Raw genomic sequence first — 144,179 nt, forward strand, 5'->3', positions numbered from 1 at the left:
GTGAAGTTGTAGCTTTTTAGTACCAGCGTGAGCGTTTTGACCAGGCATTCAGCAGCTGGATATTTTACTGATCGGGAATTCCAAACTTCTTAACATGCATCAATGCCATCTGCATGTGGAACATTCGTGTAGAGGGATGTGACGTCCATAGAGACAAGTGTCGTGTCGTAGGGAAGTGGATTTTAGACCTGCATTTTTCTAAGATAATCGGTTGTGTCCTTGATGTGAGATAGTCAGTCTTCAAGATGTTGACGAAGATGGAAGTCAACATTGGTGGCCTTCGTCTGTTATCTGCTCTTTGGTCGGGTTATTGTCTCTTTGACACATTCCCCATTTCCATTTTTAATTTTATTTTAAATTCCGAGATTTTTTCCGTCGGATGACCGTTCGCTGAAACAATAGGTCTTCCTATATATAAATATATAATTACACAGATTGAAATACTTTCAAGGACTGCATGCCCTCAGTCTAAGTGACGTTTTTTCTTAAAAGAAGCTTAATGTGTTAGTATCCTGTTTTGCTTCAGGGTTAAGAATTCTTTTAATTTATCCATATGTTATATAAAATTGATTTTCAATAATAATCTTTTTTAAATTGTTCATTAATTTTACAGTAAAAAAAGAAACTTCTTCATCTAATACATCTCAATGTGTACATAGTCTTAAATCACTAGAGTCTTAACTCACTAGGAATGTTCCTGCATCTACTAGTTTCTATTAATAAACTGGGGTCTGACTTATTCGAAATTTACAAATTAAATGTCTATGTTCAAATTTTTGGGAAGGTATGTATGTTTCAAAGCTACTAGTTTTACTTTTTTTTTAAGTTGGAGTTTACTGTTTTCTTGTAAATTTGATATTTTATCATAATACTTTTCATAAGAGTTTTCCAAATTTTGTTTGTATATTAGCCTATTATTTTTCTTTTTATTATATATATATGTAAATCATAATATTCATTCTCCAAATTTTCTTGAAATTTTCTGCATTTATAAAATGAGTACATGCATATACCTAAACTACTATATATATATATATTTATTAAGAAACTACCCCTTTACAACGGGGGCACTTGCAGGCAGGGTACCTACAAATGCGTCTAAGAGCATATACAATGAATAATGTACAATGAAATAAAATACACATAGGACAATATCATAGTTAAAAATTGATTCTCTTTAAAACAAGTCAACTTTCATGTAAAACATAACAGCATTATATATTAAGATAACTTCTCAACATTTAGAGATCACATCAAATAAATTGCACACGAAAATCACAGTTAGCTTAATTTTCTAAAATCGAAGACCTGTAAGTGTACATTTCACTCAACATCTTTTTACTAAAAGTGTCAACATGTTTACAAACATTTGGATCAACCTTATGGAAATATTCACCTAGCGGTATGTTTACTCTTTCGTAGGACGGTAACTCTGTGAAGCAAAAGTCGGTGAAGTTAGTACTTAGGTACTCATCTATATATCGGCAAAATACTTAATTCGTATAGGGGAATATTCAGAACATCCGAGAACGAAGTGTTCCACGGACTCCTCAGATTTGCATGAACACATTTGACAAATGGGAGTCTCGCACATATTCATTCTATACAAAACTTGATTCATGGGTAAACAATTTGTTCGTGCTAACAATTTTAACCGTGTAGACTTAAAATCGAACAAGTTTGACAAATAAGGTTGTCTACCAGGCGCAAGGTTAAATTTGGAGAACGCATTTAGACTGCTTTTATTTCTTATAACTTGAAATTCTCTTTCACGAACAAACTTTCCAAAACACTGTTTGAAAATATTCAGGTTAACATTTGAATTGTAAAAAAGATCAAGACCAACAGTATTGAACACATTTTTCATATACTGGGGATATTCCCATCCTCGATGTAGCGTTAAGCTCTTTAGTTCGTCAAATATGATTCTACATAATCTATTCTTATCTAGGTCATGAATTCTAGCAAAATAAGATACCCTTTGTCTATCAAGGAAATCATTTATCGGTTCCCAACCCAAATCTACGAAAAGAGCCGATTTAGGGATATTCATATTAGTACTGAAAATAAATTTCGCCGATTTATATTGCCAAGTTTCAAGAATGTGTTTGCTTGAAACTGACGACGGCAGCCATACAGCACAACCGTGTGCGATAGATGGCCGTATTACCGAGTTCCAGAGGGCATCTCCGAAGGATATACGATTGAAAGATCCGTGCTCATTTAGCAACTTAGCCATATAATTGAGCTTGCGCTCGAAGTTATCTTTTAAGTAGCAATTTATATGGTAGGCAAAAGTCAATGAGCGGTAAAAATAAACTCCGAGATATTTGTATTCATTGGTTTCATCAAGGAGACGATTACCTATAATTGCCATTTCTTATCTTTATCTATACGCTTACCTATTATCATAACCTTGGATTTGTTTTGGTTAAATTTTAGATTCCACTTTGAAGCAAAAGTAGCTGTTATATCAAGCAGACGATGTAGTTCCGCCTCGGACTTCCCGATAAGGACTACATCATCAGCAAATAGAAGGCAATTCACTAGTTGTGAGGATAGTGCGGCCCCAAAATTGTTGGCTTCGAGCATACTTACGAGGTCATTCATTAGAATCTAGTATTTTAACTAAAAGCTAAAACGAAATGACTATGTGGGTGAACATTGGTAGTGATAGCTACTTTAAGTAAAATTACTTTTTTCTTTATTTTCATATGGTTATCCACGTAATATCAAATCTCCTTTAATATTTTGCATATTTCTGAGTTAATATTGGCAGTAGCTTTCAGTCTACACTCTAATTGACGTGTAATGGCACAGCCCTCTTTTGATTAGAATTAGTATTCATTTTTGATAAGCTCCTCCTCTTGTTTCTAATTTAATGCAAAAGCGGTTGTTATCTTTTTGACCCTCCTGTCCTGGAGTGTATACAATTGTATTTGCTTTAATAAAAGTCCAAATGCTGCAAACGCTACAATGTGTTGCATTTGCTATAATTTACTTTTGACCCATTAAATACGTTGAAGTATAGCAAATGCTACATTTTTTTTATAATTGTAGCATTTGCAGAAATAATTATCGCATTTGCTACAATAAATATAGCTTTTGCAGTAATGATTATTGCATTTGCTACAATTCATGTAGCATTTGCAATAAATTAGTGCTTTTGCATGAAAAAATTACTTTTGACCCTAATCGTACACCATAAGGGACCCTTGCTAAGATAGAACTTAGCTAAAAAATCCCGAAACACCGTTAATTAATTATATATATATATATATATATATTTCTAGTAAAGAGGCAATTAGTCATTACGACTCTATAAAAACGGTGTCAAGTCTTGAGGTTTAAGTATGTATGTTTGTAATGGGAATCTATGCATTTGTGGAAAGTTTTACCCAAATGTTTGTAAATACACATTACCCAACCTCCCCCTTTCCCCATCCTCCCCATACACACGAAGGGATACACCTCAAACTAGTATTGTATTGTACTTGAAACCAATACGAATTATTCCATGTTTACCTGATGTTAATGTTTGTTAGATTTTCCGCCTCTAAAGTATCTGATGTTCCCAATCTGAAGCAATAATCTACTGTCTCTTTCATTCTTTGCAAAAATCTATCTCGGTCTCCGTGGATTGCAGCCATTCTGCTTCTAATGCCAAAACATGGAAATAAGACAGGCTCTCATTGGATAGTTGCGATAGTTTTCATAAAATGAAGAAATAACGCGTTATTTTAAGAAAGTAACGCGATAGTTTTACAAAATAACGCGTTATTACTTGAATAAATAATATCGCGTTAATTATGAAAACTAACGCGTTAGTTTGATAATTTTTCGAATAAATAGCAAAAATTAAATATCGCGATAGTTTTGTATAATAACGCGTTAGTTTTGGAAACTAACGCGATAAAATGGAGAAATAACGCGTTGGTGTTTAAACGTAACGCGATAGTTTAATAAAATAACGCGTTATTTTCACTAACGTGATAGAATATCCCGCAAATGACATGAACGGCCACTCATAAGTTGTCTCTTGAGGTTGTCTCAATGTCTTAATAGAAGCTACACCACTGATGTCACACAATTAAACATTTCATAAAAATAACGGTCATAATCACGGGTAGTAACCTCGTCATATCGCGCGCGCGCGATCGAGAAGCATTTAGTACATTGATTTTGTCATAGTTTGGTTAAGATGAACATGGTTGTGTTAAGTGTTTTTGATGACACACAGTGTCAAAATATAAACATTCGAATAATTTGTTAAAGGAACTAATGACAACAAATTCAAGCTGCTAAGTATCTTTGTTTATAATAGCTAATATGTTAGTACATCAAAATTTGTATCATATAGTTATTAATTTGACACAGAATAATGCGTGCGTATGTCAAAATTTAAAAGTTGTGATTCGTTTCTAATGCATAAAGAAAAGTGGTTTGCTTACTGTCTGCTTCATCACATATTTTGTTATGATATAAAACTGCCGTCAATTTTCCCGAAAAACAGCCCCTAGTGCACACAATTTGAGATTACAGAATATTCGGTGTCATGGTTTGGTTCATTCGTGTCATGGTTTATTTCATGTTGAACATGGTTCAGTTATGTGAATGAAGGAAGAGTAACGATCAAAATAAACAGACATTATATATATTGAAATACTCTTTTTTAAATCGTTTTATTTGGAATACAAAAGGACATTTTAAAATTTAGAATGGAAATGGGGAATGTGTCAGAGACAACAACCCGACCATAGAACAGACAACAGCAGAAGGTCACCAACAGGTCTTCAATGCAGCGAGAAACTCCCGCACCCGGAGGCGTCCTCCAGCTGGCCCCTAAACGAATATATATACTAGTTCAGTGATAATGAACGCCATACTAAACTCCAAATTGTACACAAGAAACTAAAATTAAAAATAATACGAGACTAACAAAGGCTAGAGGCTCCTGACTTGGGACAGGCGCAAAAATGCGGCGGAGTTAAACATGTTTTTTGAGATCTCAACCCTCCCCCTATACCTCTAGCCAATGTAGAAAAGTAAACGCATAACAATACGCACATTAAAATTCAGTTCAAGAGAAGTCCGAGTCTGATGTCAGAAGATGTAACCAAAGAAAATAAACAAAATGACAATAATACATAAATAACGACAGACTACTAACAGTTAACTGACATGCCAGCTCCAGACTTCAATTAAACTGATTGAAAGATTATGTTTTCATCATATGAATATCAGGCACAATCCTTCCCGTTAGGGGTTTAGTATCATACCATCATAACATATATGAGAAGAACATAACCCGTGTCATGCCAACAACTGGTTTTTAAATAAATGTGTTTAGTGCCGATGCAAAGACCCTATAAGTGAATCAATATTAAAGCCAAAATATGCAATCTTTAATGACCTGACAACAGTATCGTAACTATATCCCTTCTTAATAAGTCTATTTAAAGGTTTTGTTAGCTTCAGAGGTGAATACTGACATTTTTGTGCTTTATAAAGAATGTTTCCATAAAAAATTCGATGTGAAATACCTGAACGTATAAGAAGTCTGCATGTTTAGCTATATTTACGAATGATGTCCTTATACCGATGATAAAATTTAGTAAATGTTTTGACTAGTTTGTGATATCGAAAACCCTGGTGTAATAATTTTTCAGTAATACATAAATTTCTCTAGTTAAAATCTAAAACATTGTTACATACACGAGCGAATCGTACAAGTTGAGATATATAAACACCGTAAGATGGTGATAAGGGAACGTCACCATCTAAAAATGGATAATTAACGATAGGAAATGAAAAATCATCTCTTTTATCATATATTTTAGTATTAAGCTTTCCGTTAATGATATAGATATCAAGATCGAGGAAAGGGCAGTGGTCATTGTTAGTATTAGCTTTATTTAAAGTAAGTTCAACAGGATAAATTTCTTTAGTATACATACTGAAGTCGTCATTATTGAGAGCCAAAATATCATCCAAATATCTAAAAGTATTATTAAATTTGTGTATCAGATTTTGTTTCGATGGGTCTTTGCTGATTTTTGTCATAAATTGTAACTCATAGCAATACAAAAAAAGGTCCGCAATAAGTGGTGCACAGTTAGTCCCCATTGGAATTCCGATAACCTGAAGATATACGGAATCTCCAAAGCGAACAAAAATGTTATCTAGTAAAAATTCAAGGGCATATATAGTATCAAAGCATGTCCAATTGACATAGTTTTTTTGTTTATTGCTACTAAAAAATGACCTAAAAGAGTTTGAACATATATATTCACATTCTGACTTTTTAAATGCCCATTTAATTAGGTGTGTGAATTTTTTCTTAATGAGAATGTGAGGCAATGTGGTATATAGGGTAGAAAAATCAAAACTTTGAACAGATTCAAAATCACCAATATATGCATGCAATTTATCAAGTACTTCCAACGAGTTCTTGACACTCCAAAAGTAATTAATTCCACTATTTTCGAAGGCCTTATTTGAACAATTTATTATCAGGTTTTTGATTGTACCAAGTGTACTGGTAAGAAGAATAGACAATTTAGTAGTGGAACAATGGTTTGAAGACGAAATGAATCTATATTTGTAAGGTGTTTTGTGTAGCTTCGGAAGCCAATACATAGTTGGGACTTTCATTTTATTTGGTTCTGCTTGTAGAGCGGTAGCTAAAAGTTTATGTTTGTTACAGATGTCGTTTTCTGAAAATGGAGTCAGTTGGAATGTTGGTGAATTGGTGATTTCTTTTTTCAGAACCTCAATGTAAAATTTACGTCAAACAATAATAATATTATTAGCAGCTTTATCGGCCGGGACAAAAACAAATTCCTTGGCTAGTTCTTTTAGTTTATGTTTGATACGAGAAATAGGTTTATTGTGGTTATTGTTAAGAGTAAAATGTTCTTTAAAATGTTGAATACGTATATCAACTATGTTCATTACTGATTTAAAAAAAAGTCCAAAGATTTTTTGTCAGCTTTTTCCCGTTTTATCCATTTCAAACAGTAAGTATGGAGTGAGTCGTGGATGATATTAAGACACTCATTCCAATTAATAATTGACGGGGGACGATATTTAGGTCCTTTACTGAGGAATGATTTTAACTCTCGGTCTTGAACGATGTTAAGATCTCCTGTTATAACATGGGAAATGGGTCCATAAATGTATTCGGAATTACTGCAATTACATGAAGTAGGTGTATTTTCACTGATATTAACATCTTTACACAATTGGCTATAATTAAACACAAATTTCCGGGTAGATTTCTTGTAAATATAACAAATAAGAGGGAGCTCAGTATTATCAAAATATCCCGGAATTTGTTCTTTAACAGAATGGTCGTTAAAAATACCGGCAATATTTACAAAATCAAAACCTTTATTGACATACTTTATTTTAATAAACTGTTTTTTATGATCTTCAGGGCGATCAATTTTGGGAAACAGTTTAGAATAACAATATGCCATTATAATTTGAACGATTTCATACTTAGGACTGCTATATGAAATTGTGTTGCAATCCTCTAAAATTTTATTTAACTTATTAACCGGTAATGAACAGAGCTTTGTTAACAGATAATGTCTGCCGTTGTTTTTTGAAATAGAAATTAGGTCCGAAATATTGGTATGATTGGTCCGAAATTTTCTTTGATTGCGATTTTTTCTACGACCATGAGAACGGTTTTTACGAACAGTTTTAGAAACTATATCCAAAATGTTAACAGAATCGGTTCTTGATATATTACCAATTCCCATGATATTATCATTAAGACCGAGAGGGTAGACTGTCTGTAATTTTTTAATCCAATTTAATTCAATTATTTTCCGCGATCGCGATGAACTTAATGCTACATGGATAATATACCGTATACATGCGCCAGATTACTGCATGCTTTTTTTATAACCACGAAAAGCTGTGTTGTTTTGGTAACCATGTTAACTTTTAATACCACTCCCATTCTAGAGGGGGCAAGGGGTTTAACTGTTATGCTGTTATGGGGTTATTTAATTCTTTGTTATGATATCTGTTATTCTGAAAATATATTTGCTGTTAGCTGTTATTGTCTTATTCCTTGTTAGCTGTTATAGGACTATTATTTTTATTGTTATCTGTTATTGTGAGATTGTATTTGCTGTTAACTGTTATTAAAAATTGGAATGTTAGCATTTTGACAGCCAATCTTAAGTAGAAATTGAACATTGTGACTGGGATACAATTGTCTCATTGGTACTCATACCACATCTTCTTATATCTATTGGAGTCTTTCCACTGGTGATATGGAGGTCACGTATTTGCAGAAGGATTCCAGTAACATACATCACATTAACATATTAAAATCAGTCGGGTCCAGGACCATTCCAGTATATATTATTATTATTCTTTGTTATAAATTCCATTGTCTGTGAACATGTTTTTAGAGGTATAGTTTTGTACATATTATAATTTGTACAAATTATAGTTTGTATTTTGACTTTGTATACATTTTTTTTACAAATTTCAATTTGTATTTTGACTTTGTACACATTTTTTTGTACAAAATTCACTTATAACTTTTACAATAACTTATCGTATGGATTTTGTTATATAAAAAACCATTGGTACATGTACACCGTATAGAATTTTTATTCAATGACCACATAATAAACCTTATGTTGTACTGTTACACAACTGTCAAAGTTGAGGGGAGAGTTGGGCGCCAACTTACATGTTGAACCCCACCACATTTTTATGTGCCTGTCCCAAGTCAGGAGCATGTAATTCAGTGGTTGTAGTTTGTTGCTAAGTTTTTCGTTCATTATTTTGTAGATAAATTAGTCTGTTAGTTTTCTCGTTTGAATTGTTTTACATTTGTCATTTCAAGGCCTTTGATATCTGACTATGCGGTATTGGTTTGCTCATAGTCGAAGCCGGTATGATGAGCTATAGTTGTTAATACCTGTGTCTTTTTGTCTCTTTTGGAAAGTTGTCTCATTGGCAATCATACCACATCTCCTTTTATACTAATTTACAAAATACAAAAATAGTTATGTATCATTTGTTTGAGCATGTGAGTGAAATATTGCCATTGGGAATTACACAACATCTTTTTAAAAGCTTTTTAACTGCTTCACATAGTGAAAGTTGAAGCTCAGAAACCGTTGCTGCAAAAAAAGATGTGTCTTTAACAGCTTCAATTTAATTTCTCCACAAATGTCCTTTTAAAAATTTAACAGCTGTTCCAATGCGGTACCAAAATTCTCCATATTCAATAACTTCACATAAGATGCACGATTGTTGTTTCACTTGGTGTCATCCAAATTGTCACTCGGTCTAATTTCTATTATGCTATCAGAATAGTCACTTGAGCCAATTTCTATTATATTTTCATAATTAACTGTATGCATGTATCAATTACATTTCCTGCCTCCAATTGGGTATTTTTTGAATTTCATAACTAAGGTTTATTATGTGGTCATTGAATAAAAATTCTGTAGTGTGCATCAATGTTTTTTTTAATAACAAAATCCATACGAGAAAATTGCTTTTCAGAAAAATGTTCTAAATATCAAATTAATATAAGGTGTCTTGAAAAATTAAAAACGAAACGACAAAAATTGATCTATAAAATGCCCTTGATTTTTTAATATTCCTTTAACAAAAACAGAAACTAGCAATTTTGTTCAGAAAAAAAATCAACATCCATTCTATAAATTATTGTACAAGTTTTAAGTGAATTTGTAATTTGTACATGGATTTTTTGTACAAATTACTACAATTTGTACAAAGTCAAAATACAAATTATAATTTGTACATTTTTTTGGTACAAATTTGTACAAAATCAAAATTGTACACAACATATATAAAAGGTGTTTCTGTTAAGGTCGTATGGACCTAGGCCTATCCTCATCAGGTGTCCCTAGCCATATGTTTTTGTGATATAAAGAATTGTTCGAATTTGAATTTTACGTATATATGGGGATAAAGTTCCTTGTACCCCCATGCGTACATGTATATCAAATTCAAATCAATTATCAAAATAACAAAAAGGAAAACATATGACAAGGGATTCCTGATGATGATCATAATCAAAATGTATATATATATATGATCTGTTTATTTGGCAATCGTCAATGGCAGTCAGCAGGGTTTAAGGACATCAGTTGTTCGACCTGCTAGTCAAATGCGTTTTGTTAAAATATACTTTTTCACTCATTTGGTCTTTTGGAAAATGTTGTTTGTGCTGTATTTAGACCCCTCTACCAAGACATTTGTTTTGCATGCACATATATATACAAGTCTAAATTGAAAACAACGTTCAAACCTATGATTGCGTTGGATAAAAACCGCAATTTTTATACGTGTGCATGCAAAACAAATTTCTTGGTAGAGGGGTCTAAATACATATAGCTGTGCACAAAATAGGAAACATAAATGTGATTAGTGTCCACATGTGGACACAGATGATGCCCCCGCTTGCATATCATATAGTTATAAAGGGACATAACTGAAGAACGGTAAAAGTGACGCTACCCAAATTTGAACTTGATCTGTGTTTTGAGGTAATGAGCATTGTGTGTAAGTCTCATAACATTTGGTTGAGGATAACTTAAGTAGAGAACAGAAACTAAAATTTCAGCAATTTTTCTATTTGTAAATACGCATAACTCTAGAACGTTTGTGTATAAGTTTTATAACATTTGGTTGAGACAAACTAAAGTTAGAGAACGGAAACGAAAAATTCAGTAATTTTTATGTTTATAAAGGGACATAACTCAAGAATGGTAAAAGGGTCGCCACCAAATTTCATACTTAATCTGTATTATGTAGTAATAAGCATTGTGTATAAGTTTCATAACATTTGGTTGAGGCAAACTAAAGTTAGAAAACGGAAACAAAAAATTTGTACTTGATCTTAGTTTTCTGGTAATGAATATTGTGTATAGGTTTCATAATGTTTGGTTGGGGCAAACTTTAGTTACAGAATGGAAACTAAAAATTTTGCAATCTTTCGATTTATAAAGGGGCATAACTCAATAATGGTTAAAGTGACACTACCCAAATTCAACTTGATCTGTGTTTTATCAGTGGAAGTCAAAATTAAACATTGCATTGTATAAAGCATGATTGTAGTTGATTCAACTATAATCATGGACAAAGGAAGATAACTCCAATTTTAAAAATTACTTGATATTTAGAAGAAAATAAAAATTTTGCAATTTTTCCATTTATAAAGGGGCATAACTCTAGAACGGTTAAAGTGATGCCACCAAAATTCAAACTTGATCTGTGTTTTCTGGTAATTAGCATTGTGTATAAGTTTCATAAAATTTGGTTGAGGCAATCTCAAGTTAGAGAACGGAAACTAAAAAAATTGCATTTTTTCAATTTATAAAGGGGCATAACTCTAGAACGGTTACAGTGACGCCACCAAAATTCAAACATGATCTGTGTTTTGTGGTAATAAGCATAGTGTATAAGTTTCATTACATTTGGTTGAGGCAAACTTAAGTTAGAGAACGGAAACTAAAAATTTTGCAATTTTTCCATTTATAAAGGGGCATAACTCTAGAACGGTTAAAGTGACGCCACCAAAATTCAAACTTGATCTGTGTTTTGTGGTAGTAAGCATTGTGTATAAGTTTCATAACATTTGGTTGAGGCAAACTCAAGTTAGAGAACGGAAACCAATTTTGGGACGTACGGACGGACGTACGTACGTACAGACGGACAAGGGTAAAACTTAATGCCCCCACCGCTACGGCGGGGGCATAAAAATAAGGCTGAAAATGCACCAAATATTTATATTCAATATGAATATTTACATTTTGTCTATTACAATATCAAAATGTTCATAATGGACTCTATAGTATCCTCCATAGTATCCTACCGGTTTCACTGTTTAACAGATCTTCAAGGATATGGTTGCTGCATTTTCAGCCTTATTTTTTTCCATATATATATATATATATATATATATATACATGTCTCTGTTAAGGCCTAGCTAGGTCCATACAACCAGTTAAATAATAAGATCTACTGTATTGATCCTGGACCGGACTGATTTTAAGATTTCATTTACTGTTATCTGTTATTATCCCTTTTCAATTCCTTGTTATCTGTTTTAAGCCAAATCAATTTACTGTTTTGCTGTTATTGGAACCCCCTTGTCCCCCCCTCATTCTAGCTATCTCTGCAAGTCCACCCAACGACAAATATTGCACACTTGGTAATTTTTTTCTGATGTTGATGACTTTTTTGTGATTCATTAAAGATCATTAAAACTTCCGTCTCTGTTCATGCACATATATACGATCATATACTTTGTAGTCTGTCTAGATAATTATATAACATTTATCATTTCTCTAAAATAAAACTAGTTTCACAGAAAACCGTGAAGCATCTTCTTTAGGCAACGACCATTTATCTTTTATATATGGGGTGCATGGTTTTGTATCTTGGGACACACATTTTTTTCGATATTTTTTCATGAACACAGGAACAAATTTATCTAAGCTCGATATTGAATTCATTATTTCCGTAGTTTCCGATGGAAATGCATCCCTTCTGCATTTTTTTTTCTCCGTCAAGAAATAATTATTCAAAACAAACCCATGCCCTTAAAAAGATAAATAGTCGGTTACCCCCATTTTACGCTCGCCTAGCTTGTCCCTCATGGCTGAAGGAACAATTAACCAATGTCCATAGACCAAAGAAGGTTGTCCCTGGATAAATTGCGATTTCTTAACAACGACAACATAGCACAGGTGAGCTGTGTGCACAGTTCAAGGTCAAATCTAAATTATATTTTTTTACGATGAAAAAAAGAAGAAAGAAACGATTTAAAAAATATAAAAAAATGTGTGTGAGCAAAAATGATCGATTTTGTATTTTTTATTATTGGTTAAAATCAATGAATGATAATTAATAAAATTTTTGGTCAAATCTAGCCCCGGGCTGCCTGTTTCGCGCGCTTTAAACGTCGTCCATATTGTATTTCATGACATACGAGAAAGATGTTATACCTTTTGCTCCTAGATAAAAAGGGTTATGACGAAGATTCAGTGACAAATACATAGTTACAGTGAGTTTATTAAATGAAAGGGAACATTTTACCATTGCAACATCCAATGTTTTGACAACTTTGTTTATTTTTAATGTTCATCTTAAAAGTTTATAGATCAGCTAAAAGTTCTAAGGGAGCTGCCATTTGATTTTTATGGGGGGCTAGGATGAAAAATTTTGTCCTGCATTTTTTTTTAGTTGTAATCTCTGTCCTGCCTTTTTACTTTTCACTCTATTCTATCCTGACCTTATTTCTTTTTTTTCATAAATTGTCATCCTGCCTTTTTTTTTTTTGTAAAGTGTCTCATCATGGTTTTTTTTTACTCAAAACTCCTGTCCTGCCTATTTTTTTCAAATTTCATCCTAAAGCTGAAAGCAAATAATCTTGCACAAGACGAGATAAAAATTTCAGCTATTCTGCAACTCAAAATGCAGGAAACTTAATCATTTGTTAAGGTGTACAAATTTAAAAGTGAAAATAATATTAACAAATTCAACATTTAACGAGTTACCATGCCAACAAACTACATCTGAGAATACTATAACACATGGGGTCGGTTTTATCACCACCGAACACCACCAAACACCCAAAAAAGACCCAAAAAGACCACTAACCCTTAAGAAAAATAGTAATGTTACACATGAAAATCAATCCTACGGTCATGTTTTTCACATTTTTATGTGCATTAGTGTTGTTTTAAGTTGAGAATCAAAACAAATAAAAAAAAAAACGCTTCCGGATCCAGCAATATTTTTTTACGGATTTACATTGTCTGTATTTCCTTGTAATTTATTATCTTATGGTCTTTACTTTTCAATAATTAGAAATAAATTGTTCAAATAAGTTAAAACATTTTATTTAATGTGAAATTATCACAATAATTATATTTAAAAAAACTGTTAGACTTGAAAGTATACTGTTCTGACAACAGCCCTTCAAGACTGTTCTTTTTGGTTCTCTTGTTATCATTTCTTTTTAATTTGTGTGTATATATGTATAAACATATTCATTTTCATTCAGAATTCATCAAATATATAAATAAAGATGAAAACAATATATTTATGTGTGTTAGATGGTATTTTAATGTGTTCGGTGGTGTTCAGTGGTGAAAAGACCTACTGTGACACACGTGTTATAGTAGACCTCGACTAAATGTATATATTTTGTACAATTTCTTGATTTTCCTTGTTTTACATCAACTTTTAAGTCAATATAAGATAGGGAAAGTATATGCATGATAATTGTGTGCATCTCATTTGAACTCGTACCACATATCTTGTATCTATCCAAGAAGCAACTTTATATTTGGTTAGAATATATATCAATGTTTATGATAGAGCTTCTCTCAAATTATTTTATTGTTTCTTGCCTGTGTATGATGTTTCTTTAAAGGAAATATTGACGGAAAACTGCACAAAGTTAGCAGTTAGTTTTCTTTGTTTTCATAAAATGTGACGTCATAACATCAAAAATCTTGTGTATATAATTCATTTATATTTCTTGATTTTATACTTTCCCAAACATGTGCAAATTTGAATAGTTTTTATACGACCGCAAACAAATTTTGTGGTCGTATATTGGTATGACGTTGGCGTCGTCGTCCGAAGACACATTGGTTTTCGCACTCTAACTTTAGTTTAGGTGAATGGATCTTTTTGAAATTTTACCGTAAGGTTAAATACCACAAAAGGAAGGTTGGGATTGATTTTAAGGGTTATGGTACCAACAGGGCCAAAAAGGGGCCAAAAATAAGCATTTTCTAGTTTCCAGACAATAACTGTGGAACGGTGTATGGATCTCTCTGAAATTATACTACAAGTTTCCATACCACAAAGGGATGGTTAGGATTTGCTTTGGGGGGTTATGGCTCAAACCGTTTAGGAATTAGGGGCAAAAAAGGGGGAAAAACAAAGTTGTCCTGGTTAATGGACAAATACTTTAGTACAAAACATAATTTAAAGCAGTGTAAGGGAGATAAATCAAATACATCATTGAAATTATCTCCCTTACACTGCTTTTAAATTATGTATAAAGTAATGGTTAATGAACAATAAAGATAATTTAAAACAGTGTAAGGGAGGTAATCCCAATACGTTTTGGTTACTTCCCTTACACTGCTTTTAAATTATGTTTAAAGAAATGCATATTTATAAAGGAAGACCAGTAAAAATATCTGCAAATGTTGCATCATTTTTTTTTACAAAAAAATCCATATGAAAGATTTGACACTATATTTTTAATTCTATTATAAAATAGATTAAGTTAGCACTATGGTAAATTTAAATGGGTAATTATGGTTGCCAACTCCATTGGAAATTTGAATTGAGATTATCACCATATCTTGAGGGAAAGAATTTTTTTGGGGAAAAAAGGGGGGGATAAAAAGAAATTGTGGGGGTCAATTTTTTCTCATTTCAGATTTCAGAAATTAAAAAGAATTATTCTTCAAATATTATTTTTTTTTCAAATTTCAAATATTGAAAAATTTCAAGAAGTAATCTTTAATTGCACAGTATGGCGCATTAGATTTGTTAAATCTTTGATCACATTTATTTATTTGTTATGCCGAATCTAGATTTTTAATTTTGGGTCCAGTTTTCAAAATAGTCTACATTAAGGTCCAAAGGGTCCAAAATTAAACTTTGTTTGATTTTAGCAAAAATTGAATATATGAGGTTCTTTGATATGCTGAATCTAAACATGTATTTAGATTTTTGATTTTTGGCCCAGTTTTCAAGTTGGTCCAAATTGGGGTCCAAAATTAAACTGTTTGATTTCAACAAAAATTGAATATATGGGGTTCTTTGAAATGCTGAATCTAACCATGTATTTAGATTTTTTATTTGTGGACCCCGTTATCATATTGGTTCATATTGAGGTCAAAAGGGTCCAAAATTAAACTTTGTTTGATTTCATCTAAAATTGAATTATTGGGGCTCTTTGATATTCCAAATCTAACCGTGTATTTAGATTTTTAATTTTGGGTCCTGTTTTTTAAATTGGTCTACATTAAGGTCCAAAGGGTCCAAAATTAAACTTAGTTTGATTTTAACAAAAATTGAATTCTTGGGGTTCTTTGATATGCTGAATCTAAACATGTGTTTAGATTTTTGATTATGGGCCCAGTTTTCAAGTTGGTCCAAGATAGGGTCCAGTATTTAAACTTTGTTTGATTTCAACAAAAAATGAATATATGGGGTTCTTTGATATGCTGAATCTAAACATGTATTTAGATTTTTGATTATGGGCCCAGTTTTCAAGTTGGTCCAAATTGGGGTCCAAAATTAAACTTTGTTTGATTTCAACAAAAATTGAATATATGAAGTTCTTTGATATACTGAATCTAACCATGTATTTAGATTTTTTATTTGTAGGCCCCGCTATCAAATTGGTTCATATTGAGGTCAAAAGGGTCCAAAATTAAACTTTGTTTGATTTCATCAAAAATTGAATTATTGGGGTTCTTTGATATGCCAAATCTAACCGTGTTTTTAGATGTTTAATTTTAAGTCCCGTTTTTTAAATTGGTCTTCATTGAGGTCCAAAGGGTCCAAAATTAAACTTAGTTTGATTTTAACAAAAATTGAATTCTTGGGGTTCTTTGATATGCTGAATCTAACCATGAATTTAGATTTTTTATTTGTAGGCCCTGCTATCAAATTGGTTCATATTGAGGTCAAAAGGGTCCCAAATTAAACTTTGTTTGATTTCATCAAAAATTGAATTATTGGGGTTCTTTGATATTCCAAATCTAACTATGTATTTAGATTTTTAATTTTAAGTCCCGTTTTTTAAATTGGTCTACATTAAGGTCCAAAGGGCCCAAAATTAAACTTAGTTTGATTTTAGCAAAAATTGAATTCTTGGGGTTCTTTGATATGCTGAATCTAAACATGTGTTTAGATTTTTGATTATGGGCCCAGTTTTCAAGTTTGTCCAAGTTGGGGTCCAAAATTAAACTTTGTTTGATTTTAACAAAAATTGAATATATGGGGTTCTTTGATATGCTGAATCTAACCATGTATTTTGATTTTGGACATTGGACCATAATAGCTAAATTAAAAAAATTCAAGTTCTTAGACCACATTCTTTCTGTGTCAGAAACCTATGCTGTTTCAAATATTTAATAACAATCCAAATTCAGAGCTGTATCAAGCTTGAATGTTGTGTCCATACTTGCCCCAACTGTTCAGGGTTCGACCTCTGCGGTCGTATCAAGCTGCGCCCCAGCGAAGCATTTTATTTTTGGGTAAAACCGGGTCTTAATGCCAGGGCCTTCTCCTTTCATGTACATTTTGTTTTGTGTACTGTACTCATCATATTTTCATTCTTCAAGTACAATGTTGGTGCATCTCATAGCACTTTAAGGGCATTTGCTAGCTTACTGTCTACAGTGTGCTATGATAATAGTGTGGTAACTCTTATATTATTTTAATGTGCCTGTCCCAAGACGGGAGCCTCTTTGGTCCTATGTCCTATCTTAATGTTTCTCAATTTGGAAAATTGGATTTTTATGGCAGAGCGATCATTTGATTCTTTTGTATACGTCCCCATGTCAAAATTTTGACGGGACGTATTATGGTATACAAATGTCGTCTGTCTGTCCAGCGTAAACATGTCGCACAGTAACTTAATTGAGAACGACTTATCCAAATTTCATGAAACTTAACATAGTTGTTTCTTATGATGGTCAAACGATCTGTATACTTTTTTGTGAAAATAAGATTAAAACTTTTTGAGTTACAGGACTTAATAACTAAAACAGGTATTAATCTAATGATCTGTATACTTTTTTGGTTTTGATTCAAAATTTTAATTTTAGAGATATTGATTTTTTTGTAAAAGGAAGGGGGGTTTTCACAGGTCGCGCCGTATCTTAAAAACGATTTCTGACTATTGCTTAAAACTTTACACACTTCTTAGTTATATTAATCTAAAGATCTGTATACTTTTTGGTTTTGATTTAAAATTTTGTTTTAGAGATATTGAGTTTTTTGTAAAAAAGAGGGGAGTTTTCGCATGTGGCGCCGTACAATGTATGTCAGAAACTATTTATGATTATTGCATAAAAATTCACACACAAGACGACAGCCCTTTCATGCGCTTATGGCCCAGCTGTTTTTTTTCTGTTAATATTCATAACTTTTATAGACTTTGGATGATTAACAGTTAAATAATGATTTAAAATTGAAAAGTTTACTTTGTTCGACATTGTTGAAAACATATATGATCTAAAATTACATTATCTATGCTTACGAAAAGAATCAAATATATTTATTTAGAAATCCTAGAATTAATTTTGTTTAAAAATCTGGTCATGCAGTAGTGTCATTTGAGTGATGTGACACTGCGGAAATATAAAGACTAGATCATAGTTTGTAATTTCTAAATCTTTTGTGAGTAAAGAATGTTACTCCAGGATTATTTGATTTTCACAATGAAAAGCGTTATAATATATATAGTCATCAGTTCGTCTAGTATCTATCTTCCCTAAGGGACTAAGTGAAATAAACACTTAGCTTCTTTTTGTCTTGCACATGTTGGGACCAAACAACTTATATGGTGATGAATACTTGCATAAGTGAATAAAATTATCCTTCTTTAGAGGGCTGGAGGTATAAAGGTTTAAAACCATCAAATCATGGTACATCATCTGGTTGCATATATGAAAAAAAAAATAATCCCTTTAATTTGACAGTTGAAGTCAATTAATCCTACATCTCATTGCAAAAAAAAATGTCTGAGTCATAAACATATATCTTGGCTGTTTCAAAGCACCATTATTTTTTTTATTTGGTGTTTCTATTGAATATTTTAGAAACTGGCTGTTACATGGTTACTATAAAGCTTGTACACAGGAAAAAAAGAGGTGAAAATTTGATTGTTTAACTTCCAGAGTGATAGTTATTTTCTTATACGCATTGAAATGTTATTTGAAATTTTTTCTATAGTATTGGACAGGATAAAACTTTACTCATGCCAAGTATTTTTTTATTTGAAATAAAGATATTAAAATTCTGCACAATTTTTTGAAAAGTGCAAATTTAACAAAGACTAATAGGGGATATGCAATTCAATGGTGGTATTACACCTATATTTGTTTAAAGTTGATTTAAAGCAGGAAAATGGCTAAAGTGCTTTTCTAGCTACAATCTCTGTCTGTATCAGTTAGTCTATAAAAAGGTATCAATTATTGACCGGTCAATTTGCAGGTTACTACAAATTTGGACCACTAGTTTTCAGCTAAAGTGAAAACATTAACTTGCAATCTATTGTACCTGAACACCTGACCAACAACAATATAGGGAAATATAAAGTTGACCATTGAATTTTATGTTAAATCTAACAATAGAAATTTGTTCATTGAGGCATAACTGAGTAGAATTTACCTGATCATAACAGATATGTGGTGAAAAATAAGTTGTATTTTCAGTCACTTTAGCAGTAAAGTAGACATGTGCATATTAAATAAAGTAGGTATACATCAATTGGTGCATCGAATGTTGCAGGTTATTGCCATAATAAGTAGAAAATGCTCTTGTTTTGCCATTTTCTGCTTAAAGACAGGCTCAACAAATATATCTCATTACAGAGGGATAATTTTAATCAGCTGTAGGAGGTTAAGGAAATCACTATACAAATATTGTCACCATATATATGGGGTTTGGTCCCAACCTTTTACAGAGTGTGGGAAATTAAAGAATTGTCTCCAATTGTATAATAATAGAATAATTTCATTATTTGTGTCAATATTTACTAACTGTTTGAATCATTGTTTTCAGGCTTCCAGTGCAGTGTTTGTAATGAGCCACAATAAGACAAAACACTGGCAGGCAACACTAGACAAGATGATGGAAATGGCAGGTTGTTTCATGGTAAGCATCTTTTGTAATTAATTCACTTATTGTCTCCTAACTTTAAATGCAAAGTCTTCCAGGTTGGTCAATAATAGGGACAACCTGCCAATTAGGGTATATAATACTTTAAATGAGTAACGATCTCTCTATTTAGTCAATTATGGTATATTATTAAAGAGTTAAATATGAATTTATTTCCACGTCCAATGGAAGGAAGGAGGGTTTGTTGGTTAAATATGTCAGTTCATCCGAGTCCTCGTTTTCATCAGTCTTTGGAATACCAAATTTAATTCTGAAATTTAGACAGTATCAAGCTTCAATTGAGCATGCAATACAGAGAAGTGTAAACTATTATTAGGGCCTTCCAATAAGACAAGGGTTCCCTTTATTTTTCAATTTGTCCATCTGTGGTTTTTGTCCACAATTTTCTGTAAACGCACAAACCAAACCAAACCAAATTTTGCACAGTTGATTTGTCTTATCTGTAAATGTGTATTAAAGCCTCTCTTGTGACGAAAGTCATGGAAATTAAAACAGGGATTGTTTTTCTGGCGACAATGACAGTTTCAGCTCTGGCGTCAACAATTGTTAAGTTTTCTGCTCAAGTTAGTTTGAAAGGAACTAACTGTTCTAGATTAATGATATTTTGTATGAAGTCGCTTTACTATCAGTACATATATCAGTTTGACGACTATTTTGAGGCCCTGTCCCTAGGTCCTAGGGGCTTTGAATTAATTAGCAATTTTCAATGTTAAGTTGTTCTGCTTAAGTCAGTTTGATATAGGATCTATTTGTGATATTTCAATGATATTTTGTATGAAGTCGTATTTCTATCAGTTCCTATCAATATATATATGTAACTTAAGCAGAAAATCGTAACATTGAAAATTGCTAAATAATTTAAAGTTACAATAAACAACGATATTTTCTATAAATTTACATAACGTCTGTCCATCTCTGTGTTTGTCGACCATTTCCAGGCCCTGCCCACTTGATCTTGGTCTAGTGACTGATTTAATAAGCAATCTTGCTGTCCATCAAATTGTCTTTTTCTGAATTTTATGCTGAAAAGGCAAGACATGTCTCTGTGTCAACAGTTAATATAAGCATTAGCATTTCTCTTTTCCATGGAGGTTTATATTTGGCAGTCATGTTTGCACTGGTACATTGTCCGCACCCCCTTCTCCCCACTAAATTTCAGGTAAAAAAAACTATTTGTAACTGTTGGAAAATGTTAAATGAAACTGCGGTATATAATTTCACAAATTGTGTGTGGTCGTTTGCAGTATTTTCATGGAAAAACCCGTTTGCCATCATCAAACAGAAGTTGAAACTGCTTGTAAATGATTCATTCTAGTACACTTCAGGATTGTTAAAGTAAGTCAAAATCACACAATAAACAATTTAGAAACCTGTGTATGTTTAAACCGGAAGTTTGAATAGCATATGTAAAAGAAATTAAAAACAGTGAGAGTCGAAATCCGTACTTAACAGATATCACTATAATACAACTTTGAAAGTAAAACAGTTCCATGCATGCATATCCTTGTGTAAAACAATGTTTAATATATCTATCACATTAATGTTTGAAGGGTCTTAAGCTAATACAAAACATATTCGTCTGTATGAAACACCAAAATGGAACGAATATTATCCGTTTGACTAATCTATAAATCTTCAGAAAATAATTCTTAAAAATTCATTTTTGCAAATACTTTTTTTTTGATGTATGTTAATGTATGATATATACAAACTCTGACTATGGTCGAATATTATAATTTTGGGCCAATAATCAAAAAAGTTACTCTTTAGGTCTCTATGTTACTTCTATTTTAGTCTAATTATAAAATACTTGATGGAGTAAGTATGAATAGTGTAACATATTTTGCAGTTTTTAGCTCAAAACGGTGAGCTTTTGTCATCACTTGGCGTCCGTCGTCATCTGTCGTCGTCCGTCTGGTGAAAACTATTCAAACATCTTCTCCTCTTAAAATACTAAACCAATTCCAACCAAACTTAAGCCGAATGATGCTTAGGGTATCTAGAACAAAGTTTGTGTTTTATTTACTGTTTCATCAAATAACATGGCCGCCATGGCTAAAAATAGAACATAGGGGTAAAATGCAGCTTTTGGCTTATTTCTCAAAAACCAAAGCATTTAGATCAAATCTGACATAGATGAAAGTGTTCATTAGGTGAAGTTCTATCAGCCCTGAAATTTCCAGTTGAATCTGATAACCCATTGTTGGGTTGCTGCCACTAAATGGGTAATTTTAAGGAAATTTTAGAGTTTTTGGTTATTATCTTGAATATTATTAATGATAAAGATAAACTGTGAACAGCAAAAATGTTCAGCAAGGTAAGATCTACAAATAAGTTTTATATGATCAAAATTGTCCCCTTAAGGAGTTATTGCCCTTTAAGGACAATTTTACTCAATTTGTTTATCATGTTTTCTTACTTAAAAAAATCTTCTTTGAAACTACTGAACCAATTCCAACCAAACTTAAGCTGAATGATACTAAGGATGTCTAGAAGAAAGTTTGTTTTATTTTCTGTTTCATAAAAAAACATGGCCACCATGGCTAAAAATAGAATGTAGGGGTAACATGCAATTTTTGGCTTATATCTCAAAAACCAAAGCATTTAGAGCTAATCTGACAAGAGGTAAAAATGTTTATTAGGCCAAGCTCTGTCAGCCCTGAAATTTTCAGATGAATCTAACAACCCATTGTTGGATTGCTGCCATTTAATTGGTAATTTTAAGGAAATTTTGCAGATTTTGGTTATTTTCTTGAATATTATTAATGATAAAGATAAACTGTAAACAGCAAAAATATTCAGCAAAGCAAGATCTATAAATAAGTTCAAATGACCAAAATTGTCAATTGTCCCCTTAAGGAGTTATTGCCCTTTAAAATAAATTTTTCACTATTTATTTATTGAGTTTAAAATTGAGAATGGAAATGGGGAATGTGTCAAAGAGACAACAACCCGACCATAGAGCAGACAACAGCTGAAGGCCACCAATAGGTCTTCAATGCAGTGAGAAACTCCCTCACCTGGAGGCATCCTTCAGCTGGCCAACAAATATGTATTCTAGTTCAGTGATAATGTTTGCTTACTTTAAAAAATCTCCTTTGAAACCAAACTTGGGATGAATGAGTTTCAGAGTATCTAGTATAAATTTTGTATTTTATTTTCTTGTACGTCAAGAAACATTGCCACTGTGGCTAAAATGAAACATCTGCGAAAATGTATTTCTTTGATTTTGAAGAAAATATGACAGATTATAACTTAGAACATTTCAATGGAAGTTTTAAGCCATTCATTAATATATATTGAAAAGCAAAAATAATCATTGATGAAAGATTTAAGCAAAAAATTACAGATGAGCGATTCAGGCTCTTGAGAGCCTCTTGTTTTTGAATTTTTTCATATTTGCCTATTATATTGAAAACTATATAGACAAGAGAGAAACTTTAAACTGCAAAAATGATCAGAAGGGTAGTATGAAATAGTCATTTGACTTCTGATTAGAGTTAATGCCCTTTCATGACGATATGTACAATTTTTTTTGCATTTTTGTTTTATATCTAATAACTTATGATAGATAAAAAGAAACTTATATAAACAAAAAATGATCAGCAAGACAAGATCTACAATTATGACGAATGGCGGAAGTTGTCCAAATACTCCTTATTGGAGTGATTGCCCTTAAATGACGAATTTTGCATTATATGATAAAAATTATAATAGATAGATGGAAACTTAAATAATCAAAAACGATTAGCAAGACAAGACCTACTAACAAGTCAAATTTTGCTGATATAATTAGTAGACTATAAATCTTTACAGGAGTTGTTGCCCTTAAATTTGGAAATTTTTTTTTACCCTCTTATTTGTTTGGAGCAAAAGCTAAATTAGATAGAGAGAAATTAAACAGACTTCAATGATAAGCAATATAAGATAAAAAAAAACCCAAGATTTTTGTCATTAACTCTATTCTCATCTACAATGTTGGAGAGTATCCTTTGTTGAATATGTATATAGACCCAAGGTGAGCGACAAAGAGCCTCTAGTTAAGTCTCCCAAACGAAGTTTGGGAAGACTTATTGTTTTTGCTCAGTTCTTATTATTATTATTCTTCTTCTTCTTCTTCTTCTTCTTCTTCCGCCGCTTTTAAATTTGAACTTGTCCGCACCCGTTCTCCAAAACCGCTTGTCAGATTAACTTAGGGTTTCACAATATGTTAGACTTACATGTCTAGTGGTGCAATCAGGGTTTTGTTTGTGCAATGGGGTTTATAAAGGGGTACTTTGAGGGGCAAAAAGAAAAGAGGGTTTTACTATAGAACCCTATGGGATTTTATTTTTTAAAATTTTCAAATGATTATAAATTGAAAACCGTTTGTGATAGACACAATCTTTTTAATTGAAAATGTTCTAAATGATAAAGCCCATTAAATGAAATACAGGGTTAGTCCCCAGGGGTCACCCCCACCCCCTGCCATTTAAGAAAGTTCTAATACCTTGTAAGTGGTCAGGATCCCCACCCCTAAACCATATATATTCTGGTTTGTCATGCTAAGATGGTTTGAATGATATACAGGGTTAGTCCCCAGGGGTCATCCCGACCCCCTGCCATTTGAGAAAGTTCTAATATCTTGTTAATGGTCGAGATCCCCACCCCTAAACCATATATATTCTGGTTTGTCATGATAAAGCACATCAAATGTAATACAGGGTTAGTCCCCAGGGGTCACCCCCACCCCCTGCCATTTAAGAAAGTTCTAATATCTTCTAAGTGGTCAAGATCCCCACCCCTAAACCATATATATTCTGGTTTGTCATGCTAAGATGGTTTGAATGATATACAGGGTTAGTCCCCAGGGGTCATCCCGACCCCCTGCCATTTGAGAAAGTTCAAATATCTTGTAAATGGTCGAGATCCCCACCCCTAAACCATATATATTCTGGTTTGTCATGATAAAGCACATCAAATGAAATACAGGGTTAGTCCCCAGGGGTCACCCCACCCCCTGCCATTTAAGAAAGTTCTAATACCTTGTAAGTGGTCAAGATCCCCACCCCTAAACCATATATATTCTGGTTTGTCATGCTGAGATGGTTTGAATGATATACAGGGTTAGTCCCCAGGGGTCATCCCGACCCCCTGCCATTTGAGAAAGTTCTAATATCTTGTAAATGGTTGAGATCCCCACCCCTAAACCATATATATTCTGGTTTGTCATGATAAAGCACATCAAATGAAATACAGGGTTAGTCCCCAGGGGTCACCCCCACCCCCTGCCATTAAAGAAAGTTCTAATATCTTCTAAGTGGTCAAGATCCCCACCCATAAACCATATATATTCTGGTTTGTCATGCTAAGATGGTTTGAATGATATACAGGGTTAGTCCCCAGGGGTCATCCCGCCCCCCTGCCATTTGAGAAAGTTCTAATATCTTGTAAATGGTTGAGATCCCCACCCCTAAACCATATATATTCTGGTTTGTCATGATAAAGCACATCAAATGAAATACAGGGTTAGTCCCCAGGGGTCATCCCGACCCCCTGCAATTTGAGAAAGTTCTAATATCTTGTAAATGGTCGAGATCCCCACCCCTAAACCATATATATTCCTATTTGTCATGTCTCGAACATTTGAATGACGTATACGGTCAGTCCCCAGGGGTTCCCCCCACCCCCAATGTTCTTATATCTTGTAAATGGTTGAGATCCCCACCCCTAAACCATATATATTCCTGTTCCTCATGTAATGAACATTTGAATGACGTATAGGGCCAGTCCCCAGCGGTTCCTCCCCACCCCCAATGTTCTAGTATCTTGTAAATGGTCGAGATCCCCACCCCTAAACCATATATATTCTGGTTTGTCATGCCAAGATGATTTGAATGATATACAAGGTTAGTCCCCAGGCATCACTAATGCATATAACTTTACTGGACCAAACCAATTTTCACTGGATGTGGCCCAATGTCAGGCGACCCTGGGAATTACGAATTATGGGAGCTTCGTTTGGGAGACTTCGTAACAGCATCCTGTTACAATCATTTCTTGTTATAGTTTGTTCTTGTTATGCTGTTAAACCACTTTAATAGCTTGTTCTTAATATAATAATGTTATGCTGTTAAACCACTGTCCCAATTAAGTAAGTGGGAGGATTGGATGCCAGCAAACATGTTTAACCCCACTACATTTTAATGTGCTTGTCCCAAGTCAGGAGCCTGTAATATAGGGGTGGTTGTTTTTTGCTGTATATCATATTTGTTTTATCATCTATTGTTAAATTTGTACATATAAATCAGGCTGTAAGTTTTCTCATCTGAACTTTTTTGTTTTACATTTGTCATAATGTTGAAGGCTATTTGGTGACCAATAGCTATTATTGTTAACTTCTACGTCTTTTGGTCTCTAGTGGAGAATGGTCTCATTGGCAATATACCACTTCTTCTGATTTTCATATTTATTCTTATTACGCTTGTCTAAAACTGACTTATTCTTGTCTGTGGCTAATGAAGAGTATTTATCAATCAAAACTTTCACATATTTCGTGTTTATGATTAAGCAAAATTAGACTTTTTGAGAGCATTTGATGTCACTATTAGTGTGCAATTTTCCAGGTTATAAAGGGACATAATTCTAGAACAATAAGTGACTCACAGCTCAAATTCGAACACTTTTTACGAGTTTTGGTTCTGAGCATTGTACATGAGTTTCTCAAATATTTTAGCAAAACTTGGCCCAACTGCAGAAACCAGCATAACGTACCTTAAAAATAAAAAAAAATACCTGTGTTATTTCCCTTATTGACTTTGGTATATCGAAGGCTCTTCATATCATAGCACAGTTTAAATATCTGTAAGTGTTGAGATCATTTCAAACTTGACATATACTTTTAACTCTGTTTAAATTGATCAATTAAGTTTTTATAAAATGTGTAGTCATTATTAACATGGATAGGCTTAAACATATTGTTTACTTTATATGATAATCGTATGCTTATCCAAAGTTGGATATGGCACCTATTACAATTATATCAGTAGTTTACAAATCTAAAGTTTTCAATAATTGAATTATTTTTATATTGTAGATGATGTTTTTGGTATAGAGCGGACCTATAATGGAGGGGACAGCCGTAGATGAAACTTTTGAGATAGAAGATCTAATGTTGTACTGAGAAGACAGTTCTGCTGAGAGTTTTGTGATGTAGCTAGGTTTGAGATTCTCTAAATTTGACTTAAAGATATTGGTAATGAGATTGGTTAAATTAGACATTTAAAAAAAAAAGGTAGTTTTTAAGGGCCAATGATCCATTTCCTTTATTTTCTAAATATACATGTTCCCAGAAATGAAGTCTGCAGATGACTTATTGCAGTTTAACTACATCCAGAATCCTGTGAAGAATCAACTTTCTACTTTACCGTTAAAAAGTCCCTAATTATTGAGTTATTTTTCTTTTTAAGTAGCCACCAAAATTTAGGTGAAATTATGCTGAAATATCAAAATATTAGAATTTCCCCAAAAAACTCTAGCCTTTATATTACACATCTTTTGTTGGCGCGGCAGTATATTTAAGAAAAATGAAAAAAAAAAAAAAAAAAATGTGAACTAAGAAAAAAATATGATACTGCTGAAAACCTGTGTGATATAGAGGTTTGAGTTTCTCTAAATTTGAGTTCAAAGAAATTGGTAATGAGATTTGTTAAATAAGACCTTTATGATATGTTTTATAAGGCTGAAGGTCTATTTCCTTTATTTTTTAATGCACATGCTTCCAGAAAGGAAGTCTGCAGATGACTCATTGCAGTTTAACCACATACAGAATTTTAGTTTAGAATCATGGGAGGAATTGACTTTCAACTTTATCTTTTAAACCCTAATTATAATTTATTTATTCAGTAGATTCTTTTTAAACAGGCCCATTGCAATTAAGGTAAAAATTTTGATAAAATATGAAATTTTAGAATTTCCCATGAATCTAGTCTTTATATTACACATCTTTTGTTGGGACGGCAGTATATATTTAAGAAAAATGAAAGAAAAAAAAAAGATGGAGAAAAAAATATGATACTGCTGAAAATTTGAATATAAAGATATAAGTATTAAGGATCTTGTACAGTCAAACCTGTTTTAAGCATGTCACTCATGGGAAGTATCAAAAGGGACGGCTCGAGAAAAGTGACCTTTAAAAAGAGTTTCTGTGGCTGGGAATGCAACTTGGTTTAGTGTTTTAGTTGGAAGATTTATCGTTCGTTCGTTCGTTTGTGTGAGCAGACAAATATTAAAGGGTGGACTCTTGCACTGTCAATTTGAAGAAGACATTTATTGATTTAAAGGTGTTGATATAATTGGATAAACAAGTCTGTGAAATGCTTTTCAATGGTATTTATTGAAGGGAGTGGAATACAAGGATTCACAAATTTACTTCCTATTGCAAGATCTATGTTGCAAACCGTGAAACGGGTTCTGATTCTCATTTTGATTTTGATACTGAACACATATATTTTTCATCATGATTATAATTGTAATTAAAAACAGTAAAATGATGATTTCGTTCATAAAATAAGGTGACCGCATCGGACAGGTGACCACTGCAATGAGTAAATATATAGAGAAAATGCTTGAGAGGGTCACCAAGAGACCGTTAAGAGATAGTTGACCTCTTAAACAAGGTGGTGGGTGACCTTAAGGCAGGTTTGACTGTATATGATTATTTTTTTCACATCTAGAATTTTTATAATCAATAAATCATGTAAAGAGTGACTTTCAATCAACTTGATCATTAACAACCATTGTTTTAGAAGTTTCTTTTTAAGCATAAGCAGCAACTGTTTTTTTTTAAAGGAAATACCTACATGAATGAGATGCAAAGAGTGGAATAATCAGCAAGGAGACATGAAATTCATTTTCAGGTATAATTGGATTGCTGCTACATAAGAAAAGTTCACAATCAGGAAGTTGAAGTCTCTTTTGTCAAATTATTAGCTCTCAGCTGGTCCTTGCTGATAGTTTCTGGGCGACGGCAAGTTTTGAAGCACAGTATCCGTATCTGTTGTATCCTTCTTCTGGTTCAGTGGGTTAGGTGTGATCAACTTTTGAGTTATCTATATTAAAAGAGATCGCCTACATTGTGGAATGTGAAATTAAGGGATAATGCTTGATTCTTTTTATCCTTGATAAGTGCCTGTATGAAGTCTGTCTTAAAAGGGGCAGGGTTCCCATAGCAATGTCAACATTTTTAGCTCACCTGGCCCAAAGGGCCAAGTGAGCTTTTCTCATCACTTGGCGTCCGTTGTCGTTGTCCGTCGTCGTCGTTAACTTTTTACATTTTGAACTTCTAGAGAACTAGTAAATGGAATGAAACCAAACATGGCATGATTGTTCCTTATGAGGTGCTGACCAAGTATTGTTACTTTGTAGCTGATCCATCATCCAAGATGGCCGCCAGTGGGGGACTTCGTTTAACATTGGACCATAATGGACAATATATACAAATGTCTTCTTTTAGAGAACCACTAAATGGAATTAAACCAAACCATGGCATGAATGCTCCTTATGAGGTGTTGACCAAGTGTTGTTACTTTGAAGCTGATCAGTCATCCGAGATGGCCGCCAGAGAGGGACTTAGTTTAACATAGGACCCTATGGGTATAAGTATTAAGGATCTTGTACAGTCAAACCTGTTTTAAGCATGTCACTCATGGGAAGTATCAAAAGGGACGGCTCGAGAAAAGTGACCTTTAAAAAGAGTTTCTGTGGCTGGGAATGCAACTTGGTTTAGTGTTTTAGTTGGAAGATTTATCGTTCGTTCGTTCGTTTGTGTGAGCAGACAAATATTAAAGGGTGGACTCTTGCACTGTCAATTTGAAGAAGACATTTATTGATTTAAAGGTGTTGATATAATTGGATAAACAAGTCTGTGAAATGCTTTTCAATGGTATTTATTGAAGGGAGTGGAATACAAGGATTCACAAATTTACTTCCTATTGCAAGATCTATGTTGCAAACCGTGAAACGGGTTCTGATTCTCATTTTGATTTTGATACTGAACACATATTATTTTTCATCATGATTATAATTGTAATTAAAAACAGTAAAATGATGATTTCGTGCATAAAATAAGGTGACCGCATCGGACAGGTGACCACTGCAATGAGTAAATATATAGAGAAAATGCTTGAGAGGGTCACCAAGAGACCGTTAAGAGATAGTTGACCTCTTAAACAAGGTGGTGGGTGACCTTAAGGCAGGTTTGACTGTATATGATTATTTTTTTCACATCTAGAATTTTTATAATCAATAAATCATGTAAAGAGTGACTTTCAATCAACTTGATCATTAACAACCATTGTTTTAGAAGTTTCTTTTTAAGCATAAGCAGCAACTGTTTTTTTTAAAGGAAATACCTACATGAATGAGATGCAAAGAGTGGAATAATCAGCAAGGAGACATGAAATTCATTTTCAGGTATAATTGGATTGCTGCTACATAAGAAAAGTTCACAATCAGGAAGTTGAAGTCTCTTTTGTCAAATTATTAGCTCTCAGCTGGTCCTTGCTGATAGTTTCTGGGCGACGGCAAGTTTTGAAGCACAGTATCCGTATCTGTTGTATCCTTCTTCTGGTTCAGTGGGTTAGGTGTGATCAACTTTTGAGTTATCTATATTAAAAGAGATCGCCTACATTGTGGAATGTGAAATTAAGGGATAATGCTTGATTCTTTTTATCCTTGATAAGTGCCTGTATGAAGTCTGTCTTAAAAGGGGCAGGGTTCCCATAGCAATGTCAACATTTTTAGCTCACCTGGCCCAAAGGGCCAAGTGAGCTTTTCTCATCACTTGGCGTCCGTTGTCGTTGTCCGTCGTCGTCGTTAACTTTTTACATTTTGAACTTCTAGAGAACTAGTAAATGGAATGAAACCAAACATGGCATGATTGTTCCTTATGAGGTGCTGACCAAGTATTGTTACTTTGTAGCTGATCCATCATCCAAGATGGCCGCCAGTGGGGGACTTCGTTTAACATTGGACCATAATGGACAATATATGCAAATGTCTTCTTTTAAAGAACCACTGAATGGAATGAAACCAAACATGGAATAAATGTTCCTTATGATCTGCTGACCAATTGTTGATACTTTGAAGACTATCCATCATCCGAGATGGCCACCAGAGAGGGACTTAGTTTAACATAGGACCCTATTGACAATACATACAAATGTCTTCTTTTAGAGAACCACTGAATGGAATGAAACCAAACATGGCATGAATTTTCCTTATGAGGTGCTGACCAAGTGTTGTTACTTTGTAGCCATGCAATCATCCAAGATGGCTACCAGAGGGGAACTTAGTTTGATTTGTCTCCTAAGATGGCTGCCAGCAGGGGGAGTAAGTTTAACATAGGACCCTATGGGAAATACATACAAATGTTTTCTTCTAGAGAACCACTGAATAGAATGAAACCAAACATGGCATGAATGTTCCTAATGAGGTGCTGACTAAGTGTTGTTACTTTGTAGCCGAACCATCCTTCAAGATGGCTGCCAGCAGGGGACTTAGTTTAACATAAGACCCTATGGGAAATAGTCATACCCCAAGATTTTTTATTTAATTACGGGGCTAATATTAAACCAAATTTGGCCTCAATCATCATTAGGGTATCCGTTATGATTTCCAAAACCAAAGTAGAATCAGGTGAGCGACACAGGCTCTTGAGAGCCTCTAGTTTGTTTTAGTTCTTTTTTTAAATTTTTCAATAGTTTTCTTATGCCATTTTTTCCTTTTTTCAGATGAAAAAAAATTCTCCTTCTTCAACATTATTTCATTATTTAATTAATTATAACCTTTTTCTCATTCTGAATCAGTATTAAGGTCTGCAGTAATGCTTTTAGAAATTTAAATTATTATTTTTATTCCTCTAAATTTCCAGTTTATTAATTATGAGATAATGAAATATTATCTCTTTTGGTTGGCTTTTTAATGATCATGAAAAACTTTGTTTTTGGCTTCACAAAGTTTTGGTCTCTGGCAATCTTAATGAAGGTTATTCCACTAACCAGTTGGCTACACTGAAAATTGTAACATCCATTCATTTAAGTTTATGAAATATTTTAATTTCTTTAAAAAACTTGTCCCTCCATGTCTAGTACTTCATTTAAAAATCTTTTTATTTTTTGAAGTATCAACACTAACCTGGGGGGTTTACTAACATGATACTTCCTAAATAGGTTGTTAGGTATTAGTGGCGTGATAGATGGCGCAAGGGAGAGAGAGATTGATGTATGACATTCTAATAAGGGTTTGGGGTACTAACAAGATGGAGGGATATGGTTGCTTTGTATTTATTAAGTATGTGTGCACAATAGAATTTATTGGGCTGAGACTAACTGTCGTTAATAAATAACTTTCAAATAAAGAAAAAGTGCCATAAATTTAGTCTAACATGATTTAACTACTGATAAATATGTACCTAATACCTATAATTCAGAATGGGACAGTTAAATAAGGAATCTCTTTGGGGTGATGAAATGTAAAATTCAGACTGAATTTCACTTTTAGAATTTTTTTTTACATTTGTTCTTTGCATTTCGATTGACCATTATTATAATATTCAAATTTCAATTTAATGGGGAACAGTTAATGACCACCTTTCTTTTAAACTCAGTTTATCACCAATTTAATGTCCTATTTTTGTAACACAGTTGACATTTCTATAGGAACCAACTACTGTAAACCAACTTATTTTATGGACATTTTATTTGTGTTGCGCCTATTATATTTCGCAGCTGATATTTTTTTTGCGTAGCAACATTTCTTGCATATTTCGCAGCTGATATTTTTTTTCGCGTATCGCCATTTCTATCATATTTCACATAGGAATTTTTCCACGTATATATAAAAAAGAAGATGTGGTATGATTGCCAATGAGACAACTCTCCACAAGAGACTAAATGACACAGAAATTAACAGCTATACATTGTAGGTAACTGTACGGCCCTCAACGATGAGCAAAGCCCCAACCACATAGTCAGTTTTAAAATGCCCAGAAATCACATATGTAAAACAATTCAAACGAAAAAACTGCAACCATATAGACATTTCTATCATAATTTGCAGCTGATATTTTTTTTCGCGTATCGCCATTTCTCTCATATTTCACATAGGATTTTTTCTGCTTACATGTATATATAAAAAAAGATGTGGTGGTATGATTGCCAATGAGACAACTCTCCACAAGAGACTAAATGACAGTTATTAACAGCTATACATTGTAGGTAAATGTACGGCCCTCAACGATGAGCAAAGCCCCAACCACATAGTCAGTTTTAAAATGCCCAGAAATCACATATTTAAAACAATTCAAACGAAAAAACTAACGACCATATAGACATTTCTATCATAATTTGCAGCTGATATTTTTTTTCGCGTATCGCCATTTCTCTCATATTTCACATAGGATTTTTTCTGCTTACATGTATATATAAAAAAAGAAGATGTGGTATGATTGCCAATGAGACAACTCTCCACAAGAGACTAAATGACACAGAAATTAACAGCTATAGATAACTGTACCGCCCTCACCGATGAGCTAAGCCCAAACCACATAGTCAGCTATAAAAGGCCCAGAAATCACAAATGTAAAACAATTCAAACGAAAAGACTTAACGACCATATAGCCATTTTTAGCATATTTCACATGGATATGTTTCGTGATTATCTAATTTTTCGGGTTATTTCATACAACAGACAATTCTATTTTGAAATTCTCGTGATTTATATTCGGCTTAATTACTTCTTTTCTTTGAAGTCTATTAAATAAATTGTCCGAAAAATGAGTTGGTTCACAGTATGCTCCTCTTCTAGTCTTGGTCATCCCCCTGTAGCAGTCTCAATAATCCTTTATTCCCCGCCCCAGCTGAGTCAAAGGTAGAGACTTCAAAACTGGTATTGCTATATTCCTTCACTACCCAAAAAAACCTAAAGAGAAAGAGCAAAGACAAGTTGGCTTTGAAGAAAAACTAGATCTTTTTCTTAAGGAGTCTTTATCTTATCTAGTAATTGTTCTAAAAATGACTCAGCATATGTATAAAAGGATATGTGGGATAATTAACGTCAATGAGACAGCATTTACTTACCAACAACAAAATATGGCCAAGACACATAATAATTAGGTTAACATACTGTCTTCAACAATAAAATGCTGTTCTAGAATACAAATATGGAGATGTGATATGATTGCCAATAGACAAACTCTTCATCAAGACCAAATGACAGAGATTGATACAGGGTCTTTAACAATGGAGCAATGACCTAATATTTCATATTCAAATCACATTTACATATAAACATCAGATGTGGTATGATTGCCATTGGGACAAGTATGCTGCTGGTTTTAGATATCCACCCTATCTTTCATTTTTACATATGAAGTAGACTTGATTCAGGGGCTTCTTGGGGAAGACAGAGGAACTTGCATTGTACTTTTACTTCACATTTCCCAATTTTCGGCATTTCTTTTTTCAAAGTTTGTTGACATTATTGATTCGATCCTTCTGTAATTCCTACATAGCTAGTTATAAGGAGCATCCGATACAGGAACTGGCTCATATCTTGACCTTAGCCTGGGGGTTGTTGGTGAGGTCAGTTGGGAACTATAAAAAATTACAACAAAGGAGACTTCTTTTTTATGATTGTGAACCTTCTATTACTATGTAGCAGGAATCCAGGTATACTTGTATATATGGATTTTGTATCACCATGTTGATTATTCCACTCTTTGCATGTGCTGTAGGACATTTTTCCTTAATAAAATGTTTGCTGTTTTTAAAGGATATCACTGAACCAAGGGTTCTTAATGATAAAAGTTGTAAACATAATTACAAGAACATGTGGTATTATTGCCAATGAGACAACTCTCCACAAAAAAGTGGGATTATTTTAAATATTATTTATTCACCCGCTGTACATTCATTCCAAAATTAGTCTCCATTCTCCTAACTTTAGCTTGACTGGACCTTATGTTATAAAATGTGTACACAACGATTAATTTACTACAAAACGTAGATCAAGTTTAAATTTGGTTGTCGTCACTTTTACCTTTGTAAATGTGAAATTTTTCAACAATGAGCATAGTCGGCTATGAAAGGCCCTGAAATTACAGCTATAAAACAATTAAAACGAGAAAGCAAAATAATGAACGAAAAACAAACATGATATATAGCATGAACAAATGACAATTGCTAAATTGCAGGCTCCTGACGTGGGACAGCCATATACAGAACAAGGGGTTTGGGGTTAAACTAGTTTGAAGGTTCCAGTACCCTCCCTCCCCTTACCTGAGACAGTTGTGTAACAGTACAACATAACAAACTATTAAAATCAGTTGAAGATGGCTAATAACTCATCAGATTGATACTAAGCAGAAATACATCTAACAAATACACAAAACTGACCGGAAGGAGAAGGGTACTTATACATTCTCGCAACAACAAAAAAACACTACCGTGTACAGATCTGATAAAGAGTACAAGCTTTAAGTAGTTGCTGACAGTTAGTTCAAAGACAATAAAAACTAATAAAAAAATTATGCATCTAAGACTAAAATATCAATCAGTACACATCCACACCAATGGATTTAGTGTAAAGACATCATTAACAGTTGGAGAAAAGCATGACCTTGTTGTGCATGTTCATTTCTTTGTATGATTTATTCATGATTAACCAAAATTCTAGAAATAAAAATTATTCAAATATTAAATCCTTATAATGGTGTATGATAGATACAAATATAAGTTTGTAAATTATTTAGAAATTAAACAGCATCTTTTTTTAATTTCTGTATTTTACTGATAAATAGACTCTCTCTATTCTTAAATTCTATATTACACTGACAGCAGCTATAGCAGGCAATACATTTAAGGTTCCACAAAACCCCTTAAGAAATTTTTAATCCTTGACATGAAATCAAACCGACTAATTCAAATGGTACTATACCATTGCATGTTTTTGTCTGTATTTATGTGTACATCATGTGATATGATCATCTGCAGACTTTTTTTTTTATATTTATGTGTACATCATTTGATATGAACATCTGCAGACTTTTTTTTTTATATTTATGTGTACATCATTTGATATGAACATCTGCAGACTTCAGAGGCCATATTCTCAAGATTTAATTTGATGGTGTCTAGTCTAAAATTTATACAAATGTTTTACTTTTTTGGGGAATCAAGGCATTGTTCATTGTTTCTTTTTGACTTTTTATACGCCCGTTTAAGGGACATATTATGGTATACCATTGACCGTCTGTCCGTCCGTCTGTCTGTCTGTCCGTCCATCGTCGACATTAATTCAAAAACACTTTCACCAAATTGCATGAAACTTTGGTGAATTGTTTATATCTATTGATGTGAGCACTCAGTCAACAAAACTGTTATTTAAGGAAATATGAATATTTTTTAACCAAAAATGATCAGAAAACATTTGAGAAATTCATTTTGAAATTATTTCAACAAAATCTCTCCAGACAGTGATATTTGAGGCTAAAGTATTGGAAAGTCAAGAACCCAATACAATCATTTAAGAACTTTAAACCAAAAATATAGTAAAACCTTGACCGAGATTCAGAACTATGCACTACGGTATAGTGTCTATGTGTAGGGACAGTGCCACTCTGCATGTTAAAGAACCCTTGCCACAAGTCTTTGAGGGGTCAGTAGGTGGCCTGTTGCAAGGCTTAATTTCTCCCCAACATATCCTCCTCTCAGTTGGCAGTCAAAATTTCCCCTACCTTCATCATCGGCCCACTTTATAGAACCTACAAATTGATTTGTTATGAAATGAAGAGATGCGAGACAACTATCCTACAGAGACCAAATGAAGTTGCACTTTACTGTATGAACTTCAACAATGAGAAAATCCACTAACATTAAAATTTTGCAATATTCTGAATTAGAATGCATTTGCCTCTAACCTTTAACATCTGATATTTTTATTATCTAGAGCTCTGTAAAAAAATATAAAAAAAGAAAATACCAAAAAATAATATGAAAGCAAAATTGTTTGTAAACAGAGTTCTAGATAATAAACATTGAGGGTGGTGTAAAAGGTGGGATTATTGTAACATTTTTTATGACCCCCGCCTTAGTCTTCTAACCCCCAAGGGTGACTGGGGAATAGAAGTATGGTCACCATTGGTCTTCCTCCGACCGGCAGTAAAACCCTTGCTAAAGTGGGGCGTCCGTTGCAGTCTAAATTTCTCCGACCTTAATCCAGGAAGCCCCTATTACAGAACCTACCTATTGTATTTATTGTTAACTTGTTCTCGTCCTGAATATGTATGAAACATTTGCCACTGGACGTTAAGCAACCAACAATCAAAAACAATCAATTAAAATCTTCTAAAGTTATCATGATTAAAACAAACAAAAATTGGAATGGCAATTTAAAAAGTATAGTTTCTATGTGTAGGGACAGTGCCACTCTGCACATTAAAAAACCCTTGCCACAAGTCTTTGAGGGGTCAGTAGGTGGCCTGTTGCAAGGCTTAATTTCTGTCCAACATATCCTCCTCTCAGTTGGCAGTCAAAATTTCCCTTACCTTCATCATAGGCCCACTTTATAGAACCTACAAATTGATTTGTTATGAAATGAAGAGATGCGAGACAACTATCCTAAAGAGACCAAATGAAGTTGCATGTTACTGTATGGACTTCAACAATGAGAAAATCATCCAACATTAAAATTTTGCAATATTCTGAATTAGAATGACTTTGTTAATACCTCTAACCTTTAACATCCGATAGTTTTATTATCTAGAGCTCTGTAAAAAAATATACAAAAAAAAATATAAAAAATGAAAATACCAAAAAATAATATGATAACAAAATTGTTTGTAAACAGAGTTCTAGATAATAAACATTGAGGGTGGTGTAAAAGGTGGGATTATTGTAATATTTTTATGACCCCCGCCTTAAAGTCTTCTAAAGTTATCATTTTTAAAACAAACAAAATTGGAATGGCAATTTAAAAAGTATATAGTTCCTATGTAGGGACAGTGCCACTCTGCACGTTAAAGAACCCTTGCCACAAGTCTTTGAGGGGTCAGTAGGTGGCCTGTTGCAAGGCTTAATTTCTGTCCCAACATATCCTCCTCTCAGTTGGCAGTAAAAATTTCCCTTACCTTCATCATAGGCCCACTTTATAGAACCTACAAATTGATTTGTTATGAAATGAAGAGATGTGAGACATTACTATCCTACAGAGACCAAATGATGTTGATGTAAAATAGGTTACTGTATGGACTTCAACAATGAGAAAATCAACTTACATTAAAATTTTGCAATATTCTGAATTAGAATGACTTTGATAATACCTCTAACCTTTAATATCCGATATTTTTATTATCTAGAGCTCTGTAAAAAAATATAAAAAAAAAATATATAAAATGAAAATACCCAAAAATTATATAAAAACAAAATTGTTTGTAAACAGAGTTCTAGATAATAAACATTGAGGGTGGTGTAAAAGGTGGGATTATTGTAATATTTTTTATGACCCCCGCTTTAAAGTCTTCTAAAGTTATCATGTTTAAAACAAACAAAAATTGGAATGGCAATTTAAAAAGTATAGTTCCTATGTGTAGGGACAGTGCCACTCTGCACGTTAAAGAACCCTTGCCACAAGTCTTTGAGGGGTCAGTAGGTGGCCTGTTGCAAGGCTTAATTTCTGTCCAACATATCCTCCTCTCAGTTGGCAGTCAAAATTTCCCTTACCTTCATCATCGGCCCACTTTATAGAACCTACACATTGATTTGTTATGAAAAGAAGAGATTTGAGACAACTATCCTACAGAGACCAAATGAAGTTGCATGTTACTGTATGGACTTCAACAATGAGAAAATCAACTGACATTAAAATTTTGCAATATTCTGAATTAGAATGACTTTGTTAATACCTCTAACCTTTAACATCTGATATTTTTATTATCTAGAGCTCTGTAAAAAAAAAATATCAAAAAAAATATAAAAAATGAAAATACCAAAAAATAATATATGAAAACAAAATTGTTTGTAAACAGAGTTCTAGATAATAAACATTGAGGGTGGTGTAAAAGGTGGGATTATTGTAATATTTTTTATGACCCCCACCTTAAAGTCTTCTAAAGTTATAATTTTTAAAACAAACAAAAATTGGAATGGCAATTTAAAAAGTATATAGTTTCTATGTGTAGGGACAGTGCCACTCTGCACGTTAAAGAACCCTTGCCACAAGTCTTTGAGGCCTGGTCAGTAGGTGGCCTGTTGCAAGGCTTAATTTCTGTCCAACATATCCTCCTCTCAGTTGGCAGTCAAAATTTCCCTTACCTTCATCATAGGCCCACTTTATAGAACCTACAAATTGATTTGTTATGAAATGAAGAGATGTGAGACATTACTATCCTACAGAGACCAAATGATGTTGATGTAAAATAGGTTACTGTATGGACTTCAACAATGAGAAAATCATCCAACATTAAAATTTTGCAATATTCTGAATTAAATTGACTTTGTTAATACCTCTAACCTTTATCATCCGATATTGTTATTATCTAGAGCTCTGTAAAAAAATAGAAAAAAATGAAAATACCAAAAAATATGTACAAAAAAAATATCAAAAATGAAAATACCAAAAAATATATACAAAAAAAATATCAAAAATGAAAATACCAAAAAATAATATGAAAACAAAATTGTTTGTAAAGAGAGTTCTAGATAATAAACATTGAGGGTGGTGTAAAAGGTGGGATTATTGTAATATTTTTTATGACCCCCGCCTTAAAGTCTTCTAAAGTTATCATTTTTAAAACAAACAAAAATTGGAATGGCAATTTAAAAAGTATATAGTTCCTATGTGTAGGGACAGTGCCACTCTGCATGTTAAAGAACCCTTGCCACAAGTCTTTGAGGGGTCAGTAGGTGGCCTGTTGCAAGGCTTAATTTCTGTCCAACATATCCTCCTCTCAGTTGGCAGTCAAAATTTCCCTTACCTTCATCATAGGCCCACTTTATAGAACCTACAAATTGATTTGTTATGAAATGAAGAGATGCGAGACATTACTATCCTACAGAGACCAAATGATGTTGATGTAAAATAGGTTACTGTATGGACTTCAACAATGAGAAAATCATCCAACATTAAAATTTTGCAATATTCTGAATTAGAATGACTTTGTTAATACCTCTAACCTTTAACATCCGATATTTTTATTATCTAGAGCTCTGTAAAAAAAATATAAAAAATGAAAATACCAAAAAATAATATGAAAACAAAATTGTTTGTAAACAGAGTTCTAGATAATAAACATTGAGGGTGGTGTAAAAGGTGGGATTATTGTAATATTTTTTATGACCCCCGCCTTAAAGTCTTCTAAAGTTATCATTTTTAAAACAAACAAAAATTGGAATGGCAATTTAAAAAGTATATAGTTCCTATGTGTAGGGACAGTGCCACTCTGCACGTTAAAGAACCCTTGCCACAAGTCTTTGAGGGGTCAGTAGGTGGTCTGTTGCAAGGCTTAATTTCTGTCCAACATATCCTCCTCTCAGTTGGCAGTCAAAATTTCCCTTACCTTCATCATAGGCCCACTTTATAGAACCTACAAATTGATTTGTTATGAAATGAAGAGATGCGAGACAACTATCCTACGGAGACCAAATGAAGTTGCATGTTACTGTATGGACTTCAACAATGAGAAAATCAACTAACATTAAAATTTTGCAATATTCTGAATTAGAATGACTTTTTTAATACCTCTAACCTTTAACATCTGATATTTTTATTATCTAGAGCTCTGTAAAAAAAAATATAAAAAAAAATATAAAAAAAGAAAATACCAAAAAAAAAAATATATATGAAAACAAAATCGTTTGTAAACAGAGTTCTAGATAATAAACATTGAGGGTGGTGTAAAAGTGGGATTATTGTAATATTTTTTATGACCCCCGCCTTAAAGTCTTCTTAAGTTATAATTTTTAAAACAATCAAAAATTGGAATGGCAATTTAAAAAGTATATAGTTCCTATGTAGGGACAGTGCCACTCTGCACGTTAAAGAACCCTTGCCACAAGTCTTTGAGGGGTCAGTAGGTGGCCTGTTGCAAGGCTTAATTTCTGTCCAAACATATCCTCCTCTCAGTTGGCAGTCAAAATTTCCCTTACCTTCGTCATAGGCCCACTTTATAGAACCTACACATTGATTTGTTATGAAATGAAAAGATGCAAGACAATTAACCTACAGAGACCAAATGAAGTTGCATGATACTGTATGGACTTCAACAATGAGAAAATCAACCAACATTAAAATTTTGCAATATTCTGAATTAGAATGACTTTGATAATACCTCTAACCTTTAATATCCGATATTTTTATTATCTAGAGCTCTGTAAAAAAATATAAATAAAAAATATATAAAATGAAAATACCCAAAAATTATATGAAAACAAAATTGTTTGTAAACAGAGTTCTAGATAATAAACATTGAGGGTGGTGTAAAAGGTGGGATTATTGTAATATTTTTTATGACCCCCGCTTTAAAGTCTTCTAAAGTTATCATGTTTAAAACAAACAAAAATTGGAATGGCAATTTAAAAAGTATAGTTCCTATGTGTAGGGACAGTGCCACTCTGCACGTTAAAGAACCCTTGCCACAAGTCTTTGAGGGGTCAGTAGGTGGCCTGTTGCAAGGCTCAATTTCTGTCCAACATATCCTCCTCTCAGTTGGCAGTCAAAATTTCCCTTACCTTCATCATAGGCCCACTTTATAGAACCTACAAATTGATTTGTTATGAAATGAAGAGATGCGAGACATCTATCCTATAGAGACCAAATGATGATTTAAAATAGGTTACTGTATGGACTTCAACAATGAGAAAATCAACTAACATTAAAATTTTGCAATATTCTGAATTAGAATGACTTTGTTAATACCTCTAACCTTTAACATCCGATATTTTTATTATCTAGAGCTCTGTAAAAAAAATATTAAAAAAATATATAAAAAATGAAAATACCAAAAAATAATATGATAACAAAATTGTTTGTAAACAGAGTTCTAGATAATAAACATTGAGGGTGGTGTAAAAGGTGGGATTATTGTAATATTTTTTATGACCCCCGCTTTAAAGTCTTCTAAAGTTATCATGTTTAAAACAAACAAAAATTGGAATGGCAATTTAAAAAGTATATAGTTCCTATGTGTAGGGACAGTGCCACTCTGCACATTAAAGAACCCTTGCCACAAGTCTTTGAGGGGTCAGTAGGTGGCCTGTTGCAAGGCTCAATTTCTGTCCAACATATCCTCCTCTCAGTTGGCAGTCAAAATTTCCCTTACCTTCATCATAGGCCCACTTTATAGAACCTACAAATTGATTTGTTATGAAATGAAGAGATGCGAGACAACTATCCTATAGAGACCAAATGATGATTTAAAATAGGTTACTGTATGGACTTCAACAATGAGAAAATCAACCAACATTAAAATTTTGCAATATTCTGAATTAGAATGACTTTGTTAATACCTCTAACCTTTAACATCCGATATTTTTATTATCTAGAGCTCTGTAAAAAAAATATTAAAAAAATATATAAAAAATGAAATTACCAAAAAATAATATGATAACAAAATTGTTTGTAAACAGAGTTCTAGATAATAAACATTGAGGGTGGTGTAAAAGGTGGGATTATTGTAATATTTTTTATGACCCCCACCTTAAAGTCTTTTCAAGATATCACATATCCTCCTCTCAGTTGGCAGTCAAAATTTCCCTTACCTTCATCATCAGCCCACTTTATAGAACCTACAAATTGATTTGTTATGAAAAGAAGAGATTTGAGACAACTATCCTACAGAGACCAAATGAAGTTGCATGTTACTGTATGGACTTCAACAATGAGAAAATCAACTAACATTAAAATTTTGCAATATTCTGAATTAGAATGACTTTATTAATACCTCTAACCTTTAACATCTGATATTTTTATTATCTAGAGCTCTGTTAAAAAATATACAAAAAAAAATATAAAAAATGAAAATACCAAAAAATTGTTTGTAAACAGAGTTCTAGATAATAAACATTGAGGGTGGTGTAAAAGGTAGGATTATTGTAATATTTTTTATGACCCCCGCTTTAAAGTCTTCTAAAGTTATTATGTTTAAAACAAACAAAAATTGGAATGGCAATTTAAAAAGTATAGTTCCTATGTGTAGGGACAGTGCCACTCTGCACGTTAAAGAACCCTTGCCACAAGTCTTTGAGGGGTCAGTAGGTGGCCTGTTGCAAGGCTCAATTTCTGTCCAACATATCCTCCTCTCAGTTGGCAGTCAAAATTTCCCTTACCTTCATCATAGGCCCACTTTATAGAACCTACAAATTAATTTGTTATGAAATGAAGAGATGCGAGACAACTATCCTATAGAGACCAAATGATGATTTAAAATAGGTTACTGTATGGACTTCAACAATGAGAAAATCAACCAACATTAAAATTTTGCAATATTCTGAATTAGAATGACTTTGTTAATACCTCTAACCTTTAACATCCGATATTTTTATTATCTAGAGCTCTGTAAAAAAAAATATCAAAAAAATATCAAAAAAGAAAATACCAAAAAATAATATATGAAAACAAAATTGTTTGTAAACAGAGTTCTAGATAATAAACATTGAGGGTGGTGTAAAAGGTGGGATTATTGTAATATTTTTTATGACCCCCACCTTAAAGTCGTCTTATGTTATCATATTTAAAGCAAACAAAAATTGGAATGGCAATTTAAAAAGTATAGTTCCTATGTGTAGGGACATTGCCACTCTGCATGTTAAAGAACCCTTGCCACAACTCTTTGTGGGGTCAGTAGGTGGCCTGTTGCAAGGCTTAATTACTGCCCAACATATCCTCCTCTCAGTTGGCAGTCAAAATTTCCCTTACCTTCATCATAGGCCCACTTTATAGAACCTACACATTGATTTGTTATGAAATGAAAAGATGCAAGACAATTAACCTACAGAGACCAAATGAAGTTGCATGATACTGTATGGACTTCAACAATGAGAAAATCAACCAACATTAAAATTTTGCAATATTCTGAATTAGAATGACTTTGTTAATACCTCTAACCTTTAACATCCGATAGTTTTATTATCTAGAGCTCTGTAAAAAAATATACAAAAAAAAATATAAAAAATGAAAATACCAAAAAATAATATGATAACAAAATTGTTTGTAAACAGAGTTCTAGATAATAAACATTGAGGGTGGTGTAAAAGGTGGGATTATTGTAATATTTTTTATGACCCCCGCCTTAAAGTCTTCTAAAGTTATGATTTTTAAAACAAACAAAAATTGGAATGGCAATTTAAAAAGTATATAGTTCCTATGTAGGGACAGTGCCACTCTGCGCGTTAAAGAACCCTTGCCACAAGTCTTTGAGGGGTCAGTAGGTGGCCTGTTGCAAGGCTTAATTTCTGTCCCAACATATCCTCCTCTCAGTTGGCAGTCAAAATTTCCCTTACCTTCATCATAGGCCCACTTTATAGAACCTACAAATTGATTTGTTATGAAATGAAAAGATGCAAGACAATTAACCTACAGAGACCAAATGAAGTTGCATGATACTGTATGGACTTCAACAATGAGAAAATCAACCAACATTAAAATTTTGCAATATTCTGAATTAGAATGACTTTGATAATACCTCCAACCTTTAATATCCGATATTTTTATTAAGTCTCCCAAACGAAGTTTGGGAAGACTTATTGTTTTTGCTCAGTTCTTATTATTATTATTATTCTTCTTCCTCTTCCTCTTCCTCTTCCGCCGCTTTTAAATTTGAACTTGTCCGCACCCGTTCTCCAAAACCGCTTGTCAGATTAACTTAGGGTTTCACAATATGTTAGACTAACATGTCTAGTGGTGCAATCAGGGTTTTGTTTGTGCAATGGGGTTTATAAAGGGGTACTTTGAGGGGCAAAAAGAAAAGAGGGTTTTACTATAGAACCCTATGGGATTTTATTTTTTAAAATTTTCAAATGATTATAAATTGAAAACCGTTTGTGATAGACACAATCTTTTTAATTGAAAATGTTCTAAATGATAAAACCCATTTAATGAAATACAGGGTTAGTCCCCAGGGGTCATCCCCACCCCCTGCCATTTAAGAAAGTTCTAATACCTTGTTAGTGGTCAAGATCCCCACCCCTAAACCATATATATTCTGGTTTGTCATGCTAAGATGGTTTGAATGATATACAGGGTTAGTCCCCATGGGTCATCCCCACCCCCTGCCATTTGAGAAAGTTCTAATATCTTGTAAATGGTCGAGATCCCCACCCCTAAACCATATATATTCTGGTTTGTCATGATAAAGCACATGAAATGAAATACAGGGTTAGTCCCCAGGGGTCACCCCCACCCCATGCCATTTAAGAAAGTTCTAATATCTTGTAAGTGGTCAAGATCCCCACACCTAAACCATATATATTCTGGTTTGTCATGCTAAGATGGTTTGAATGATATACAGGGTTAGTCCCCAGGGGTCATCCCGACCCCCTGCCATTTGAGAAAGTTCTAATATCTTGTAAATGGTCGAGATCCCCACCCCTAAACCATATATATTCTGGTTTGTCATGATAAAGCACATCAAATGAAATACAGGGTTAGTCCTCAGGGGTCACCCTCACCCCCTGCCATTTAAGAAAGTTCTAATGTGTGGTTAAGATCCCCACCCCTAAACCATATATATTCTGGTTTGTCATGCGAAGATGGTTTGAATGATATACAGGGTTAGTCCCCAGGGGTCACCCCCAGCCCCTTCTATTTAAGAAAGTTCTAATATCTTGTAAGTGGTCAAGATCCCCACCCCTAAACCATATATATTCTGGTTTGTCATACCAAGATGGTTTGAATGATATACAGGGTTAGTCCCCAGGGGTCACCCCCACCCCCTGCTATTTAAGAAAGTTCTAATATCTTGTAAGTGGTCAAGATCCCCACCCCTAAACCATATATATTCTGGTTTGTCATACCAAGATGGTTTGAATGATATACAGGGTTAGTCCCCAGGGGTCATCCCCACCTCCTGCCATTTGAGAAAGTTCTAATATCTTGTAAATGGTCGAGATCCCCACCCCTAAACCATATATATTCCTGTTCATCATGTCTCGAACATTTGAATGACGTATACAGTCAGTCCCCACTGGGTTCCCCCAACCCCCAATGTTCTAATATCTTGTTAATGGTCGAGATCCCCACCCCTAGACCATATATATTCCTGTTCGTCGTTTCTCGAACATTTGAATGATGTATAGGGTCAGTCCCCAGGGGTTCCCCCCACCCCCAATGTTCTAGTATCTTGTAAATGGTCGAGATCCCCACCCCTCAACCATATATATTCTGGTTTGTCATGCCAAGATGATTTGAATGATTTACAGGGTTAGTCCCCAGGCATCACTAATGCACTAACTTTACTGGACCAAACCAATTTTCACTGGACTTTGTCCAATGTCAGGCTACACTGGGAATTACGAATTATGGGAGCTTCGTTTGGGAGACTTCGTAACAGCATCCTGTTACAATCATTTCTTGTTATCTAGAGCTCTGTAAAAAAATATAAATAAAAAATATATAAAATGAAAATACCCAAAAATTATATGAAAACAAAATTGTTTGTAAACAGAGTTCTAGATAATAAACATTGAGGGTGGTGTAAAAGGTGGGATTATTGTAATATTTTTTATGACCCCCGCTTTAAAGTCTTCTAAAGTTATCATTTTTAAAACAAACAAAAATTGGAATGGCAATTTAAAAAGTATATAGTTCCTATGTGTAGGGACAGTGCCACTCTGCACGTTAAAGAACCCTTGCCACAAGTCTTTGAGGGGTCAGTAGGTGGCCTTGTTGCAAGGCTTAATTTCTGTCCAACATATCCTCCTCTCAGTTGGCAGTCAAAATTTCCCTTACCTTCATCATCGGCCCACTTTATAGAACCTACAAATTGATTGGTTATGAAATGAAGAGATGTGAGACATTACTATCCTACAGAGACCAAATGATGATTTAAAATAGGTTACTGTATGGACTTCAACAATGAGAAAATCAACCAACATTAAAATTTTGCAATATTCTGAATTAGAATGACTTTGTTAATACCTCTAACCTTTAACATCCGATATTTTTATTATCTAGAGCTCTGTAAAAAAAATATTAAAAAAATATATAAAAAATGAAAATACCAAAAAATAATATGATAACAAAATTGTTTGTAAACAGAGTTCTAGATAATAAACATTGAGGGTGGTGTAAAAGGTGGGATTATTGTAATATTTTTTATGACCCCCGCCTTAAAGTCTTCTAAAGTTATCATGTTTAAAACAAACAAAAATTGGAATGGCAATTTAAAAAGTATAGTTCCTATGTGTAGGGACAGTGCCACTCTGCACGTTAAAGAACCCTTGCCACAAGTCTTTGAGGGGTCAGTAGGTGGCCTGTTGCAAGGCTTAATTTCTGTCCAACATATCTCTTCTCAGTTGGCAGTCAAAATTTCCCTTACCTTCATCATCGGCCCACTTTATAGAACCTACAAATTGATTTGTTATGAAAAGAAGAGATGTGAGACATTACTATCCTACAGAGACCACATGATGTTGATGTAAAATAGGTTACTGTATGGACTTCAACAATGAGAAAATCATCCAACATTAAAATTTTGCAATATTCTGAATTAGAATGACTTTGTTAATACCTCTAACCTTTAACATCCGATAGTTTTATTATCTAGAGCTCTGTAAAAAAATATACAAAAAAAAATATAAAAAATGAAAATACCAAAAAATAATATGAAAACAAAATTGTTTGTAAACAGAGTTCTAGATAATAAACATTGAGGGTGGTGTAAAAGGTGGGATTATTGTAATATTTTTTATGACCCCCGCTTTAAAGTCTTCTAAAGTTATCATGTTTAAAACAAACAAAAATTGGAATGGCAATTTAAAAAGTATATAGTTTCTATGTGTAGGGACAGTGCCACTCTGCACGTTAAAGAACCCTTGCCACAAGTCTTTGAGGCCTGGTCAGTAGGTGGCCTGTTGCAAGGCTTAATTTCTGTCCCAACATATCCTCCTCTCAGTTGGCAGTCAAAATTTCCCTTACCTTCATCATTGGCCCACTTTATAGAACCTACAAATTGATTTGTTATGAAATGAAGAGATGTGAGACAACTATCCTACAGAGACTAAATGAAGTTGCATGTTACTGTATGGACTTCAACAATGAGAAAATCAACTAACATTAAAATTTTGCAATATTCTGAATTAGAATGACTTTATTAATACCTCTAACCTTTAACATCTGATATTTTTATTATCTAGAGCTCTGTAAAAAAAAATATCAAAAAAATATCAAAAAAGAAAATACCAAAAAATAATATATGAAAACAAAATTGTTTGTAAACAGAGTTCTAGATAATAAACATTGAGGGTGGTGTAAAAGGTGGGATTATTGTAATATTTTTTATGACCCCCGCTTTAAAGTCTTCTAAAGTTATCATGTTTAAAACAAACAAAAATTGGAATGGCAATTTAAAAAGTATAGTTCCTATGTGTAGGGACAGTGCCACTCTGCACGTTAAAGAACCCTTGCCACAAGTCTTTGAGGGGTCAGTAGGTGGCCTGTTGCAAGGCTTAATTTCTGCCCAACATGTCCTCTCAGTTGGCAGTCAAAATTTCCCTTACCTTCGTCATCGGCCCACTTTATAGAACCTACAAATTGATTTGTTATGAAAAGAAGAGATGCGAAACAACTATCCTACAGAGACCAAATGAAGTTGCATGTTACTGTATGGACTTCAACAATGAGAAAATCAACTAACATTAAAATTTTGCAATATTCTGAATTAGAATGACTTTGTTAATACCTCTAACCTTTAACATCTGATATTTTTATTATCTAGAGCTCTGTTAAAAAAATATATAAAAAATGAAAATACCAAAAAATAATATGAAAACAAAATTGTTTGTAAACAGAGTTCTAGATAATAAACATTGAGGGTGGTGTAAAAGGTGGGATTATTGTAATATTTTTTATGACCCCCGTTTTAAAGTCTTCTAAAGTTATCATGTTTAAAACAAATAAAAATTGGAATGGCAATTTAAAAAGTATAGTTCCTATGTGTAGGGACAGTGCCACTCTGCACGTTAAAGAACCCTTGCCACAAGTCTTTGAGGGGTCAGTAGGTGGCCTGTTGCAAGGCTTAATTTCTGTCCAACATATCCTCCTCTCAGTTGGCAGTAAAAATTTCCCTTACCTTCGTCATCGGCCCACTTTATAGAACCTACAAATTGATTTGTTATGAAATGAAGAGATGCGAGACAACTATCCTACAGAGACCAAATGAAGTTGCATGTTACTGTATGGACTTCAACAATGAGAAAATCAACTAACATTAAAATTTTGCAATATTCTGATTTAGAATGACTTTGCCTCTAACCTTTAAAATCTGATATTTTTATTATTTAGAGCTCTGTAAAAAAATATGAATAAAAAAAAAAATACCAAAAAATATGAAAACAAAATCGTTTGTAAACAGAGTTCTAGATAATAAACATTGAGGATGTTGTAAAAAGTAGGCATATTTAAAATTTTGTTTATTATTATGAATAGTGCACTGTATAATTTATAAAAATGTGTATTGTGAAGTCTTGGAAAATTGTGAAACTTTAGAACTGTGTTTATTTGAGAAGTCTATATTCAGTCTTCAATGATTGTCATGGCAATTGAGGACAATAAAATATAGCTCTGTGTAGAAACTGACTTTTTTATATCAAGAAAGATCCAACAAAAGTTTTCAATGATATCTAAAGAGACAAAAGACAGAAATACTAAAAGGTTTTCTATGAGATTGGTGGATTATGTACAGTCAGACAACTGGCACACTCAAGCTAAAAGTTAAATAGCTATTAAAATAAAATTATGGACTTGTATAATAACATTAATGAAGACAGATGTTCTAAAGTGAAGACATGTTCCTTCATAATGTTCTATAGTGAAGACATGTTCCTACATAATGTTCCATAGTGAAGACATGTTCCTACATAATGTTCCATAGTGAAGACATGTTCATACATATTGTTCTATAGTGAAGACATGTTCCTACATAATGTTCCATAGTGAAGACATGTTCATACATATTGTTCTATAGTGAAGACATGTTCCTACATAATGTCTTATAGTGAAGACATATTCCTACATATTGTTCTATAGTGAAGACATGTTCCTACATAATGTCTTATAGTGAAGACATATTCCTACATATTGTTCTATAGTGAAGACATGTTCCTACATAATGTCTTATAGTGCAGACATGTTCCTACATAATGTTCTATAGTGAAGACAGATGTTCTAATAGCACAAACAGATGTTCCTAAGTTGCAATGAAGTGTTCAGAAGACAGACAGAGTTTCCTTTTGCAATGAAATTATCCAGAACACATAGTTGATTAGATTTCCAGTTCATTACATATTCTGACATTTTCTCAAGAAAAACACAAGGTATTGATATAGTTCAAGTCTGTAAAAAGTGTATTATTTGCACAGAATTTAAATTTTGAATTTTAATGGCCAAACCTGTTAGTGTGTATTTATTTTATGATTTTCTTGTTCCTGATTTATGATGCTTCTTGAATATTTAAATTTATGGAAGGTAAATTTTTCGTGGCTAATATATTTTTGATAATGTTTTGTAATTTTTTCTGGTTTTCTTTTTTATTGATGAACATGAAGAATTATGAAATTTATATGACTTGATATAGATACTTAGTATCAAAAAGAAAAGTTATATCAAAACTGCCAATAAATACTTTTTGACAATTCATTTCCTTAGATGAAGACATTGATATTTCCTCAGTTGAAAACATTGAAAATGCCTATAAAAATAATAGCTTAATATTTCATTAGAATCTATTGTAAGGCAGCATGTTATTTTGATTTGTTGGTTATTTGTAAAATCAGCCAGAACTTTTTACAAAGTAAAAAAATAATAATTGAATGCTAACAAGGGGAAATAATTTATCAAATTGTGAAAGAAAAATACAAGTGAGTACTTGAAAAAAGCTTAAAAGTAACAACTGTACCAAGCATACAACTGAGAGAATTCTTTGCAAAATGAGAATCTTCTTACAATCATTTATTGAATAACACTGATGGAGGGTAATAACAGCCATAGATATATTGATAGAAAAGGAAAAAAAATGTATTTAACAATAATGTCATATTAGCTATGACATTAAGATGATGTGGTAGGATTGACAATGGAGAAATCTATATAGCAGTGACCAAATGAAATCAATTAGTTTGATTATCTTCTTCTTATAAAATTTAAAAAAAAAACATACAAAAATCTTAATTAAATAGTTTTAATTTAAATGATTATTTCATGTGAAGTATGTGACTGCCAATTCATAAATATGAATTATTTTTATATTCCAGATTTCAATGTTCAACCTGAAAGGAGAAATTCTTAAAATTTATGCTGGACATCTCATATCAAGGATCCATCACAATATTGATATTAGACTTATGAAGAATATTCTGATAAATTAATGGTAAGTGTTTACCTTAAGGAATCTGGTGGGTTGATTGTGATGCATACAATCACCTGATATGAATTAATATGGAATTGGAACCATTGTACAGCACCAGGGCTTCCAAAATTATTTTTAGCCAGCCGGACATTTTATATACTATCCCGATTTTAATCTCTAAAGACTAAATAAACAAAAGGCAATTATGGTAATCAGTTGCCGAGTTGGCCATCCCAATGATTGACATTAAAAAAAAACGATATTATTTAATTTAAACTTTCTTTGATTCAAATTCGAAGTTCTGACGTAAACTGTTAAATTGGCAGTGCATCATTCGAAGTGTGCAACATTAGCGTACTTATATCTGCCTTAAACTCTTTATTTGTGCAAAATAACGTTGTCAAACACTTTACTTTCGTTTTTAAAATACCTGATGTTGTCTTGACAATGGTAAAACATGGACCAGAGACGGATACGTAAATTCCGTGTACGTTTGCAAAGCATGAATGAGTAAGTAGCTCATTCTACGTTATTTCTTAAAGAAAATATTCGAAATAAACGTGAGATAAAGGCATCAATGACAATTTAAGTATTGTTTGAAGAAATTAGGATGCATAATTAAATTTCACACCTGCGCACATGCGCACACTTGTACTAGTTCAAACAGAGACATGTCTCTGGTTCAAACAACGTGGTTTTGACGATTTTTCATTTTCACCTTTTTAATTTTTTCATCAAATCATATTTGAAAATGTATTTCTGATAATTTAAATCTATTTGACTAAATTAATTAGATGGTGAAATATAAGAAAATAACTTTGAATAGACCGATCAATGTCCGGTTCAAAATAGTTTACCTGTCAATTGAACAGGTAAATTGCAGCTGTTCGACAACTAATTAGCCTTGATTAAAATGAAAAGGTATTAAAGTAGGGGTTGTTTTGATAGTACTTAATGATCATGTCACTTTTATGACCGGAAATGTGTGGCTGTTAAAGGCAAAAGGTTGGGTCAAAAAGATCGCTAATTATGTTAAAATGACCGTCTCATAAGAAAGCCTTGAAAACTAAAAAGTAGATGACCGTTTCGTGCTTTGCCCAGCCGGACTTTTACCGGACATTATACAAATGTCCGGAATATATGACCGTTTTGGAAGCCTTGTACAGCACTCTAATGGAAGCCAGCATATGCTTTTAATATTCAAAACAAAAACAAAATTTTTTGAAAATACCTAGTAATTTCTTGAAATTGTGTCAATCTGTTTTACAAATTTGATCGGATTAATAATAATATTCAAAACAAAAAAAAGTCAATTTTCAAAATACCTAGTAGTTTCTTGTAATTCTGTCATTCTGTTTTGCAAATTTGATCGGATTGATAAAAAAGTACTACTGGGGTAAATGTGAGATGTATTGGACCAAATAATAAGCTCAAGTTGTTTCTAATATTGTAAGGGTATTCTCAATGTTTTCAGAATACTGTAAAATTCTTAAAGGTATAATTTAAAGTATAAATAAATATTGTTCATGCAGATGATCCAAAATACTAAGACATATTTTCTGTGTTTCAGATGTACGACAAATCGTGCTACAAGTATCATACCAGCAGAATTATTTGATGGGAGTAAAACATAGGAGCAGGATCTCACCTCATACAAGGTTGGTACTCTTACTTCCTTAACGAATTAAATATCTGTCCATCTGATGTCACAATGTTCTAATAAAAAGAAGATGTGGTTTGATTGCCGATGAGACAACTCTCCACCAGAGACCAAATGATGTGGAAGTTTACAAATATATCTTTCTCGGTTGGCAATGTGACAGAGCTGCTTAAAAACTGTTTCACTCAGTCAACTTATGAACATGATGTACTGGAAATAACCAGTTGATTAAAGTAACTACTTTTATTGTTGTTCTTCATCATTACAGTTGCTGTAGAGTATTCACCTATGAACTGAAATGTTTATACTTAATAACAATGTCAAGATGCCCCCTATGGTCAACTTGAACATTATATGTGCAATTATGGTAACATGACTCCAACTGGAGGTATCAACTGTATTTTTTAATAAAGAGACCAAATTTTTATGAAAAGATTATTAGACGTCAAAAGAATGAAATAATTGTCGATGTATTTTGGTTATTTTTAGTTTTTGTCCGTATACCTCACTTTTTTGTATTCATATCTGAAATTAGAACAAAACTACGCTGTTTTGAGAATTTTTAATCTAAGCCTGCTTGGGACCTAAATCGGGGAAAATATTTCAATGGTAGTGACATAGTTTTCAGAATAGTACTGAACTGCTCTCCATTATTGCTCTAAAACCTTTTTGTTCAAAATTCAAGTGCTGGTCCCATATTCTTTTGAAATTTTTGTTATCCAATTGAATTAACTAATTAAATTGTTGTTTGTAGTGAGGAGGAACAGTTGAACTGATGAACTTTGAACTGATGAACTTGGAAACATCTGAAAGGTAATAATACATAAGAAAAACAGACCACCTAGAATAAGAAAAGAGAAAGAGTTAACTCGTAGAGTAAAGGGTAAAAACAGACCACATAGAATAAGGAAAGAGAAAGATTAACTCATAGAGTAAAGGGTAGACGAAACTATCAACACTTTGAAATAAACAAGAGCAATAATCGACATAACAGCTGCTTCATCACCATCTCAGAGGTTAGGTCTCTAACTGACTCAACTGATGAACTTATAACAAGCTTAACAGATCATCAGCATAGTTGAACAATGAACACTTCAGAGACAAAATATTCTTGGCAATGAAAATATATGACTGAAATTTCATAATTGTATATGGTCAGTGGGAGAGAGAGAAAGATGTAGAATGGTCAGAGTGGGAGAGGGAGAATACTTATGATGATGAGTGGGGAGAAATAAAGAACAATTATTGCAACTGATAAATTTGTCTTCAACCAAACTCATGGCTTGTGTTGATGTGTCTAACCTTAGACATCTGATATTTTTATTATCTAGAGCTCTGTTTAAAAAAAAAATGTAAAAAATAATATGAAAACAAATTTTAAACAGTTCTAGATAATAAACATTAAGGGTGGTGTAAAAAGTGGGCATATTTTAAATTTTCTTTTTTACACCAATGTATTTATGAAATTTAAAACTTTAAAGTCAGAATGTTTAATTGGACGTACAATTGTTTTGATTTTAGATATTTGGAGACAAAACCTATTCTTCTCCATTTATTACACTCTAAAAGTGTCATTAATTTGCAATATTCTTATTTTGATTGTCTTTGCTTATACCTCTAACCTTAGACATCCAATATTTTTATTATCTAGAGCTCTGTAAAAAAAAATGACAAAATTGTAAATAGAGTTCTAGATAATAAACATTAAGGGTGGTGTAAAAAGTGGTTATATTTTTTATATTTTGAATTCTCTCCCTCCCCAATATATTTACGAAATTAAATACAAGAGATATTTATTGGTAAATGATTTGTGTTGGATAAGTTTTATCCTTTCATTAGTGTATTTTAAAAAATGTTTTTTTCAAGCTGTACATTTTTCTTGGGTATTGAAAATGGCTTTGAAGTTAATATGTTTAATTGGAAGCAGAATTTTTTTATTATTAGATATTGGAGACAAAACCTATCTTCTCTGTATATTTCACCTTAACAGTGTCTTAGATTTGCAATGTCTTTGCTTATACCTCTAACCTTAGACATCCAATATTTTTATTATCTAGAGCTCTGTAAAAAAAAAAAAAAAAAAAAAATAATATGAAAACAAAATTGCAGAGTTCTAGATAATAAACATTAAGGGTGGTGTAAAAAGTGGGTATATTTTGAATTGTTAAATGCCCTTAAAGTTTGAATGTTTAAATGGAAGTAGAATTCTTTCAATTTTAGATGTTTTGAGATAAAACCTATCATCTCGGTATATATTTATACTGTGTATAACAGTGTCTTAAATTCTGCAATATTGTGATTTTGAATGTCTTTGTTAACTCTAACTTTTAACATTTGAATTCCATTCAGTATTAAAATAATATGTGATGCAAATTTTTCTGGTTATTCTCTGTTATTAAGGATGTTTGTATAAAATGTTTTTGTTTTTTTCAGAAATTGATAGGCTTGGAGGATTTAATCATACCATTAATACAGACAGATGCCATATGTTTGGAAGTTTCCGTCTGTCACATGTCTTGTCCTTGATTTTATTTTCATGGTTCAGCAACTGCTTAAAAAAAGATTTTTTTTTATTTGAATTTCTCAGTGATGAGTAATAGGATTTGATATGGGTCATGGCAATGTCTATATGTTCTTCAGACAGGGTTCACCTGACATCAACCTCATTGATCAAGGTGAAAGTCACATGTTTTGATCTGCTTCCCAGATACTGTAAGCAGAAGTTCAACTTTATTTGGTGTATGGAATGATTGTAAGGTGTACATGTCAGTCTGGCAGGTTTTATCTGACCTTGACTTCATTTTCTTTGTCTGAATGTTAAGTTTTCCTGGTTAATATGAAAATAAGGAGATATGGTATGATTGTCAATGAGACAACTATCAACTAAAGTTCAAATGAAGTGGGTGTAAGCATTATAGGCAATAGTACAGCCTTCAGCAGTGAGAAAAACCCAGACCGTGTAGTCTGCTTTAAAAGGCCCTGACATGAAAAATATGAAACAATTCAAACGACCTAATTTATAACAAAACTATTTGTGAAAAACAAATATGAGACATGAACCAACAACAGCAATAGAACTACAGGTTCCTGACCGTCACAGGCACTTAAAGAATGTGGCAGGGTTTAACAAGGGCTCAACCCTCCCCTAACCTGGGAAAGTCTAAGGAAGAGAGCTTAAATTGTTTTTCGTTATCTCAGTCACAGTGAGGACTTCAACACAGAGCAAACACAAATTGCCTCACTTGCACTGCAAGTTTAAGATAACACCTAGCAGCGGTTTGAGTGGAATACATTGCAAGATGCATTCCAATCGGGCCCGATTAAAAAAATGAACATACTGGAAAGTGGAAAGTAGTACATATTTAAAACAAAATAGTTCCTATGCATTGGTGTAAATTATGTATGGAATGATTGTAAGGTGTACATATCTGGCAGATTTCCTCATTTTCGTGGTTCTTTTATCGATGTCTAGTATTCATGATTTAATTATATATATTAATTGGTCTGTTTCTTGTATACTATATTTAATAAAGCAATAGGTCAACTATATTTGGTGTTTGCCCGGGTGGGGTTACTGACTATCCTTTCTGGTATAACTGTACCGACAGCACTTGTCAAATCATACCCTGTTCTAACCAGAAAACATTGAAAAATATACCCTGTTCTAAACAGAAATATTGAAAAACATACCCTGTTCTAGACACGCTCAAGAAAATGTAGAATAGATGCTGTTCTAGACCCGGGTTCTAGACTGTATCTTAAACAGTTAAATAAGCGATCCTGGTCTAGTCAAATACTTTGTTTAAAAAAAGGCCCTGTAAGACCCTGTTCTCACCAGGAGGGCATGAAAAAGTGACCCTGTTCTAACCAGCAGGACATGAAAAGGGACCCTGTTCTAACCAGCAGGACATGAAAAGCGACCCTGTTCTTACCAGCAGGACATGAAAAGGGACCCTGATCTAACCAGCAGGACATGAAAAGCGACCCTGTTCTAACCAGCAGGACATGAAAAGGGACCCTGTTCTAACCAACAGGGCATCGATGAAAAAGCGACCCTGTTTTGCTCGATCCACACTCGTACCACTAAAAAATATAGGAAGTAACACTCCCCCCCCGGGTGTTTGTAATGATTGTAAGGTGTCTTTCTGGCTTGGTTTATCTGAACATGACCCAAAACTATCAGCATAAAATAAATTATAAATAGTATTTTTAAAGCAGGCCAGACATTTCAGATGTTCGCTCCTCTTGTTTTTGAATTTTTGTCAGATATTCGGAATCCTCTGGTTTTATCCATGTAGTGCCATTAAAACATTTTGCCCACTAAGCCCTACTTTTCTTTTCATAATTTTATAACATATAGTTTAAAAAGCCATATTTGAAAATCTTGTAAAATCCTTGTTATTTTCTCAAAGTTTTTATGTAAAACAATTCAAACGAGAAAACTAACGGCCTAATTTATGTACAAAAAATGAACGAATAACAAATATGTAACATATAAACAAACGACAACCACTGAATTACAGGCTCCTGATTTGGGACAGGCACATACATACAGAATGTGGCGGGGTTAAACATGTTAGCGGGATCCCAGCCCTCGACCCCCTAACCTGGGACAGTGGTATAACTGTACAATATAAGAATGAACTATAAAAATCAGTTGAAAGAGGCTTAACTCATCAGATGGATAAAATACAAATACAATGGACGTGGCCGGGTAGTTGTACATCCAAACAACAAAAAGACACTAAGTACAGATCTGAGAGTACTCGCAGTTTACATGTATTAGTTAGTGATTAGGTCAGTTTATGGGGAACCACTAGTGGTAGGCCAATGATATTTGGTATGCAGTTGAATTAGCATTGGCACATCTCATTACAATGGAGATAATTTGGCCCCACCCCCTCAGTCAAGGTCTATTGACTTTGAAACTTTGCTTAGTTTAAATGTATTAGTTTGTGATTAGGTCAGTTTATGGGGAACCACTAGTGGTAGGTCAATGATATTTGGTATGCAGTTGTATAAGCATTGGCATATCTCATTTCTATAGAGAATTTTTGGCCCCACCCCCTCATTCATGGTCTATTGACTTTGAAACTTTTGCTTAGTTTTCATGTATTAGTTTGTGATTAGGTCAGTTTAAGGGGAACTGTTAGTGGTAGGTCAGTGATAATTGGTATGCAGTTGTATAAGCATTAGCACATCTCATTTCCATGGAGAATATTTGGTCTTTACCCCTCAGTCATGGTTTTATTGACTGTAAACTTTTGCTTAGTTTACAAGTTACTGTTTGTGTTTAGGTTTGTTTAAAGGGAACGACTTGTGAAAAGTCAATGGTATTTGGTTTTCAGCTGTATTAGCATTGGCACATCTCATTTCCATGGAGATTGTTTAGCCCTGTACCTTCAGTCATGGTTCATTGACTGAATATTTGCATAACTTACATGTTAAAGTATTGCTATTTTAATTTCAACATTTGCATTATCAAAATAACAGATAGGCGAGACATATCTCTGTGTTAACAGTTTATTTGTTGAAACTACAGTAGATTGAAATAGCAAAAAATACAATCAGGATTATTTTTTTCCAATCAGTTGACATGGCCAAAATTAGCATTCAACTGTATTAAGGACTTAATTGCCCAGAAACAATCATAATTATTCTTATTGCAAAATATTCAATTTTATGCAAAAATTCTATTGGAGCGATACAGAACCCTTTTAAGACACAAATAGGTCAGTATCTCAATTATAATGAATAATAGGTCAACTATGTATGTAAGCCAACATGATGGCTAAAAATGAATGTTTAAGAGTGTATTGCCATAACTTAATTACTGGGTAAAATGACCTGTTTTTGCAATTTTTTTTCTTTTAAATATAAAATAAGGACCTTTGGTATATGACAGCCAATGAGACCACTATCCAACAAAGGAAATGTCAATGTTAAAAGGATGCATACAAATATAGAATATCATACAGCACAGGGATCTCTCAACCAGTGGCGGATCCAGAAAAAATTTCAAAAGGGGGGGGGCCACTGACTGCTAAAGAGGGGGCCCGCTCCACTCATTCCCTACATAATCAACCAAATTTTCCCAAAAAAAGGGGGGGGGGAAAGGGGCTTCCTGGGCCCCCTCTTAATCCGCCTCTGTCAACATATAAACTTTGGTACAGCGTTTGGCTGGGGTTTAAAAACCATCCCCCATTATATTGATATACCTATACATATATTTCATAAGACAATTCAACCCATTTTTAATATTTCCCAGCTATCTAAATACAATCTGTGACATGTTATTTAGATGTTATCCACATGGAACCATTAATTCACATTTATAAACCATGTACATATAAATTTCTAACCATTGATATATTTAACCTATCTGAAATTACACCCCCATTGATATTTTTGACATTCAAAAAAATGAATTCAATCGGCATTGTCTCTGCATATATGTAACCTTCATATAGGAAGACCCCCCCCCCCCCCCTCCAATACCTCACAGCCTTAAAATATGAGAAAAAATTCATACCAAATATAGTAAGCTGTATTTTTACAGCCAGAGAAAAAAAACTTGAAAAAATACATCAGAGAAAACTAATGACTTGATTGAAGCTAATGATCGACATTAAAAAAATATTATGGCAACCAACAATTATAGACTACTAAGATCTACTAAGGCTTTGGACAAACAACTAAAGAATGTGGCAGTAATAAACTCTTTGTCTCATGGGCAATTCTACCATTTCTCCTTATTTGTATATTGTGAGAACTTTATCCTAAACAGTGGTGTAACAGCACAACATAAAAAAACTAAAAGTCAGATGGTTGACTAAATTAACCGAGCTTGATTCATTATGCATAAAATCTTGAAACCTATAAAGATGGTGGCTGGGTTTCGAAGGTCTATCTAACAGTCCAATATTTATGTATAAGTTATGTAACCAGTCATTCATGTACAAAATGTGGGTCATAGTGTCAAATTTTAATATAGACCTTCAATATTATTCAAGAATTGTCCCCTGACATCACATTTGACCTTTACCAACAGCTCCTTAGATCAGGACAATATATAGACAAAACTGAACCTGTTATTCAAACATAATTGTTGTTCAAGTAGATTCGATTTTAACATCAAACCTACTGAGTTACTCAGTTGGGGATCCAGGATTTCAAAAACAGGGGGGATCGAATCATCCATCTGCATTAACCATACATATAGCTCCATAAAAGGAGGGAGCAGGCCCCATGGTCCCTCTTAATCCATTTCTGTTACTACACTTTGGTAAGTTTTAAAGGTTTGTGCACTTAAGTTAGTTCTCTTAATGCCTTGCATTTTTTTTTAGGTATGAATTTTAACTATAAAACTATCCAAGTTGTGAACACTCAAATAATGTCATGAGTCCTCCGTGAGTTGCAGTTTCTTAGATCCGTAGTTCTTTTTCCAAAAGATCTTTCAAAATGAATTCATTGTTAGTTTATATACTGGTCGGAGAATGAAAGATACCAAAGAAAAAATTTGTATTGATAAATCTAAAACAAACTGTCAATGCCATGGCAAAAACAAAAAAGATGAAAAGACAAACAACAGTTCACAAAACACAATATAGAAAACTAAAGACTGAGCAACACAAACTCCACTAAAACCCTCTATCAAGTATTGTGATAGGAAACGAAAGCTCTGGAATATTGTTTCAACTGGGAGATATATACTCCATATACTGAGGCTGCTGGAATATTGTATCAACTGGGAGATATATACTCCATATACTGAGGCTGCTGGAATGTTATGTAATATTCATAACTTAAGGAGAAAAATTACTTATTCATGGCCCCTTTGTTTTCTATGTTAAATATGCAATTTCAAGCAAACACAGCTATAACAATTACCGGTAAGTTTTAATAAAGTAGCATTCATTTCATGTCAAATTCAAAACAATACCTGTTCATCAAACATATATCCAAAAAGGGCTCTCTGTTTGAAATCTTTCATTTGTAACCAAAATTAACAAATTATTTTACATATTTTGGAAGTTCCAGTTTTGCATAGAAACTATTTTGTTTTAAATCTATGTATTATACATACAATATTTCCTGACAATTTATCCAACATTTATCACAATGTGACTTCTTGTCTAAATGCTTATGTTTATGCACACTTCAGTGTGATTGTCAGGTTTAATTATGGCAGCATATGTTTGATTTCTTTGCCAGATTTATTTCATTGGTATAACACCATGGCTTTGTTCTACTATTCACAGTTGAGGCATGATCATCAGTTTGCAAAGAATTCCGCTCAAACTTGTGCTAGGTACTGTCTCTTACTTGCAGTGTGGTGAGAGATTTTGCTCTGTGTTGAAGCCCTCACTGTAACTTTGAGATGGAGACCAGCAATAAGTGTTGTCCTGTGCTTTTTATATTTTTTGCTATACATGTACTGATATTGTGTCATGAATGATACCCCTTTCTTTCTTTTCTATAACTTTCTTGTACCCGGTATGTTCTTCCTAACTAGGTCCATAACTTGAGGTTCTACACCTTCACTTATCTTTTCTCATTAAAATTTTTATGTAGAGTTACAGAAATGTAACAACAAGTAAAAGGAGATAAGGAGTAAATATCAATGAGACAGCAACCAAACAACACAAACAACCAGACATCTTGAAGTTGGTATGTTGATATTACAGCTATGAACAAGAGTGATAACAAATTCAATTAGAAAAGCACATACTTTGAAACTCTTCAATAACAAGTAAATATCAGAATATCATACAAGTAAGAGGCTTAGCTAGCTATAAAACCAGGTTTAATCCACCATTTTCTACATAAGAAAATGCCTGTTCCAAGTCAGGAATATGACAGTTGTTATCCATTTGTTTGAAGTGTTTGAGCTTTTGATTTTGCCATTTTTAAAATTAGGGACTTTCTGTTTAGATTTTTCCTCAGAGTTCAGTATTTTTGTTATTTTACCTTTTATAGAAGGCAAAAAAGTCAGTATCGTTCCTTTTTTTAATGGATAATAATGGGGAATCTGACAATGGTTTAAAGGAATTAAGAATAGTGTAAACATTGAAATGAGATCAAGGTCAAGAAACACCACATGATAAATTTTCAAACCAAATATATTTTGTGTATTACCAGTTCTTATAATTATAAATGACAAAAATAATATGTGATCAAAAGTGTGAAAGTTAGGTCAAAGTTGGATGACCTTGTCTGACTAACGTTTACTTCACAACAAAGTTTTTAGAGGTCAGATATTGAAGGTGAAGGTTAATAGTTTACAAATTGATTTTATCATAATGATTGGCCTCCATTAATAATGAACATGGGAAAGTAGGAAAGGGAAGTTTCATCTTAAGACATCAGTCATTGGTCATTTATAATTGTATATCTATTTGATGTATGTAAACCTGAATATTGATGGTGGGGGGATCCCAGAAGTTCATTCCTACCCTCACAATATAAAAATAAAAAGATGTGATATGATTGCTAATGAGACAACTCTCCACCAGAGACCAAATGACATAGAAGTAACAAATCCATTTAAAAAGGACATTCCTATTTAAACTGTGGAATTCTAGACAAATAAACACTAAGTTGATAGAAAGAAGATAAAGCAGGTTATAATTACTTGTTTATTTTACATATGTCTGCAAATGAAAGACAGAATGCACCACAATTACCAGTAAATAAACAGTTAACATTGATCATACATAAAAATAATACATTTGGCAATCATCATCTGAACAAGTCCCTTACACTTCTGTAATTAGTTAAGGTTGAAAATTGTCAATTCTTTATTTAGCTTGGAACAAATTCTTTGCTCAGCATGATTAGCTTAAAGTCAGTAGTTTCATTTTCCTAATATATTGTACAACAGCATATGTAGCATGCAAACACTAATTTTACATTTTGTCTCAAGAAATATGTTGTCCATCAACATATGGTTTAGAAATTAAAAAAAAAAATCATTCCATTTTGCATAATATACCATGTAAATGTATATACACTTATCTCATAATACATAAAAACATATGCAAAAACCCTAACATGTAACAATGCCAAAAAACTCACAGAAAAATTTCTTAGGACAAATTTTCATTTTCAATTTTCTACTGTAGACATGCCACTTCATTCCATTATTTCAATTGTCACTTCTGAATAATCAGACAATGAATATTTGCAAAAGCATAAAGATTCCTCACTTAGCAGAACATGTACCTAACGCTATACTTGCCATAACTCATTTAGAAATATATTTAAAAGTTGAAGAAAATAAATAAACATTAGGAAACAGTTGAGAAGTAAGATTCTTTCACATGCAAATCAGTTGAATATATTGTGGAATGAACATTCATTACAGTAATGTTAGTACCTAGCTTAATTGTCGGGAATTGTCCTGAATATGCATGAAATATTTGACACTGGACGTTTAGCAACCAACAATCAATCAATTGTCGGGAATGAAGGAACTCTAAATGACAAAAAAATAATGACACACATGTTATAAAAAAAGACTGAATTTTAACAACTAAATTAAAAATAAATTTATTGTTGTGATTTATAACTGTGAAATCCTACATATCAATAATGCTTTAAAAATTCACAATGCCATTTTTTTGGCGAAAATAATTCCATCACAATTAATGCAATAAAAAGATATTGAAAGAGTTCAGAATTTACAATAACAAATAGATGAAATTAGTATTCCATTGTTGGTCTTCATCTTGATAAAGTCTTTACACTGAATGTACTCAACAAAGATATACACAGGACTTTTTATGTCACAGATATTGATCAATTTGACCAGAAGTTATATATTGCATGCAAATCAATGCGTAAGAAAACGGTTGAAAAATGCCAAAAACAAAAATATATTTACATTTACCATAAAATGTACATGTGAAAAAATTTACACCATTAAAGAACCTTAGTGAGAGCGCTCACATACCCCACGTCCCCACATTGTCATTGGAGAAATAAAATAAGTGTAAGAAAAAAAAATTGAATCAGAAAAAAAAATTGAATCATAATTTCCTGTCAATATGCACATCTACATAGTATGTCCTTATTATAAACACAGTTTCATTAAATTCTGTTGTGTGGTTTGAGAGGAGTTGCGATGACAAAAGGTTGCAGTAGTATATTGGGAAAATAAGTTCAAAGGGGCGTAACTCCTGGAAAAAAAAATTGAATCGTAATTTCCTGTCAATATGCACATCTACGTTGTATGTCCTTATCATCTGAAAAGGTTTCATGAAATTCTGTTGTGTGGTTTGAGAGGAGTTGCGATGACAAAAGGTTGCAGTAGTATATTTGGCAAATAAGTTCAAAGGGGCGTAACTCCTGGAAAAAAAATTGAATGGTAATTTCCTGTCGATATGCACATCTACGTTGTATGTCCTTATTATCTGAAAAGGTTTCATGAAATTCTGTTGTGTGGTTTGAGAGGAGTTGCGATGACAAAAGGTTGCAGTAGTACATTAAAGTAAATAAGTTCAAAGGGGCGTAACTCCTAGAAAACAAATTGAATCGTAATTTCCTGTCGATATGCACAACTACATAGTATGTCCTTATTATCTAAAAAGGTTTCGTGAAATTCTGTTGTGCGGTTTGAGAGGAGTTGCGATGACAAGAAATAGGACTGACTGACTGACGGACGGACAGACAGACGGACGGACGAGTCAAAAACATTATACCCTCCGCAACTCGTTGCGTGGGGTATAAAAATTGATCTGACAAGTAAATATCATGCATTGATTGGTGGAGAAACAAACAACTGCACATTTATCAGAGATGTTATATCTATAGCATGGACTAGTTATACCAGTTATAATATGATCAAATAAAATGTCCATGTATTAAAATGTATACCAAAATTGATTTGATAAGTAAATATCATGCATCGATTGGTGGAGAAACAAACAACCAACTGCACATTTATAAGAGTTCTTATATCAACAGCATGGACTAGTTACACCAGTTATAATATGATCACAGATATTCTTATGTCTTTTAATGGTTTTATTTTTCTTTATTTAGAGCTTGAATGAATTCTTCTAACTTTTCTTGAATCTGTCCGACTGTTTCTGAAAGTAAAAATATAAATACAGATTAAACTGCAGGAATGTTGTGCCAAATTTTTACGTCACTTATATACAATACTGAATCTTTACCATAATGGACCATTTCAAAATTCAAATTCGTTCCCCGTGTATTTTGAAGAGTAATTTTTAGCATTCTCCCATTCTGAAAAGAGTTCTCTAATCATATTCCTTCTTTTCTATTCTAATGCAACTGGCTTATATTAGCATTGTTGCTTATTACCATCAAAACACTACATTTCTGACCATGCAAATCTAACAGATATCAACATCAGGTTGACAAGTGACATACATTCATAATTTCAAGTAGTTAAAAGAGCTTGTGTCAACTTTCATTGGTTGTTCCACTCAAGACTTGTAAAAAATGTTCTTCCTAAAGATGACCTTGACTGATTAATTCATTGTTGTTTCTTCAATGTTTAGGGGAAAATATTTCAGAAGAATACATTGAATAACAAACCAATCAGAGAGGTTCAGCAAATTGGGTCAATAGGATGAAAATTCGAACTGTCATATAGAAAAAAGTATCAGTTGTTGGATAGAGTCAGAGATTTGACCTTGCAAAAGGTCACATACCAAAGTTTATCTTGGTGTTTTGGCTTATTTTAACAAATAAAAAATAAATGGGGAATGTGTCCATGGGACAAAGATGATGCCCCCACTTGCATATCATATAAAGTTATAAAGGGACATAACCGAAAAACGGTAAAAGTGACGCTACCCAAATTTGTTATGGATCTGAGGTTTGTAGTAATAAGTATTGTGTATAAGTTTCATAACATTTGGTTGAGGCAAACTTAAGTTTGAGAACGGAAACAAAAAATTCAGCAATTTTTCCTTTTGTAAAGGGGCATAACTCTAGAACAGTAAAAGTGACACCACCAAAAATCAAACTTGATCTGTATTTTGTAGTAATAAGCATTGTGTATAATTGTCATAACATTCGGTTGAGGCAAACTTAAGTTAGAGAACGGAAACAAAATATTTAGCAATTTTTCCTTTTGTAAAGGGACATAACTCTAGAACGGTTAAAATGACACCACCAAAATTGTTATTGATCTGTACTTTGTGGTAATAAGCATTGTGTATAAGTTTCATAACATTTGGTAGAGGCAAACTAAATTTAGAGAATGGAAACGAAAAATTCAGCAATTTTTCCATTTGTAAAGGGCATAACTCTAGAACGGTTAAAATGACACCATCAAAATTCAAACTTGATCTGTATTTTGTGGTAATAAGCATTGTGTATAAGTTTCATAACATTTGGTTGAGTCAAACTAAAGCTGGAGATCGGAAACGAAAAATTCAGCAATTTTTCCATTTGTAAAGGGGCATATCTCTACAACAGTTTAAGTGATGCCACCAAAATTCAAACTTGATCTGTGTTTTATGGTGATAAGCATTGAATATAAATTTCATAACATTTGGTTAAGGCAAATTAAAGTTAGAGAACGGAAACCAACTTTGGGACATATGGACGGACGTAGGTACGGACGGACAAGGATAAAACTTAATGCCCCCTCGGCTAAAGTGGGTAGGGGGGCATAAAAACTGGCCTGGCTGTCTTTAACTTTCACAGTATATAAATTAATGGGGAATGTGTCCATGGGACACAAATGATGCCCCCGCTTCCATATAACGTTATAAATGGACATAACTCAAGAACTGTAAAAGTGACACTACCCAAATTTGTACTTAATCTGAGTTTTTTGGTAATAAGCATTGTTTATAAGTTTCATAACATTTGTTTGAGGCAAACTTAAGTTAGAGAACGGAAACAAAAAATTCAGCAATTCTTCCATTTGTAAAGGGGCATAACTCTAGAACGGTAAAAGTGACGCCACCAAAATTCAAACTTGATTTGTGTTTTGTTTTAATAAGCATTGACTAAAAGTTTCATATCATTTGCAAACTAAAGTTAGAGAACGGACACGAAAAATTCAGCAATTGTAAAGGGCATAACTCTAGAACGGTAAAAGTGATGCCACCAAAATTGAAACTTGATTTGTGTTTTGTGGTAATAAGCATTGTCTATAAGTTTCATAACATTTGGTTGAGGTAAACTAAAGTTAGAGACAAAACGAAAAATTCAGCAATTTTTTCATTTGTAAAGGGGCATAACTCTAGAACGGTAAAAGTGATGCCACCAGAATTCAAACTTGCTCTGTGTTTTATGGTAATAAGCATTGTGTATAAATTTCATAACATTTGGTAGAGGCAAACTAAAGTTAGAGAACGGAAACCAATTTTGGGACGTACGTACAGACCGATAAAGGTAAAACTTAATGCCCCCTCCGCCATGGCGAGGGCATAAAAAATATATTAAACTCCACCATACAAACATACACAACTTACTTAATTCTTCAGCAAGCGTAACTCTCCTTCCTGTTAACAATGTCTTTAAAGTGTTTTTATTTTCACTATATTCTTCTAATACTTCTTTTATTATTCGTTCTAATCTTCTAGCTGTAATATATACAATGTTTGAATATAGATGAGTTTTAAAATCACAAAAATCCTAAATAGATTGATGTAAATAAACACCAGGATTAAAATTTTGAATGGCAGATGTGACTTACGTCTACAAACTTATAGATTGATTAAACAAGAACATGTGTCCATAGGACACAAGCCTCCCTCACACTATATCATTTCGACTTCATCAGTAAAAAACAGAAAAATAATGACAGGTTTCTTATGTTTCAATGATAACATCATTCTAGTTCCAACTGAACTGCAGAATTGTATTGATTTTGAATCAAAAGTATGTATTACAACATAAAGCAATCCAAATATCTGTACATACCTTCATTATTTACAACCTGTTGTCTCAGAGCATTGCTGGTTACTTGTAACATTCTATGTAATCTCCAAAATAAAACAACATCACTACAATCCAACTGTAAAGAAAAGATAAATAAACTGTTAACACAGAGATATGTCTCGCCTATTTGTTATTTTGATAATGCAAATGCTGAAATTAAAATAGCAATACTTTAACATGTAAGTTATGCAAATATTCAAAATCAATGAACCATGACTGAAGGTACAGGGCTAAACAATCTCCATGGAAATGAGATGTGACAATGCTAATACAACTGCAAACCAAAGACCATTGACTTTTCTTAAGTCGTTCCCTTTAAACAAACCTAAACACAAACATTAACTTGTAAACTATGCAAAAGTTTCAAAGTCAATGAACCATTATTAAGGGGTGGGGTTATATAATCTCCATGGAAATGAAACTTGCAAATGCCAATACTTTTGCATACTGAATATCATTGACTTAACATTAGTGGTTCATCTTAAACTGACCTAATCACAAACTAATACATGTAAACTAAGCAAAAGTTTCAAAGTCAATAGACCATGAATGAGGGGTAAGGACCAAGTATTCTCCATGGAAATGAGATGTGATAATGCTTATACAACTACATACCAATTATCATTGACCTGACACTAACAGTTCCCCTTAAACTGACCTAATCAAAAACTAATACATGAAAACTAAGCAAAAGTTTCAAAGTCAATAGACCATGAATGAGGAGGCAGGGCCAAATAATCCCCATGGTAATGAGATGTGCCAATGCTAATACAACTGCATACCAAATATCATTGAACTACCTCTAGCGGTTCCCAATAAACTGACCTAATCACAAACTAATACATGTAAACTAAGCAAAGTTTCAAAGTCAATAGACCTTGACTGAGGGGGCGGGGCCAAATAATCTCCATGGTAATGAGATGTGCCAATGCTAATACAATTGCATACCAAATATCATTGACCTACCACTAGTGGTTCACCATGAACTAGACCTAATCATAAACTAATACATTGTTGACGATGCCGCCAACGACGACACCAGAAACAGCATACCTATGTTACACTTTTTGACTCCGTCAAGCGAGACAAAAATGATAATACAGCCGTATGCTATCTTCCTTATAATAAACAACACAATAGAACCAAAAACGACATCCTTATTTCTTCTCTTCAGAAATTTGCACATTTTTGTACAATAAATCATAATGTGTGTTGTTATGAATATATACTGATAATTGATGTTGATTGTAAACATGGTTGTGGTTAATACATTTCTACCTATTATGAAACAGTGTGTTTCCCATGTTAAAGAGAAATTTGTATTTTTTCACAATTAACCTTTTTGCTTTGTTTTGCCTTATTTGTTACGATTTCTGTAATGCAAGAAATTTGATTATCCCAACAGTTTATATTGTTTTATTAATTGTGCATTACTCACGCCAAAATCGGAGAAGCCTTCTTTATAATAATAAAAGCCTTTTCTACATTCCTGAGCCTGTGACAAGGACTTCTTTACAAAATGTTGTCTGTATACATGGTGCCATGCATGTTTCTTTAATCTATCAATAAAAATATTACTACTGTAAATTCAGAAATTATTGCGAGGTTTTTATTATTGCGAATAATGCGACTAATTGAAAATCGCAATAATAAGAACTTGCATTTTGATATCTGATGCATATACCTGTATGCAGGTTTTTCTGAAATCGCAATAATAAATCTCGCATTTTTGTTCTTTCTTCAAAAATCGCAATAATAAATGCACGCAATAATTTCTGAATTTACAGTATCCCCATAATGTATAGAAAGTATACGCAGCAATATTAGTACCTATTCTTTTTATTCATTTTAATCCATAGTTAAAAGATCTTGAAACTTAAGGATTTAAAGTTCAGTCCTTTGTCTAAGATTTACCGAGCTATGTCAATTTAACATTAAGAAAAAAGATTTTTTAAGGGCATATGATACAGTAACAGGGGAGGTAATGACGTTGCTAACGCGAAATATTATTTTTTCCCGATGTCAAACTGTGACATATCAGGAAAAGATGCATTTTTGACTGATTTAACTTGAAAACTAGTTCATTAACCCCTCTTTTTTAAAATGACATTAGGTTTGATTACGTATGAAGATTTTTTGTACAAGTTATTATGAAAAAGTCACGAATGAAATTTTTTTAAATTATATAAATATACAGCAAAAAATGATGTTTCTTTCTAAAATCCTACAACTTTGATAAAAATTATTTCCAAAGAATTGTTATACAAATTTAGAGCATACTTATGTAAAGAAGATTTTCCAAATGTTTTTACAAAAATATGTTTGTGTTTATCTTTTGAAACAAAAAAGTTAGGTATGTCTATACAAAGGATAGGAATGTCCAAAAAAGGGACATTTTAAGTTAATGTCTAAAATTTAGACCCTATTTATCTCTTAAAGTAGCACATGAAGGTATATTTTTTATTACATATTTGAATTGCTTAGGTGAAAAATAGCTTGTATGCAAATTTTCGTAAAAAATTAACCTTGCGATCGAAACCTTAAAGTCATATGAAATGAGTTTCTTGTGGTTATAATGTTCTGCAAAAGGAAAAATATTGGCGAGTATGGGAAGACAATAATTCAATAGCAGTACATTTCTGAATATTTTGATAAGATGAAAGGTCTTTATATGCGACTACATTATTTTGTTGAGTTCACCTTAGACCTTTAATAAAGAATCTACATACATTTACAAACGAGTGCTTGTTATACTCATGCCTATTTCCTCCCGGTTTCACATACATTTGTTTTATTATAAAACTTTGCAATTCCAGTATTTCAAATTAAAAATTTGAAGTATTATATGACTTTAATATCAACAATAAAATAGTTATTGAAACAGAATTACATTTATACTTTTAACTTTTTATATTTCTAAATATACTTTATTAGACTATGGAAAGCATAGATTATCATCTAAGTAGTAGGAAAAAAATTATCAAAAGGAGAATAAACAATTATATGGGAGTGGATTTCCATTATAACAGACATTGTGGAAAAATTAAGTATTTGATATTGCATTTTCTCGATCAGCACATAAAAAAAAATGAAAGAAGTTTGTTTTATTCAATTCCTTTTCTGTGACATCATGACATCAAAACTGTACTTGTTTTTTTATTGAAGTATTAATTCAAAGGACCTACTGAGAAATCTTGGAACTTAAAAAGTGAAAATTTCAATAAAATTTAAGACAATCAAGGCTCCTTCTTTGTCTTACATAAAGTAGAGTACTAAACCCCTAACAGGAGGGATTGTGCCTGATATTCATATGAGGAAGACATAATCTTTTAATCAGTTTAATTGAGATCTGGAGCTGGCATGTCAGTAACTGCTAGTAGTCTGTTGTTATTTATGTATTATTGTCATTTTGTTTATTTTCTTTTGTTTCATATTCTGACATCGGACTCGGACTTCTCTTATACTGAGTTTTACTGTACGTACTGTTGTGCGTTTGTTTTTTCTACATTGGCTAGAGGTATAGGGGGAGGGTTGAGATCTCAAAAAACATGTTTAACCCCGCCGCATTTTTGCGCCTGTCCCAAGTCAGGAGCCTCTGGCCTTTGTTAGTCTTGTATCATTTTTAATTTTAGTTTCCTGTGTATAATTTGGAGTTTAGTATGACGTCCATTATCACTGAACTAGTATACATATTTGTTTAGGGGCCAGTTGAGGGACGCCTTCGGGTGCGGGAGTTTCTCGCTGCATTGAAGACCAATGGTTGGCCTTCGGCTGTTGTCTGCTCTATGGTTGGGCTGTTGTCTCTTTGACACATGCCCCATTTCCATTCTCAATTTTACTCATGTCTGACTGGTGTTAATTGATATTAGATGATTAGGAATGTTCATAGGTAAATATATACAGTTTGACTCTTCACAAGGATATAATGAAAACTTACATGAAAACTATAAAGCTATGGTACTATTCAAAACTAAGTGTACTTACAAATTCCTGGTCAACTTCTACACCTTGTGAGTGTAAATTTCTTTTAACTGTTGTGAGTTCATCTGTTGCAAGTACTGACTTGTGACTGTAATAAAGGCATATTTCAATATAAATAATAGAAAAACAAGAGGCTGTCAGAGAGACAGCAAACCAGATTTTCCAGCAGAGGTCGAACCCTGAACAGTTGAGCAAGTATGGACACACCATTTAAGCTTAAAACAGCTCTGAATTTGGATTGTGATTGAATATTTGACATTGCATACGTTTGTGACACAAAATGAATGTGGTTAAAGAACTGAAAAATTTGAAATTGGACATTTACCTATTATGGTCCAATATCCAAAATCTAAGTACATTGTTAGAATGAGCATATCAAAGAACCCCAAGAATTCAATTTTTGATGAAATCAAACAAAAGTATAATTCAGGACCATTTGAATCTCAATGACGACCAATTTGATAAGGGAGCCCAAAATCCAAAATCTCTAAATACATGGTTAGATTCAGCATTTCAAAGAACCCCATGAATTAATTTTTTGTTAAAATCAAACCAAGTTTAATTTTGGACACTGATTTGGACCAACTTGAAAACTGGGCCCAAAATAAAAAAAAAAAATGTTTATTATTAGACAATATAAGCTTAGTTTTTAAAGGAGTTCGATTCATCAAAAAAAATATATAGCATTCAGAAAATTAGTTTATACAGAATAACAAACAAACCTAACACAAAATTCTTCAAGCAATTTACCAAAGAAAAGATATCATTTACCATTAATACAATGTCTTTTAAAAATCTATAAAACTTATCCAGGGTTTCAGCTAGGATTTTGAGGGCTTTAGTCACTTTTGCGCGAGATGAAAATCAACCTTGTTTTGGGTAACAGCAAGGAATCAAGGACGTATATAACTAGCTATGCATATTTGTCTCTCTCGTTTAATTTGATACTAAATGGTTTTGTATTTTACGTTTTAGTGTCTATAAATTAATATGAATACTTTCACGCATGTGCAGTACATAGTAAAGCAAGCACCTGTTTGACTCGTGAAAATATTTCCTAACGTTTTGAATAAAGTTCAATTTTTTTAATCCAAATTGTCGAAAGGTTTTAATGAAAAGTTATATCAAATATGACGAAAATATGTTCATATGACAAAACTACAACAAACGAACTGCAAAATGTGATCGTTGGGAATTAAAACGCGAACTGTCGAAGGGAAAATAATTTTGTCAAATTTCACTTCAGTTATTTTCAGGGGACATTCCTGATCAACAAAAGTTGGGTGCCTCTTTTTTAAAACCACAGCATAATTGATCTTGTAAGGACTATTTCACTGCATAATCATTATCCTTGTTAATACATTTAAATCGATATTTGGAATTCATTTCTTTAAAGTTGGAAACAAGGATTTGTAACAATCCTTATTGGAACGATTCTAATGACTAAATTGTAAATTAATCGAGAAAAGATCACTTGTACTTTCTATTTTTAAACGAAATGAAAATGGGAAGTGACAAGTGATTAATAAATTCAGAATGAGTCCGGATTCATCTACGGATTAGTTATGGTTTCTAAAGGGGCACTAGCTACGAGATATAAAAAATTATAAAATATGATTTTTTTTGTTCAATCATTAATGAAAGTGGAATAGTGAAATAAAAATTCGCTTTTAGCAGCCAGTCTTGTCCAATTTTGTCAAAAAAAGCAAATAAATATTGATGATGAATTATTCACTTGCAAGTGAATAATTCGACCTCATTGAATCCGTATTCATGTGAACTTCAATTTAACTCCTTAGATAGAGTTGGATAACGCATGAATTGTGTGCATGTTTGATTATTTAAAGGAAAAGAATGTCAACATTGAAAGTAAACAAAGGTAATTCATTTAATTGACTGATTCGATCCTCAAAAAAATCATTCTTATACAGGTAAAAATGATGATTAGCATATATTTGTAATCTATAAATGAAATTAAATAGACCTAGAAGAATCCAATTGCACGAGTTGCACTATCTATTTATATCTTTATTTGTGCTTATATCCCTTATATGGGCATCAGTGGTTTTCGTGAGGTCAACTCGACAGTTAATTAGATGGAGTCTAGACTAAAATACACACAAAACGAAGCTAAATTTACATATTATCGCCCTAATGCCCTGTAAATTGTTTATTTTAGATTTTTTATAATTTGGATAAATGTTTTACATTGTTATATAACAAATATGAAAACTGAGTCAAATCGGTGAACATGAATTTGACAGCTAGTGCCCCTTTAACAAAAGGCAGGAAATTATCATTTTTTTTAAATTAAGTTGCTTAGTAAGAATATATTTGTCTCTCTCGTTTAATTTGATACTAAATGGTTTTGTATTTTACGTTTTAGTGTCTATAAATTTATATGAATGCTTTCACGCATGTGCAGTACATAGTAAAAGAAGTACCTGTTTGACTCGTGAAAATATTTCCTAACGTTTTGAATAAAGTTCAATTTTTTTAATCCAAATTGTCGAAAGGTTTTGATGAAAAGTTATATCAAATATGACGAAAATATGTTCATATGACAAAACTACAACAAAGGAACTGCAAAATGTGATCGTTGGGAATTAAAACGCGAACTGTCGGAGGGAAAACAATTTTGTCAAATGACGAAACTACAATAAACGAACTGCAAATCATGGTCGTTTGACAAATATTGAAATTGAAATGCGGTCTGACTGATTTTACTGGGATAAATAATTATGATGGTCAATTATGAGGTTTATCAATAATTATTGGATTAGTGACCCATCTGATGGCGATCAGCGGATTACCTGTAATCACAACTTTTAACACCTGTTGTAAGCTTTAATTAGCTGAGGGTCATAAACTTGTCAGAAACATGAAGACAGGTAGAATCATAGTATTTTCATGCAAAAATATCTTTATACTTTCCAAATTTAAGTGACGAAATTGTTTTGAAATACTTTCATCATTTAGAAAACTGTTTCGTAAATGACGAAAATGACGAGCGCTAGCAAAATCACTGAACTCATCTGTAATTATCTTCAAAATGTATAATAATGAACATTAAATTTCAAACTATATTTATACCGTCCTACAGAGCTTATCATCAACAGCCCTTAGGAAACAGAAAATTTTCAATAAAAACTTTCACTCCAATTAGACAAGAAGTCACTTGCACCTACTTTTCATCAAGAGGTTGTGCGAAACCTGCAGACCAAACCAGTTTCCATGGCCATAGATGAGAGCAACGACCACATCTGTGACAAGTCTCTTGCCATTCTAGTTCGCTACTTCACTGACCAAGCAACAACCAAATTCCTTGCCATGCCAATATGTAATATAGGAAAAGCATCTAACATCTTTGACCATCTTCAAGAAGTATTTGTGTAAGTTTTTTCTAATTATTAACTTTCATTTTTGATTTTAGAAATACTTATAAAAATAAGAAGATGTGGCAAAATTGCCAATGAGACAACTCCGTACCAGAGACCAAATGACATAGAAGTCTGAAATTGTATTTTTTTTATTACAAGTTCATGTAAATTGTGATTTAAAAGTATATAATATCTCTTCTTTTTTCAGTGACAACAATATACCCTGGGAGAACCTGGTGTCATTTGTGTCCGACAACTGTAGTGTGATGACTGGTAGACACAATTCAGTAGTAACCCGCATCAAAGAAAAGTGTCCAGCTGTGTTTGACTTTGGATGTGTGTGTCATCTTGCCAACCTTTGTACTGTTGCTGGTGTGAAGGCCCTTGCTCTGCCAGTAGAAGACCTCCTCGTGGAAGTTTACTTCCACTTCTTTCACAGGTATTGTAACATTTAGATAAAATTGTTTATAAAAAAAAGATATATATCAATGAGACAGCAATCCAACAAAAATGATATTTATAGGATCAACATTTGTTTATTTATAATAAAATTATATTTGATACATCAATTAGACAGCAATCCAACAAAAAATTATATTTATAGGATCAACACTTGTTAATTTATAATAAAATTATATTTGATATATCAATGAGACAGCAATCCAACAAAAAATATTTATGGAATCAACACCTGTTAATTTATAATGAAATTATATTGAATATATTTTAATATAAAATATGGAGATGTGGTACACATTTTTTTCTGAAATGTTTTGAATTTATAATATGATTATAATAAGAATTATTATTTCAGTTCCAACAGAAAAGAAAAGTATAAAGAGCTTCTAGAGTTAACAGACACAGAACCTAGCAAGATCATCAAGCACAGCAGCACCAGATGGCTTAGTTTGGAAAAGTGTGTTGGTTGTCTTCTTCACCACTGGTCAGCCCTTACATCATACTTCAACTCCCATGACAAGGTGGAGAAGCCAGGTCGTATCAAGCAGTGTGCCAACTACCTCAGTGACCATGAGATGTGCCTCTACTACCACTTCCTCAGCTTTATACTGGAACCACTGAACCACTTCAACACCATGTTTCAAGTAAGAACTTTTTTAAATAACATTCTTTAATAGAATATTCATTGGTACATGTACATGAAACATTTATTCAAAAATAAGGAGATGGAGATGTGATATGATTGCCAATTAGACATATTTTTATCAGAGTTGGAGATGTGATATGATTGCCAATTAGACATATTTTATCAGAGTATAGAAAAGACTTTATGTTTATGATAGATTTATTCTCTTTTTTACAGTCAAATATATGCATTTTCATCTTGATTACTTTCAGCATTTATAATCTTGTTAACTTTTTTAGGCTGATGAGTCACGTATTGGTTTCTTGAGCCAGGAGATGACAGTCCTATTGCGTACCTTCCTTGGCAAGTTTGTGAAAGCCAGAGTCATCCAGTCACACCAAGACCTGACAACAGTTCCCTATAGTGATGCAGCCAACCAGCTGCAAGACAACATCCTAGCAGTTGGCCTTTATACTCGTACTTACATGGCAGACCACACAGATGACATCAGCCCATCAGTCCTTGCAAGATTCTTCAAGTAAGTTAATGATACTTTAAATAAACTAGAGGTTTGAATAAACATTAATAGAATAAATATAGAGTATATCTTAGAGAGACAGCCAACATAAAAAACAATTTACCTAAAAAAATTATTATAAATATAAAAATATGTGGTATGATTGCAAATGAGACAACTCTCAACAAGAGACCATATAACACAGAAGTTGTTCTCTTCATTAATTTTGTTTACTGAATTTCAAATAAAATTGTTTCAAAAAATTAATTATTTTCTTTTTTTATAGGTCTGTCAGAAACTTCTACACTGTAGTTGTGGCCAAGATGTTAACAAAGTTCCCTTTCAAGGACCCAGTTGTTTGTGGCTTAGCCTTTCTGAACCCATCAACCAGAGGTGACCTCCCTTCATCAGTTGTAACAGTTGTTGCTAGACGTTTCCCATCAGTTGTACCAGAACACCTACTTCAACAACTGGAAGAAGAGTTCACAACCTACCAGGTCACACCAGCATCAGAACTGCCTACATACACTCTAGGATCAACCAGAGTAGACCAGTACTGGGGACAGGTGTCAAAGATGACCAACAGAATCACGGGAACGCCCAGGTTTCCTCTTCTCACCAAGATTGTCTCAGCAGTGTGTACCATTCCAAATTCAAATGCTGACTGTGAGCGTACCTTTTCAATGCTAAAGAAGATTCAGACTGACACCAGGTCATCCTTAGACAATTCAACATTATGTGCCCTCCTGACAGTCAAGCTAAACACCAACAGCAAATGCTACACTTTCTAGCCAATAAAGGAACAACTCAAGACAGCTAAGCAGGCTTGCTCTTCATACAACAAGGACTGTGCATAAAACATACAAGTGACATTTAAGTAACCAATGTGCAACCTTTGTGAAATATTGAACTGTAGTGCTACATACTTAAATAGTTGCTTTTAAAATTGAACATTTTAAACTTTATGAACTTTAAAAACTTTGAAACACTTTTAACTGAAGTGCTGTATGTGTGCATGTACTTTTAATAATCATTACTGAGTACCTTTTGTGTTTGACATTACAACTTGTGATATTGATCTATATAATATATTGTTGTATTTTTGTTATTAAATTATTAAAATGATTACTTTTTTATTTCTTTACAATGTATCAGACAAACATAAAGTAATCTTGCTGGTGTTTATCACAATAAAAAGAGTACAACATTCAAAAAGTTCAAAAAAGAAGGTTTATAACCTCATCTTGCACCATCAACCCAAAAAAAAGAAGCATGCCAGTCACTATCTCTTGAGCCAAATCAACACACGAAAAAATGCCGCAAATTAATTTGACCCTTAAAAATGGTGTCGTGCACAAATACCTCCATGGCCATTTTCAAAAGTTGGCAGGTATGCAATTATAATTGTGTGATTGATATTTACCACATGCTTTGTTATCTGATAACAGGTGAAAATTATTTAAAAACACTTAGTGTAATCAAACATTATATATATAACTAATAGTTCCCAATATTTTTTCTTTCATTTGTCACAAACTTATATAGATCTGCAAATTATCTATCAATATCAACAACTTTATCTACACTATGTAATGTAATGAAATATATCCTTTAATGAAAATAGATTATTATCTAATGAAAATAATATCAAGTAAAAATTAAACATTAACACACACAACAAAAATAAAAATACCACATAACAACTGTGACATCTACCTTCAAAATACACATGTCTCAAAGAAAAATAGTTATAAAGAAATTTTTGACAACTCCTGACTAAAATCAATTGATCAGATACAATCATTGATAGACTATCTATACATATACTTATTAATTACACCATTTCTGTTCAAAGGGAAATAACTCAATCACATAATAAGTATCAATTTTGGCTACTGAAAGGTCTACAACTCAACAATGAGAAAAGCTAAAATTGTGAAAATTAAACTTGACCTACATTAAAATACAGGAAACAACATATCTAAATTTGAAAAAATTTCATCCAAGCGCTTGCATGATAATGAACGAACACTGTTTGGCAGCCGCCCGCCCGCCGTACATCCCCAAATCAATAACCGATTTTTCCTTAGAAAATCCAGTTAAATATACAAAAGCTTATACATCACTAAACCATATGAAACATGAATCTTTGTTAAAGTAGGCATCTAACCTAGAAAAAGCTTCATTAGATAAAACATCAATTCAAACATAAAAGTCTAAAGTTTGTATTTAAATTCATTAAAAAATGAATTATATAGAATATAATTCTTCTTATCAATTACAATATGAAACCAACCCGTTATAAATTTCATGCATCCGAAGCACTTTTATAATATTACTGACTGTTTCCATCATTTTGAACTGTCATTATTCTAAGAGTTATTTATTTGATCTAATCAATTAATTCTAAAATGTAACTTATGCTATTTAAAAAAATTGTGTATTATTTTTTTAAGTAGTGCATCAAGCAAATAAAATGGACTGCTTAAAAGTCTGTCAAAATAAATTGAGAAAAATTGTTTTTTTTACAACTTTCACAATGATTAATTGTTTTATGTGCTTATTTTCCATTGTGATATACATGTGCTCCCATAGATGTTTTAAAAAAATGCAACTTACATTGTATCTGATTTTAAGCAAGTTCCAGTGAATACATCAAAACAGTCTAAGGTGAACATGGGTGTACACCTCTCTCCTGAAGACAAAACAGTCTAAGGTGAACATGGGTGTACACCTCTCTCCTGAAGACAAAACAGTCTAAGGTGAACATGGGTGTACACCTCTCTCCTGAAGACAAAACAGTCTAAGGTGAACATGGGTGTACACCTCTCTCCTGAAGACAAAACAGTCTAAGGTGAACATGGGTGTACACCTCTCTCCTGAAGACAAAACAGTCTAAGGTGAACATGGGTGTACACCTCTCTCCTAAAGACAAAACAGTCTAAGGTGAACATGGGTGTACATCTCTCTCCTGAAGACTGGTGAGATCTATATCTTTTAAGTGTTTTGCATTGTATCAAATTTTGTTTACTGCTTGTTGTTAATATTGTATGTTCTCTGCTAAATATTTCTTATAGTTAAGGTATTCTATAGATCATATTTTAAATTTGCAAATATCTTTGTAGTGGGAGAATATGTTTTTCTAATTCAAAACTTTACCAGGGAAGGATCCAAGCTTTGAGCAAAGGGACATAATTGTCATCTATGGTTAAAAAAACAAAGGGGTGCACCCATCTGAATCAATCTCAGAATACTACCTACTTTAATTACTTTAGATAGATGTATGTCTGGTAAACAATTGTGTGTATTTGTTTTCTTGGTTAAATCACATGTTCTGCACTAAGAATCATCTCTTGTTAAATATTTGTGTATATATCCAGTGTATTTTTTTTCTCTCCACCTCTCATTAATATACAAGTTGCACTCTTTAGGTCAGAGTTTAGAGTTTAACATAGGCCCTATTTTATTTATGGGTTAACCTTTTTTTTTAAATTCTAATTGGACTTTTCAGGTCTTGTTCTAAGAATTTTTCTAGCTTTGATTTTGTTGTTGAATGAAGTCTGCCTATTTGAGGGTGAAACTTAAAGGTTCACTACTCAGAATCTTATCCAGTTCAACCTTAGCATGGTCTCTCTGTTTATGTTGTTCTGTTTTGTACATGTGTACCTGTGTAGTGTGAAATTAAATGTGTTTGTTTTCTCCTTAAGGGTAACTTACAGGTTCTATACTAAGAATCTTATCCAGTTCAGCCTTAGCTTGATCTCTCTGTTTATGTTGTTCTGTTTTGTACTGCCAACTTAGCCATTGTTCACTTGTGCTTGGTCCTGTCAGCTCTTTTAGTTTACTTTCAGCTGAAAAATATAAAAAAACAAGCATTTTGTGAGTATTGCATTGCAATACATAGTCCCTTACTGGTTACAAAATCATTGTAATGGAACGAAATTTTAACTTGATCTATAACTTGTCATGGTGTAAACTACATAAAAATATCAAGTCAAAATCTTCAAGCATGATGAAAAAAACTGTTGTAAACTGATTATTTAAGTGAATTTTCTATGTCCAAAGACCATAACTCTGCACAAAATTATCAGACTGGAACAAAATTCCAACTTGATCTGTAACTTGTCATGATAAAACTATAAACTAATTATCAAATCAATATCTTCAAGAATGACAAACAAACCTACCACTAAATTCTTCAAACAATTTACCAAACTGGCAAAGAAAAGGAAAAAAATTCCAAAATGTCATTTTGTCTTTTAAAAATCTAATCTTTTAAAAAATAAGTTATTTCCCTTTGAACAGAAATCTACTAATTAATAAGTATTTCATGATAAATTTAATTCTAGGGAAAGGGCTTTAACTGAACAAATGAAAAGCTAAATTCCTGAAAATTGAACTTGACCTGAAACTTGTCATGATATATCAATAAACACCAAATATCAAATCAATATCTTCAAGCACAAAGAAAAAAAATCTGGAAAACTGATTTGCCAGACTACCAGATGGACAGACAGACAGACAGACGGACAGACGGAGTGCAAACCTAAAGTCCCCTTCGACTTCGTCGGTAGGGGACTAATAAAATAAAATATTTGTTTTGAATAATTTATCAAAAGACTTATACAGACAGAGACATATTATCATTTGTTTTAAGAAATATGTTTTATATTATACAGTTTTGAAGGTACAAACTAAAAGGGACTGACCTAAATGAAAGTGTTGGTAGAGTTAATTAGATCTTCAGAAATTTACCTTTACATATAAAAATCCATTTGTGTATATCATTAGTAAACCTACTTTTCATCTTGTGATTCTATATTGCTATTTGAAATGTATGTTTAGTGGTGAAGATTGTAGATTTTTTGTACCAGTAGCATCAAGTTTTCTGTTGCTGCTTAGCCAATTATTATCCATGTCATATTCTAAAATAATTTTGTTACTGAAAAAACCGTGGCATGACAGGGGAGGTAAACAGACTAAAATTGTTTGATCCTTACTTTGTTGTAACTTTTCTCTGTGAGTTTCCTCCATAAATTTGACAGCCATATCCCTATGTTGTTTGTCTGGTATTGTTTTGTCGTCTAGTGTATTTTTCTGCATTACTCTCTGAAATAAAATTTCAAAGAATAGTTTTTTTTTTTCAAATTACTAATCACTTTATATCTTTTTTTCCCAGTTAGGATGCATGTTCAGAAAAATGGTTGAATACAAATTTTTAATTAAATATTCAATTTTTTGTCAATAATAACGTAATGTACTGTGAGCAATAGCTCACTTATGAATATCCCAGCTATACGTATTAGGAAAACAGAAAATTGATATGTGGTGAAAGTGAAAACAAACATGAAACTTGATACCAAATTTGAAGAAACTCTGATTCATACTTCACATCTTCTTATATTTAATTAGAGAGAAAAATGTGAAGAAAATCTTATACATGGTCATTATGTGTAAAGAATATTTTAGTATTTAGTTAATAGGAAGTTGATGAGCACTGGATGTGAAAACACATCACACAGTACAAAAACCTCACTTGAAGCTTGATTCCTGAGAAAAATGTGACGATAATTTCATACACACAAAAATAAGGAGATGTGGTATATAAACAAATATGAAAGAACAACAACTAACAACAATTACTGAATTACAGGCTCCTGACATGGGAAAGCAAATTTGATACCAAATTTTGGAAATCTCGGATATCTAGTTCCTGAGTAAAATGTGACAAATATTTCATGGGATGGACAGAGGTTAAACAGTATATCCCGACTCCTTTAGAGAGGGTATATAATCAGCTAAACAGTATAAACTAGACTACAATCCATCCTCACACATAAAGAGGATGCTTACTTGATTAAAACTGTCTTAACAGATTGATTTCTATTTAACAACTCAACATGATATATATATGTATATATGGTTGAGAATTGGTGGCCAAATTGTCTAAGTTGTTCATATTCAGTGATCACTTGCCTGTCTACCCAACTCATGGAGATTTGCATTTTAATATGTTCTTAAATTGACAAGAATTGTCAGTTTTCCTAAGTTAAAGGTTGGCAGTTCTTGCTGTGTACTCCAGCTTCCATCACCATTAAAATCTGACTGTCATTATACAGTCATAGGCACTGTTAGAGGTGTTAAACACCAAAAACAAATAACAAACCATGACATATTCAGCTTAACACTATGGTTTATACCTTTCACTACAAAGTTAGATTCAAAAGTGTTTTCCCTTCGATGTTTAGAAATACTGCTATCTATGCCACAAATTTACCAAACTGTCCACTGCTTTGCCCTCCCAATGATGATTTTCTTAGTGATATATATATATTGCCACAGACTTATCAAACTGTCTTCTGCTTTGCCCTCCCATGATGTTTTCTTTACAGATATCTATTGCCACAGACTTACCAAACTGTCCTCTGCTTTGCCCTCCCAATGATGTTTTCTTTACTGATATCTATTGCCACAGACTTATTAAACTGTCCTCTGCTTTGCCCTCCCAATGATGTTTTCTTTACAGATATCTATTGCCACAGACTTATCAAACTGTCCTCTGCTTTGCCCTCCCAATGATGTTTTCTTTACAGATATCTATTGCCACAGACTTATCAAACTGTCCTCTGCTTTGCCCTCCCAATGATGTTTTCTTTACTGATATCTATTGCCACAGACTTATCAAACTGTCCTCTGCTTTGCCCTTCCAATGGTGTTTTCTTTACTGATATCTTTTGCCACAGACTTACCAAACTATCCTCTGCTTTGCCCTTCCAATGGTGTTTTGCTTTACTGATATCTATTGCCACAGACTTACCAAACTGTCCTCTGTTTTGCCCTCCCAATGATGATTTTCTTTACTGATATCTATTGCCACAGACTTACCAAACTGTCCTCTGCTTTGCCCTCCCAATGATGATTTTCTTTACTGATATCTATTGCCACAGACTTACCAAACTATCCTCTGCTTTGCCCTCCCAATGGTGTTTTCTTTACAGATATCTATTGCCACAGACTTACCAAACTATCCTCTGCTTTGCCCTCCCAATGGTGTTTTGCTTTACTGGTAGCTACCACTGCCAACTTTAACTGGTCAAATATTTCATCATGATCTTTACGCTTCTTATCTTCTTCCACAATTCTCTGGAACTCGTCATGAAGTGTATCCCATCCAACCTTTAAACAACAAACATATACCAGTAAAATTAACAGTATTATTTAGCCTGATTTACATATCATGGTTTAATAGAGACAAAAAATCAATGGTTATAATTTATTCACCTATTGATTTATTTTTTGTATCTATGTTATATCCTTAAAGGTTGTACATGTAAGCAAAAACTGCAAAATCTGTCAAAATATAAATTGATATCTTCTAAAATGTATTTTGAAATGGTTTGCAGGCTTACTCTGAAAAATGGTAATGTTAACTTAATAACATTAACTATTACATATGTGAAACAAAGTATTTACCTCAACACATTTCTTGGGTAGTACATTAGATGTCCATTTTGCTAATTTTACATCAATATTGGTATTTAATTCTCTGGAATAGGAAAAATCTTTATACTGTGTTGTTAACATATAATGGATTATATCAATAAATAAACTTAAACAAGCATTCTGAGAGTATAGCATGGCAATACATAGTCCCCTACCGGTTAAAAATTCATTGTACTGGAACAAACTGCTAATTTGATCTATAACTTGTCATGGTGTTAAGTATATAACAAATATCATGTCAATATCTTCAAGCATGACGAAAAAAAGTGAAGAAAACTGATTATTTAAGTGAATTTTCGAAGTCCAAGGACCATAACTCTTCACAAAATCATTAAACCGGAACAAAATTCGAACATGATCTGTAACTTGTCATGGTAAAACAATAAACCAAATATCAAATCAATATCTTCAAGCACAAAGCAAAAAAGTGTGGAAAACTGATTTGCCGGACTGACGGATGGACAGGCAGACAGACAGACAGACAGAGTGCAAACCTAAAGTCCCCTTAGGTAGGTAGGGGACTAAAAATAAAAGTGCAAACGCTGAAATGTATAGCCTGCTTTACTTATCATGATTGAATTTATGTTGAAAGTGTGTTATATGAAGGTTTTACTACAAGTATCACATAAACTTCAAATAATCAATGATCAATTTAAACAAGGTCAAGGTCAGATGTACACTGCTAGACAACATGAACACTATGCAATCATTCTATAAACCAAATATACATGCAGTTGACATCTTCCTTATAGTATCTGATTAATGGAGTAAACAAATGAAACTCAACATTGACTAATGAATCATGAAAATGAGGCCAAGGTCAGATGAACCTTGCCAGGAAGACATGTACATCTTACAATCCTTCCATACAATAAATATAGTTGACCTATTGCTTATATTATCTGATATACAAACAAAACCATAAAAACTTAACATTGACCAATGAACCATGAAAATTAGGTCAAATTTACAATCATTCCATACACCATATATGGTTGACCTATTTCTTACAGTATCTGAGATATGGTTTGACCAAAAAAACTTAACCTGGACCTATAATCCATGAAATGAGGTTGAGGTCAGGTGAACCCTGTCTGATGGACATGTAGACCTGGCAAAAACCCATACACCAGATAGTTATCATATTATTCATAATAATTTTCATAAATTGAGGAGAAATTGTATTTACGAGGATATTTAATTTAATGGTTTTAGGAAGTATGTGTACAAGCCTAAAGATGGTATGTGTGCTTCTCTGAAGATTTGATTTTGATTTTTGGTGTTTTAACCCCACTTTTAAGCACCGCTTTTGGACTATTTCGTGGCGGCCAGTTTTTATTGGTGGAGGAAGCCGGAGTGCCCGGAAAAAACCACCGACCTTCTATAGGAAAACCGACAATCCTAGTCAAATAAGTAACACATTTTTATGGAAAAACTCAAGATTTGTCTATAAAAACTGTATTGCATGTTCTTGTAAAACAACTATTCCAGCATTTATTGCAATCAAGTTCATAAGCTAGTATGTGTGCTTTTCTTTTGTCTTTTATTTCTTTGTGTAGAATTTATACCTTTCAAATGCTATCACCATCTGTTATATAGCTGCAGTGGATTTAATATGTTTTTTTTTATATAGCCTTAAAAAGTAAAAGCCAGTATTACCCTAAGTTTTGTGCCTGTGCAGCAGGTAGATAAATATTCTCAAATATGTAAGGTGCATTCTTATCCCAAATTTTCTTAGAAAATGCATCCTCCCTGCAAAAACAAAACAACATTAATATATACCAGAAATAATTTGTTAACTTTTGTTAAATAATTCAATAAACTATGTCACAGGTACTTAGGTAGATATTATACAAGTGTTATGAACAAATATTTTGGAATATTTATATGTTTATCTTTCTACAACATATAAAAGGAGTAAAGAATTCAATCAATGTATTATTATAGCACCTTCTTATAATACAATTATGCAGAGGCTAAGAATGGGAGCCCAATTTGAATACTTAGAATATTTCTTCTAATAATGATGATTAAGTCATTGTTGATGATTGATTGATTGGTGAATAACAACACTTTCAGCACTATTGGCTATTTCATGGCGGTCAGTTTTTATTGGTGGAGGAATCCATAGTGCCTGGAGAGAACCACCTACCTTCCGCAGGAAAACTGACAATCATTGTCAATTGTCAATTAAGAGTGGAGTCAAGTGCACCTGCCACAACCGCAGTGTTGACCGGCTAGTGAAACAGTAGTTGAACTACTCAGCCAACAAGGCCCCAAGTCTTTTTTGATAAAAGTGGACAACAACAATACAAATGCAGTTGTTTCATGAGCCTTTTGTCTAAAATACAACTCATTTTCAGTGGATGTTTATTGCATAACAAGTGGTTATTTTTTTGTATTGCAACAAACATAAGGCTACATTTATTTTGCATGAAATAAATAGTTATATTTTGCTTCACAGCTCAGTTATCTCATAAGACCTTTAGAATGAATAAATTACATGTGTAAAAGTGATTTACCATTCTTTTGCTGTAACTTGACTTAAGTTGATTATTTCATCTAAAATCTCCCCTTTAGCTTTTTCAAATAGCTCCGTCTGTAATGAAAAATAGTGATAATGAAGAAAGATGTAACAGTACAATAAAATATAAATACATTTCGTGAAACTTCTGAAATAGGACTACAAATCATTGACATCTGATGTGTGCTTAATTGATTGATTGATTGGTGTTTAACGCCACTTTCAGCAATATTGTGCTATTTCGTGGCGGTCAGTTTTATTGGTGGAGGAAGCCGTAGTGCCTGGAGAGAACCACGACCTTCAGTAGGAAAACTGACAATCCTAGTCAATTAAGATTGGAGTCAGTATTGACAGGATAGTTACAATGTAGTTAGACTACTTAGATCACTCAGCCACAGAGGCCAATGATGTATGCTTAAAGACATACATATAATTCAAAGCATTTGATTTGTCCAATACTGTAAACATGAAAATTTTCATCAAGTAGGTCTTAAACAATGAATTTAAGATTCCACATCAAGTACATTTTCACTAAAAGAACATTCAGAGAATCATTTTTTATAGCATCTCAAGCGATGACCATTACATCTGTACTCATTCAAAAGTTTTTTAGTTTGTGTGGTTGTGTCATTTTTGTCTTGATTTACTTTTTTTCCCTAAGTAATAACATGAGATGTCTTTATCAGTAATTTAAGTCAATTTCATTCAGAAATAATACTAACCCTATCTAATTCTCGTAACCTTGGGAATGTATTCTTCCATTCTGTTTCTAAATTAAATCTTTGAGCTGCAATTCAAAGTATACTCATGAAATATTTATAAATGGCATTTGAAAGCAATCATTATTTTACCATTGATGTATGAGTTCCTTTTCAGACAATGGTTTCACACTTTATTTTTTTTCTTTTAAGTTTTTAAAAGTTTGAAAATTGACTACAAATAAAACTTCATATCAATATTTTTCACTACCTGGTAGTAATTTTAACTAACAAACAAAAGGTTCTTTGTGACTTTTGTCTTTATATCACTTCGTCTTGTAGTTAGTTGTTTTTGTGCTAAGTACCAATCTGGTAGGACAAGCCCTAACTGTTTTTTACAGTTCTATGTTATGTTGTGTTGTTTTACCACTGTCCCAGATCAGGAGGGTTGAGCCCCAGCCAGAAGCCTGTAATCCAGTTGCTGACTGTTGTACTTAAATTTCTTTTATTGTATTAGTATAAATTATTTGATTAGGGACTTTCTGTTTTGGATTTTCCACTGAGTTCAGTATTTTTGTGATTTAACTTTTTTATAGATTTTCTCTTTTGAATAGTTTGTTACCTTGAAAGTTAAAAACAACTAACACTTATACAGGTCATAAAACATATCCCAGCGGGCACATGACGTTGTTTCAACGTTGAAAAATCGTTGAATTTTGGTTGACTTCAACGTTCAACGTTGATTCAACGTAATTATTTTCAACGTCGAATATTTAACCACAATTCAAGGTTGATTCAACGTCTTAATTTCAACAGAAAGTTGATGTTGATTCAACGTTGAAATTTCAACAGAAAGTTGATATTGATTCAACGTCTTATTTTTCAACGTTGAAATTTTAACAGAAAGTTGATGTTGATTCAACGTCACTTTTTCAACGTTGAACCAATATATATATGAAATATATGATATGCATTAATCAACTATTCAAATCTGTTTTACTAATGAATTAAGTTTGGAAATTGAAGCAGGCAGTGGGATCAAGTGGGAGGGGGGATTGGGGGGTTGGAACCCCCCTCCCCCCTTTTTTTTGGACGATAAATGTATTTGTCAGTGGAGGATCCAGAAATTTTCATAAGTGGGGGCCATCTGACTGCCTAAGAGGGGCCTGCTCCGGTTAAGCTTCAGAGATTCCCTATATAATCAACCAATTTTTTCCCAGAAAAGGTCAAACCACCAGAACCGTACCCTCCCCCTCCCCTTTCCCCTTTTTGATCCGCCAATGAACCTTGCATGTTTTCTGATAATCATTTCTACAAAATAAAATATATTTCTTCCATATAAAGGGTTAAAACAATATCCAAACCATTGTAATAATTTAAAATAAAACAAATTTACGGAGATATATATATATTTATTTGAAATAATAATTTTAAACTTTTCCTGCTCTTAAAACTTTGCTACTCGGAATATCACGGAAATGCTTCCGAAAGTTCGTGCATGTCGATTAGCGCCTTATTCAAAGAAACAACATTTGTTTACCACTCGAGAGAAACTGAAACAAGAAAAAACTATTCTACAACGTTAACAGCGATGGCAGAGGGTAGCATGAGACAAGAACACAGAAGTGAACAATCTGTACGTTATTTTATTGTTACAAATTTTTAAGTACATACGCACTTGTGTTTCTATCAACAGATCGTACATGAATATAAATCCATGCAGTGCCCACATCATGGTACATGAACACGTGGTTTACACATAAAAAAGTATTTACTAATTGATTCTGAGCACATACCTATAGGCTATTTATAATTGACAGGTGCATATAAAACAGTTGAAGGCCTGACATTCACTTCCAGTGTCGTATCCAGTATTTTTTATAAAAAAAAGGGGGGGGGGGGAGGCTGCTCCATATGTATATAAACCAAATGTTCCCATGAAAGGGTGGCCCTGACATTCTGGTTGTACCTATTTTTATAAATAGTCGTGTCCATGAACCAATCCCAGCAAAACTTACTAATACCATTGTCTATAGGAGATTTTATTTCTTGTCTGTATCGAGTTTCTATAATACACCTTATCGCTAATCCCGCTTGACCCGAGAATCAGTCCCGCTCGAACTTTTGACGTCATACAACAATCACTTTTCCATTGTGGCGTCAGATATTTTCTATTATGACGTCAAAATTTTACGGGAACTTGTGTGATGTCCAGTAATGGCGGACAAATAGCGATTAGGTGTATGATTTTCCATGTATCGCTGTTTATACTTTATATGCAATTTTATATGCATTTAAATGTTTGTCCTCAATTACAGGTTTATTCTGTTATTGCTCTGTTTGTGCATGATTTGGTGATACATATATATAGCATGTTTTGCTTATGTATATTTACTTTAAATTATATATATTATCTTTAACTGTTAAAACCTGATTTGACCTTTTCTCGGTAGATTGTTCTGTGGTTAATTATAAACTTTTACACATCTATTTATTTTTTAAAGGATTTTCCCCAACGTAAATGATCTGTGGTAATCAACTGGTCGTCTATGAATTTCTTTAATTTGATGATATTACACCTGGTGTTTCGGATATCATTTAGGTCAAGTTCGACCAAGGCCGTTCATCCTTGTCAGGTGCCCTGGCCTAATTTATTTTTATTTACTATAACATTTGATCATAATTACTTTTAAATTGTTATCAATATGTTTCTATCGTGTAATGTATCAAATGCAGTTACATTTTGGGGGCACTACACCTGGTGAATCTGTAATACACTTATAGTTTAATGTCCATTCTTTATTTAATTACTTTATAATTTTGCCGAGATCAAGTACTCCTTCACATTCTTGTGTTTACGATAAGCAATGATAGGCGGTCTTGGAAATAGATGTTTAGCAGTCTCGTCATCTTCAATCAAATGCCAGTGTTTTCTTATTCGTCTTCCCAACTGCTTAAATAAAGGATTAAATTTTGTTGCTATGACTAGTGGTGGACTTTTCTGTTTGTTTTTTGTTTTATAACATAATGTATTTTGCCTACTTTTTCGTAGTCCTGTATTAACTAGTGGATTAATTTCATTTTCCTTTTGTCCCCTGATTATAAGCTTGTGTTTAAATAGTTTGTTTTGTGTGTCGAGGTCATCTTTGTTATTACATGATCGAATGAACCGTGTAACTTCGCCTATTTTAAATCCCTTAAATACAGAGGCGGGATGAGCTGATGATTTATCTAAATATTGGAAGTTATCCGTAGGTTTGCGATATAATTTGATATCTAATATTTGTTATGTTTAATTTGTCGTTTGTTTTCCACACATGTCTTTCCTGTAAATTTCTCCTTTCTTTTGTACTTTACCAAAATTAAAAGGGATATGTAAATAGTATCATATTAAAAGTAATGTATCGTATTTAATCACAACTATGGATTTGGAAACACAACATTTTCAACAATTGTACTTGTATCATCCTGATTATACCCTTTTTATATTTTCTTAAAAAAAATAAGTTAAGAAAACTATGATTTTGAAACAGGTAACAAAAAATTATGAGGGAAAGACTACAAGCCTAGAAAAGAGTTAACACTACAAATGCAAGAAAAGAACATGTAGAAATTGAAATTAACTAGCAAATTTTAACAGCAAAAACATCCAAGATGTCTGGTAAAAATTATTTGATAAACTCGATGCATTTTCATATTGTAAACTGTAAAATAAAAAACATCTTACATCTGATTGTGATTTTTTTTTATTTAGATGCATATATTTTTTTCAGGGTCCTCCATAATTCTTTGATGGCCAAACTGAATATCAGCTGGAAAAATGGCAAAATTTCATTTGGTGCCTCAAAGTTGTTCACAATAATTCTTGGTAAGTTGCATTATTTTAAATTCTATATTAGCAAGTAACTCGCAAAATTCACTGGAAAATAAATTTGAAACTATGTTCATCCTTACCAACTCCAAGACTACATTAATTTTTAATTATCCTCAGTAGCTGTATGAACTTTTATGTGAAATGAATAATTTTTGGCTTTCTGTGTTTTAATTGTTACTATGTTTTTTTATAAACAGATTGTGTCTCAGAGTCCTTTCCTGAGTCGGTTGAAGCAACAGAAATTGGATGAAGAGTCCAGGTTCCTGAAATATGCCCCTGAAAGGCACGGAGGTGGAGGGAGGAAAGAAAAAAGAAAGCGACAGGATGAGGACATTTCAAATTTCATTCCAGATGCTCAAAATAAATAAATGCTCTATTCATCTTGTTTTTAATGACTTATATTGACTAAATAATTGTATGGCAGGTTAGGTCAAACCAAAGATTTTAAAATTGGTATTTGCCGCTTTTCCGCCAAACATATAGCATTTAGGAGTGGTTAGCCCAGAATAATGTGTCTGGGTAAGGTGACATGTGTGAACTGTTAGTGAGCTAGTACATTAAAAATCCTGCTCGGCATGTCTGCTCTCATGTTTGTCCTGAATATGCATTTGACTTTCATCCTAATCAAATATTTTAGTAAATGTCCTTCAATCTTCTTTTTCTCTAAAAAGTGTGTGGTCGCCTTTTTTCATGTCGTGACACTAGGAAAATTCAAAAGAAACCAAGAAATTTTGAGGTAATAATTAAATTTCAACCAATCATTTGCAGAGAACAGATATTTCACTAAATATTTTTTCTCACACTGATAAAAAAATGTGAAAATAGCACAAACATTAGAGAAACTAATTATCAACATTCTCAACGTTGTATCAACTATGAATTTTCAACGTTGAATCAACGTTGATGTCTAAACGTTGATGCAACGTTGTATTTTCAACGTTGAAATGACCTTTCATTTTCAACCTATAATTCAACGTTGATTCAACGTTTCAGCATGACGTTGTTTCAACGTTGAAGCAACGTTGATGTGCCCGCTGGGATACTCTTGCACCAATTTCAAGATCTATCAAGACATAATTTTTTTATTTGTATTCTGGTTGGGTTGTCTCAGTAAAATATACCCTACATCTATCTTGATTAATTCAAAATAGATATGAAATCTTCAAACAAATTGTAATGCATGAATGATGCAATTTAATTCTGTAAAGCAGAATTTTCAGGATAGTTTTTTAACTAATTTCATGATCAAGATAATATTGCAAAAATATCCCCTTCCTGTAAATTTCATGTATAAGGAAAATGAGAGACAGTAACAAGAAAAACATGAAAATAAAACATTGTAGTCAGATTATGCATTAAAAATCATGAAATTTAAACTCCTCCAATTGAAACCCCTTTATAGTAATTACTGACCTTTAAAAGCATCAGCTTGTTGTTCCACAGTTTCTTTAACCATTTTCCAGAATAACTCTGACACAGACATACTAAGGTTTTGTGTATTTGTTGTACTTGGTTTTAGCACACCATCTCTGTAAAATAAACAAGTGTGCTGATTATTATTGTAATTATATGTCAAACTGGCTTTAAAAGTCACCTCTTTAAAGCAAAATCTGTCTTGTCTACCTCTTCTTGTCCAATAAGAGTTAAATTTATGCATCAAAGGTCACCTCTCTTATATTGCCAGTTTTCCTGGTCCTGAAGATGACCTTTATATACAGGGTTGACTTTAGTTTAGTTCCTTCATGAGTTAAATCAATTGGATTTTGAAAAGATTTATGTTATTTAAAGCCATTTTTCTGTATGTCCAACTTGCAAATGATGTATATTTTATTTGGAGATGTTTTGAAAAATATGCAGTCTGACATTTTTAAATGAAAATAGATTCTATTGAAAGTATACAGAATTTTTGTCATGGAAGTAAAAGTAGTCAGGGCAATAAGGCCCTTATATGGCCCAAATATAAGTGCATATTTTAAAGTTGCCATACATATTCCTTAATTTTTCCTAACTATACTTAGGTACAAGGATGTTTAGAAATTAAAGTTTATTTTCGCATTAAAAGAATAACCAAAGCAACAAACTATGTTAGAATTTGTATCTTTGTCAAATATCCTTGTTTTGAACATCATAACATCAAAATGCATGTGTAATCCATTTATTTTTCTTGATCGTTTGCATTTACAAACATTATGTGCAAATTTTAAAATAATTCTCAAAAACTTAATTTTCTTGGTCCAAAAAAGGCCTTAATGCTCCTTTCTTCAGGTCAATTCTATAAAATTTAATGTGTGATGGTTATTTGAAGTATAAAAAATTACCCATAGAAAGTATGTTGCTTGTGTGAGATTATGGCAGCTACTTCCTACCATCAAATGGAATTAGTAAGTGTAAGTAAAGCATGAATTTTTTTCTTGAAACTACTTGAAGTGAAAAAAACTTCATGATATGATGAATAATTTCAAAATAGATAGCAATTTCATTCGAAAGTCACATATCAATGTAAATAAGATGATTATGTCATATCAATTTTTTGATTTATCAATCTGAAAGTGCATGCTAAATTGTCTTTGCACATAGATATGGATGTTTTGGGTCCTACTTAATAACCCTTAACCTTACTAAGGCAAACTATAGCGATATCTTCTACATACAAATAATGTGAAAATCCCATTTGTACTTACTTTTATATAGTCTGTATACTGTCATTACTGTTACCTATAAAAAAGAAATAAACTGTTTACACAGAGATATTTCGTGCCTGTCAGCAGATAATTCAGAAGAAGACAATCTGATGGACAGAAACATTGCTATTTAATTCAAAGTTGCAGGACCATAACATAGAGGGCGGCACCTCAACATGATTGTCAAACTGAGATATACTGAATGTATTGCAACTTTATAGAAAATATTATTGATCTATCACAAATAGTTCCTATCAAACTTTTGCAGAAAACAATTGTTGACGCCAACGAGACAAAAATTAAATATTTGGCAGATCTTATTAAATGGCTTTTAGAAATTTCAATCAATTTGAAGTTATCAAACTTTTATAAATCATGCTAATATCCTTGATACTATTTATTCTGAACAGCATGCATATGAAGTTCATCCTCTTCAATTCACAGATCTATCTCAACAAATTTCATCAAACCAAAATTATTTGTCTACAGTAGGGCAAGTGAAAGATTCAATTTTTGTGTGTTTTCTTATAGTCTTTGAGTCATCAGCCATATTTCTTATTGTTGCACATTTTGTAAAATTTGGAATGAAAAGGCCATATCTAAAAGAAAACTTGTGGTTGTCTTTTGTTACTGTATGTTATATCTGTTTTTTTGTTTCTTGTTTTGTACATAAATCAGGACGTTGGTCTTCTTTTTAGCTTGCAATGAGGTATGGGTTTTGCTCATTGTTGAAGGCAATACTGTGACCTGTAGTTGCTAACATCTACATCAGTTGGTCTCTGGTGGATGATTGCTTATTGGCAATAATACATCTTTTATTTTTATATTGCTCTTTTGGACACATCATAGCTTTAAAATAAATTCAATATAATTTTAAAATAAACTTACCCTTTCCAGTAACTACTGCAAAATAAGCCAACGCATTCATAGGGAACAATTGTCCTGCCAGTATTTGTTTAATCTGCAAAAAGTCAAACACGGTACTAATTATCAACATGAATACTACTGTGGATTCATTATCCCTCGTTGGATACTAATTTTCATGGATTTTACTGGTAAATGCAATCCACAAATATAAATGTTTAACAAATGCAAAAATTGGGAAACCAACCTAATCAAGTATTAAAAAAATGCATTTTTTTCTCAATCCAAAAAAATTGGTAACCACGAAAGTTATTGACTCACAGTATATATTTTTGCTTTCCAAAATAATCATACTCAATGGTCCAAAATAATCATACTCAATGGTTCAAAATAATCATACTCAATGATCCAAAATAATCATACTCAATGGTTCAAAATAATCATACTCAATGGTCCAAAATAATCATACTCAATGATCCAAAATAATCATACTCAATGGTTCAAAATAATCATACTCAATGGTCCAAAATAATCATACTCAATGATCCAAAATAATCATACTCAATGGTTCAAAATAATTTTGAAGCAAAACAACTAAACATGGTAAATACAAAGAATAAAAATATTATGTTTGACATCTGAACAAAGGCTGTCATTATGAAAATCATTTGTCTTACCCTCTCTGGCTTAACTAAGTTATTTTCCACCATATCAGCCTTGGTAAGAACAAATATTGTACGTTTTCCTTGTGGATCTGTCTCTCTCACAATGTCAGTAACATTACTTCTAGCAGCATCTAAAGACCCAGCTGTAAATGTAAGAAAAATCCTACAATATCTGTAACTTTTGATTAATTACCCAAAGCAATAGAATTTATGTGCAGCAGTGGCAGGGCAAATACCTTAAGTTTGAAAATCAAATACTAATGTCTGTCTCAAATGCAGTTTCAGATGAGTAGTAAAGCCCAGCCAGCAAAATTATAATTTGTTGGAATCAAATCCTAAACAGATACTGGAAGCTCTTGAAATAAGTAATTGTACTATAAAAGATATAATTTGGTAGGGTTTTTGTTGCTCAGTCTTTAGTTTATTATGTTGTGTTTGTATACTGTTGTTTGTGTTTTGGTCTATTTTCTTTTTTGCCATGGCGATGTCAGTTTATTGTCAACTTTTGAGTTTGAATGTCCCGAGTGTCCCTTTGGTATCTTTCGCCTCTCTGTTAAAGGAGATTTAAAAACTTTAAACATTGAAATGAATTAAAATTGAGGGAAATACAATTGGCAAATTTGATGTATTAATATAATGGAAAAAAACGATGTCAAGCTAGGACAAGGAAAAACACAATGTCAAGCTAGGGCAAGGAAAAACACAATGTCAAGCTAGGGCAAGGAAAAACACAATGTCAAGCTAGGGCAAGGAAAAACACAATGTCAAGCTAGGACAAGGAAAAACACGATGTCAAGCTAGGGCAAGGAAAAACACAATGTCAAGCTAGGACAAGGAAAAACACGATGTCAAGCTAGGGCAAGGAAAAACACGATGTCAAGCTAGGGCAAGGAAAAACACGATGTCAAGCTAGGGCAAGGAAAAACACGATGTCAAGCTAGGGCAAGGAAAAACACAATGTCAAGCTAGGGCAAGGAAAAACACGATGTCAAGCTAGGGCAAGGAAAAACACGATGTCAAGCTAGGGCAAGGAAAAACACGATGTCAAGCTAGGACAAGGAAAAACACGATGTCAAGCTAGGGCAAGGAAAAACACGATGTCAAGCTAGGGCAAGGGAAAACACGATGTCAAGCTAGGGCAAGGAAAAACACGATGTCAAGCTAGGACAAGGAAAAACACGATGTCAAGCTAGGGCAAGGAAAAACACGATGTCAAGCTAGGACAAGGAAAAACACGATGTCAAGCTAGGGCATGTCAAGCTAGGGCAAGGAAAAACACGATGTCAAGCTAGGGCAAGGAAAAACACGATGTCAAGCTAGGGCAAGGAAAAACACGATGTCAAGCTAGGGCAAGGAAAAACACGATGTCAAGCTAGGACAAGGAAAAACATTCTAAAAGTGCAGATGTGTTAGTAAAACACATAATTAACAATTGAAACATGTTGTAACTATTCTAGAAAAAAATAGATTTCTCATAAATGTATATCGTTTAATAATAAGAAGTTTTACAAAAAACGGAGCAATATTTTGAGTGACTTTGAAGAACTCGTAACAATTGCAGAGATTTTACAAAATCACAAAAACTGCCTGTGATTTTACAAAATCTCAAAATATTATTGGATTTTGTAAAAAAAACTCACTGTAACATACACACAGTACTAATGTTTTCCATATATATAATGACCATACCTTGTATACACAGAATAATGGCATTAGGATTTTCCATATAGGTCCTCACCATGTCTTTGGTATCTTCTCTTGTGTCTTTTGCCATAACAGAAGTCTCAGTCTGAAGGAAAACAAGCATATAAAATAAAGAATAATTGAATATGAATAATATACACACACAAGAGGTTGAACAGAGGCTTCAACAATATAACATTTATATCATTATCATGGCTGCCAGTTTTTATTGGTGGAGGAATCTTTAACCTTCTGCAGGACAGCAGAAAATCCTTGTTGAGAATATTCTATGTTTTCAATCATGTTGCTTCACTCTCTGACTCTTCAAATCTTTCAATCTATCTTATACATGTATTGTCTTAATTTTACATGAACATTAGACTTAACGTATTGAATGAGCATAACAAGTTTAACTACAGTTGTCTCGCACTCGGTTGACTAAAAATTTTGGATGAGTCGAAGTTTTCTCGTGGTCCTGACCTTTGTTCCATATAAATATATGTACTTCGACTCCTAATGTGTGGAAATTGGATGAGTCAAAATTTCGATTGACTAGAACTAAATTTACAGTCCCAATGTTAACAAAAGCATTCAAAATTCATTATTTATCTCGAAATAATACACAAATGTCAAAACATGACCTTGGGGATTTAAATTGATTGAAGAGTTAACCTGACAATACATGTGTAATTAAATTTCTGGTCACTGACCACAGACCATAACGTACAAATACATCGATCTGAGACCAGAATATCGATCATCTACCCATATTCATCCGGATTTATTTTAGCCTTACCAAGCTAAGCAAGAGTTGTGTCCCTTGGTTTGTCAAACTTCCGGATTTTGTTTGAGTCCAACTACGGGCATCTTGAAATATTTCTTTGCTCCGACTGACTTTCAGATAACGAGAGTCGACTGTAATAACATTTACTTTATCTTTTCAACAACCAAGCATACAAATAGCCTTCCAAAATACAATGAATCTTTCATTTCAAATTAACATAATGGCTACTTACAGAGATAATCCCAGGTAAGTCAACTAGTACCATTCTCTGTATACCTGGACCTTTCACTGTCATTGATATACACTGAAAAATATTGATAAGGCCATTTATAACTTTCAGGGGATCGCATCCAACTGTTTAGATTTTGGGTGTGGGCAAATATTGTATCTTTATGTTTTGCTAAATATTAGCTAAGTTTTTAAAGGGGTAGCTTCATAGAAAAAAAATATATATATATAGCATTCAGAAAATTAATTTATACAGAATAACAAACAAACCTATCACGAAGTTCTTCAAAAAATTTACCAAAAAAATGAAAAAAAGAACAATTTCCAAAATATCACTCCTCATTAATATAAAGTCTGTAAAAAATCTATAAAACTTACCTTGAATAATATTCAAAATATCTAATAATAAGCAGTAAATTTCAAACTATATCTATATATAATATCTTCTCTAAATTAGATTGGGTACTATATCTATTTTTTCCATTACTCTTCTTACAATTTCTTTTAATTGTGCAATACAGCTCTGCATTTGGATTGTGATTATATATTTGACATAGCATAGTTTCTGACACAGAATGCATGTGGTCTAAGAACTTAAAAATTTGAAATTGGACATTTATCTAATATGGTCCAATATCCAAAATCAGCATATCAAAGAATACCAATAATACTTTTGATGAAATCTTAGAAAAGTATTGTTTCTGGCCCCATTTTCCAAAACAGTTAGGGCCATAACACCCAAAATCAATCAAAAGCTTCCTTTTTTGCTATGGAAGCCTGTGGTACAATTTCATAGAGATCCATAGACTTATATTCAAGTTATTGTCCGGAAACCAGAAAATCCTTTTTTTTTGCCCCTAATTCCTAAACAGTTTGTGCCATAACCCCCAAAATCAATCCCAATCTTCCTTTTGTGATATGGAACCTTGTGGTAAAATTTATGATAGAGATTCATACACTTATTCACAAGCTACTGTCTGGAAACCAAATGTCTTCGCATGACGATGACGCTGACAACGTCATAACATTATACGACCACAAAATTGGGGTCATATAAAAAGGCTCACAAAATGTTTGACTAAAAAAAGACCATATGAAGTGATTATCACTGTGTATCACCTAAGTATAAGTAAATATCAGGATTGTATTATCTTGATGAAGGATTAAATTCTTAAGCTTATTGTTAAAAGAATTTCCAATATCAGTCACAACAAGAAACACCAATACAAAGTCTGTTTATCTGGTATACCGGTAGGTAATTCAAATTTTCAAAATGTTTTATTGTTATCTAGTCCCTCACATGAACATATATTGACTATAAATTTTTGTATAAAAATGCAAACCTAACCAAATAAACAACTACTAAAAAATGTACAGTATCCTGTCCAAAAAGGAAAGATCGCTGACTGAATGTCCAAACATAAGTAGAATACATATATTTAACCTACCTCCTTACTGACAGTTTGTCCTTCCTGAACACTTTTTTTCATTTACTTTTCTACTTCACTGCGTAATTCTGCCAACTGTCAAAGAAAAATAAATTTAAGTATTATGAAATGACCAATTGGAACAAAAGAAGTTGCATGTGTTGTCATGCTAGGCATACCCAATTTATAATTCAAGTTTTCGTAAGTAATTAGGTTTCTGTCACATCTGAAAAGCGTTCACTCATTACAACTCATCACTTTTAAGTTATTCTGTGTAGTAATTTCTGATAAAACTTAAAAGTGTGACAAAAATATCTGTTTTTATTCAAAATATTGAAAGATTCAAAGTATCTTCAAACAGGAAGTAGGTTTCTAACACAAATGTAGAGTGTAAACCATTACAACTCATTACTGTCAAGCTGCTGATCAAGTATGAAGTAATCCTGAAAAGTTGTAAAAAAATTATTTCAAATTATCTTAATTATTTAATACAATTCAGTTAATTTTTTATATTATGTTAAATTAAAAATTAAATTCTCTGTCTACTTACTTCTGATATTCTTTAGCGAGATCATATTCTGTGTTACCGTCTTTAAATCCTGCTATATGGTATGGTCCTTCACTCAAAGTAACTTTACCTGGAGCTCGTGTCATCATTTCTCCTGATCCTCTGTGGAAAATAAAGACAATTGAAAGGATAATTTTACTACACAATACTACAAAATGGGAAATTTTTAGAACGAGATTATTTCATACTTACATTTTGCGATTTAGATAAAATCATGAAAATATTCCCTTGAATATATTTTTTCTGGAAGCTAATTTCAAAATTTTAGACAAGGAAAACACAAAATTAGAACCACTCAAAAAGATTTTTGCTCCTGTCCTAAGTTAGGTGCCTGTTGTTCAGTGGTTGTCGTTTGTTGGTGTAGTTCATTGGTGTTTATTGTTTCTCGTTTTTTATATAGATTAGACCGTTGGTTTTCCTGTTTGAATTGTTTTACACTAGTCATTTTGGGGCCCTTTATAGCTTGCTGTTCGGTCTGAGCCAAGGCTCTGTGTTGAAGGCCGTACTTTGACCTATAATTGTAAACTTTTTATACATTGTGACTTGGATGGAGAGTTGTCTCATTGGCACTCATACCACATCTTCTTATTTATATTGTTATTATTGCGAACCAAGGCTTCCAAAACGGTCATATATTCCGGACATTTGTATTATGTCCGGTAAAAGTCCGGCTGGGCAAAGCATGAAACGGATATCTACTTTTTAGTTTTAAAGGCTTTCTTAAGCTGTTAAGAGACAGTCATTTTAACATAATTCGCGATCTTTTTGACCCAACCTTTTGCCTTTAACAGCCACACATTTCCGGTCATAAAAGTGACATGATCATTAAGTACTATCAAAACAACCCCTACTTTAATACCTTCTCATTTTAATCAAGGCTAATTAGTTGTCGAACAGCTGAAATTTACCTGTTCAGGTGACATGTAAACTATTTTGAACCAGACATTGATCGGTCTATTCAAAATTATTTTCTTACATTTCAGCGGTTTGCATCTAATTAATTTAGTCAAAAAGATTTAAATTATCAGAAATACGTTTACAAATATGATTTGATGAAAAAATTAAAAAGGTGAAAATGAAAAATCGTCATAACCACGTTGTTTGAACCAGAGACATGTGCGCAGGTGTGAAATTTAATTATGCAGCCTAATTTCTTCAAAAAATGCTTAAATTGTCATTGATACCTTTTTCTCACGTTTATTTTGAATATTTTCTTGAAGAAATAACGTAGAAAGAGCTACTTACACTCATTCATGCTTTGCAAACGTACAGGGAATTTACGTATCCGTCTCTGGTCCATGTTTTACCATTGTCAAGATAACATCCGGTTTAAAAACGAAAGTAAAGTTTTTGACAACGTTATTTTGCACAAATAAAGAGTCTAAGGCAGATATAAGTACGCTGATGTTGCACACTTCGAATGATGCACTGCCAATTTAACAGTTTACGTCAGAACTTAGAATTTAAATCAAAGAAAGTTTAATATTGTTTTTTTTTAATGTCAATCATTGGGATGTCCAACTCGGCAACTGATTACCATAATTGCCTTTTGTTTATTTAGTCTTAAGGGATTAAACTCGGGATAATATATAAAATGTCCGGCTGGCTAAAAATAATTTTGGAAGCCCTGTTGCGAACCAAATGAAACTTTTCCATAAATTCATATCCTATTGGTCGGTCAATCTATTTAAACTTTTGTCAGTTCTATTGTCCCATTGAATAAATACAATAGCTTTTGTTCTCTGTGTAGTTTATTCACTGGGACCATTAAATTTCTTCAAAGAGAAATCCATCACTCTTTGATTAATTTACCTGAGTAAAAAAATTATCTTCTAAATAGATGAAAATACATTTTGTAAGAATTATATCTATTCTTATTTTTTATTTTAAATATTTGGTAGAAGATACATTTATATAAACAGTAATAGTGTATACATTGTCACTTGGCTGTCACTATTTAATTTACAGGTAAGCTTTTTGTAAAAGCTATATTTTCTATAAAATTATTGACATTTATGGCGCTGAATATATTTGCCGTCTTTGCCGCCCGTCTTTATGACGTTAAGTTTTACTATGACGATGTTATTTTAATTTGATTACGGCAGTTTATTATTAGATTGTATTTGGACACACAAGATTTTATAAGAGAGCATAATTGGTAAGCATATTAGCATTTATTTCTTTAGAAAGAATTGTAACTATGTTCCGTAAATGAAATATATTCATTTTTGATTTAATCTTTTGTGCAAACTTTGTACTTTATTAGAAAACATGTTTCTTTATCTTTTATTATGATTGAGAAGTAATTAATGCACTGTTTATTCTTTTTATGATTAAAGGAATTTAGTTTTACTGTTATTTATGATTTATAATTTATGTATTTAAAGAGAATCATATTGTATACATCGTATTCAACATAATTAAAGAACTGATTTGATACACATACTTGACTTAGTTTTTGATTTACTGTGTGGATCAAACAAGTTTCAAATAAAATAAACTGCTTCCCTGAGCGCAGCTGGATACGCCCACAGAGGTCCAACCCTGAACAGTTGGGGCAAAAATGGACACAATATTCAAGCTTGATACAGGTCTGAATTTGGATTGTAATTAAATATTTGACATATTATAGGTTTCTGAATAAATGTAGTCAAAGAACTTGAAATTGGTTATATGAATTGATTTTATATTCAATTAAAGATTTCTTGCTGTTGTGCAATACACTATGCTGTTGTGCAATACTTAGTAAATCTGTTGTCAGACTATAAACAAATAAAATTTATAAAATTCTAAAGGGAGCTTACATCAATAGATATAATCAATTCACCAAAGTTTCATAAGAATTGCTGAAAGCATTTTTGAGTTATCCCATAACTCGGAAATGTAAAATCTAAAATTTATAAAATTCTAAAGGGAGCTTACGTCAATAGATAACAACAATTCATCTAAGTTTCATGAGAACTGCTGAAAGCATTTTTGAGTTATTGTCCAAAAACTGAAAAATCCACCTTTTTTTTATGAATAAAACCCAGTAACTTGGAAACGTAAAATCTAAAATTTACAAAGATCAAAAGGGAGATCATGTCAATAGATATAAACAATTAACCAAATTTTCTTGCAAGTTGGTGAAAGCATTCTTGAGTTATTGTCCGAAAACTGGAAAATCCCCCTTTTTTTAATGAATAAAACCCCATAACTTAGAAACGTAAAATCTAAAATTTATAAAAAATGAAAGGGAGCTCACGTCAATAGATATAAACAATTCACCAAAGTTTTATGCAAATTGGTTAAAGAGTTTTTGAGTTAATGTCCGACATGTTGACGACGGACAGACGGACGGACAGAGGTATACCATAATACGTCCCGTAATCGGGCGTATAAAAACTGCATGTGATTTTGAATTTATTCAATATCAATAATATATTTTCCGTCTGTTCATTATAAACACTGATTTAATCATAAAAAGTTGAATTTCTGACAAAAATTTTAGCATTGTTCATATTGAAACTTACATTTTTTTGTTTTTGTTTAGTTATAGAACACATTTAAGAAGGCCTTAATTTAAACATCATCGTTTTCCAGTTTTTATTTGTCAAACACAAGAAAAAAACAAATTTAAAAAGGAACAATGGTTAAAAATTTTGTCAGAAATCAGCTTTCATTAATATTTGAATCACTCTTTACATTCAACAGATTAAAAATATGTTATTGATATGGAATAAAAACAACAGCACAAGCAGTTTTGTGAGCGTAAAACATGGAATTTCATCTTTTAGAAAATATTTTTTTTTACTCAGGTAAATTGATCAATGAGTGATGAATTTCTCTTAAAAGAAATTAAAGGTCCCAGTGAATAAACTACACAGAGAACAATAGCTATTGTATTTATTCAATGGGACAATAGAACTGACAAAAGTTTAAATAGATTGACCAATAGGAGACAAATCTGTGGCAAAGTTTCATTTGGTTCGCAATAAAATCACGAAATTTTAACTCCAAAAAAAACCTGTGAAATTAATCCTCTCTGATTTAGTTTTTTGGTGGAATAACACATCATCAGAACAATAAAGAGCTCTGATTGGATTATAAGATACAGAAATTTTCTATTTACCTTGGAAATATTCTTGCACCAGCTATCATTTCTAAAGTACTTGTTTTCCCAGAACTCTGGTCTCCTACAACTACAACCTGCAAACAGAATTTTACACTACAAACAACCTTTCAATCATATAAAGAGGGGCCTAGTTGGCCAAAGGTCTAAATAGTTCATCTACTGTTTCACTAGCCTGTCAACACTGAAGTTGTGAGTTCAAAACTTGCACGTGGCAGGTGTGTTCAACTCCAATCTTTAATGAAGGATTGTCAATTTTCCTGTCGAAATTTAATGGTTCTCTCCAGCCACTCTGGCTTCCTTTACTAATAATAACTGACCGCCACAATATAGCCAATAGTGCTGAAAGTGGTGTTAAACATCAATAATCAATCAATCAATCAATCAGTTTGTAAATGTGTTTCTTTTATCCGATTTTGATAACAATAATTTATTTGATTTCAACTCATCTTTAATGATTCAGAACAGACTAACATGGTTAGAAAGTGCATCATAAGCCTTATAAGGCTGGCTGACTATTTTGTATTTGTAAATTTGTATTAATAAGTTAGTTCATGTTGCACTATATCCTTTTTCTTCTAAAAAAAATCATTTAAATTCAATTGATACCTAAACTGGAGCATAATGAACTCTCTGTCTGTATATTAAAGTTAATTCTGTATTTCAAAAACAAATTTATAAAAACAATACACTTACTCCTCACTTTTAAAGTTTTATACTTGTGTGGACTGTTGACCATACATGATTGTCACTAAGGACAGTTGATAGGTTGATTCAATTAACATTAATAGGTTTCTTTTCTTTGCTACACAAGAAAGGTGTTTGTACTGATAATTTAAAAATTCATACAATCATTTAATATCCTTTTAGTTGTTTTTTTTTTTGCTTCGAGTCATTCTGGATTCGGATTCGAAGTTAAATGAATCCATGTGAACAAATACAGTCACCAGAAACAAATTGTGTTACTTATGTCCCCCTTACAATCAGCAACTTAAAAGGACATTATTGTGCACATTAATCATACCTACCCTAGGTAAGTAATCTTGTGTATTGTATGTGGAATCATATCTGCATGTACCTACCCTAAGTAAGTAATCTTGTGTATTGTATGCGGAATCATATCTACATGTACCTACCTTAGGTAAGTAATCTTGTGTATTGTATGTGGAATCATATCTTCATGTACCTACCCTAAGTAAGTAATCTTGTGTATTGCAAGTTGAATCATATCTACATGTACATGTACCTACCCTAGGTAAGTAATCCGGAGTATTGTATGTGGAATCATATCTACATGTACCTACCCTGGTAAGTAATCCTGAGTATTGTATGTGGAATCATATCTACATGTACCTACCCTGGTAAGTAATCCTGAGTATTGTATGTGGAATCATATCTACATGTACCTACCCTAGGTAAGTAATCCTGAGTATTGTATTTGGAATCATATCTACCTACCCTAGGTAAGTAATCTTGTGTATTGTATGTGGAATCATAATTACCTACCCATGGTAAGTAATCTTGTGTATTGTATGTGGAATCATATCTACCTACCCTAGGTAAGTAATCTTGCGTTTTGTATGTGGAATAATATCTACATGTACCTAACCTAGGTAAGTAATCTTGTGTATTGTATGTGGAATCATATCTACCTACCCTAGGTAAGTAATCTTGTGTTTTGTATGTGGAATCATATCTACCTACCCTAGGTAAGTAATCCTGAGTATTGTATGTGGAATCATATCTACCTACCCTAGGTAAGTAATCTTGTGTATTGTATGTGGAATCATATCTACCTACCCTAGGTAAGTAATCTTGTGTTTTGTATGTGGAATAATATCTACATGTACCTACCCTAGGTAAGTAATCTTGTGTATTGTATGTTGAATCATATCCTGATAGTTCATCTAATACATCGGAGTACATATCTATTAAGGACTTCTGCAAAAATAAAGAAAATCACAAAATAAATTTAATTTGACTAAAAAGGTATTTCTGAAAAACAAAGATATGAACACCAAATATTCTGAAATTTCCATATTACAAAGTATGATTAGTATTTTTTTCTCAACTTATTTTTTCTGACTTATATCAATGATTTTATAAAGATAACATCATGGACTTACATAGTTTAATCACTAAAAACTTTTTTTTTTAATTAAGTCCTGAGAACAAAAGCACAAACCATTCCAGGACTAGGATATGAAACACTAAAAGTTTTGTTTTGTTTTTGCAGTTTCAGTTAAAAAATGTCTTTCAAGACAAGGGAGATAACAAAACTTTATATCCAGCATGTTCATATCAAAAGCTATGTACACTGTTGAAGTCTATCCCAAAAATATCAATTAGTTTTTATCTAATTTCCAGACACAAAGTAGTGATCAAAGGAATGATAAGTAGTTATAATTTTACCCTCGATCTAAAATAAGTTGTAAAATTCAATTCAAACTTATTACTTCTCAAACATTAAACAAATAAAATTTTAAAAAATATATGAATGTCTGTAAATGTCTAATGTAGAGTTTATATATCAAAATTGTCTATCTACACCAAAATATATTATATTCACTGTAAAGAATGTAGCTCAAAACTGTTGCAAGAGTAGTTTTTACTTGTGGTTATGCAGTCTTAAGTCTTGTTTGGCTTATTTCGAGGTTCTCAACATCGTGAATTTTTAAATCTAAAAGTTAATGTCAAAACAAAATCTTGAATTTAATTAATAAAATCAATGGTTTAGATAATCTTCAAAACTCATATCATTTCATAACTCTAAGACTTTCATAGTATATTTCAATATAATCTGTGTAAGATATTTAAAAGACAAAGAGCAGTTTAATGCATAACTGTTTCCCTTTTTTACAAAATCAAGAAGGAAATAAGTGCAAACTAGCCAACTTATGCATAGGTAGCAGGTCTGTGTTCACATTCAGACGATATATACATTTGTACTTTATTTTAAATATGAGGTCTGTTGTGTCATTCACTAGAATAGGAAATTTGAAAAAATTTCTTAACTTACAAATTTAAATGGAACCTGGAAGAAAATGTGATTTAGTCAACTTAAGGTGGTACCCAACACCTTGACTAATATTAATTTGGCTCGTTTAATTTTCATAAAATTTTGACAAAATGTTTACTTTGACCCTTTGACAAAAATATAAAAATTTCAAATAATTTGAACCAACCACTTTATCAGAAAAATTTCACTGGTTATATAGCAGTTTGACAAACACTAATTTTGATCATTGAGAAGCTTAATATTTTCTTAACAATACAACGTGATTAAAACGTTTAGTTGATTTTTACAGAGTTATCTCCCTGTAGTGTTAGGTACCACCTTAATCAACAATCTTTTCAGTTTATAGTGTTTAGGTATTAAAACACATGGAAATGTTGGTGTCAGGAATCGTCTGGAAAATTATAATTGAACAATGTTCTGATTTGATAAATGACAAGCAGAACCATACCTTTACTTATATTTCATTGAACATTCATGCATGTCTGAGTTCTTTTACTAAGTATTTTTCAATTTTATGTTGTTTTTAAAAGGTTCAATTTCCTTTTGATAGCATACAATTTCTGCTTAACTTATTTGCCTCTCGTTTGGTTGAAATATTATGCCCTTGCTTTGTCCTTCAAACTCAACATCTGCAAACTTTACAATCAATGTTATTTTAAACGTCTTTTCTCCTTTCAGTGTGTGGAAACATAAGACTTTTTGTAAATGGTCTTTCTTGTTTATCAATTCAATATTAGCATCTGACATTTTTTTCTTGAAGCTCACCCTCAATTGACTTTCTTTCCTGTTTTTTCTTCCTTAATTAACAATTGTTTCCTCAAGTCTTTATTCTCAGCTTCTAGTCTCTCTACCTCTTTTTGGTATCTCATCTATATAACAATTAAAACATGATATGTTAAAAGCCATATTATTTGTACAGTAATAAGTTAACTAACAATATTTTCATAATTATGAGATTATAAAACATCGTTTTGTTAAGTTTTTTGGCATATATATAAAATTCTAAAATATTTTGTACCGGTAAATCTTTAAACCATAAATATTTGTTTACAATAAGAATAAAATGATAAAACCATAAACTACAAAATAAACTTCAGTCGCTGAAAAATGAAGTAGTAGATTAAAGTAGTCTTTAATGTTCCAGAAAAGAATGACCAACATTTTTAGCAAATGAAGATGGTTGTACTAGAATATTCAATAATAAAAACATATTTAAATAATTTTGACTACCTATATATTGAGACTTAAGTGCATTACTGGTAAAGGTCATTACAGCAATAGTAATTATCCATTTTTCTGGTATTATATCCTAGGTACATTTGTAGAAATGTAGAAAAGTTATTGTCTTACCCTAAAGTGAACATTCAAAATATCAATAAAAGTTTTTACCTTCTTCGAATAATTCAAATGGTATGATTCTGAAACAGTGGTTCAGTGAAAATTGAAATGGCCTTCATTTTATAGAAGGTAGTAAAATTATAAGGTCCTACCCAAAAGGGAACTTAAGTAATTGTCTGAAAATCATTTTGACCATTTTGAGAAAGTTTGTGTGGCATAACTCTAGAACATTACATGGTAGAAGTAATATCCAAAAGTTTAAGGTGTGAGTCAACAATTTCCCGTCTAATTTTTTGGCATAATAAATGATACAATGTTGCTGTGTTGTATAAAAACATCATCAACAACGTTTACTGTGGAGTCGATATTATTTGTCTGGTATAAAATTTCATAGATTTTAAAGATATAGGTAAACCATGAATTAAAATATTCAACGAAATGTAAAGTTTCTAAAGGCTTGTCAGCTGAATATGACAAAACAACAAAATTCAATATTGACGAAAACACAATATTTCCTTAATCCATAAAAATTGGTACCCACAAAAAATAATCGAATCCACAGTAGAATAAATTACAAAGTCATAGAAAGCAGATTGTACCTGAATGTTCATCATCTCTTCTTGTATTTCTTCAATTTTTTCTTTTTCTGGATTCTGTAAGACATATAAATGTATGTAAATATATATGGCCCTCTGAAACACTGATTTACAAACAACTTCTATTAAAAGTGGATGTTTAACACAAATCCCTTTACCCAGAAGATGGGACATCATACCTTGCTCACATTTTCACATTTCCATGAAATAAAAGGCACCATACTTTTGTAGGCATAAAAATTAATTGATGACTATGGTTCCAAACTCATTGAAAGCAAGATGTATGCCAGAAACCAGATCCACCTTTCAAGTGTCTATATGAGATGTTTTTTTGTCAACTAAGAGTTTGGTAGTGCCATATTTGGTCTTTGTTGAATCAATTCATACCTTGTCTACACTTGTGCTGATTAAGAGTTTGCCAAATGGTGTGGCCACTTGCACATAGCTGAAGACATAAAGTCACATTATGCTTGAGTTATCTGTATGGCAATACCTTCATTGTATTATTTTTCTAATATTTTAGTAAATTTTAATCAATAGAAATTAGTATTGCTTCAGTACATTAGCAATATTAGAGGCAATGTCAGATGCTAAGTCTGATATCTGACTGTGACTCGTCTCTATCTGTATCATGCCTGTAAGAGAAGGCCGTACCTTGACCTATAATGGTTTACTTTTATAAATTGTAACTTGGATGGAGAGTTGTCTCATTGGCACTCATACCACATCTTCCTATATCTATTGTAATCTGATGTTGATCTAGTGTCATCATTTCTGTATTGGTGATTGTTATTGTAATTTGATGTTCTTCTGTTGCCACCATTCTCATATTGATATAAGGGTGTTGTTTGTTGTTTGGTAAATATTGTATGGTTTGGTCTTTTATGTGTATGGTAAGTCTTAAAGGGCCCAAATGTCAATAAATGCATTCATATATTTCTTAAAACTTCATTTTAAAGAAGGTGTTTAAAACATGACATTGCTGTTGACATCAAAATAATCAAAGTAGAACACAGTAAAATGAAAGAAAGGTTAACCGAATCAAACCCAGGTAGAATTAGAATTAAATTAAACCTTGTCTGCCCATCGGCGTCAAGATGGTCAATCTAAGAAAATTTGATTTATCAGTATCTAAAAAGCGACAAAATGTCTGTTGTAAATAGATCTTATTAAGAAAATCGAAGTATGCCACTTTAACTTTTGTCATAAATAATAAACAATTCAAAAATGACAAAAAACTTTGTAATTCAACTGTATATAATTCATTAGTTTTTGTGTTATCAAATTTCCATGATTTTTTTTTCCTACAATAAATTAATCCTTTTAGGAAATGTTTTTTGCACTTCGTTAGGGTCTGCAAAACATAGCAAAAATCACATTTACTGTTAAATAAGATTTTAAATTGGTGAGTAAGTCTCATTACACAATATTTACTGAAATACCAAAATAACAAAGAGAATTTCAAGACTCATACTCTTTTATAAAGCATTGAAATATTTATTTACCTTTTTAGCATTTTCATCATCAGAAGACCTTCCAAATCCTATGATTGGTACAGATCGCCTAAGATCTAAATCTGAAAACATAGATAATGTTTTATAACATATGCCCACTTAAATTACTCCTTATACAGTGTCATTATAGATGCCAATTTACCAACTGGTAAAGTGGACCTGCCTACTGGACTGCTTCTCCTCTAAAAATTGACTCATTCATAATCTACTGAATGAATCTTACTTTTCTTTGATAAGAAAAATGTGCCTTGATTAGACAGGCTTTTTAAATCCTAAATTGATTAAAATGATTGTCAAGGGAAAACAGAAGAAATATGTAGTTGTTTATCTTCAAAAAATGTTATATATAATACATTAAAATAGTATGAAAAGTATTCAATATCCCAAAAATAATATTTCACATCAAGATCAAATATTAGATTCCTTATTTGTAAGTCAATAATAATCAAAGTATTTCAGAGGTAGGCAACTATGTGTGACAATGTTTTTTGTAATAATGATTTCTAAAATAAAGATTTTAGGTTTACATGTTTATCAAGTCTTTACCTGGTTTGAGATTAAAAATTTTCTCTTTCAGTCTAAGACACAATGATATATGATTTCAATATGACAACCAGTGTATATTGGCTCTACTTTAAGTAATGTACAAGAAGTTTATATATCGATAGAATTCCAATATCAGCACACAGATGATTAAAGAACAATTATTGATAAAAATACCCCTAATCTCATTTCATTAATAGAAAGAGATTTAAAAATATATAAAAGCAGTAACTATATTTTTGAACTGATACAGCATATATGTGTTAATTAAGCAACCAGTCAAGCACAGTTGGTGATATGTCATGAATATTAAGGGGTCATATATTAGAAGGAGGTAATATTTAGTTTTCTAATGACTTAATTTGAAAAAAGAGTTATTTTCTAATGACGCCATATTGGACGTCAACATGCACAAATCATTTAAATCAACCAAATATAACTTGTTAAAAGTTGCCAGACTTTGAAAAAGTTTTTTTTATTCAACAATCTTCATTTGTTTAAGCCTTGTATTGATCATCACTTTGATCTATTAAGGATCTCTACGTAACATTGCTGCCAAGGATGATCATTCCAACTCAAATTAGGTCATATTTAACTATCTATTCTATTGACTGTCATGGGTATTACGGAATGCATATGATCCATGAAATAAAATGCACAGATCCAATACTTCTGCTATACTTTTTGTAAGCCAGTGTTCAATTACAAATTTTTTTTTACCGAAGAATGTCATACATTTATAATTTCCTCTATTTTTCTTTCTTAATTCATATTTTTTTTACCTGTGAAAAAACTGATAATCTATAATTTGTCCTAAAAAAATCTTAAATGACAATGATCCAAATACTGTAAATTCAGGATTTCTGCTATTTTTGTATTATTGCAAAAAAAATTGCAACGGGATAGGTTTTGAAAAAATAAATCTCTTATTTAAAATTTTTATAGCATTGTTTTGTATGCATCATTTTCTGTAATTGTAAGAATCAATCAAGATTTTTGTCCATTGTTCTACAATCGCAATAATAAATGAATGCAAAATTTTCTGAATTTACAGTATATCTTTATGCATTCTTCATGCTTGTTTTGGCTTATTCTATTTGCTTAAGAATACAATGTCTATGAACATGCAGTAAACATGCAGAGTCAAGATATCACTTGTGTGCAGAATTAATTTCAGGGAAACTTTTGGTTTTCTTTATTGTCCAAACTTGATTTTTTTTCAAAATTTGCATATAAATGAAAAAAAAAGAATTTTGAGGCAGTAGTTAACATATTCAAAATTTACAAAAATAGGTTTGATAAAAATAAAATAAACTTGATTAAAAAGTTGCAAAAATGTTTTAAATTTTCTAGTAATACTAAGCACTGAATAGAATAAACTAAAAGTTAAAAATGAGTATAAAGAAAAAATATAAAAAGAAATCAAAGATGTAAAAGATTGGATATAAGATTTAACAAACAATTAAATATGTAAAGTTTAATCATGAAAACCATTAGATTATACACTTGTTTTTTCCCTGCAACATAACAAATGTCACTTGAAAGTACTTGAATTTGAGTGGAACCACATATCTATTATTTCATGGGGAATCAGAAAAACGAAATGATATGAAATACAAATTTTCAAATTTTGTGAGATAAGCAAAGCCTAAAACCATGAATTCAAAGACCTACTAACCAATGGTCCCTGACAAAATTGAAATCTTCAAAATTAAGAGTAAAAAAATTTCACTGTATTCAGAATACTTTAGATAATATCAAAACCTTTCGTGGAATTTGTGAACCATTGAAGAAGAAACTAAAATCTTAACTTCTTTATACTTTTTCAAATATCTCTTGTAACATCTAAAAGATTTGATCAGTTACAAGATGTGTATACCCTTATGTACTTTTCACAATGAAATGGAGTTTTATTCTACATACCTGTGAGATCTTGAGATGGATGAAGCAAAGCACCACTTGAACCTGACAAAATACAACAGTTACTATTAAGAATGCACATACAGGGAACCATCATAATGATATGCAGTCTTTGCAAGCCATAAATGATCATAAAATTATCAGGATTTCAGATTGCTAGATGAATAGTCATGTATTTATAAAGGTTACTCGGGAACACGTGTATTTGTTTACTTTTAACACGTGTGTTTAAATCAAAACATGTTTATGTTTAATTTGATTGGACCATCAGTAAGTTATTACCGGTTTAAGTTATATCAATCATGATAACTTCATGCTAGAATTTTAGCGCTAAAATTATAATAAGATATCTAGAATTGTCATTCGAGGTTCGCCTATCCGACAGAAAGGTTCGTTTTTTTCTTAAATCGCCACTTGGTAAAATGTCCGAATCTTCTCCACGTCTGGAATTGAATGAAGACATACTACTCGAAGGAGATAATAGTTTACCGCCACCTAATATTCATAAAGCAGCTGATAAGTCGTCTGATTTGGTAGATACTGTAGAGCTTTTTAAGACAATTTTAGACAGCAAGTTAGGTGAGTTGAAATCTGAACTCATACAAGAACAAGATTGCCTTAAGAGAAAAATTAAGGAGGACGTCACTCTAAAATTTAAGGGGGAAGGAAACAGAATTCAGTACACCTTTAACGAGGAATTATTAGACACTGTTAATAAACTTTCAAAATTCATCCCTAACTCCAATACTCAAGCCTATAGATTAGTTCTTGACATAACTGATAAGATCAAAAGCCGTAATAAGAAAATACGCATAGCTGATGCTTCCCCTGCTGGTTGGGGAACCGTTAGGGAATACGAATCCAATGCCGTGGCTTCAGATTCTGAAGATGAGAGAAAGATACGACAAGCTGAGACCAGAGCTATCCGTACCTCCAAGGAGAAGTCAAAATCTCGCCAGCAACCTTACCCAAAAAATCCGCCTCGTCAACAACCTGCGGAATCTTATGGTAACCCTGCTTACGCTCAGCATTATCAACGTAATCAGCAACAGCCCTTTCGTGGGAGCTTCGCAAGGCGTGAGCCTTGCTCAATCGACACGTGCCACTACTGCAAGCAACAAGGCCACTGGAGAAAAAACTGTCCTCTTCTCGCCAGTCTCAGGTCATCCAACAGCAACTCCACAACCTACCAGAAGTAGTAAAGTAGGGCCTGAACGTCACTCTCCAGTCATTGTGAATGATAAGTATTTAGACACTATTAATGACCAATTTTCTACATGTTTTGTTGATAACGATTATATAGAATCTTTTTTAGATCAAGTTCAATATTTTGAAAATTGTCAGTCATATGATAAATTTAAAGGGGTGAAAGGTAGATTAGCTTGTCATGTAAAGTATTGGGAAAATATAGGTGCTTGTCCTTTTGTGCTTGATACAATAAAAAATGGTTATGTTATTCCATTTATAGATACACCTTTTAAAATGTACCACAGAAATAATAGATCAGCACGGCAGAATACTGAATTTGTCACAAAGTCAATTGAAGATTTAGTTCAAATAGGTTGCGTAATTAAAGTGCCTTTTCAACCATATGTGGTAAATCCATTGAGTGTTGCTACTCAAAAGTCCGGTAAGAAACGACTTATTTTAGATATGAGTCAATTGAATAAACACATAAAGCGCGAAAAAATAAAATTTGAGGATTGGAAGTTAGCTATACAATATTTTGACAAAGATATGTATCTGTTTAAGTTTGATTTAAAATCTGGTTATTTTCACTTAGACATATGCTCACAGCAACAGACTTTCTTAGGTTTTCAGTGGGAAGGTCAATTTTATTGCTATACTGTTTTAGCTTTCGGAATTACTACCGGTCCGTACATTTTTACTAAATGTTTGAGGCCACTAGTAAAATTTTGGCGTGGAAACGGTATAAAAGTTGTTTTGTATTTAGATGATGGATTTGGCATGAGTCCAGATGAAAATACATGTAATGAGCAATCGTCCTTCGTAAAAAGGTCTTTGATTGATGCTGGTTTCCTTATTAACGAGGAGAAGTCTGTTTTTAAACCTGTTACCGAGTTAGAATGGTTGGGAATAGTTTGGAACTCGAAAGAATACAAATTATCTATTACTCAACGTCGAGTTGACGATTTGATTTTCTCATTGAATGTAATTTTGGCTAAATTTCCCTATGTTACAGCTAGATCTTTAGCTCAGGTTGTAGGTAGAATTATTTCTATGACTCCCGTAATCGGAAATGTGGCTAGAATTATGTCAAAGTTCTGTTACATGGAAATTGAAAGTAGAATTGGGTGGGATATTCCCATTACAGGGTACAAACCCGTCGAGGTTTTATCAGAGTTAAAGTTCTGGTTAGAAAATGTCACCATGATTAACTATCGTAATTTATGTCATTACAGTAAATCTTCTGTTGTCATATACTCAGATGTTAGTAATATTGCCGCTGGTGCATACACCGTTGAATTAGAAAATAAGATTTTCCATAAGATGTGGACATGTAGTGAAACGGTACAAAGCTCCACATGGAGAGAGCTGAAAGCTATAGAGTTGGCCCTTTTTTCTTTTAAGAATAGTTTCACAGGAAAAACTATAAAGTGGTTTACTGACAATCAAAATTGTGTCAAAATTGTTAATTCGGGAAGTATGAAAGAAAATCTTCATGTTATAGCAAAATCTATTTTTTCATTTTGCATTCAAAAAGGAATATCAATTGACATTCAATGGATTCCCAGAAAAGAAAATGAAAAGGCTGATTATATCAGCAAAATGGTTGATTTCGAGGACTGGGGAGTCACACATATATTTTTCAATTTTTTAAATGATATGTGGGGTCCTTATTCGATTGACAGGTTTGCAAGTGTCGAAAATAGAAAAGTTATGAGATTTAACTCCTTATTTTGGCAACCTGATTCTGAAGCAGTTGATGCATTTTCTCAAGTTTGGACCAATGAAAATAATTGGCTAGTTCCACCAATTAATCTTGTGATACGATCGATTAAACACATTATAGCTTGTAAAGCTCGAGGCACGTTAGTTGTGCCTAAGTGGATTTCTGCTGCATTCTGGCCTTTGATATTCGATAAACATCTGATTTATCAAGATTACGTAAAAGATGTTATTGTGTTTAAAAATACTGATGGTATTTATAAGCAAGGTTCGAATAAGAATACGATATTCGGAATTGAACCGTTTGGTTCGCCAGTTTTGGCTGTTTTGCTAGATGCATCTTAGACATGGCCCTAATATATATAGATATATTTTAGCAGGCATGGTCTGTTTGTGACATGGCCCTAATATATATATAGATATATTGTAGCAGTCATGGTCTGTTTGTGACATGGCCCTAGTATATGTATATTGTAGCAGGCATGGGTGTTATGTTGACATGGCCCTAGTATCGGTAATGATATTGTAGCAGGCTTGGTTTTTTATTTGACATGGCCCTAGTATCTATAATGATATTTTAGCAGGCATGGTAATTTGTTTTACAGTTTATGGCCCTAGTATCTATAAAGATATTGTAGCTGGCGTTGAAATATTTGAATATATATTATATTTTACTGTGTATAGAAATCTGAAATATGCTAATAATTCGTCCTCTGTATATGTATATAAAATGTTATTGCAGTTTTACGTTTTTCAGATATTTTTTCAGTAGGACATTGGTCAGACTTTAATTCACAAGTTGCCTCTAATAATGATCTCAGCAGTTTGTTCAAACAGTTACCAGAATTCCTTCTTTCGTCCAAGGCTGCGAGTACTCAGAAGAAATATAGATATGCCTTCAATTCATGGTGTAAGTGGACTAGTCAATATTCTTTTTCACCATTGCCAGCATCTCATTTACATATTTCTTTATATTTAATTCATTTGTCTGAAACTGCAAAATCGGTTTCAAAATTAAATGATGCTTTTTACGCCATAAAATGGGCACATAAATTAGCTGGCGTTGCTGATCCCAGTGAAAATAATCTAGTTGCATCTGTTCTTGAAGGGGCTCATAGAAAAATAGGTCATTCAGTTGTCAAAAAAGAACCTATCACACCGCATATTTTGAAAAATATTGTATGTAAATATGCTAATAATACTTGTAATTTAAAAGATGTAAGAATAGCATGTATGTGTTTATTAGCCTATGCTGGCTTTTTAAGATTCTCCGAGTTAGCTAACTTGAGAAGGTCTGATATACAGTTTTCCCCTACTTACCTTACACTTCATTTAGTCAAGAGTAAAACTGATGTATATAGGGAAGGGAAAGATGTTGTCATTTCAAAAACAGGGAATATTACATGCCCGGTAGATGTACTTCAGCGTTATCTAAAGTTAGCTAACATTCCTGAAGAATCGAATGATTTTATTTTTAGATCTATTTGTTATTGTAAATCTTTGAATATATACAAACTTAGAAAGAGTAGTCATATTTCTTACACCAGAGCCAGAGAGTTATTGTTATCTGCACTTGACAGTTTAGGTCTTGATAAAAAACAGTTTGGCTTACATAGTTTGAGGTCAGGAGGAGCTACTGCCGCGGCAGAAGCTGGAATAGATGACCGGTTGTTTAAGAAACACGGGAGATGGAAAAGTGATAAAGCCAAAGATGGTTATGTTAAAGAGAGTATACTCAACAGATTGTCAGTATCTAAGAATTTAGGATTGTAATTTATATTGTTTGTCCCCCCTTTTTCTTTATGTCCCTTTCTTTATCAATCGAAGCTTTCTGTGCTGTCGGGGCGAGCTGATAACCAAAAACTGTGTTGAGTTTTTACTTTGTAAATGCTTTATGTTCGTTTGAAGTATTGAATAAGAACATAAATGTATTTATAAAGGTTACTCGGGAACACGTGTATTTGTTTACTTTTAACACGTGTGTTTAAATCAAAACATGTTTATGTTTAATTTGATTGGACCATCAGTAAGTTATTACCGGTTTAAGTTATATCAATCATGATAACTTCATGCTAGAATTTTAGCGCTAAAATTATAATAAGATATCTAGAATTGTCATTCGAGGTTCGCCTATCCGACAGAAAGGTTCGTTTTCCCACCCACCCACCCCTTTTATTAAGACTTCATAGGAATGTGAATCAGTATGTTATGTAGAAAATAGTTGATAAAATACATGTATGTAAATCGAAATGATTTTTTCTTCAACTTATAGAACATTTTTCTATTGTAGATTGTGTTTATATGTGATGGCAGCGGTCGATGACAGCAAATTGGACATTTGTTTATTGTTTATAATAAAAATAAGCTTTCTGTGCTGTCGGGGCGAGCTGATAACCAAAAACTGTGTTGAGTTTTTACTTTGTAAATGCTTTATGTTCGTTTGAAGTATTGAATAAGAACATAAAGTAATAGGAGTAATATTCATTTTTGTGGTTGGAGAAAAATTTCTTCCTAAACAAGTAACTAAGTAAAGAATGAAAGATTTTCTCATAACAAGACTGATGTAGTGGCAATATACCGGTATTCCTAATTACCCTACAATCAGTCAATTTTTTTTAATACTGTGGATTCATTTATTTTCGTGGGTATCAATTTTTGTGGATTGAGGAAAAATTACACTTTCGTGGATGTTTAATTTCATGGTTTTGCTAAAGTCTGCATACAAGCCTATGGAAAATTTGTAATTCGTTGAAAATTTAAATTTTCCCTGAACCCAGGAAATCCACAAAAATTGGTATTCAACGAAAAATAATGAATCCACAGTATGCTGAATTTCAAATGAAATGTCACCTATCAGGAAAAATCTAAAGGAACATTTCATTTCACATCAAATGTTTATGGCATTTGATTTATCAGGATAAATTCATAGTAAATAGTTGAATTGCTTATCAAGAATAAAGTAATTACTATAGGTCCATTATTTGTATTTGAGTTATTCATCTTTTTTAAATAACAGTATTTAAAAGTTAATGAGACAAATCAGTCAGTAATGTAACTTAGGGAAGACTATCAATTGTCCTTAGTACTGAAGGAAACCAAAGAAGTGCAAAAGTTTGCACCTGTCCTAAGTCAGGAATCTGATTACAGTAGTTGCTGTCTGTTTATGTAGTTCATACGTGTTTCTCGTTTCTCCTTTTTATATAGATTAGACCGTTGGTTTTTCGGTTTGAATGGTTTTACACTAGTAATTTTTTGGGGCCCTTTATAGCTTGCTGTTCGGTGTGAGCCAATGCTCCGTGTTGAAGGCCGTACCTTGACCTATAATGGTTTACTTTTATAAATTGTAACTTGGATGGAGAGTTGTCTCATTGGCACTCATACCACATCTTCCTATACCTATATATGATAAACTATGGAATAAAGTCCAAATAACAATCTTAATAAAAGAATGATAGTATGCATGACCTTCTCCATGGTGCTTTGGTGAACAATGTTTCCAATATGAATATGGTCTGTCAGTTGCTTTGTTTTTAGTGAAAAAAAATATACCAGTATATGAAATCTTATTTAAAATTAAAGTTATGTATTCTAGTAAGGCCAACTAAAATTAATTAGTAGATTTTCATCCAAATTTATGAAAAAAATGGGGCGGGTGGGAGGATTTTATTTTTTTATTTTTATTTCCTCCGAAACCCTTTTGTGACGTGTTCTTCATATGCCAGTCTGATTAAAACCAGCCCCCACTTTCTATTTGCCTTTGTAGATATTGGGGGCTGGTTTAAATCAGACTGTGCATATGCAAGGGTAATATTAAGCTTATATCATGTATATATAAGGAATTCTACATAAATTTTCAAATTCTTAATAAAGATTTCGGATTGGCAACCACTGTTCTACATGTGATTGCCACTTTAGAAACCATTTTTTAGTAAATAGCAAAAAGGTGGAGAAACGTTCTCTTTTAGACTACCTACATCAAATTTATTTTGCTTTCTAAGTAGTACTTTGTAGTGCCCATTACAAGTATTATGAGTACAGAGTGAAATAAAAACTCAAACTATGTTGCAAATACTATGGTTTATGCTTTTAAGGTTCATGTGGACCCTTTGGCTACAATGGCTGCATTTTCACCTCAAAATTTACTCTGAGTACAGATAACCCTGTGTATCTGGAAAAGTTTAAAGACTAACATAATTTACATTGGCCGACTTTTTTGTACTCAATATATGGTCTTAGATCGCACAAGTTCGTGCTTGTGTCAATTTCTTTATCCCAGTCATGTTTTTTATTGCAGCAATGTGTTCCACGATTCTTGTGCTTTGGATATCATTCACAGTCCAAATTTCCTGACACAAAGTCATTGTATAAATAAAAAAATCCACAGGTTTCTAATCACTGACCGCGATTTGCGTTCTTGGACACCGCCTGTCACTCGTAACCCGAATATTTCATGCCCTTCTCGTAAGCAATCTCTTTTCTCGGAAGATAATGCTGTCATCATAGAGCAGCAGAATATTTCGACTTAATCATTTTGGTTAAATTAATCGAAGAAATACGAAAACCGAAATTTGCTACAGGAAGTTATGAATGAAACGAAATTATCGGTGGTTTCCGGTAACGGAAATGAACAAAATCCGGAAATCGTAAATTTGTTAAAATAAAAAAAATCGGGGCGGGACGATTTCAGAGGGGTGGGCGGGGATGAAAATCTATCAATTAATTTTAATTGGCCTAAGTACAAGCAAACAAATACACATATATGTGTTATATTATATTTGTAAGTGTATACTGCACATTATGCATATTACAATAATTTTATCACAATAATGACATAAAAAAGATCAATTTAATAACCTTTTTAAAACAAACTAAAAAAATAAGTACAACAATTATATTACCAAATTCTTCAAAGGGTTCTGTTTGTTCAGGAAACAGATCTTCAGATTAGCAAATAATAATTTTGACAATAAACAGATCTTCATATTCAATAAAAATTTATAATTTTGTGAACTTGGTTTGTCTGAAATCTTAACAGAACTCTGATAGTTTGCAAAATGTGCGATTCATTTCACCTTCTACTTAGTACTTTGGTTGAGTATATCAAGTATGAAATAATATAAACTATAAGTAAAATTTAGGCTTTAGTTTGTGTTTTTAATTTTTTGTTTCAGCTGTACAAGTCATCAACATCCATAATAACTGATATCAAGTTATAAATAAAACTATTCACAGAGAAGTGAATTACCTGCCATAAAAAACAAATTTCAGAACTCAACATGATTTTTTTTCACAATTTCTCTGTATTTTCTATTAGTTTGCAGGGTCCAATAAATGACATATTCCAAATGAGTTCTTTTAAGTCATGTAATTATGAACTTATCTCCAATTCTAACTTTAAATAAACATGTTTTTAAAATAAATAAATGGGGACGTACACACAGACGGACAAGGATAAAACTTAATGCCCCCTCCACTACGGCATAAAAAATCTTCAAAAGCCAAACAAGGATCATTCCCTATATATGTTGAGATAAACCCCTGTCATTCTAATTGGCAGTAATTTGTGTACTTGTCCTCTAAATATGAAGACCATAGAGCTACCCCTGGATCATTTATCTATTTGTCCCCAAGAAGTAAACATGTAATGGTGAGAAAACCTTCATGTCAACTAATGGATGGTTAATTATTTTAACACTATACTTTCTATGCCTAATAATACTTTCGCATTACTTCTTAGTTTTATACTATTGATTTTATTTTTCTATATGTAACTGATCTAATCAAATAAAAAGTTCTGCTAAGTTACAATATTTTCACATCTTAATTCAGTGATTTAAGAATTGGGTATGGCAGCACCACTTTCCACATCACCAGCAATTTAAAATAAGATAGTGTTTGTCAATTTAAGCCTGCCCCCATCTTGGCAGAAAAAGGCCAAACTTTCCCTAACAGTGACCTTAATTTTTCAATAAGCATGTGCTGTCTGAGAAAACAAATATTGACAAGCTTATAGCTACAACTTAAGATGAACTTACTTGTGACTGCTAGGGAACTTTTACTGAGTAAATCTTTGTAACCTTTTAGATCTGGTAGGTGACTTGTAAACCACCCCTGAAAATACATGTTTATAGCAAAATAAAGTAAAAATTCAATAAAAATTATTCTTTTATTGACTATTAAAATCATTTGTTTAATATTTTTCTTTCAAATAAAAAAAAAATTTATAAAAGGATTATAAAAGAATATGTTGAAGATTCTGAAATTTTGATAGATTTATATTATAATACATTTGTAAAGTAGAGAAACATAAAGTTAACCAATAACAATCCATGTATATCACATTTACAATGACATATGTCTTTCGCATGTGAACATCAAGCCAGTGATTTTCAGAGTTGCTTTGCTGATTTTAGAACAGAACTAGATCAATGTAGTTGTAAATAAGAAATTTATTTCTATTCCGTTATATTTGGAATTTCCCTATTCTATTTCTATCTTTAGACTTGTGGTACAAGTTTGGCTAGTATGTAAATCAGAAGTGGTCTGATGTTACTGTTGTTTTCTGCACGAATATTTCGAGGGCGGTAGTACGGGTGGGGTTTTATAGGCATATATAAGTCCTGATTACGTTTGATTATTATCGATGTGCTCCAGTAACTTTGATAGACGAAGTAAACGTTAAGCTCTGCATAATATATTACAGCTATGTTTGTATTGATATGTATTTAGAGGACATTGTGAATGTATATAGATGGAATTGTGGTATATTTTTGTAATTTGTAAAATTTTTACAAGATATTAAATGTTGTTTCGCTGAGAAAATAAGGAAGTTACTGCGAGCAAACAAACCTAAATTATGACTTGTCTCTTATTTAGCCATGTATTTAGTATAGAAATGTTTTAAATTCGGACGAATTCATGAGGGAGAATTTAATGCCCTTTACCTGCAGATGTTACTTTAATATGTGTCAAGGGGCTGTAACCCAATGAACTGAATGACATTTGAAACAAAACACCCTCAATAGTCAATATTGTACACTTTAAGATAAAAATCTGCTCAATATCTACAAGTGGAGAAAAAGGGCCTGTCACACTGATGGGTATCAGAGGGATAGAATGATGGACTGAGTAACATAAGTTACATAATTACATCCTGGCTAATGAGTGATGTGAGCTTAAAAAGTATGAAACTAAGAATTCTTTAGCTGAAAATGTTCAAATCTCATTATTTTGTCTTAAATGTTTGTACATGTATTAAGTTTGTGGTATCATATAGGTTTATTTGTGTAATTTTATGTATAGCAGCATGCACACACTTATTGTTTGGAGAAATGTGCAAGGCCCACTAGCATGACTAGTATGGTAGATTTGTAAACAATGTAAACCATTTTGTCAACTGTGAATTTCATCATTGAATAATTAAAATTTTATTTTGTCTGGGTAAAATGTATAATAAGTAACCTTTTCTGGAAGATGAATACTCCTTAATGTTCTCAGGACATTATTTTTGACATGATCCAATGTTTCTGACTCTGGCAGATAATCCTTCATCCATTCTATATCTGGAATATACTGCTTCAATTCTTCATATTTCTAATAAAATAAAATTACAAATCTTCATTCGAAAGATGCAATGATAAGAGACAAAATGAAAACAAAATCATGAATTTCAAAACAAAATTACAAAACATGTTGAAAATTAACAAAGATTTATTTACAAATATCTTTTAAACTGTGTTTCCATATAGTTTTTCTTTCTAAGTCACTTTATAGTTCATACAAACAGCATTTCAAAGAGAAGCACTATTAAAAGGCCATGGAATAGACATGATAGGGAAGAAAAGAGTTAAATTTGAGACATTGCTATTTTTATAAATAATTATAATATCTTTTCTTGAATAATTTAATATTTACAGTAAATGCTGTTGACATGTGTTACAGTTCTAGCTTTCATATATACCTGGTTAAATACCATTCCACCACCAGCCACTGTACCAAGTACAAAATATCTGATCTTCAGTACTCTACCAACAACCCTAGCTAATTTTCCGATTTGTCTATGATTTAACACAATAACGGGTGCTCCTGTTATATTTAAGGTTTTAATGGTCTGGGTATCACATTATGAACTAAAAGAATTTGTGGTAAGAATGTTTTAGAAACTTTACTATATATATACCACTTCCATATGTGAATTGTTGTAGATTGTCATTCTTATATGCTTTACTTCTAATGTATGTTGGATTGTAAGGAAATGTGGAGTTTAAACAACTGAAAACAGCTACAGACTTTGACTGTTTTAGTGCAATTCTTCTTGTAGCTATCTTTACACACTCTTCACACAAAGGACTGAAAAACAAAAACAAAACACTTTTTCAACATAATATTTACATACTTTAAAGTAATTTCAATCTTTTATTTACAATTCAAAGCACTGTCAAGTTTTATATAGTATTTATAGAAAGTAATGCAATTAAATAAGACTAAATATTCAATTTGGAGAAACTATCTATAGCTAGATTGATGATTAGGTGGAACATCTTCTAAAATATACATGAGTACATGGGTAATTATCTTTGACACACAACTAGGAAGGAAATAGAAAGTTGATATCTTTATATTTTTATCAGAAGGGGAATAGAAATGCTAAGATCTGGGGTCAAAATAGAGTCAGTTGGGAAACTGGAACCAAACATATGTCTTTATTTGAACTTATGTTTCATGAAACAGCCTTTTCTTTGGTTATATCGTTTAACACTGTAAACAATTATTTCCATTTTATGTTCATGACCCTTGTATTGCGGCGTAATGTATCAAATTTTAGAAGCATTACTTTATTGCCTTTTTCATTTCAGTTGCAGTTAAAAATGATGTTAGGAAGAGCATCACCAGAGGTCAATTTTGATAACCTAAAGACGGACGAGGATAAATCTTTTGGAAAAAGAAATTCATAAAAGCAACAAAAACAAGACTTACAACGAGCATAATCAACTTATTGAATTAGTGCTAAAAGAGACAACCCAAAAACATGAGAAAAATAGCTGTGATATAAGTATTGGTAGTGTTAATAAACTGTTATCACAGAGATATGTCTCGCTTTTTTGTAATTTCGATAATGCAAATGTTGAAATTAAAATAGCAACACTTTATTTAACATGTACGTTTTGCAAATACTCAAAGTCACTGAACCATGACTGAAGGTACATGGCTAAACAATCTCCATGGAAATGAGATGTACCAATGCTAATACAACTGCATACTAAATACCATTGACTTATCATAAGTAGTTCCCTTTAAACATACCTAAACACAAGCTCATACATTTAAATAAAGCAAAATTTCAAAAACAAGTTAATACATTTAAATAAAGCAAAATTTCAAAGTCAATAGACCATGACTGAGGGGGCGGGGCCAAATAATTTCCATGGAAATGAGATATGCCAATGCTTATACAACTGCATACCAATTATCATTTACTTATCACTAGAGGTTCCCCATAAACTGACCTAATCACAAACTAATACATGAAAAATAAGCAAAAATTTCAAAGTTATTAGACCATGACTGAGGGGGCGGGGCCAAATAATCTCCATGGAAATGAGATATGCCAATGCTTATACAACTGCATACCAATAATCATTAACTTACCACTAGTGGTTCCCCATAAAATGACCTAATCACAAACTAATACATGAAAACTAAGCAAAGTTTCAAAGTCAATAGACCATGACTGAGGGGGTGAGGCCAAATAATCTCCATGGTAATGAGATGTGCCAATACTAATACAACTGCATACCAAATATCTTTGACTTACCACTAGTGGTTCACCATAAACTAGACATAATCACAAACTAATACATTGTTGACGCCGCCGTCGCCGCCGGAAACAGCATACCTATGTCTCGCTTTTTTACTACGTCAAGCGAGACAAAAATCAATTTGAAAGTGATTTTTTTCCTCAAGAAACCGTTTTGATGAGTGACAAAATTATTGTATTGGAAGGTGACTTTAATAAAATGTTTTTTTAATTGTCATTTGATCTTTGGTTTTATTTTTGTTTACATGATGAAAACAATTGGGGTAATTAATAGTTTTTTTTTTATTTCAGTGATTGAACTATCATTTACCTGTAAGAATCAGTAATGCTACCTTTATAGCTGTCCAATATTTTTAAGAAAGAGGAGGTCTATTCTTAAAAATATTGGACAGTTAAAGGTAACATAATGGTTTCTTACAGGTTAATGATAGTCCAATCACTGAAATAAAGAACGGGTAAAACAATAGAATGACATCACAACAATGTTTTAATTATCCATAACATTTTAGAATATGAGACAGGAGAATGAAATGCCAGACATGTGACCTCTAGTCTGACTTTCTGATTGGCTTAAGTCATCTCTATAAAAAAACATCCTTTTCAAATGATAATTTCAAGATAACAGATAAACAATGTTTCAATAGTAATTTCCTAAGATAAAAAAAATATACAAAAATGCACCTAGCTTATTAAAGAGGCATTTATTAGCAGCATGTTTATGATTAAACCGCCAATAGATTGCATCCTTTTTTGTTGATAGTTTACTATAAAGTAACAATCGGTAAACTTCGGCTTCATAACACAGCAATTAATGAGCTACCATATTTGTTAGATCATAACAGACAGAGAGAAAAAAAATTGACAATTTAAAAACGATATCTTTGCGTAAAAAATGATAAAATCGTGCACAGAAGACTAAGTTTATGATATAAACATGCATTGGTTCAAGAATTGGATAAACATTATTTTTCATTAGTCACTCGTTTCATATGACTTTAAACTTGAGAATGTAATAATTTCAATGTTTAGTGAACCGTGGAATAGGCCTAATACCATAGTAATTTCACATCATGTGGCCTTATTTTCATGTTGATAAGACCACAATGTCAATGTAAACAACCTAAAAATCTATTTGGACTGACAGACGAACAGACCATACAACATAATATCCATTACAATCATAAGTCGGGTTTAAAAATAACATGTAATTGGAATTAGCTGAAATGATTTTTTTTTCAATTTATTGTTGGCTTTGCTTGTGAAAAGTTAAAAAACTTAATTTTGGTATACATTCTTAGTAGACAATGTATTCAAAGGGAAATAACTCACCATAACCATAAAACATCTATTTTCTATACATGTCCCAGTACAACAAATGATTCCTGACAAGATAATAAAGGCTCCTGTTCCTAGTAGCATTAGTATGTTGCCAAAGGGAAAGTACTGTTCCCTAGCAGATTGAAATAGGAATGCTTCTGGAACTTGATATATAACCCTAATGCTAGGAAAGCTAACCGGGCTGTCAGCTGGAAAAGAAATATAGAATTTATCATGCATAAAAACACTATTGAATTTTAAAGAACATTTAATTAATTGACAGAACATGATAAAGAAAAGTTAGGAAACAGAATATTTTTGTAATTTGAAGTTAGCAATGTTAGCTGAAAAATTAGAAATAATTTTATATTAGGATCTTTTATCCTGTTAGCATGGTTATAAAATCTTACTAGCAACAGAATACAGTTAACAATGAACAAAGAATTTCATTTAATTTGAACAAAGAACAAAGGGAGATTATTCAATTAACATGTATCTATATCTTCTCTTATGTCTTATATTATACATTTACAAATTCTATACTTTATATAGTTAGTTCTGAATATGCATATATAATATTTGCCAATGGATGATTCTAAGCAACCAATAATCAATAAATCATTTAAATTGTAATATCTTTTTAAGTTGCCTTTTCTATAACTATAAACATATATATAAATTATATATTTAAAATACACTTACCCAAAAGAAAAAGTTGAACACATAAAGGACGACTTTTTAGGAAGTTTTTACCACACAGGTCCCTTTTTCTCCTATTATTTCCTCTAGCATTATCATTCATTTTGGCATTGATTGTAAAATCCCAAAACTAATAGAATGTTAACTTCTGTTTAACCACTGTCTGCACACTGCACACTGCACACTAACAATCTTTTATTACTGATATCATTTGCAGCTTTTTTCAAATTCAATGAGGCTATTCGTATTGATTCAGTTACCATCCATCTATTGTGAAAGAGAAAGAAAATATTACTATCAGAACAAAAAAATGTCCACAGATATACTGCACTTAAAGTTAACTTTAGTTACTTTCCTGAAAAAAACAATTAGATAATTTCACATAATCTTTACTTTATGACTTTATAAAGTTTTTCTATCACATGAAAAAGTAATTATAATTTAATGCATATAATAAACGTAATAAACTGCAGTCAGGGGCGTAGCTGCCGTTAGGCACTTTAGGCATGAGCCTACACATAATTTTTTCACAAATAATTTTTTTATTTAAAAAAGTAATAAACAATGTTATCTGTAGATGCATGCGAATTCGTCAAAACTCTTTAATTATCGAATGTCATGCGTACACTAGTCTATCATCCTTATTGAATCAGTGGCGTATTGGAACTGTATGTCATTATATACCACCTAATATAGAAACTATAAACTAGAACTTTGGTTCAGATCATTCACTTCAATCAACAAATACTTGAATGAACCTCAACTTAGATAATGATTTTTTTTAATTAGTTGTTGTTGGCCCAAGTTCAATCTGATGCCTAGTGAAGAGAGAATGCCACGCTCTCTGCACGTTAAGACACTTGAAACAACTCTTTGAGGGGTTAGTAGTCATCTACTGAAAGGCAAATTTCTGTTCCTATTTAATAAACCCTCATTTTCCAATGCATGGCATTTCCAAATTTCCAGACCTTCATCCTGGACGACCTCTATCCGTTTTAGTCCTGAACATGCATGAATATTTGCCACTGGACGTCTATCAATCAATCAATCAATCAATCAATCAATCAATCAATCAACTAGCTTTCAGTAACTTCGAGTACTCTCAGATCTACATGTAATGATGATAATTATTCATATTCCTAAGCAGGTAGGGATTTTACAGTACATGATATAAGAAAATATGAATTTCTTGAATTTTGTTAGACACCGGTAGTATGAACAGAACAGAACTTCTGCATGACGTATTGACTGTGTGTGTGTATGTGTTTGTGTGGCCGGGGGAGGGTGAAGGTTTAAGAATCAAAATATGAATGGTCGATGCACCGTATTCCAAAAGTTAGTATTATTATGTAGTAGTCTCAGTGTTTATGTGCCTATTTTTTTTTTTTTAATGAAGGATCGTCAATATGTACTATCAATTGACGTATATATCAATTATACTCAATCAGAAACAAGTTGTGCTGCTTAATAAAGGGCTACGCTGATCCACGCTGGGCAATGCATATTGGAAATATTGTTTTTTTTTATATTTCCGATTGTACTGCCGGTTAATTCATCAGTCAGATGTAATTGTAGAATTATGTTTATTTTTTCGACATTGTTTTCATGTATATTATCATGATAAAATGACGTTTTTTTATGTTTTTTTGTACACAAAATTTTGCAACTTAAATGCTGAAAACCGTTTTCCGTCGGAGGGCTATGCTCCCAGAACCCCTTACCAGGGGCCTTATGCGGCCCCAGACCCCCTGCCGCAATTTGTGCCTACAGTTTATTGGATACTTAGCTACGCCCCTGGCAGTTGTCTGGCTATGCTTCATCTCACAATATATTGTGTATACATATACACCTGGTGATACCCACCCAGATACATTATTCACATATACGACCATGAAAGACCCTCATGGATAACCAGGGTCAGTAAAAAAAAACATGTCATTCACAATATAAAAACCATACAATAATTTCTGTATTAACAGTATTTGAAATGTTATACAACAGTTTAACCAGGTATTTAAAATCTTAACCCTGTGGTTTTTAGATACAATCCAAATGGACTTTGATGCTTTGGTGTTGATATTTAAATGTCTTCTTACTTTTTGTGTCATTAAGTTGCTGTCTCATTGATATATTATTCCCTTTATCTCCATTATTCAACTTTTTATCATGGTAAGCACAGGTATTTAGGTCATGTTAAATTACTGAAAAGCTTATATGTATTGGCTTTGCTCATTGTTAAAGGTCGTAAGGTGACCCGTAGCTGTTAATTTCTGTGTCATTTGGTCTCTTGTGGCTCGTTGTCTCATTGGCAATCGTACCACATCTTCTTTTTCATATTATGCAAGATAATGCCTGGTTTCCCCTTTGATTTGTTCAAATCTTCAAATATTAATGTAAACATAAAGTAACCAGATGCTCCTCAGGGTGCAGCTTTATACGACTGCAGAGGTCGAACCCTGAACAGTTGGGACAAGTATGGACACAACATTCAAGCTTGATACAGCTCTGAATTTGGATTGTGATTAAATAGTTGACACAGCATAGGTTTCTGGTAGTCTAATGAACTTAAAAAAAATACACTATGCTGTTGAATATTAATCCCCTCAAAAAAAAATATTTAAAGAAATCTGAAATGAGAAAAATTGTACCCCCTACCCCCCCCCCCCCCCCCCCCCCCCCCCCCCTTTTTTTCATCTTCTTTTTACCCTTATTCCAATAATAATCTCAATTCAAATTTCTTATGGAGTTTTTAACAATAACTACTCATTTAATAAATACATCGTAAAATATAAAAATATAAAATGACATAGTCATGGTTAAAATTAATATAAATGAATAGTATTACTTCTAAAAAAAAATAAATTACAGCTTATCATCTCAAGACAATCATCATTTCTTAATACATAATTTTCAAACAGTGTAAGGGAGGTAATCAAACATATATATAACAGTATTCTTTAAATTTGAATTGGATTACCTCCCTAACACAGCTTTTAAATTTTCTAAATTGTCCTTTAACCAGAAAAACACTTGTTTTCCCCCTTTTTTTGGCCCCTTATTGCTAAATGATTTAAGCCATAACCCCCAATAACTATCCCTTTGTAGTATGGAATCTTGTGGTATAATTTCAGAGAGATTTATACACGTAAACACAAGTTATTGACTGTAAACTACAACAAGTTATTGTCTGGAAACTAGAAAAATGCTTATTTTTGGCCCTTTTATGGCCCCTAATTCTTGCATGAATGGGACAATAACGCCCAAACTCAATCTAAGTCTTCCTTTTGTGATATGGAACTTTGTGGTACAATATAAGAGAGATCTATACACTTACACACAAGTTATTGTCCAGAAACTACAAAAATGCTTGTTTTTGGCCCCTTTTGGGCCCTTAATTCTTAACTGTTGACACCATAGACCGCAAAATGAATCCAAACCTTTTACTTGTGGTATTAAACATTATGGTACAATTTCAGAGCAATTGAAATACTTATACACAAGTTATTATCCTGAAAGTAGAAAAATGCTTGTTTTGGGGCCTTTTTGGGCCTCTTATTACTAAACCGGAGGGACCATCAACCCCAACCTTTCTTTTGTGGTATTGAACCTTCTTATTAAATTTCAAAGAGATCCATTCATGTAAACTAAAGTTATTGTCCGGAAACCAAATGTGTTATCGGACAACGCAGACGACGACATCATACCATTATACAGTCCAAAAAAAATGTTTGCAGTTAAATATATTTATCATGTGTGCCTAAAGACTACATCAGGTGCCATTTAACTAGGTGCCAATTTGACTAGGTGCTGATTTGACTATACCGGGTGCCGATTTGACCGGATACTGATTTGACTAGAACTCTGACCAATGAGCTGTTGAATATCATAAATGGGCTGTCGACATTTGATCGAGCTTCCGTCGTAAATATTGGTCACAGTGTAATTAACCAAATTGTTTTGGGGCCAGATTGATTTTGGGCCAGAACAACCTGATACCCTAGTACTTTACCAGTATATAATAGAACATTAGTAAGTTAATCTGTTTATATCTAGTTTTAACCATTTACCCCCCAAAAGATATATCCTGTCATTCCTGTTGTCTAGTGTTTATTGTACTTCTTCTTCTATATTTTGTGGTTAATCTGCAGTTGAAATTTCCATAACACAGATATACTGTGCGGGTGTGTCAACCAGTACTCGCCAAGTTAAAAATAAACAAAAACTTGTGTATTTACAGGAACAAAATCAAATAAAATTATGTGAGTTTGCAACAACTATACAGGGTTAAAATCAGGTATCAATAGTTACGCCAGGAACTGCCACACACAGACCCGGAAGGCGTCTGTTGTGGGGGCTTGGATGGCACTTTCATGTAATTGGTTCCAGTCAAAAATTTGTTCTGGGGATGAAACTGTATTTATAGGCATCCGTTGAAGTGCTGACTCTGGAAAACCGGTCTCTGTGCCTGTGGTATTGACTATTGTCTGGTTGTTAGAGTTGGTCTCCTGATGTAATCTGGGATAATGACTGATGCTTCTCCATGCAGGATCTTATACAGGAGTATGAGCCCGGAGCGTCTTTTTACCACAGAACACCACAGAATACCACAGAACACCACAGAATACCACAGAACACCAAAAATATACCACAGAACTTCGAAATATAAATACTTCAGACATTATATCATTGTTTTTGTTTATTCTTTTTATAATTTGACATTTATTATTCAAATAAATTTAATTTTTCTATTTAGGGTCGACTCACTATCTCTACGCCCCTAACTGAATTGGCCTATTATTGGGTCTATACCAAAAACGCCTACCGGTAATAAAACCATAATATACAAAAAATATTTGAAGTCCCAACAATTCTAATTCTGGGGTATATATATTTGTGACATTTACTTTTTTTTAAAAATACATTTTAATTTTTTCTTGTTATTTTTTCCTTCCATTTTTTAGAATGTTTCTAACAAATGCATAACGTAATTATATCTTAAATCTATTTTGTATATACCAGAATTTATCATTTTTGTAGTTGTCATTTTTGTTTAATAATAAGTACATGTATATTATTAAATATTGAATAATGTATAAGGCAGTCCTTTAAGGGCTACCAAATACTTTCAACAAGATATTTGAAGTTGTTGTTGGACAGTTATTTGAGTTGACTAATAAAATATTATTAGTGTGTCGTTATAATAGTCAAAAATTTCAAATTTGATGATTTTGGGACTTTTCTTTTGATGTGGGTGTATCTTCTCCAATTTATGTATAGAATTTATGCAGGGTCTTAAATTATGTAGAGGCATGTTGGTAGTTGTCTCCAGCATTGTCCAGGGAAAACGTTCTCTGACAACACAAGCGGCAACTCAGATGGACATCACAAACTAGTACATTAGCTTGGCTTTTGAAACACTGAATGGATTCTTGATACACTAGATCTGGGAACAGTATATCTATATATATGTTCCTGACTTGATGCAGTTCAAAACAAAATACTGTCGGCAAGTCAGATGAAACATTGTATACACATACTTTATTAGTATATTTTAGGTGTTCTGTGGTATTCTGTGGTGTTCTGTGGTAAAAAGACGCTCCGGTATGAGCCTGACTCCTTGTCTGCGTGTTGCTAGTGTTGGCCAGCCAAGTGTCTGTAGGATGTTGGTTTATACAGAACCTGGTTCCCGATAAAAGGTTGTTGTAGATCAAGTCGGTTGAATTATGTAATGACAAAGCATACAATATTTGAATACTTAAATTGTAAATAAAATTTAACTTCTGTTTATCTATCTTGATAGTAATTTGTGTTGTCATCTATCTAAAGCACGTGAATAAAGTAAAATCACACAACAATATTGCACTTTGGTAGAAAAGTCACGACAACAACCTAACTTCCGGTTGGTTTTGTTTAATAAACAGAAGTACTCCAGTTGCTCCGTTCGATAGCCAATGATCAGAGATATTTTGAATGAGGAAGGTTTTATTTTGGGAAATTATTATAATAACAGTTTTATTTAACATGCAAATACCAAACCTGTTTTCGTAAATTAGAACATTCTTAAAACTTATATCTGTTATGATTATTTAAAAGAAAAATCTATATGTAATATGAATTGTAACTGAACCTTGTGAAAACACTGTTTATTCTAAACTAAAGATAATGTTATTTATAGCGGGGAAATCGTGTCATTCTATAATGGGCATAAAATATGACTTGTACTCAGAGGCGTATTAAGTGGGGGACAGGGGTCCCGGTCCCCTTTGTAGGAAAATTTGTCTGACTAAGTTATTTAGGGATCATTGAAGCATGACTGGAGTGGGCCCCCCTCTTGGCCACTACCACCCCCTTTATCAAAATTTCTGGATCTGCACTGGTACTGCATACATACTTTTATCATCGTTACTTTATATTTTTCTCCTTTGCTTTGTTTTTACTTTTATATTCCGGCTCTGCGCTCAATTTAACTGTGCTTTTTTCAGTGTTGCTTATAATCATGAGCACTGTGACATCTTGTTTCACTTAATAATGCTTTCACATTGATATGCATTTTATTTTATTTGCATGTCTTAAATTGTTTACATGAATTGTATACGCCTTTTATTTGTTCGTTGGTAAAAAGCTGTACAGAGCTTACATTATTATAGGTTTATAATGTACCAATTAAATTTAATTTTCTCAACCTTGTTATGTTTTATAGTCTCACTTATGGGTACTTATTGGTCATCCCTAATGACCGACTTGTTTTGTATTTCTGTGAAGCAGAATTCCTACAAAACATTTCAAAAATAATAAATTGCTTCGCCGAGCGCAGCTAGATACGACTGCGGAGGTCCTACCATAAACAGTTGGGGCAAAAATGGAAACAATATTCGCGCTTGGGTCTGAATATGGATTGTAATTAAATATTTGACACATAATAGGATTCTGACAGAGAATAATTGTAGTCAAGGAACTTAGAATTGGTTATATGTTTCAATTTATATTAATTTTTTTGGCTTATATGCAATACACTATGCTGTTGCGAATTGACCCCCCTACCCAAAAAAATACACCCCTTAAGCTTTGCTTTTGTGCAATACACTATGCTGTTGCGTATTGACCCCTCATTTTTTTTTTGCTCTTGTGCAATACACTATTATGCTGTTGTTTATTGACACCTCCCCTTTTTTTTTGGCAAAAATAAATTATATTTAGGGAAAATGTCTTTTTAATTTCTGAAATTTCTGTAATCTACAAATAGAATTTGCAACCATAATTACCCATTTAAATACATCCTAAAATTCTTTTTTAAAACAGTTAGTTCTCTCTTGATGGCTGTATTTTTGACATTTTCACCTGTTATGTCTGTTTGATTTGTTCACACATCGTTGTCAATATAATGGAATTTGATGTGACTGTCATACAAGTGAGAGGTTTAGCTAGTTATAAAAGCAGGCTCAATCCACCATTTTCTACATAAGAAAGTGCCTGTACCAAGTCAGAATATGATAGTTGTTATCCATTCATTTGATGTGGTTGTGCTTTTGATTTTGCCATTTGATTAGGGACTTTCCGTTTTGAATTTTTCTCAGAGTTTAGTATTTTTGTGATTTTACTTTTTTCTAAAAACAAATTGGCGGCAAATCACCTCAAGACAATACATTTCGTTATACATGATTTAAAAGTAGTGTAAGGGATGTAATTCAAACGTAACATGCATGTACTTAAATAAGTAATAGTCCATCAAACAGGAAATCATTGTTTTCCCCCTAATTCCTAATTGGTTTAAGCTATAACCCTCAAAAGCCAATCCTAACCATCCTTTTGAGGAATGGAAAATCGTGGTATAATTTCAGAGAGATCCATACAATGTTCCACAAGTTATTGTCTGGAAACTAGAAAAATGTTTTTTTGGGCCCCTTTTTGCCTCCTTAAATACCTAAACTGTTGGGACCACAACCCCTTAAATCAACCCCAACCTTTCTTGTGTGGTTATAAACCTTGTGTTCAAATTTCATACATTCTATTTACTTATACTAAAGTTATTTAATTATTTAATGTAAATTTGAAAATAATTGATAATCATTATGAATGTCAAAAGTGTATATTTAATTTTGAAATGTTTTGGTTGTGTTGATAAAAAAACATGTTGCAAAAAAAGACTAGATTTGTCCAAATGACACAAATGGCCCCGTCTCAAAAAGTTGAAAAATCTGCAATTTCAACAACACATGTGAACACAAACATGATGGTAGTCTCACATATCAAAATTCTGCTCAAAATCTTCAGGCTTTAAAAAACTCCATTTAACTGTGATTTTCGACCATTTATCAAAGTTCAAAGCCTGTAATTTTGGGGAAAATTAGCAAAGCGGAACTAAACATAAACTTGATCTGTAACTCATCATGGTTAACTCACATACCATAAATCAGCCCAATATCTGAAGGCGTTTAGAAAAAAACCTGTATAACTGTGATTTTCAACAATTTATCGAAGTCCAAAGCCCGTAATTTCTGCAAAAATAGTAGAGCAGGACAAAACTCAAACTTGATCTGTAACTCATCATGGTTAACTCACATACCAAAAATCAGCCCAATATCTGAAGGCCTTTAGAAAAAAAAGTCTGTATAACTGTGATTTTCAACAATTTATCGAAGTCCAAAGCCTGTAATTTTGGCAAAAATTAGCGGAGCAGAACGAAACTAATACTTCTTCTAAAACTCACCATGGTGAACTCACATACCAAAAATCAGCCTAATATCTGAAGGCATTTAGAAAAAAAACCCGTATAATGGTTTGTTGCAGAATGACGGAATGACAGAATGATGGAAAGATGGATTGACGGAATGATGGAATGACAGACAAGGGTAAAACTATATGGCTCCGACAGCTTTGTTGCGAGGCCATATTTGTTGCGGGGCCATAAAAAGCTTCATCATGTGTAATTGCTAGTTCATGAAGATCAAAAATGTTCTCAACTTGGAAGAAAAACACAGCACTTGGTATCATTCCAACATGAACTGTACAGAAGCTGCTGCTTAATTTGATGAAAAGCCACAACTCTATCTAGCTACTGAGAAGTGCTACAATGTTTATATATAAGCAGCACATAAACAGTAACAAGAAAGGCTGTTAACCTGTGAACTTTTAGACGACAGCAATTTCTCAATATTTAAACTTATCAGATTGATGTAGAAAACAGAAACTACATGAGACAAAACAGAAACTATACTTCCAGACCAGTACACCCTGCCCTTACTATGAAATCACATTCTCTCACAGATTAACTCCCTCTCTATATTCCGCTCACAATCATATACCCTCACCCTCTCCATCATTCTATTTTTCTCCCTCCCTTTCTCACCCTTTCACCCTATCATAACACCCTTAACCACCTACCACCTAATACCCCTTCTGCTTCGTGTTAAGTCCCTATGAGAAAATTGGGTTAGTAGATGAATTCGATATTATAAGATGTACCAGATATGGAAGATCTTAAGTTTTAGAAATGTGAAGGAAATTTAGAACTGATTGATATCAAACATAAATATATGAACCTGAGCCACTTTTAGAAATGTAGTCTTATTTTCTACACATAATGGTCATCATAGCATTCGTACAAAAGATTAACAGCCAACGTTACAGAAAGCCAAATTGTGTAATGTAAATTTGAAAATAGAATGCTGTTTTGATTGATAAACATTATGGAGGCCAAAAAGTATATATCCCACTCTTAATTTGAAGTGTTTTTGGTGTGTTGATTACAAAATATGTTGAAAAAAATGAAAAAAACATAAATGAAAATTGCCAAATGGTATAAATCCAAATAGTTCAAAAACACATAAAACAAAAAGCCAAATGAAAAATGCCAAAGTTTAAAAATGCCAAATGGTATTAAAAATACCTGTCTGCTTGTACTAGCCAGCCGGCCTGTGGGTTAGCTGGACTTTAAGGTGCTAGTTCACCAAGACAAATGCCCACAGTAGGTCACCTATCTTTTCCTTTTGGAGTACCAGTTTTTAAGTCTTTGATTTGACTTGGGGCTCAACATTTAACTAAAAAAGACAAAAAAAAAAGGTCTCCTGTATAAATTAAAAATTTGGTCTTAAAAGTAAAATATTCCCTTTGTCCCCCACACCCAAATGGATAAAATAATGTAAAAAGTCTCTCATTTCCCAAATAATCATAAAATGACCTGCCTCAACTTATAAATTAGGATAAAAACAGTAAAATATCTCCAATTAAAATTTAGATAAAAACAGTAAAATATCCCTAATTAAAATTTAAAAACAATAAAATATCCGATTAAAATTTGGATAAATGCAGAAAAATATCCCCAATTAAAATTTGGATACAAACAGTAAAATATCCCTCAATTAAAATTTGGATACAAACAGTAAAATATCCCCAATTAAAATTTGGATAAAAACAGTAAAATATCCCCAATTAAAATTTGGATAAAAACAAATAAAATACTTTTTTCCCCTTAAAAGCATGTTACAGAGATTCACATGCAGACTGAGCTACCTCGCTCTCAGTTTGTTCCAGTAAAAACAGTAAAATATCCCCAATTAAAATTTGGATAAAATAAAATATCCCCAATTAAAATTTGGATAAAACTGTAAAATATCCCCAATTAAAATTTGGATAAAACAGTAAAATATCCCCAATTAAAATTTGGATAAAACAGTAAAATATCCCCAATTAAAATTTGGATAAAAACAAATAAAATACTTTTTTCCCCTTAAAAGCATGTAACAGAGCTTCACATGCAGACTCACCTCACTCACAGAGCCACCTCACTCTCAGTTTGTTCCAGTAAAAACAATAAAAATATCCCCAATTAAAATTTGGATAAAAACAGTAAAATATTCCAAATTAAAATTTGGATAAAAACAGTAAAATATCCCCAATTAAAATTTGGATAAAAACAAATAAAATACTTTTTCCCCTTAAAAGCATGTTACAGAGCTTCACATGCAGACTGAGCCACCTCACTCTCAGTTTGTTCCAGTAAAAACAATAAAATATCCCCAATTAAAATTTGGATAAAAACAGTAAAATATCCCCAATTAAAATTTGCATAAAAACAAATAAAATACTTTTTTCCCCTTAAAAGCATGTTACAGAGCTTCACATGCAGACTGAGCCACCTCACTCTCAGTTTGTTCCAGTAAAAACAGTGAAATATCCCCAATTAAAATTTGGATAAAATAAAATATCCCCAATTAAAATTTGGATAAATTAAAATATCCCCAATTAAAATTTGGATAAAAACAGTAAAATATCCCCAATCAAAATTTGGATAAAAACAGTAAAATATCCCCAATTAAAATTTGCATAAAATCAAATAAAATACTTTTTCCCCTTAAAAGCATGTTACAGAGCTTCACATGCAGACTGAGCCCATCACTCTCAGTTTGTTCCAGTAAAAACAATAAAATATCCCCAATTAAAATTTGGATAAAAACAGTAAAATATCCCCAATTAAAATTTGGATAAAAACAAATAAAATACTTTTTTCCCCTTAAAAGCATGTTACAGAGCTTCACATGCAGACTGAGCCACCTCACTCTGTTTGTTCCAGTAAAAACAGTAAAATATCCCCAATTAAAATTTGGATAAAAACAGTAAAATATCCCCAATTAAAATTTGGATAAAAACAAATAAAATACTTTTTTCCCCTTAAAAGCATGTTACAGAGCTTCACATGCAGACTGAGCCACCTCACTCTGTTTGTTCCAGTAAAAACAGTAAAATATCCCCAATTAAAATTTGGATAAAAACAGTAAAATATCCCCAGTTAAAATTTGGATTAAAACAGTAAAATATCCCCAATTAAAATTTGGATAAAAACAGTAAAATATCTGGATAAAAACAAATAAAATACTTGTTCCCCTAAAAAGCATGTTACAGAGCTTCACATGCAGACTGAGCCACCTCACTCTCAGTTTGTTCAGTAAAAACAATAAAATATCCCCAATTAAAATTTGGATAAAAACAGTAAAATATCCCCAATTAAAATTTGCATAAAAACAAATAAAATACTTTTTTCCCCTTAAAAGCATGTTACAGAGCTTCACATGCAGGCTGAGCCACCTCACTCTGTTTTTTCTAGTAAAAACAATAAAATATCCCCAATTAAAATTTGGATAAAAACAGTAAAATATCCCCAATTAAAATTTGGATAAAAACAAATAAAATACTTTTTTCCCCTTAAAAGCATGTTACAGAGCTTCACATGCAGGCTGAGCCACCTCACTCTCAGTTTGTTCCGGTAAAAACAATAAAATATCCCCAATTAAAATTTGGATAAAAACAAATAAAATACTTTTTACAATTAAAAGCATGTTACAGAGCTTCACATGCAGACTGAGCCACCTCTCTCTCAGTTTGTGCCAGGAATGGCAAAAAATATTTTGACTGAGCCATCGCACATCAGTCAAACTGAGCCACCTCACTCCCAGTTTAACGTACCAGTAAGAATGGATACTTGATACGTATGATCGGGGGACGTTCCTATACCTAAAAGGGAGGTATAGTATCTGTGAACCCCAAACACAGAGCGCGGCTTAACTTCGTCATACGTATACACAAGTATCCAATGCTAACTGATACATAACGTTGTCATGTTTTTCATGTCAGTCACTGAAAATAATTTTTATGTTACAACTGAAATAATAACAAAAACCTTGATTCCAAGTTGCCTGTGGTAAGAAGTGAAATAATATCAAAAACCTTTATTCCAAGTTACCTGTGTTAAGAAGTGAAATAACCTCTCTGTAAAATATATCTAGTTTTGAAATTCTTGATGGTTTTCTTAAGGATTGAAGAACATGTGGCATTCCGGTAAACACAGTGTGACAGCAACTCAACTATAAAGTTAAACCAGAAAGATATGAAAATGTAAAAAGACAATCTTTCAATCAGTTTAATTGAGGTCTGGAGCTGGCATGTCAGTAACTGCTAGTAGTCTGTTGTTATTTATGTATTATTGTCATTTTGTTTATTTTCTTTTGTTTCATATTCTGACATCGAACTCAGACAACTCTTAAACTGAGTTTCACTGTGCGTATTTTTGTGCGATTTTTTTTTCTACATTGGCTAGAGGTATAAGGGGAGAGTTGAGATCTCCAAAAAACATGTTTAACCCCGCCACAATTTTGTGCCTGTCCCAAGTCAGGAGCCTCTGGCCTTTGTTACTCTTGTATGATTTTCAATTGTAGTTTCTTGTGTATAATTAGGAGTTTAGTATGATGTCCATTATCACTGAACTAGTATATATGTTTAGGGGCCAGCTGAAGGACGCATTAGGGTGCGGGAGTTTCTAGCTGCATTCAAGACCCATTAGTGGCCTTCAGCTGTTGTCTGCTCTATGGTCGAGTTGTTGTCTCTTTGACACATTCCCCATTTCCATTATCAATTTTAGTCTTTAATCATTACTTTTTCAAATTATGACTTGGATTGAGAGTTGCCTCATTGGCACTCATACCACATATTCTTATATCTATTTAACAATGAATTGTTCTTAGGTGGAAAGTCATTTTACTATATTTATTTGAATTTCAAGATATCTCATATAATATATAAGATATGTTATATAATATATAAGATATCTAATATATGATATCTTATTTAATGTATAAGATATCTTATTTAATATATAAGATAGCATATAATTTCATTTTTATACATTATGTTATATATCAAATGAGATATCTTATATATTATATAAGATATCTCATAAAGTATACAAGATATATTACATACTTTATAAGATATCTTCTGAATTTTATAAGATATCTCATATAGTTTAAAAGATATTTTATAAATTTTATGAGATATCTTAAAAACTATATGAGATATCTTATAAACTATATAAGATATCTTATATAATATGTGAGATATCTTATAAAATTATATGAGATATCTTATATAGTTAATGAGATATCTTATATAGTTTATTAGATATCTTATATAGTTTATTAGATATTTTATAAGATATCATTGGCATTTAAGGATAGTTACTCTCATTGGCAACCCTTCCATATATCCTTATTTTTTATATGGTTGAGAGATAAATGTAGTTTCCTGTGTGTATAACTGTGCATTGAGTTGCACTTTCAGGCTAAAAATAGACTTGATAAATTTCTGGCAGCACATCTATCAAGAATTAGCATATGACAATTTATTCTGTTATAAGTTTCAAGAAAGAAAATACAAATTTGTCTATCTTTTATGTTGTTTTTGTTTATTCTAAACATATAAAACATTTTCATAATTCATTTAAATGAGCAAAAATTCTTCAATTCATACCAAGAATGTACCGTTTTAAACAAATTCTACTGAAATCTGAAGAATACCGTACATTAGTTCTTCAGTCTTTAATTGCATACAAATGTTTGTCACAGACTAGTATCTGCCTTGTAAGTGTTCATATGAAAAATACCACATTTAGGTCATACAAATGCTAGTCCAGATAACATCCATGTAGTCTTTGAATTGTTTGATTATTGTCTCATTTCTGTTAAGGATTCACTTCTAATAAAATTGACCTTATTCAAAGATGACGTGTTGACAACTCCTCTTCAACCAAATTGCTTGTTCTGAACTTCTCTCAACATACTGAAAAGTAAAAATAACATTTATTATCCCTAAAGTATGCGTTTAAGTTTAATCAGCCATTCATATGTAAAGTTTAGTTTAATCAATTTTGAATAATTGGTAAATGATTATAAAAAAGATGTGGAATGATTGCCAATGAGACAAATCTCAACAAGAGACCAAATGGCACAGAAATAAACTACTTTAAGTCACAGAACATGGTCATAGATAAAAGGCTCCAAAATTACCATAGTAAAATAATTCAAACAAGAAAACTAATGGCCTGATATAAGTACAAAACTAGAGGCTCTAAAGAGCCTGTGTCGCTCACCTTGGTCTATGTTCATACTAAACAAAGGACATACATAATAGATGAGAATAGAATTCATGACAAAATTATGTTTTGGTGATGATGATGTGTTTGTCAATCTTACTTTACTGAACATTCTTGCTGTTTCGATTTTCTCTATCTATAATGAACTTGGCTCAGTAGTTTCAAAGGAAAATATTTTGTAAAAGTTTACAAAAATTTACATAATTTACGAAAATTGTTTAAAATTTACTATAAAAAGCAATAACTCCTTATTGACCGTTTTGGTCAAGTTGACTTATTTGTAGAACTTACTTTGCTATACATAATTGCTGTTTACAGTTTATCTGTATCTAAGATAATATTGAAGATAATAACCAAAAACTGCAAAATTTTCTTAAAATTACCAATTCAGGGGCAGGAACCCAACAACAGGTTGCCTGATTTGTCTGAAAATTTCAGGGCAGTTAGATCTTGACTTAATGAACATATTTTAATGAATGAGATTTGCTCTAAATGCTTTGAATTCAGAGATATTAGCCAAATATTGCATTTTACCCCTATATACTATTTTTAGCCATGTCGGCCATCTTGGTTTGTGGACGGGGTCATTGGACACATTTTTAAAACTACATACCCTTAAGATGATGATTGCCAAGTTTGGTTAAATTTGTCAAAGTAGTTTCAGAGGAGAAGATTTTTTTACAAGATTACTAAAATTTTTGAAAAATGGTTAAAAATTGACTATAAAGGGCAATAACTCCTTAAGGGGTCAACTGACAATTTAGGTCATGTTGACTTATTTGTAGATCTTACTTTGCTGAACATTATTGCTGTTTTCAGTTTATCTCTATCTATAATAATATTCAAGATTATAACCAAAAACTGCAAAATTTC

At 32.4% G+C, this 144,179-nt stretch overlaps 1 protein-coding gene and 5 long non-coding RNA genes across 23 annotated transcripts in view; 4 read left to right on the forward strand and 2 right to left on the reverse strand.

The window, feature by feature from the left end:
• The first annotated feature begins 12,983 nt into the window (after nt 1-12,983).
• Nucleotides 12,984-27,220, forward strand: LOC127718349 (uncharacterized). The gene is made up of 3 exons (XR_007989753.1): nt 12,984-13,075; nt 19,840-19,932; nt 27,032-27,220. It is a non-coding gene; the product is annotated as an uncharacterized LOC127718349 (long non-coding RNA).
• A 9,738-nt stretch (nt 27,221-36,958) lies between these two features.
• On the forward strand, nt 36,959-55,583 carry LOC127718351 (uncharacterized). 8 transcript variants are annotated; one of them, XR_007989758.1, is made up of 8 exons: nt 37,538-37,638; nt 38,231-38,469; nt 39,721-40,647; nt 41,824-42,239; nt 48,052-50,519; nt 51,456-51,571; nt 53,121-53,208; nt 53,965-55,583. It is a non-coding gene; the product is annotated as an uncharacterized LOC127718351 (long non-coding RNA). The 8 variants fall into 8 exon arrangements; XR_007989756.1 differs by lacking the exons at nt 37,538-37,638; nt 41,824-42,239 and adding exons at nt 42,654-42,847; nt 47,041-47,454 and having other exon boundaries at nt 38,406-38,469; nt 39,721-40,302; XR_007989761.1 differs by lacking the exons at nt 37,538-37,638; nt 38,231-38,469 and adding an exon at nt 36,959-37,048.
• LOC127718352 (uncharacterized) lies at nt 37,448-49,398 on the reverse strand. Of its 9 annotated transcripts, none has more exons than XR_007989768.1 (7): nt 49,277-49,398; nt 48,151-48,704; nt 47,525-47,551; nt 41,212-41,720; nt 39,995-40,622; nt 38,123-38,741; nt 37,448-37,540 (listed from the first exon to the last, which is right to left on the reverse strand). It is a non-coding gene; the product is annotated as an uncharacterized LOC127718352 (long non-coding RNA). The 9 variants fall into 9 exon arrangements; XR_007989770.1 differs by lacking the exon at nt 41,212-41,720 and adding an exon at nt 42,777-43,316 and having other exon boundaries at nt 39,995-40,576; XR_007989767.1 differs by lacking the exon at nt 41,212-41,720 and having other exon boundaries at nt 39,995-41,138.
• Nucleotides 55,584-89,308: 33,725 nt separating the features above from the next.
• Nucleotides 89,309-91,938, forward strand: LOC127718354 (uncharacterized). Its single transcript, XR_007989771.1, has 3 exons — nt 89,309-89,464; nt 91,602-91,696; nt 91,900-91,938. It is a non-coding gene; the product is annotated as an uncharacterized LOC127718354 (long non-coding RNA).
• Nucleotides 91,939-114,383: 22,445 nt separating this feature from the next.
• Nucleotides 114,384-118,954, forward strand: LOC127718353 (integrase/recombinase xerD homolog). Of its 3 annotated transcripts, XM_052224346.1 has the most exons (3): nt 114,384-115,273; nt 117,311-117,463; nt 118,844-118,954. In XM_052224346.1, the coding sequence occupies exons 1-3, from the start codon at nt 114,463-114,465 to the stop codon at nt 118,858-118,860; spliced, it is 981 nt and encodes a 326-aa protein (XP_052080306.1). In that variant the 5' UTR covers nt 114,384-114,462; the 3' UTR covers nt 118,861-118,954. The 3 variants fall into 3 exon arrangements, with proteins under 3 accessions (XP_052080306.1, XP_052080304.1, XP_052080305.1); XM_052224344.1 differs by lacking the exon at nt 118,844-118,954 and having other exon boundaries at nt 117,311-118,834; XM_052224345.1 differs by lacking the exon at nt 118,844-118,954 and having other exon boundaries at nt 114,384-114,883; nt 117,302-118,834.
• A 23,494-nt stretch (nt 118,955-142,448) lies between these two features.
• The window catches only part of LOC127718355 (uncharacterized), an 8,654-nt gene continuing 6,923 nt past the window's right edge, over nt 142,449-144,179 (reverse strand). The window contains exon 3 of the long non-coding RNA XR_007989772.1: nt 142,449-142,993. This is a non-coding gene — a long non-coding RNA (uncharacterized LOC127718355). The remainder of the gene's footprint in view (nt 142,994-144,179) is intronic.

The sequence above is a fragment of the Mytilus californianus genome, unplaced genomic scaffold, assembly GCF_021869535.1.
Source record: "Mytilus californianus isolate M0D057914Y unplaced genomic scaffold, xbMytCali1.0.p SCAF_10, whole genome shotgun sequence".
Classification (NCBI taxonomy): Eukaryota; Metazoa; Mollusca; class Bivalvia; order Mytilida; family Mytilidae; genus Mytilus; species Mytilus californianus.

Bases quoted from the DNA above. Each gene is read 5' to 3' on its own strand.
- LOC127718353 (XM_052224344.1), top strand. From the start codon at position 114,463: ATGCTTCCCCTGCTGGTTGGGGAACCGTTAGGGAATACGAATCCAATG. The intron at 115,274-117,310 runs GTAAGAAACGAC...TACGTTTTTCAG, and splicing joins TGTTGCTACTCAAAAGTCCG to ATATTTTTTCAGTAGGACAT.